Source organism: Microchirus variegatus, assembly GCF_963457635.1.
Source record: "Microchirus variegatus genome assembly, chromosome: 14".
NCBI lineage: Eukaryota > Metazoa > Chordata > Actinopteri > Pleuronectiformes > Soleidae > Microchirus > Microchirus variegatus.
Genome location: NC_139815.1, coordinates 8,975,692 through 9,119,870, shown reverse-complemented (window position 1 = coordinate 9,119,870; position 144,179 = coordinate 8,975,692). Strand labels below are relative to the sequence as shown.

At 39.7% G+C, this 144,179-nt stretch overlaps 7 protein-coding genes across 8 annotated transcripts; 4 read left to right on the top strand and 3 right to left on the bottom strand.

The window, feature by feature from the left end:
* Window positions 1-17,233: 17,233 nt before the first annotated feature.
* kcna4 (potassium voltage-gated channel, shaker-related subfamily, member 4) lies at window positions 17,234-19,342 on the bottom strand (the record flags this gene model as incomplete). The annotated part of the gene is made up of 1 exon (XM_083900752.1): window positions 17,234-19,342. The coding sequence occupies one exon, from the start codon at window positions 19,340-19,342 to the stop codon at window positions 17,234-17,236; it is 2,109 nt and encodes a 702-aa protein (XP_083756878.1).
* Window positions 19,343-31,963: 12,621 nt separating this feature from the next.
* Window positions 31,964-33,786, top strand: LOC310936885 (gonadotropin subunit beta-1-like; the record flags this gene model as incomplete). Its single annotated transcript, XM_083901043.1, has 2 exons — window positions 31,964-32,122; window positions 33,583-33,786. 2 exons carry the CDS (start codon window positions 31,964-31,966, stop codon window positions 33,784-33,786), a joined length of 363 nt encoding a protein of 120 aa, XP_083757169.1.
* Window positions 33,787-38,449: 4,663 nt separating this feature from the next.
* arl14ep (ADP-ribosylation factor-like 14 effector protein) lies at window positions 38,450-41,391 on the bottom strand. Its single transcript, XM_083901079.1, has 5 exons — window positions 41,232-41,391; window positions 40,115-40,310; window positions 39,761-39,889; window positions 39,582-39,622; window positions 38,450-39,306 (listed from the first exon to the last, which is right to left on the bottom strand). Exons 1-5 carry the CDS (start codon window positions 41,300-41,302, stop codon window positions 39,078-39,080), a joined length of 666 nt encoding a protein of 221 aa, XP_083757205.1. The 5' UTR covers window positions 41,303-41,391; the 3' UTR covers window positions 38,450-39,077.
* A 588-nt stretch (window positions 41,392-41,979) lies between these two features.
* nr1h3 (nuclear receptor subfamily 1, group H, member 3) lies at window positions 41,980-54,064 on the top strand. Its single transcript, XM_083900384.1, has 11 exons — window positions 41,980-42,133; window positions 44,113-44,307; window positions 45,893-45,975; window positions 46,882-47,121; window positions 47,982-48,248; window positions 48,338-48,543; window positions 49,268-49,447; window positions 49,904-50,003; window positions 50,367-50,480; window positions 51,158-51,252; window positions 51,925-54,064. Exons 3-11 carry the CDS (start codon window positions 45,933-45,935, stop codon window positions 52,069-52,071), a joined length of 1,392 nt encoding a protein of 463 aa, XP_083756510.1. The 5' UTR covers window positions 41,980-42,133; window positions 44,113-44,307; window positions 45,893-45,932; the 3' UTR covers window positions 52,072-54,064.
* Window positions 54,065-56,205: 2,141 nt separating this feature from the next.
* madd (MAP-kinase activating death domain) lies at window positions 56,206-102,260 on the top strand. The gene is made up of 35 exons (XM_083900669.1): window positions 56,206-56,588; window positions 62,611-62,816; window positions 64,096-64,737; window positions 67,533-67,836; window positions 68,796-68,927; window positions 69,030-69,143; window positions 69,255-69,335; window positions 73,147-73,203; window positions 74,021-74,193; window positions 74,302-74,537; window positions 74,650-74,806; window positions 74,895-74,998; window positions 75,083-75,288; window positions 75,564-75,817; window positions 76,044-76,183; window positions 76,650-76,751; window positions 81,997-82,105; window positions 82,240-82,426; window positions 82,985-83,135; window positions 83,422-83,625; window positions 86,499-86,602; window positions 86,691-86,774; window positions 87,476-87,634; window positions 88,079-88,199; window positions 88,749-88,811; window positions 90,322-90,442; window positions 91,166-91,271; window positions 91,392-91,502; window positions 91,673-91,780; window positions 92,828-92,992; window positions 93,079-93,151; window positions 93,838-93,944; window positions 96,841-96,910; window positions 99,680-99,726; window positions 100,398-102,260. Exons 2-35 carry the CDS (start codon window positions 62,758-62,760, stop codon window positions 100,509-100,511), a joined length of 4,965 nt encoding a protein of 1,654 aa, XP_083756795.1. The 5' UTR covers window positions 56,206-56,588; window positions 62,611-62,757; the 3' UTR covers window positions 100,512-102,260.
* A 731-nt stretch (window positions 102,261-102,991) lies between these two features.
* Window positions 102,992-125,783, bottom strand: bbox1 (butyrobetaine (gamma), 2-oxoglutarate dioxygenase (gamma-butyrobetaine hydroxylase) 1). Of its 2 annotated transcripts, none has more exons than XM_083900945.1 (8): window positions 125,725-125,783; window positions 123,122-123,542; window positions 122,658-122,772; window positions 108,680-108,878; window positions 107,695-107,800; window positions 107,382-107,578; window positions 106,138-106,304; window positions 102,992-104,365 (listed from the first exon to the last, which is right to left on the bottom strand). In XM_083900945.1, the coding sequence occupies exons 2-8, from the start codon at window positions 123,524-123,526 to the stop codon at window positions 104,205-104,207; spliced, it is 1,350 nt and encodes a 449-aa protein (XP_083757071.1). In that variant the 5' UTR covers window positions 123,527-123,542; window positions 125,725-125,783; the 3' UTR covers window positions 102,992-104,204. The 2 variants fall into 2 exon arrangements, with proteins under 2 accessions (XP_083757071.1, XP_083757072.1); XM_083900946.1 differs by lacking the exon at window positions 125,725-125,783 and adding an exon at window positions 125,510-125,586.
* A 5,876-nt stretch (window positions 125,784-131,659) lies between these two features.
* Window positions 131,660-135,573, top strand: fibinb (fin bud initiation factor b). The gene has a single exon (XM_083900386.1). The coding sequence runs from the start codon at window positions 131,954-131,956 to the stop codon at window positions 132,578-132,580; it is 627 nt and encodes a 208-aa protein (XP_083756512.1). The 5' UTR covers window positions 131,660-131,953; the 3' UTR covers window positions 132,581-135,573.
* Window positions 135,574-144,179: the final 8,606 nt, after the last annotated feature.

The window sequence follows — 144,179 nt, the reverse complement described above, 5'->3', positions numbered from 1 at the left end:
GAAAAAAGGAGAGAAGTTCCTCCATACGCCATTTTACTCACTAAATTATTATTTTAGTCACGACTCTTTTCTTTCAACACAAGAAGGAGCAATGACAAAACCAACATTTGCATAACTTTTCCATTAGGCAACTTAAGGCAAACACTCATTAGAGAATCAGTTTTACTGGATCACTTTTCTTCTGATACTGTTTACCTCAATTATGAGTAGAGCTGAAATGACGCACTGCTGCATTAGAGCAAATACAAATAAATATGTATCTAATTAAATTTTGATGAATGCCTTTAAATTATTTGTACTTGCAATGTCTGTTCCTAAAGAAAATACTTGAGGTTGAATCATCGTTATTTACTGATCAGCTAAAAGCCAAAAGATAAACTGATGATTCAGGAAATAGATAGATAGATAGATAGATAGATAGATAGATAGATAGATAGATAGATAGATAGATAGATAGATAGATAGATAGATAGATAGATAGATAGATAGATAGATAGATAGATAGATAGATAGATAGATAGATAGATAGAATCATTTATTGAGGGGCCTTGATTTGTAGTCCCAAAAGGAAGTCCCCATAATGTGGCTGTGTAAACAGATTTAGGTCCCTACAAAATGAGTAATACCTGCAACACACACAGGTTTGTGCAGCTTGCCTTTTGGGGACTCTCATTGATTTTCATTCATTTGTACAGCCTGTACAAAGCATTACCTCTAACCTTAACCATTCCCTGTCAAGTCAAAGATCTTGGTCTCCATGAGGCCTGACAAGGTCAGTGTTTATGCCAGAAGAAGCAACAAATAGAGAGAACACACACCGTCACACGCAGTGAAAGTTATTGTTTATGTCACCTCTAACCTCCTCCTCTCACTGTAACTCTCATTACAGTGTCCCTAAATGCGCATGAATTGGCACAACAGTGTTATGATACACAGTATCTCCTATGCACAATTGCAAATCAAACCATTTGCATGGATTGAGATGAAGTGTGTGTGGAGAGGGGGGGGGGGGGGGATCTCGGTCTTTGAAACTGACTCATCTCCATGTAAGCTTGCTGATTGGTTGAGTCAAGCAATTGTGCTCTCGCACACACGCACACAAACGCACAGTGCGATATACCCCAGGCCCTTTGGAGTGCGCATTAGTCACTCCACATAAAAGCATCTAGTCACTCCAAAGCAGGAGAGCAAAGAGAAGAAAGTGGGAGATGAGGTCTGCAGAGGTCTGGTCACGGCAGCCATTTTCCAAAAACTTACAAAGGATGCTTGGGCGTGACAAAAGACGAGGAAGTGCTAATGTTGGAGAGTCATGCTCAAGTTTATATAACAGTGATCGATATATGAGGAGACACACCCTGACCCAGGCTCATCTTGGATCTGTGTTTTCCATGTCCACAAGATTTGACCACAGGGTGAAACCTGAGGTCGTCTGACTGTAACTGATGTCGACTCACATGTGGCACCTACATAACTGGATATTACCTGTCTAGAACTATAGGGAGAGCCATTCACATAAGGGGCATACATTCAGGTGCACGTGACAATGAATAACACGCTGCTCTGGTGTGGATTTAAGCCAAAGTCGTTCCATAGTGCCACAAGTGACTTATAAACCATGTCTTTGTAATGTCTGTTAGATAATGGTGATATACTTCTTACTGACAGTTGCACCAAACTGTGTAAGATGCAATCGCCGAAACAGTTTGTCAAGCTGCTGATATCTGACACACCAATGAAAAATGCAGGAAAATCAAAAGAAAAAGGAGACAAACAAAAGGAGCGATTGTTATGTATTTTCCACCCTGTGCAACATAAAATTATATCATGTGCGATGATTAATCAATGTACTGTTCAGTGCGATGAGGCTTCCATCTCACTGCAAACATTAAGGTTTATTGATAACATTTGTGCCTATTACAGTATTTCTAACATGTAAATAAGTGTAACACTGTAAGTGCTGTAAATCAGATAAGGTTTATAAGTAACACAGTATAGCCTTGTTTATTCATAGTTGTGTTTAGTTGAGTAGTTTTTGAACAGCATTGTGCAGTGAAGATACTTGGATTTCAGCTCATGAGTCAAAAAAACCAAACCTGAACTTAATTACTTTATTGTTTGTTGTCCCTGATCACATTCACACTCATAGACTATAAAATATAATAATATAAAATTATGAATTCTTCTGGTTTGACAAGTGCCAAGTCAGCTTTTGAAACCAGAAGTTCACAGATGGCTCCTGCAACCATGCAGACAAAACCAGATGTCTATCACATAGTATCCATGTGCCATGATTTAGTGTCTATTTTCCTCTAAATTGGAACATAATTGACCAAATTTACATAATTTTTTTTTGGAGAAGGCCTGAAACTAGCAGGTGAGATAATTAACTCTTCAGGAAAATGTTTAATGACATTAGAAATCAAGTCAGCTAATTTTCAAATACGTAGACTTCCATTCAAACTCAGAGTTCTCTGTGCAGCCGCCCATACTGCCATTTTCATGCACAGTCAATGGACACACTTCACACATTCATTTTGGTCAAGTAAGATCATCATCTCCACTAGCTCCAGACCAAAGTGTCTATAACTTCCACACATATATACACAGAGACAAAGCTAAGCATTATCTTGAGATGTGATCACAGCTATGCATCTCAGTGTCATTCCAAATACAGAGGAGTCATTACTTCTACATTATGACATGGGAACCCAGGAATCAATATGTCATTATTACATCAGTACTCAGCTGTCGATAGTACATTACATGGGGTTTTCTCACCTTAATGACTTCATGCATTTGTTGATATGACACAGACAGATGGACACGTATGCAAAACTGCATCTCCATCTGTTCTTGAGGCTGCCATGATCACACACATACTCACACATTTATTGACAGTATTCTTATTGAGGACACTCATAGGCATTATGTATTCACTTTTCCCTTACACTGACTGTAGCCATCTCAACTAAATGCCTAACCCTAATCTAAAACCAAGTTGTAACCCTCAAAAAAAATCTTTAATGAAAAATGTCTTCTCAAGGTCATAAAACATATAATGCAATTATTAATTCACTTAAAGGGATACTTCACCAATTTGCATGTGGCTTTGTATCGCTAGATTATGTATTGTATTTTTAAAAATGTGCTTCCCTCCCTCAGTTTTTCACTGAGTTGTAAAAAAAAAAATCTGTTTTCCATTTTCAAAATTTGCCCTACTGTGAGTCAAATGATGCAAAACGCATCATTTGACTCACAGTAGGGCAAATTTGGACTCCCTCAAGTCAGGGAAAAACTGAGGGAGGGAAGCACATTTTCTAAAAAATACTACTGCTATTCTAGCGATACAAAGCCACATTCAAATCGATGAAGTATCCCTTTAAATGTTGCAGTGGGCCTCCTCTTCCTGCCCAGAGCTCTTCCTGGGGATCGAACCCCGGTCTCCTAGCTGGTGGACCTGGACTGGACTACTATGACCATACGCAGGATCAGTAGGCCTGTGCAATCGAAAATTTAACCTCCTAACCTCTAACCCCAACCCTAAACAACCCAAACCCTAAAACCAAGTTGTAACCCTCAAAAACTCGTTGATGTTTTGAGGACCAGTTAAAATGTCTTCTCAAGGTCCTCACAAATATGTTTCAATCAAACCTCCAAAGCCAAATCCTCACAGCCTACTAACACACACACACACATGTTTGTACTGCTTTCCTCTTGAGGACTCACCATAACTAATGTCTAACCCTAACCTTAACCTAACCATAATTAAAATCTTGATACAAAAGTAAACCAGTTCTTCAGAAATGAGATTCTTTTCATTAGAAAAAGATGTTGGTCTGAGGACTACACTCTTAGAAATAAGGGTTCCAAAAGGATTCTTCTACAAGGGCTGAGGTTCTACCTGGACCCATTTGCTTCTGAAAAACCCTTTCCCGAAGAAAGGGTTTTTCAAGGGTTCTTGGTAACACTAATGGTTCCAGTAAGAACTATTTTGATCCAGAGAACCCTTTAAAACCCCTTTCCTGAATAAAAGGTTTTAAAAGGGTTCTTGGTGGAACCTTTATAAAAAGGGTTCTCCTATGAGTACAAGCCAAAGAACCTAATATGGTTCGAATTAGCACTTTTATTTTAGTGTACTGGTCCTGGAAAGGTCAGTGTTTATGCCAGAAAAGGTCCTTCATAGGCAACAAATGCATGTACACACACATACAGCTACTTTTGACAACTTTTAATTGTTTGCCATTCATTTAAAAGCATAAGTAAAACCTCATGTTAACCATAACCTTAGTTAATGACTAAGTCTAACCTTAAACTAAGCACACTCCAGTCTGATGAAATGTATTAAGCCTAACATAACACGTATACATGAGGCTAAAATTGTAAACCTACAAGTTCATGTAACTATGGATGTTGCACAAAGCCTGACCCCATTCACCTCTTCAGGTTTGGTTTATCCTACACGAGTGAAGGAAGTAGAATATGTCTGCTATCTAATATAACCACGACCAGCTCCAGCATAGGTATTTATTTTTTAATTTTTAGACAAACATTTTTGCGAGCACACTTGGGATAATTGTGATTTAAACTGTCACTGAGAAATGATGAAAACCAAGAGTAAAATCCAGTCAACCCAGTGTATACTTGCATATACTTGTATTATTTTATTATATTTACACATGCAAAGGCCAAAATTGACTTTTATGAAACTGCTGCCCTGATATAAGCAGCTGATATGATTCTAATGGTCTCCTTGTATAAACATGGTTTAGGTTTGTGTATGCAGGATTTTATGGCTAATTCCACTGTTTGCCTTCCACGTCTCAAACCATTTCCAAAGGGTATATTATTCTATTTACCACTATTTACTAGTATTTGTCAAACAAACCTGATGAGATGCACAGTAATGCCTTGTATAGTCATGTGCATGCATTTGTGCAGAGATATAGACACATGCATTTTACTTTTGAGACACTTTTTCTGCAAACTTGTTTTTGTTTCTGGATATTATGTAGGTCATATTTCATAAATCTGAACAAGAAGCAGCAACATCTTTGGGACCATTGTATGGGACGCTTTAATTATGTACGGATGTGTGCTTGTGCTGCTGATGAGCATCTGTGGCCCCTCAAAAGTTTACAGGACCAGCAGGGCACCCATCTTCAACTTGTCTTCACAGGAAGTGAGAAAGAACACCTTTTTTTATGGTTGAGCAGCTGTTCTCCATAATCAAATCTCAAATTTGGTCATGAAAAGCTGCAGTGCTGTAGACTTTGGGTATCATGCTGGATGCAAACACCATAACAAATCTGTAATCCTCTATTGCTCCATATTTCTGCAAACTTCAGGTAAACTCACAGAACAGGATACCATAGTGATTTATAATCTATATCTTATTTTATATTTCCCATTGTTGTAGAATCCAACCATATCAGCATTTTCTTGTAAGCACATAAACAAACAGCCGATTGTTCTATGGTTGGAGAAACCCAACACTGAGGCATATGTGTAAGTCTAGAGTGAAGTAACATAATAAAGCCGAGGATACTGTCAGATTAATGCAGCCAATAAGAAAGAGGAGGAACAGCTCAGGTTGCTATCCTTCAATAGAGCAACATTATGCAACAGCTACATGGAAACCACAAGCTGGTTTAAACTTACACTGGCTGTAATCCCGAGTGTGTTTTATGAAGCGCTCTCATCAGACATGGCTGTAAACGTCATGTTTACATGGAAAATATTGGAGGTGACAAACAATCGTTGTCAAGTTCATGGTAGCCTTGGGCAATGAGAATGTTGACATGGATCAGTTAACTAGTCAAAAGAAAGAGCAATCTGACTAACTGCTTGTTGTAGTTTGCCAATTTCTTAGTCTGTTTTTTAGAGGTATCCACTGATATTCTCAGACTGTGGTTTCTCACTGATTTATAGCTTGTTACTGTTTTTCTGTTCACTAAAGTGACAACTCTGGAGCGATTAGTGAGCAAGTTATTGAAGGTGATATCGCTAAAGTAAATCATCAGCTCTTGCAGCTTGCCCATGCATGTGTAATGCATTTGCATTACAGCAGCAGCTAATGACGTATCAGCATGTACAGTATTAGGTTCCTTCAATGGGTCGTAAGCGTGCTTGCATGACATGCTAAAGGTCACAGTTTACCTAATGTAATAACTTTTCAGTGTTGTGACTTTGGTTTTAGAAAGGTTACAGATGCCATTGTCCAAACTTCAATCCAAAACTCCCCTGGTTGTGCCTTTTTTAAGTGTGGTTGTATGAGGTACAGTGCTGACACATTATTAACACTGACTTAGCCAAACACACCATTGTTTTAGTGAACCCACCTGGGAGCCAGACACTCGCTCTCACTGATATCATTGCTGCCAGCAGGGACAGCGGGAGAAAATCTATTTTAAAACTTAACAAAAGGCTCACATAATAAAATCTACACCTGCTTAAGTCTATGATATCTAAGCTAAGATTAGGTTTGCCTAAACTAAGATTACATGCCCAGTTTAATTGGCAATTGGAAAACTTGCCAAGTATAAATGCTGTGGAGAAAATTGGTGTACTGGCTGTGCACGTCTGTCTTAGTCTGACTAAGATTGGACTTTTAACATGCATGCATTATTATTTGGGGCCAGTAGGTTATAGTGCAAACAAAGGTAGATCAATATTACTCCACCATCAATCATACCTGATTTACAGCAGATCAAAACACTGTGTCCTCAAATCATGTTTTTGTAGCACAGTATGTTGGCTTATTCCCCTTTTGCATGAGAGCCTGCTGGTCCCATATGTGTTCTATAGCCACTACAGGTGTGCACAAGGCAATCAGCTGTAGATAAGACACTTGCTATGTATCAGTACTAGATAAGCACACTTCAGAATACTTGAAATATCCCTTCAGGTTTGCTGCTGATTAAAAGCTTATTGTGATTGTGTCACTACTACTTTTAGCTCAGTTTTCTTTGACCAAAAAGGTTTGGACATCATCAGCTTAGTAATGAACAGTCAACTGCCTCCTCAACTGATCCCGTTGTTTGTTAATGATCTACAACAGGGGTCACCAACGTGGTGCCCGCGGGCACCTGGTAGCCCGCAGGCAGCCAATACGGTGCCCGCGGGCTCACTTCACTTCACCTCACTTGCATGTATCCGTATGATCGCTCAGTAAAATATCTTTGATATTGTTTATAAAAACTGGTAATCGTTAGGAGTAAGCACTGGAATGAATGTGTATGCAGTTTAATGCATAATATTAATAATTTAAATGGTAAACAAATAAAAAAAATGTTAATGTGGTAGCCCTCCATATTATTCTTTACCCTTCAGGTAGCTCTCTGTCTCAAAAAGGTTGGTGACCCCTGATCTACAAGAAGGTCTCTCAACACAGGTTGGAGGCGACATTTATTGTAAATTCTCATGTGATGACAACAGCTAGGATCGTCTGTTGTTTATACTGGAACCACAGTGAGCTGACCACCATTTATCAGGTCTGATTAATGTTTTTGGCAAGGCATCCTAAAATGGAGAGACATTCCAGCCTCATGAAATCTCACTCTGTTTTTGTTCTTCTCATGTTTCTTTGGTTATGTCCAAGGAAAATACTTTATCACTGAGGAGCACAGAAATTCTCAAATAATTATAACTACTTAAAACAAAGCATTTGAGATCACGTATATTCTTAAACAAGCAGAAATTACTATTTTGTTCCCTTTCGGTAATTTTGTTCAGTTGATGACTTTTCCATAAAATCATTACCTTAAAAACAAGCTGAGTTGATGAAAAAACTATTACTTCCTTGGTCAAATGTTCCGCATTTAACCATTACTTATAGGCACTTATTCTCTAACATAATATATTTAATCTCTTGCACTTCCTTCACTTATTTTGGCAGATTAGACTTATAGTACTCCTGAATTTTGTCTTAGGTTTGCTGTTTGACGTCATCTACTCATCCACCTGTTTGCGTGACACACATAACATCTTAATAGTACTGTATTTAACTTTTGTCTGCTGCCAAACTTTCCAGCCAGGAGCCGGTGGAGGTCATGGTCGTTTGCCAAGTGTAAACTACATTCACGAAACAGTTGTGAATGTGATGTAATACGCTGTGTGATCAGCAGTACTCCTGCAGGCCAAACTGGACGCTACATTAACTGATCGATTGGCCGGTCGGGCCAGAGCGAGCTGGTTTGTTTGATGATTTCAGCAGAAATATGTAGATGATATACAAGCAAAACAACAGTGTACCTTAGAGTTGTTTTTCACCACTGGACTCAGCTTTTGGGAGGTAAAGGAATGATTGCAACTGAACTTACAGTGTTAGATTTGTAGGTAAGCCATTGTTACACTGGCTTTGTAGCTGCTATTTAGTGAAGATTCCCTCGATACTTGAGGGACAGAAGACTTCACTTAACCTTAAAACTGTGAGTCAAAGTTAAGGTAGACATAGTATACCCTATTTCTACAAGTTCTGGTGTATTTTGTCAAAATACCTTAAGAAGCACCGTTGCAGTTCAAATCCCCTGCTAAAACAGCCCTGTTCAGAACGCTCGGTCTTGAGTGCCTGTCTCTTTAGCTCCGGTAGCTAACAGCAGTTAGCATTTGGAAAAGCCATCATTTGCAGACTCTAGCCGGCACATTGCCGTCACATATATACTGTATCCACTGGACAGATAAATCCTCTGAGGCTGGAAGTTTGTGTAGAACTCTGTGCTGCACTGTGGAGCCAAGAACACTTGGCAGACTTCCGCTCCTCCAGATACTATTGCCCTCGCCTGCACTCTCATGTTTTTTAGGGACAAACCAATCCTTTTATCTCCTGTACTTCGACTGAGGCGGACCACAAAAAACATGAGTGATTCATCTTTGTTCACGCTTTGCCGACTCATAGGGCCTCCAGAGTCCCAAATATAAGTATTTAAATCATTTAAAAAATTGCATTACATTTAAACTCATTGTCAAAAGACAAACAACCATTCACTCTCACACTCACACCTACAGTCAATTTATAGTGTCTAATTTGCCTAATCCCCATATCTGTGAGAACATGCAAACTCCATGCAGTACAATAAGCTCCAGAAGTGAATTATACTGCTCAGAAAACCTCATCGTCCAGCAGTTTGATGGGAAAAATATTTCCTGCTCCTTTATACACACAAAATCTGTCAAGTCTTATAGTATTTTTTGACGGAGCTCAGTTTAAGATGAAGCGTACAAATGTTATGCCTCGTCAAGTTTGTTAAGTTTAGTCACTTGTGTCCAGTCTTATTGTGCACTTCCTTGTTTATTTTCTACTCATCTTTCCCTCTCATTTGAGACCCTGCTCACTCCTTCCGTTTGTGTGATTTCCCTCCTTTGAGATTGTCTGCCCCGCCTCTGATTGGTTTCACCTGTTTTCACTTACCTCCTGTATAAATAGTCCTTGTCTCCTCTTGTCTTGTTGGCAGTTCAGCTTGTTCAGTCCATGTGTGAATGTCGTCAAGAATTCATGTCATGTTAATATATATTGATTTTGAGATTTTGTTTGATCCTCCTTGTGAGCGCCATTTGTTGATATTTTTGCCAAGTAAATCTTTTGTTAAAGGGGACATATTATACAAAATCAACTTTTTTGTCATTTCAATCCTTATATTTGTGACTTTGGAGGCCCTATCAGTCGACAAAGTGTGAAAAACATGACTCACTGGTGTTTTTGTGGTCCTGAGTCGAAGTACAGGAGATGAAACGCACTGAATGTTGAGATGAATGTTGACTTCCGCACTCATTGTTGCATCACAATTCCTGGAATTGTTGTCTCGCGAAGCTCCACTTTGTTCTAAAACGCGCAAGAGTGCTAGCGAGGGCAACAGTATCCGAAGACCGGAAGTCCACAAAAAGTTCTATTCTTGGCTCCACAGTGCAGCACAGAGTTCTACACAAACTTTCAGCCTCAGAGGATTTATCTGTCCAGTGAATACATATATATATATATATATATGTGCCTGCTAGAGCCTGCAAATGATCACTTTTCCTAACTGCTGTTAGCTCCCAGTAGCCTCTGTGGTTGAAGTCATTTCCTGCCCCTAAAGTTCCTTTTTTACTTCTTTTTTTTTAAGGTGGACTTGAAGAGATACTACAAACAGAGTGTTCTGAACAGGGCTGTTTTAACAGGGTGATTGAACTGCTGTGGTGCTTCATCCTTAAGGTATTTTGACCAAAGCATGTCACAGACATGTTCATTAGGACACCAGAGAACTAGTTTAACTTGGAGAAATAGGGTATAATATGACTCCTGTAAAACTTATTTGTTGTTTTTGAGTCGTGAATTTGAGTCCACCAGTGTCGTGTCTAAAGTCGTAACAAAAATATTGTAACATAATTTTGGTTCCAAACTGAGGCAGAATAATTACATAAATTACACAACAATCACCAAAGGATATGCACAGTGACTTTAAAAACATAATGGCGTCAGCTGAACTTGAACTTCAAACTGACTAAACAATTAAAAGCAGTTGTCATTTTAGCATTAATGGTCGGTTCGTTAGGTCCATAGTGGTGGTCAGAGTGGTGATACCAAATGAACGATACCCTGCAGATTTTTTTCCACTAGTTCCTGACTACTGTGGAGCAATGTTTGAATGATTGGATCTGACACACACACACACATATACTCTGCCCCTAAGAGTCCCAGGGACCTAACACACAGTCACGCCAAAGGTTTCACACGACTCCACTGCTTGGCAGGGGTTAGTGATGTGGCAATGAATGCACCAGCAAAAAAAAAACAGGGACAAACTTCATAGCGAACATTATTTCAAACTAATCTTTGAAAAGCCTTCGCCTTCAAAACTTGAGGCCCGAAACACATCATACAGTATGTGTTGGTTTTAAATGGTTTAACATGACTATGCCACAACATTAAAGGCATTTTAATAGTTTAAAAAAGAGTGCCTAAAGAGGGTTTTCTTCAAGTTTGGCAAAGGTTGTAGGAAGATAGAGTTTCATTCAACATGCTTGACAGCTTTACACAACGTTTCAGAAATAAACAGTCACTTTCAACATTACATTACATTACCCCTTCAAGCAGAGCAAAGTGCTTCAATATAGATATATACATATAGCCAAAGAATACATTCAGGGGTGAAAACTAAATGTGTATGACTGTAAATATATGAAAACTGGATAAACTGTGTCCCCGGCTTCTCGGTCAGTGTATTCTGCACTGTACTGTCACCTCCTGTTACCCTGAACAGTGTTATGCAAATGTGAACGATGGAAGGACATCTTGACAGCAGCTATAAGAGTCATTCTTTTATAAATGAGCCATTTGTCTTGACTTTGAGCAGTCATTAGCACAATATGGCTTCTGTTATGCAAAGCAGGTTGTTTTTATAAAGTTCAGTGTCATATAAACAGTAGACTAGTGGATATAACTCGCCTTGTTCAATAAAACATTAGTAAAGGCAGATTTCAAGGGGAAAAGCATAACTGAAAATTGGAAATCATGTTGTGAATGTTGTAAATCATTGTCATGTGGCTGTGTTGACTGTCATTGCCTATTGGGTTACAAAAAAAAGCTGGAGTCACTACATAATACTAACTTTAATTTTCAAATTAAAAACTTAACAGAATTTGTAATTAACCTAAGTATAACAAATTAATTACTGCAGTGAAAACCTGGGCTTTTGGGGCCACTGTGCTTTGACTTGCTTTTTCCACCAGAGCCAAAGCTCTGGTGGAAATGTTGCTTTATCCACTGGGTTTATTCTATGGGGAAATCGGACTTACTGACTCACTGCAGTTTACTGTCTTTTGCGCTAAGATCTATAAAGGAGCATTATGAAACAAAAAACCAAACACATGCGGTATCAGTGAGCTGTCCATCCACAAGAGTATAATGCCGTGCCTGTGTAGGATAATTAATTTGAGTAAATCTGACACTTCAAGTCAAGATAATTAATCAATGAGGCATTTAGTCCAAATGAGACACGGATACATCAGGAGCTTCTGTTCCTTACAAAATCATATAAAAAATGTTTCCTAAAACTGTTGTAGTTTGTGTTTACAACAGTATCCTCTCCTCATGTTGTACAATTACATGTGATTGCTTGAGGGCGAGGCTATTAGGCTATAACTCAGTAACATAAATATAATCGTCTGCACTATATGTTTACCAGTTAGGGCTGCACTTATTCCTAATTGTTTCTAATTAAAATCAATTTGAATGCATTATGAATTATTTTCAATGATAAAATGCACAAAATATGTGTAAAATGTTTCCTAAACTTCATAATGTTTTAGTACAATATGATAACAGAACATAAGAAAAAAACATTAGAGGTAGATTTGTTTCAAATGTACTCCTGATTATTTAAAGGTGAAGTAAGTAGTTTATAGTGCCATCTAGAGGAGAGGCTGAAATTTACAAAATCTGCTCACCCCCTCCCTTCCCTGAGCGCTACGGTATCCTCAGCCGGTCAAATGTCGTCCTCGTCGTCTTTCTCCGTGTCAGCAGATGAGGTTCGTGAGGCGAGGGAGAGGGCGAGCTACCACGGCCGTAGCAGACGAAGCGGAGAGAGTGGAGGCGGGACTTCCGCTACAAGTAAAGAGACGCTTGATTTGTTCTCTCACGTTTGTCCTTACAGGCTCCGGTAGAAACATGGCGTCTCGCTGCTAACAGTGGCTATGCAACCGCGGCCGCGACCATGTTATTTTACATGACTTTTTGAAACACTACGAAAATAAAAAAACGACTAGACAATGCAGGAGCACATAATATGTATAAAAGAGTGGATTTTGGGTTATATAAACCCATAAATACTACACAGTGTCCCTTTAACTATTTTTTCGTTTGTTCGTCTTTTGTGATAACCTTTCCACCGGCGTTGCTCATTCTTAGATTTGACTTTCTAAGATACATACAATACATACAATACTACATACAATTTTATATATTTATATATATATATATATATATATATATATATAAAGAATTTAAATAGTAATAATATCAATAATGATTGTAATATAATATATATAATATGAACACACTGATGTGTTCATATATATTATATATATATTCAGAAATGTGCCTGTTACAGCTCTGTTTTCAGCACTTGACTTTATTGTATATGTTGTCTTAGAACTGTATATGATGGAACTGGATTTTAAACTACAAATGTGGAGCTTCATGCTTTCAACAACGTGCGTTGTTTTGCTTTTGGGAAAATTGGTCTAACATGATGTTGCCTCATCTCCACTCTGTGTCGGTTGACAGGCATGGAATACCTTTTTGAGAAAGAATAAATAACTCTCACTTTGTCACATGGCCCAGCCATATGGTCTAAATCTGCACAACAAAGACTCGGCGTACACGTGACAACAGGTCACAATGAGGAATAAACCATTCAGCTGTGTTCTGTGGCTCAGGATGGAACAGGCTGTTTTCACAGTCAGCTCAGCAGCTACAGGCCTAAGAATATGCCTGACCCACACACTTTGCCTGCAAAAAAAAAATTGTTTTGGATCGCGCCTCTTGCCATAAGCCACATTATGTAAGTGTTAAGTGTGAGGTATGAATAGTACTTCTGGCTTTGTGCCTGGGTGATGTGTGCATGTGTGTGGGTACAGGTGTTAAAAATATATGTAGTATGAAAAGTGAGGAGACAAAACACAGAGTGCAATAAATGATTCTGTGCTGATGCAGTGATTGCACTTCGGACCATTTTGCGACGCTGAATCCATTTTTCTCAATCAGGTCAGGTTTTTATGCTAATTTGATTTTGAAAAATCCGATCTTCTGACTAAATTGATCACGTTTTTGTGACATTATCAGTTCGTTAATATTTCTCATCCAAAAAGGTTTTAGGAGAATAAAAAATAGTTTTCTAACAGATTCCTGTTAGGAATAATGGTGAATATGTCTCCTTGCTTATTTTTGCAAGATCTTCTTGTTGAAGCCATTTCATTCACTTGTAATATATATAAAAATCAAGTAGTCATAGGTTGGCACATGCAAAATCATCAGAATTTGTTTATTGCAAGAAATATAAAATACTTTTGCATCATATGACGTGAAAATACCCGTACAGGTAAATAAAAACATTAAAAAACTAATTTGTTTTTGTTCAGAAAGTTTACCTGTTTGAGCAAAACCAATGTGATTTTTGGATTCAGCACATCAAAATGATCCTATGGCTGTTTGGAAGGAAAACAAATGCGTGTGGATGGTGACAGGGGTCGGAAAACCTAACTTAAAATAAAGTTATGATACTATCACTCATTGCAAAGTGCTGCTAAGTCACAGCTTGGCCTCATAAATATTCTGTTTTTCAGGTCCAATGGTGTCATGGCACTATGGCAGGAGAGGCCTCTTTTATTGACTGAATAGAATCTTTAAACTTACCACACATTTCTAACTGTATTAACTCAGCCCCCAATTTGTAGCGGACACATTTTATGACATAAAAAAATACTTTGAATAATACCATATCTCTAAAATCACGTCTAATCCATACTCATTAATTAAAAACGGTCCATGAATATACAAATGTTTTTCATTTGAAATGTTACCTGTGTGTGCATGTGTGTGTACACTTTTACAAATAAGGGTTCCAAAAGGGTCCTTCTACTTTCCTGAAGAAAGGGTTTTTCAAGGGTTCTTGGTAACACTAATGGTTCCAGTAAGAACCATTTTGATCCAGAGAACCCTTTAAAACCCCTTTCCTGAATAAAGGGTTTTAAAAGGGTTCTTGGTGGAACCCTCCAAAAGGGTTCCAGGTGGAACCTTTATAAAAAGGTTCTACCTGGAACCAAAAAGGGTTCTCCTATGAGGACAAGCCGAAGAACCTTATATGGTTCTACTTAGCACTTTTGCACTTACCACGTTGTGGGGACCTAAATCTGTTTACACAGTCTCATTATGGGGACACCATACCATAAGGTAAATTACTACATTTTAAGGAGAAGACGTGTTTTAAAGTTAGGCTGAGGTTAGAGATAGGTTAAGATTAAGGCTAGGGTTAAGATTAGGCAATTATGGTCATAGTAAGTCTCCAGGAAATTAATGTAAGTCAATGCAATGCAGCGAAGCGAGTGCGATACAAATTAAGTATTTTCTTTGTTAATAGAGATATAAAAATGATGAAAACCATTGTATTATCTTAGTTTAGGCCCATATTATGGATTACTGACGTCATTGTTGCTTTTGTCAATAGCCGGCCGGTGCGCACACGTGATCGTTTGCTATGGTTTACTTTTCAATAAGCCGTGGTGTGTGGTAACTGTCAGCTGAATATGTCCGTGGTTGTGGTATTTGTATGAGTATCATCTTATAACTAACTGACAACCTAATAACTTGACTGAAATAAAATAATAAATAATCGTGACGTAAATGTGTTCTTCTTCTTCTTCTTTTTTGGAGTGGACAGATTGGACGCAGCTTTACCGTTATTCTGCCCCCTACAGTCTGAAGACGTATCTGCATTTAATGGGTGTCCCATTTCTAAGTGACAAAATAACCCTCAACACTTGGTTTTGAGCGCCATTTTAGATTAAGGGTTGAGCTTGAGGGTTAAGATAGGAATTGGAATTGGCCCTTAAAGTTAGCACAGAGAAAACCTTCCCCAGCAGATTTAGATCAAACAGCCATTGGTGTAAAACACTGCATGTGTCAAACATCCAAGAGAAGTAGCTCTATTTTGAATGGAGGGAGATTTTTTGTAATAGCAACAGCAAAAACAGATTAACTAAATTATAAAATCAATGAAGCAATAGGACAGCAGAGGCAAACTGAACTGAAACCCCTTGTTTTGTTGTGAACACAATAAGAAAAAAGTGTCAAACAGAGCGTGAAGTAAACTCTGCAGCACTTCAGTCGCATAAATACTGTTGATCTCAAGCTGCATTTGCAACCGAGATGATGAGCTACAGAATCCTTTAGTTCTCACCGTGTTGGCCTTAAATGACATCATGACTGCACTTTAGAGAGGAAAAGGGTGCATTTTGTTCCATATTGAGCACAAACTTGCAGGAGAAAATGTTCCCCGACCACGTGACGAACTATGTGTGAGGTCGTCACGCACATAACCATCAGTGAACATTTCATCACATTGCTGTCATGCACAAACTGCAGAGGCCACGTACCTTGGAAGACATCCACATCCTGAAGATCCTCTGAGCTCAGGAGGTAATCATAGTCCTCTTGAGGGGGAGAAACAAAAAAAAAAAAGATTTGTGCACAAGTCCAGTGGACAGGAGAGGAAGGTCCTCGTAATCTCCTCTCCAAGGAGTTTCCACAAGAAAAGTAATTTTTGCTATAGCTTTCCATCTGTGTCCATGTAAAGGGATATTGTCATTTTGAGGTGGTTGATATGCCAAGGCTCCGAGCCTGTCCAAACAAAAGCTGGCAGGGCGAGTCTTTTCTCCGGCCATTTTTTTTTACTCTGATGATTCATGTGCTTAACTTTCATGGTGGGTCAACACTAGAATAGAGGCTTTTCAGGCCATTTGTGGAAAAGAATATTTGTGAAGATGTTATAAAAATAATTCTAGCCCTGGTTTATTTGATGTACTGCTAAATACTAAGTCTTATCATTGAGCAGCTTGTTGATATTATGTGTTGGACCAGGGACCAAAGTCCTTTTTTTGTCTATTTTCCTTGATTTGAGTCCAATTTTTAGTAGCAGCATATGAGGGGGGTTTGTTTAAAGTTTGCTCTTATTGAGGAAGTTGCTCAAACATTCTTCTGCTTCGTGGTTGGAGGATGACAAATGTATTGCCATCAACATGGCCTACAGTTTTGTCTCTACAATAAAAATATGCCAAACCCAGCGTAAATTCTATATTAGTGCAAACACATTTATTTTTTTTATTTTTTTTTTTACTTTTATTGCATAACTGCAAAACGACCATCCCTATCCATTCTCTTATTGACAGATGAAACCCATAAAGTGCGAATGCATAGGTTGTCTTCTCTAGAATTTGAAATTTCACGTCAGATTTGGAAGCCCATTCAGGTTTGGATGAATTTGGCAAATATTGGTCATAATTGGTTGATTTGAAAAACTGAGAGAAACTTTTATTCTAAGAATGAAAAATTGCAAATTGCCCATGTGTGTGTGTGTGTGAGAGAGACAGACAGAGAGCGAGAGACTTGAGTTAGAGGGGACCACCTGCTGCTATAGGCATAATAGGGAGTTTTCTTCTTTAGAAAAAGAAAAGAATAAAAAACAAAAACAAACTCTACCTGTAATCACACATCAGTCTGAATGGATTTAGAGTTAGTACTGTTTTTTCTGCTTATATCTGTGCCGTTTCCTTTACTCGGGCTCTTGTCCAGACCACATAGAGACTCAGTGACCCCCTCCTCCATCTCCATATACTCCGCTTTGTCGCCCAGTGAGGATCCTGACGGCGAACCTTTAAATTTCCGTAGAAAGTCCGGGAAATAAGGACACCCCGGGGGCATGCTCTCCACCACAGGCGGCTGGTCTTCATTGTCTGTCTCCCTGTGGTAAAAATAGTTGAAGTTGGACACTATCACTGGCACCGGGAGCGCAATGGTGAGCACGCCCGCGATGGCGCACAGGGAGCCCACTATCTTCCCACCAACAGTGATGGGCTTCATGTCCCCGTAGCCCACTGTGGTCATGGTGACTACAGCCCACCAGAAGGCGTCCGGGATGCTCGTGAACTGAGACGTGGGCTCGTCCGCCTCCGCGAAGTACACCGCGCTGGAGAAGAGGATGACACCGATGACCAGGAAGAAGATGAGGAGGGCCAGCTCCCTCATGCTGGCGCGCAGAGTGTGACCCAGGATCTGCAGACCCTTGGAGTGTCTGGACAGTTTGAAGATTCGGAACACTCTGACCAAGCGGATTATTCTCAGGATAGCGAAGCTCATCGCCTGTTGTCCGTTGCCTTGGTGCTGCGCCAGGTCCGTGCCGAGAGTTATGAAATAAGGCAAAATGGAAACAATGTCTATTGAATTCATAATGTTTTTAAAGAACTGGGTTTTGCTGGGACTCGCGAAGAAGCGCACTATAATCTCAAAAGAGAACCAGATGATGCAAACCGTCTCCACGATGAAAAAGGGGTCGTTGAAAGGAGTGAACCCGTGGTCCTGCTGCTGAGTGGAGTTGTGTCGTGGCTGCAGATACTCCTTTTCATCCCTGAACTCCGGCAGCGTCTCCAGGCAGAATATGACGATGGAAATGACAATGACGAGGACGGACACCACCGCGATCCCTCTGGCTGGACTCGAGCTCTCCGGATACTCGAAGAGCAGCCAGATCTGGCGCTTGAACTCGTCCTCGGGCAGAGGTTTCTCCTCCTCCTTGACGAAACCCTCATCCTCCCTGAACTTCAGGATCGCCTCCTCCCCGAGTTCATAAAACTTCACCTCCTCCGAGAAGATGTCAAACGGCACATTGGCGGGTCTTTTCAACCGTCCGCCTGACTGGTAATAGTAAAGAATAGCGTCAAAACTCGGCCGGTTCCGGTCGAAGAAGTACTCGTTCCTCAGCGGGTCAAAGTACCGCATCCTCTTGTCGGGGTCTCCCAGGAGAGTGTCCGGGAACTGAGCGAGAGTCTTCAGCTGCGTCTCAAACTTCAGACCCGACACGTTGATGACAACTCTCTCACAGCAGCCGCACTCGCTGTAAACGTTCTCATAGCCGGACTGAGGTCTCCGGTCAGTGATGGACACCGTCTCCTCCTCATCACCCATGTTACACAGAAAACTTGACCTCTTGCTTCCCCGGCCGTCCTCTTCATCCTCCTCTTCATCCTCCCCCTCCTCCTCCTTCTCCCCCTCCTCTTCCTCCGCTCCCTCGGCCTCTTCCTCCTCTATCATGATGTCCTCCTCCGATCCGAGCAGCGCCAGCTCCGAGTGGCGCAGATCTCCGCCGAGAGTCGTGCGGCTGCGTCTCCAGCGTCCGACGCCGCGCTGCTTTTTGCGCTCTCTGACAACTCTTTGCTGCTGCTGCTGCTCGGGCTCCTGCTGGTGTTGTGGCGGCTGCGTGGAGGAGGAGGAGGTGGAGGAGGAGGAGGAGGAGGAGGGGCGCGAGGCGGTACCGCCGCTGCTGATGTTGGCGCTCGTGGAGGAGGCGGCGCGAGACTGATGCTGGCGGTTGTTAAGGAGATGAGCGCATGAGGAGGTGGTGGACCCCCCGCCGCCGCCGCCGCCGCCGCCTCCTCCTCCTCCCTCCGCACCGGATCCACCTTCAGCAGCCGCCGCCGCTCTGGACTGTGCCGCGTGCCGCTCCCTCTCGCGCTCCCTCTCCCGTGCGCGAGCTTGGGCATATCCATACGGCAGGTGACTGTTGCACCCGCCGTCCGCGCCCACCATGGCAAACTCCATCTTCAGTCTTCAGCCGTGGATGCAGCAGGCCAGATGATAAAAGTTGAAGCTCCGAGCGCGCGCGCGCAGACGAAATGAGACATCAAGGCTTTTTTTTTTTTTCGAGAGATGACTTGTGATTGAAGAGAATGTCACGGTAACGCACGCGCCTCAGCTGGGTTCATGCTGCGTGCAGTCCATGTGGCTTACTTACATGACCGGAGATGTTAATCAGCCTGTTTAGGCCTTCACTGTTTATGACATCATACAATAAGAGTGTGTGAATGATGGCCAATGGCCGTTACGCAGAGTAAAAAAAAAAACTTGCAGCGCCCTTTATTTGTTCAGCATTATAAATCACCAAGTCAACAAGCGAGGCCAAAACAGTCTCCTCTCCCCTCGTTTTCTCCTCCGGTGCCCATCAGGTGGTTAAATCCTCCATGACCGGGGCTTGCGCCCTAATGCGTCCTTTGATATACAGTGGTCACTCATGGTTGCCATTTTATGTGTTGAGGTTTAGAAAATGATCCAAAACCAAAAAACAGTTTTCTGTAGCTCCGGTGACTTTATCCCTCTGACGCTTTCTGGAGCTGCGAGAGAAAATGAAGAGAAAACAGTATTTTGTTTATATGAGACAAAGAAATCAACATTTCAAAATGATCTTCATTGTTTTGACGATTGAATGGTTCAGGTTATTACGCACGCTTGTTTTGTTGTTATTCTTAGTGTTATTATTATGATTAGGTGACGTGAAGGTAGGCTTTCGGTTATGAATGAACGCACAGCACATTCTACACATTAAAACAACCACCTTCACTCTGACATTCATACTTACTTGTGAAAAGGGGCCAAACGAAATCGCCTCAGTCTCCCTCCAAACACATCTGCTGGAGGAGGACGAGGAGGAGGAGGAGGAAGGCTAGGTGAGGATGCAGTCCTTCCCTTTTGCCCAAATCCCCCTCTTCATTTTGGGAGGGTGGTAATATCACAAATCCTTCGTCGTGTCCACGCAGCGATTATAACATCCACTACACCGTATATCCGTGGTCTGACGCACTGTGAGGAGGACACTTTTTTTGGGCTGCGTCTCGACGTCTTGTCTCAATTCAACAGGATCTATCGCCACTTCAGCCTCCGTTTGTGCTGCATCGCTCCTCCTGTGCGATGGCAACGGCGATCATTTTTTTTGGGAGGGAGGAAGAAGAAGAAGAAGCAGGTGTGCAAGCAGGCAGCGGGTTTGCATCAATGAGAGCTCCGAGAAGGTGCGAGAAGGGTGGATAAAAGTTTACCTTCAGTCAGGCGAGTGGAAATGGCCCCACGGTTCAGTGTGAGCATCACAAATCTGTCTGTCTGCCACTGTAGCCCTACCTATGCTCCCGTATCCCTCCCATTGTGTGTGTGTGTGTGTGTGTGTGTGTGTGTGTGTGTGTGTGTGTGTGTGTGTGTGTGTGTGTGTGTGTGTGTGTGTGTGTGTGTGATGGAGAGGCTCTGTGAGAAAGTCGTTCATGTACCGCAGCGCGTGCAGGCGGTGCTCGGTCCTCCCCCAGTGGATGCAGGCGGTCACTGCGCATCGTACTGCAGCCTCACATCCCCAGCCTCCTCTGCCCTGCACGCACAACTCAATATAAAAATATAAATGTAAAGAACAATAAAATACTGTAAATAGCTTCTTTTTTTTTAAACTATATAAACTTAGTAAAAAATACATTACACTGTAAAGAACCCACATAATAAAACAATATAAATATATAGAACAATAAAATACTGTAAATAACTGAAAAAAAACATATATAAACTGAGTAAAAAAGATATACGTTACACTGCAAATAATCCTCTTCATTTTACAACTTGCAGAACACAGAGGTTAAAGTGAGGTGGGGCCCCTTTAGGGAGGTTTCCTACGGAGATGTCATTGCAAATCTCCCATTGTTTTTTAAGGGGGACAGGGAGGCGGCTGCTCACTGCACATTTCAGTAAAAACAGCCCTAAGGCCCTGAGTGTCGGTGGCCCCCTATCGGCTCGGGGCCCCAAGCAGTTGCCTGCCTTGCCTGTTCACAGGCTACACCTCTGATTATCAGAAATTACAACTCAAACGCAATTTTGGGTAATTATTATTAATATTATGGGAAATAGAGTATACCATTCTAAAAAAGACTATAGCTATTATTGTTAGAAGTGCAATTCTCAGCAACTAGTGTCATAAAGTAACTGGCAATTTGCTTTTTTATATAATTTATTAATCGTCTAAATAAAATTTCCTGGCCGAAAATAACCCAATAACCCTGTTTTATGACACTGTTTGTGATGATCCTTGTGTTTTTACTTGCTGTCCAATAAAACAAGACATCTGAAGCTGTCATCTTTGACTGTTTTTCTTTTTTGTGTGTGTGTGTGACTTAATGAGTCCCTGATGCTGCAGCCGTAATTGATTTGTATGTCGTTGAAAGCCTCTCTATGCTGAAAAAAACCTCTTTTATTTCTATCTTTATTTGCAGAAAACAGGAAATGAAACTTTATTTGTTTAATTTAAGTCGTTCCCATCACCAACGATCAGAAGACATGGATTAGGATCCAGATATCTCTGTTAAAGTAAGCGTTCAGCTCAAGACAAGTAGAACAGTTAATCACCATTTCTAATCCATTAGAGGTTTGTTTGAATTATTAATGTGCAAAAAAATGGTACTTGGAACAAAAAAATGTAATTATTCATACTTGAATACTTGAATAATAAACAAGACAAGTGATATTAAAACTTTTTGGCGGGTTGCTGCAACAACAGGAAGAACAAAAACAATTATCTCCATCAATCTCTAATCATTGTGTCCACAAAAACATCATCTGTCAGAGAATCAGGTTCGTTTGACGTGCAGATTTACATTGATCCCATTTCCTGCCAGTTATTTCTGTGTTGCATTCCATTTTGTGGATGTTTCAGTGTTGTGCAGATGTCAGCCAAAGCTTAAGTGGTGGGCAATAAAAGCGTAATACTTCCATAAATCTTTACTTGTGGGTAACAGTAGAAACAACATTATATCTGTGCCCCAGAAAATATCACAGTGACTAAAATGTAATGAGCAAAGTGGTAACGAGAGCAGTTCCACACACTTAACTGTCTAATTAGAATTATATAATTTAAAACTATAGGATGGCAATTCATACTCTGGTAATTAAAGGTCATTCTCTGGAGCCTGAAGTAGCTTGTAAGAGAAACAGCAGAACACTTTGCTCTCGTTTCTTTTACTTTCACTTGACCTGAAATTATATCATTTGAGAAAGAGAGAAAAGACGTCAATTTGAACTCTTTAACAAAAGTATTAAAACAATTCATAGCTGTGTTCAGGTATTACTTAGTCAAACAATACTGTATTTCTGAAAACGGTATTTCCCTTTGGATAATAAAGGCCAAAAAAAATCTATGGAACGACCTTTGTGATGATTTTTCATTCATGCAGCGTTAACTTTTATTTATGATACTTGAAAGATGAAAGCTGGTTTTCCAGCACTGTATACTGATCAGAGTACAGACTTTAAAGGTGCCATATGTAAGAATGTGGCCAAAAACAGTTACTACATTCAAATTCAAAATGCAGAGGTCTTTTAGGTTTCATTTTCTGACGTAACTGGCAACCTGTGGTTGCTCGGAAGCTGAGACTCTACTGACTGCAACAATTGGTAGACGGCGGTAGGTGGCGCCACATGCCAAAACATGATTTTTTTTAATGCAAACATTTTGGCTGTACTGTTGTTGTTGGTGAGTTCAATTTGTTATATGAACATTATTGTTGAGTCTCTGTGACATATTAGGAGGATTTTATGGCCAGTTGCTTTAGATTTATTACATCATGCACCTTTAACTCTGAAGAAAAACAGTTGTAGCTATGACTGGACTCTCATACGACGGAGCATGTACTTTACTTTCATGTTACTAGTGCAGTGCCCGTAGGAAGTATGTATTCCTATAGTGGGAGCTTAAGAAGATTTTTCAGTTATGGTAATGCATGATAAGGAACGTAAAGGCTAACATAATAATACAATATTAACATAATAATACAAACACTGTGCAACCTCATTAGCTAGCTGTTTTGTGACTTTCAGCCAAAACAGCTAGCTACCCTAATACTAATCGAAAAGGAAAACATTTGCATTGTACCTGATGAGGTTGCACAGTGTTTGTATTATGTTAGCCCTACGCTAATGCTAATCGTAGCCTCGCTATTTTACCATACCTTTGGAAACAGGTTAGCCAAGTTAGCCGTAAAGTAGTAGCATGCAAATGAGAAAATAATTATGTGCTCGAGTATTGGTGAATGGACACCAACTTTGTCGTTTCCGTATAACACCATGTTCTGCGGTGAACCGTGTGAAAATGTCTCACCCACAGTGAGGACAGCCTCTTCACTCCCATCTCTCCCGCTGGTGATGAGCCGCTGCTGGTGTAGCGTGATAAAAGAGTGAAAAATAAAATTCCTCCAAAAAATTTGAAAATCAAGGATGCACACCATGGGGTCTTAGGGCGATCTGACTAACAGTCAGCGAGACATGCCTGTCACAGACAGACTCACAGACGCAACTTGCGTTATAGATAGATATTACTTTTTTGCTTGACTTTTTATGGATAGTGCCTTTTTTGAGGTGGTCCAGTACAGGCCCAAAACAAACACACAATGTCACAATCACAAGGTGTATTTACATACACAAAGGCCAATGATGATATTAACAGATATGTAGAAAGATAAAACTAAACATGAAACGTGCACAACTTCATGATGTTGAGAGAAAGAAATGCAAAATGTCTGTCGATTCCTTGTACAGCTGATGTCTGTGTGTCATCATGTCCAAAAACCCTGATTTTAAAGCACAAGATATTCCAGCTCCTGCAGAAGGGTATTGAGTCACTGTTATTGATCGACCATCCTATTGTCACCACAGATTTATGTGGATTTCTTTTTTTTGTCACAATGGGACATTTAAGGTCTTATTCATTGCACCTTTGGAACCTCCCAGCTTAATCTGATGGTGCAGATAATTGTTGTTGCGGGGGGGGGGGGGTTTCTGCAGGTATAACCCTCGGGTCTGGTGGTGGTATACACTAATCACTACAGCCCTCTGAGGTCCTGTCCATTTCATTCATTCAGTCTATCCATTTGGCTCAAAAACTCTAATTAGGACAAGAACAGCCTGTTATTCCCGACCAGAGAACAGATACAATATTCCTCTAAGGAATTCCAGTCACTCCCCGAGGTATTATTCTTAAACTCTCTAGTTGTAATGTAGATATTTTTGGATGCTTGCACAGTCTCCCTTTAAAAATATGTGTATGAAAGGAAATCTAATAGCAGAAAAAAAGTTATTTGGATGTTTACGCTTGTGGAATTACAATGCTGACGGTGCTAATGTCACTGGGATTTCTTCAAGAGCTCATCCTCACAGTAATGTTTCTTTAATTCTGAGAACTGGTCTTTATCTGCACTTCACACACACACTCACACTGGTTCCCATGACTCCAGAGGACATTGCATTGTCTTAGATTAATTTCCTGCAGATTTATTATTACCTTAACCATAATTACTAAGGGCCTAATCCTAACCTGACCATCACCTTAACCTAACCCTAATCTCAGCCTATCTTTAAAACAGTTCTGTACCTTAAAATGTAGTAATTGATGTTATGGGGACTTGATTTTTGTCCCCATATGAAAGACAATTCCAAACAATGTGACGATGTAAACAGATTTAGGTCCCCACAACATAAGGAATACCAGGCACACACACACACACATATATATATATATATATATATCGTGCCCTTGCACTTTGTTGAGCATCCACCTCCAGGGGGAGCAATGAGGTCAGTAATAATATGAAGTGGTTGAGAGAGGACACAAGATGCCTCATTATACATAAGTTGATGCGCACTTTGAACTGACGCCAGAGCTGTAACACAGCCGCATCTGTTCCGGCTTCACTCTGTGTCTCATTGAAACTGACACTGTGACAAATTCAGCTCACTGAAATCAGTTTATTCGGCAAATCAAGACAAAAGAATGTGAAAGACGTGAAGTGAAGTGGCATGTTGTTGATCCTTAAAGCCAGAGCAGGCACACGTCACAGACAAGTCACCAACTTGTTTATCATATAAAGGACAATAAAGCACTTCAGCATGAATATTGTGAAAAATGGATTTACAGTAACTTCGCTGAACTTCAGTAACTTAACATTGATGTCTTATTTGGTATTTAATGTATATTGGTAGTTTTTTTTATTGCCTTTGTGGCTCATGTACTTGTTTACAATAGTTCTACAACCTACAATTTTCCATTGCTTTTATTTATATGTATATTTTTATTGTGTTTACTGTAATAAGTTGGTTCATACTTCTTGTTGGTGAGCTCTTAACATTGCATGTAAAGTGACAATAAATATCTCTTCTGGCTTTGAACCCTAAAGGAAAATATGTTACTCACCACTTTGGGGACCAAAATAGAGGAACACTGTTGCTTATCGTGGCAAGGAATGTGAATTTATGGAATACAAAAGACAGTATCACTCTCAAATAGTATAATGTCCTGAAGACTTTGACTTATTAGTTTGAGCGACATTAACAAGTAAATTAGAAAAAGTTTACTTAATTTGGTCAGCAACATTCATAAATTCCCCTTGTGGATTACATTATTTATCCTTTTTTCAAACTATTATTATTAGTAGTATTATTATTATTATTATTTATGTTAACTATACGCCTACAGCCCACAAAAGGATTGCACAAATTATATATTTTATTTTGAAATTATGTGATTAATTGTCACATTATTAAATTCTTATCCCTATAGCCAGTGCATGCATACATTTACAAGTCACTCTTTGTTTATCATTACAGCAAAATAAAATACTTCTATTATAGAGAAATGACAATAGTCTGACACTTACATTGGTGTGGTGTGGTGTGGTGGTCTACTGTAGTGGGTAAACTGTCAGCACGGGTTGCCAAACCAGCAGCACAATAACCTACAAAAAGGGTATGCACATTATTTTTTTATTTGCAAAAACAAATAACACTGTCAAAAAACAGGGGTATATGCAGTGGGTATATGCCATATACCTGCGTATCACATAGACTACGCCACTGCTAACATCACATGACCACAGCTGCATTATAGACTGTTAAAAGCATGTACTCAGTGGATTATAATGTACTAATAAGTGATAAATATAAAGTGTTAGATGCTTGTAATGACTTGTCAGAAATATCTCCCATGTGTTTGGTTTGGTTGAGTTGGACCGATTATCTTACTAAATGTGCTAAAATATATATAAATGGAAAAAGAAAACAGAGAGCGGTGAGTAATCCTCAGTCGCCGATACACATAAACACACCTAGCGCCTACTTCCACACAGAAACCTCCAGCATAGTCACTAAACAAAAGTCCTGTCCTTGGCAGAACTGTGGAGGCGTTTGTTTAGATCTGATACGGGGGGAGTGTCTGTGGAAAGTTCTTATTCAAAGGCCAAGTGTGTTGTGCAAAGGCTCTTGTGTGGATGTAGAGACAAAACACAGCGGCTATGTTTGATATTTTGGAAGGATGAAGCAGCAGGTCTGACCAACTATCATACATTAAGCTTGTGCATGTGGAGTTGGTTTGAACAGAAGCTTAATCAGTCTACCTCTTCAACCCTATGATTCCTGGAGCAAGTATGATCCTCACATACAGATTTTTAAAGAGAACTAGTGCAGTGCCTGTAGGAAGTATGTATTCCTATAGTGGGAGCTGAAGAAGATATTTCACTTATGGTAATGCATGATAAGGAACGTAAAGGTTAACATAATACATAACACTGTGCAACCTCATTAGGCACAACGCAAATTTCAAAATTTTCGATTAGCATTAGCGTAGCTAGCTGTTTTGTGACTGTCAGCTACGGCTACACTAATGCTAATTGTAGCGTCGCTAACTTACCTCTGGAAACAGGTTCGCTAAGTTAGCCGCAAAGTAGCATGCTAATGAAAAAATAAATATGTGCTTGCGAATTGGTGAATGAACACCGACTTCGTTGTTTCAGTTTAACACCATGTTCTGTGGTAAACTGTGTGAAAATGTCTCACCCACCGTGAGGACAGCCTCTTCACTTCCACCTCCCCGCTCCAGACAGCGCAGCTGCTTCTGATGAGCCACTGCCTGCCTGGTGTAGCGTGATAAATCAGTGATAATTTTAATTCCTCCAAAAAAAAATTAAATCAAGAATGCACACCATCGGGCCATGCTCAACACATATCCAAAGTCTTAGGGCGATCTGACTAACGGTCAACTTTCAATTCCTGTACCAGCTCGAGTTCCAAGCATCCACTTTCTGGTCCAAGGTGAAATCACCGACATGTGGAATGTCATGGCTTACTGTATCTTTTTGTCATTTTGACCAATTTTCATTTTCTGCCAATTAATCATCTAAATGAATAGATTTCACTTTGGATTTTTAAAAACACACAAAATATCAAAAGCAGAGAAACTGAAAAGGTCTGCAGATATTTTTCCTCAGACCTATATACTGTATTATGCTCTGGGAAAGCTCAGGGCCTCAGTGAATGTTTTTTGCTCACAATGATCTCATGGAGTGAGTGTGTTTCTGTCAGTGACTGTGATCACGATCGCAAACAGTAGCAGGTGGAGCAGCAGAGGAGGCACGGCTTCAGTGAGAGGGGGAGTAAAGTGGGACTGAGTGGGTTTGTAAAGGCTGTTCTGTCCTGGTAGAGCAGTGTTAATGTGACGCTGATAAAAAGCAAAAAGGCTTTTTTTTACACAGCCCAAAACCAATGACCCATGACTCAAATTTGAGATGTCAGCCCTGCGCTGTTATTTGTGGATTCATATAAAGCTCGTATTAGCTTTTGCGCCTAAAGGTGTGTTTTATAGCAGTGCTAAGAGTTACGAACCAGAAAATCATTCCGGGTACTAAAACTATCACATCATCGATCATTTCCAAATTGATTCCCTGCAGTGAACATTAATGTGACATCACAGGGGAGGCCCTGTATTGTTATGTCTGCATATGGGAAAGATAGTTATTTCAGTGCTTCTTTTCATATTGTTTTTCTTTAAGTTTGTTTTGGAAAAGAGAACATATTGGGTGTGAACTTTGAGGGATGGGGGGTCTGCAGTTGGATGGAGAACTTTGAGCTGCATGGGACGAACTGTCCAGGGTGTACCCCGCCTATCGTCCTATGTCCGCTGAGATAGGCCCAGCACCCCCACAACCCTCAGTGGTAGATAATGGCTGGCTGGATGGATGGAAGAACTGGTAGTAGTAGAACATTGAACTGTGACGAAGAAGAAGGAGAAGAGGAGGAGACTGAGAAGATGAGAGGGCGAGAACTTCGAGCTGTGATTCTGGACTCCAAACTGTGGTGGGCAGTGTTGCACATCTAGTTTACAACCTATACTGAAACTTAATGGAAGAAGGACAAGAAACTTTTTTTTTTTTAACACCACAATATTAACATGAACTTGAAAGTGACACCTGCTCCTTTTGAATTCCGGCCTCGTGTTAATGTGATTAGCATATCAACACAGCACAGGCAACGATGCAATGCTTTCACCTGCATACATAATGAATCAGTTTAAGAGGAACTACCAGCTATAATAAATATTACTCAGAAAATGACTAATGATGTGTTCCACTCTGAATACAAAATTAATCAACTATGGCTGGCATTCATTAGGGACACAATGCAACAACAACAATGATGCATTTCACCTGAGAATTCCACAAGGAAATCTTTAAGTCCTTGCAGTGTTGTTTGGCAGATATGACAGTTCAGCACAGTGCTGGAGAACCTGAGTCCCCCCCCAGTGGCTGCAAGGTCAGACAGAGCAGCAGTTGGATGAACTGTGGATCCTGCCCAAGAGGTTTTATTCCCCTGTCACTGCAGACTGTCCAGCTTGTGGTGCAGCGCTAACATTTAACCAATACAACAGAAAAGCAGCTTTAGATGCAGTTTCAGCTAAAAGCAAAAACAAAAAGGGGGGCGGGGGGTGTGCTGTATTTCAAACTGTTGTGTATATTGTGAATGGAAACAAATGCCATTCAAACCAATTGCCAAATGAGTTGTTCCCCAGTATAGTGATGTTTAGATCTCGTGTTGCCCAGCAACATGAAAGCAACACTGTGCTAGTAAAGTAAGACAGCTGCAAACAGTTTGGAATGTGATTACAAACATAAGGAAGTGCCCACATACAGTTTCAGAAGTGAACTCTACTGCTCATTTATGTATGCATGCTTCTGTATATATACTAGCACTCACTCTGTTGTGCAAATCCTCTGCTGCTGGTGAAGAATGAAATAGAGAACTTCTGCCTGCCGACAAGGTTTTATTTTCTTTGCAAGGAAAAGGTCAATCTTCACAGGAGTGATCCTAGCTGGAGAAAGACCCAGAGCATAGTGGGCCCTCCACATTTATGCCTGAGCAACTCCCCTTTCACATTCCTCCAATAGACAAGGGAGTCTGCCTTTCCAGGCGGTGTTTTCACACCTCTTTGTCTACTGTAGGTATTGGGGAACCGACTCCTGTGGATGTTGTAGAAAGGTGCTAGGTCAGTCTAGACATCCTAATTACACAATATACATAGTTAGCATTTGGAAAAGTGATCATTTGAACGCTGTAGCAGGCACTTTGCCGTCATATATAACATGTATCCACTGGACAGATAAATCCTCTGAGGCTGGAACTTTTCGCAGACTTCCAGTTTTCCGGATACCGTTGCCCTCACCAGCACTCTTACATGTTTAACGAACAAAGCGGAGCTCTGCAAGACAACAAATCCAGGTCACGTCAACATTGCATGTTTTATCTCCTGTACTTAGACTGAGGTGGACCACAAAAACATGAGTAACTCATCTTTTTTCACACTTTGCCGAATGATAGGGCTTCCAGAGTCCCAAATATAAGAATTTAAATGATTGATTTTGCATAATAATTGAGATTTTAGAAATGTCCTTGCTAAATGTTAGATATTAACGTATGTTTTCAGGATTTTTAAGTCTTTTTAACTGATGTACAGTTTGATTCTTGTGTCGGACACCCTGCTCACGATTCTTCCAGTGATGCCAATCAGTCGCAGTCTGTTGACAACACATTATAGCATTGGCTCAGCTCGCTTGGAACCTCACCAGACAAGGTGCTAAAATAAGTACCAGGTTCAATCTCTAATGGGGAAAAGAACGAGTACAATAAACCCTTGTAAATTGACCTTTAGATAATCCTTCAATGATTAAAACTAAGAACAGAGTAAATTGAATATCACCTAAAAACAGGGGGAAACATCCTGATTGATTTTCCTACAGATTTATTCAGAGCTTGAAATGGAGCAAAGCAAGTTAGTTAATGCTAATGCCAGTGTTTTCCACCTGACTGCGGGGGCAGGTTCATGTTCATATTTGTGTGGGCCACCTAAGCCTTTAACTCCTGTAATCTAAACAAGATTTCTCAAGATACCAACTTGCTCCTCCGCATATGTGTAGGAGGAAAGGCCTTGGCCCCATGGGCAATCCCTGAACCGCTGACTCGAGAAGAGATGAGGAATCACTTCTGAGTCTCAACAGGTAGGGGGGAAAAAAAATTCACCTGACCAAGGCTGAACAGATTAAAGGGATTTCTGAGCAGCACTATTTAAATAACAGAGAGAACAGTCATGGGCTGAACACTGCTACAGATGTTCAGAGAGTGAAAGAAGGAGCAAGATTTGCACCTGAGATTCAGCTGAGCTTCAAAGGTATGTCTGCTGTTGTGTGAACTGATGAAAATGCAGGAATGGTTTAGCGTTTAATTATGCAACTAAGAGCAATTATTTCAGTGTCATTTTTACTGGATGAGCTGTCACTGCAGCAAACACAGCATGATGAAAAACAACTTTTGGTGACATTTAAATGACCTCAGCTCAGCATTACTGATTCTGGAAATGTTTTGTCTCAGGCATTCTTTGTTACTCTCTTCTCACGTCTCTCACAGAGTTATCGCTTGTTCCCCAAACAAACATCATGCAAGGACAGACAGAGGTTTAAGGTGCAGAGTGGGACTCCGAAAGAACATATTCCTGTGGCATCCATGCAGATATAGTTTTTATTGGGGCATAAATCTGTGATTTCTACAACTAGAATCTGCTTATTTCTCAAAAACAACAAGATCCTCAGAATTAAGATGAGGTTTTAAGGGGTTATTCGCTTGACCTTAACACTCGTTTTGTCTTTTAATATAGCTGTATGAGGGAATTTGATCACATTTCAGTGTATTGATTACACTTAATTTTTGTATACTTTTAGCCTTCTTTGTATTCACCCCTTTTGTGTTGCAGAGGATGCAAAAGATAAATAATATAAATCCCTCTGTTCACTGAAATGATTTACTTAAACTGTATTTTTGTAATTCATCTTTCAGCAAAACTGATGGACTTGCATAAATAAAATTGGCATTGACATTTTTTTTTGCTAACTTATCTTCATGTATTACAGATTAGATTCTATGATACAGATCACAGATCCTCTGTTTATCTCCTGTTTATCTCTAACCACTGTGGCCTTACTCAAAGCAACAGTGCATCTAATGTGAAGCCTGATTCCCTCTTGTGACAGGCGCCTGTACTGCAACCAGCAGAGGATGCAGCTGGTTGTCATGGCAGCAATGCTGGCAATGGCGGGGGCGGGGCAGGGCTGCAGCTCCAATTGTCGTCTAACCAAAGTCAGCATCCCCGTGCATAGCTGTGGCACCACCGAGTATGTCAACACCACGATGTGTGCAGGACAGTGCTACCATGAGGTAACCGATGGTTCTGCTCCAGAGCTCGTTCATAATGTCAAGTCTGTGCATTTTAAATGTGTATGCATGCATGTCACTGCATCTGAATTGAGAACTGCTATTGATTACGTTATAATCAAGTTTAATTTAAGTTGCACACTACAAACAAGGTGAGACGGCAGGTTATGAGCAGTAGAACGTCTCCATTCCACTTCTCTTCTTCACTTCATTTACCATCTTCATATACTAGAAAGGATAAGGTTATGCTTTGTTTGCATGATGTAAACTTTTGCTTCAAAACACAACATGTACACTCTGGGTAGTTTATTCTGGACTCTTAAGTACATATAAAAGACTTATTCTGAGGCAAACACCATATAAAAACAATTATACACTAACCCAGTCAGGACAAGGGCCTTTCTGCATGGAGTTGTTCTCCCTGTGTGTGGGTTTCCTCCGGGTTCTCCAGTTTCCTCCCACAGTCCAAAAACATGCAGATTTGGGGATTAGGCAAATGGGACACTCTAAATCAGGGCTCTGAAACTCAATAACAGATGGGGCCGAAATCAAAAACGGTGTCCAAGTCGAGGGCCAGATGAGATCAAAAAAACAAAAACTTCCAAAGAAATTATTTTCCATCGTCCTTTTCCCTCTGTCTTGCCAGATTCCCTTTGCTGTACTTCAGTAGAACATCACATAGATGTATAAAGCTAAAAGAGAGGAAGCCAAATGAGGGGCAAACTAGCCCCCTTATAACCCCCTCTGGTTCCAGCTCTGTGTTTTCAAAGTCCACATTTAATGATACTAATCAGTAAATCAATGGGGGAAAAAGCAGGAAAGACATAACATTTATCTATGAGTACTAACCCACTGACGGTAGTATATTCAATTTCTTTTAATAAACTCCTAAATGTTGCACACTGAGCCTTTGGGACTTCAAACTGGTGCTATAATTGTTAAGGAGGGCTTAAGGTGAAAGTGATTCTGCTCACTATAAACTGTCACTACATAAGTGTTGTTTTTTCCCCCCAAAAAAGCTTCCTGTGAGTGATGTGGCAAACTAACACTTGTGTTTATGTGATGTTAATAAGAAGCTTATGCAGTCTGAGGTATAGATAGACAGATTTTCCCCTCTGTTTGCACCTCCACATGTCCACTGCAGCACAGCAGAGAAACACTGACCTTGGAAACACAAAGAAGAGGGGAGACCTGCACAAAAAAAGACTTTGGGCAATACCCACTTCATTAACTCAGACTGCAGAGTGCCCTTGCTGCATGCAGCACGAACCCTGCAAAATGTGCTTTTTGAAAAAAAAAAAAAAAAAATCCTAATCACACATTATAACTATTATATTTATAGTTAATGTATTAAAAGGAACTGCTGAGTCTCTATGTTTTATAATGGCATTGTATTGCATTACCTTACATGTACGTTATCTACATTTATTGTGTTGTACTGTGTGTGTTTGTGTGAGTAACAGGAGCCAAACTACCTCCGTGAACATGACATGGACACACAGATGATCTGTAACGGGGACTGGTACTATGAAGTGAAACACATTAATGGATGTCCACAGGCAGTGACCTACCCTGTGGCCAGAAACTGCCACTGCACTTCATGTAACCCAGACAACACTCACTGTAGTGGCTTTCATGGAGACATGGCCAGCTGTCTGTCCTTGTAAAAAACACAGTGTACGTTCTTATATGTCCCTGTTTCTCTTGACATGGGACTGAAATAAACAAGCTTTGCTGCTAAAGTTTTTAGATATTGTGCTTTTTTCATAAGTTTTATTATCTTTAAATTTGGGGACGGCAACAACAACAACAACAACAACACAGCTGAGTTTAATCCAAACCATCAGTCATTTAGAAGGATTAGCACTCTCACTCTGTTCTGCAAGTGACACCTCCAGCAAATTGTCAACACGGCGCAAATCTGATAAGTTTGTGCAGACAAACATGTCTAGACGTAGGCTGACAGTGAGACAACAGAGTGACGGAGTGTATTCACAGAGATTACAAGTCAATTTTTGCTCCCGACTAAGATTACGGCCCTCAAAAATACAATAAACGTGAGATGTGAGTTTTCATGCAGGAGTGCAGGTTGCTGCTTTTTTGACATATGAAAAGGAAAATGCAGTTTGCCGTAAAACCTCCACTGAATATAACATTGATGAATGGCACACTACATTTCTATAATATAGCCTCGCACACATTTTCATAAATGTGGAAATCTGCTGGTGTAGTTCCACCTCATCCACTATATATCCATGCAAGTGAACATTGTCTCACACCGAACTTCATGTGACTGGAAAATCAATGTCTAAACTCAAACTCAAGGTCTGGGGGCCAGATGTGGTCCGCCACGTCAGTTTATGTGGCCCGCGAGTGATTAATTGGTCTTAAAAATCTGTGTTAAAATAGGTCTATGCTGGTTTAAGCTATGCGTTGACCATAAACTACATTTCCCACAATGCATGGCGATTGAGTTACCCGCAAAGTGACGCATCCTGCCACTAGATCGCAGTGTATCATTGTATATGCATCATGCGATGAGTGAAATTGAATAAGTAATTAAGTACAGAAAGTTATTTAGCAATATGTTACAGAGTAGTTACCTTTATTTTACATTATATTTGGTTACATTTAGTTACATTTATTTTGCATGACAGTTACATCTGGCCCTTTGAGGGTAACCATTATGCTGATGCAGCCCTCAGTGTAAATGTGTTTGACACCGCTGGTCTAAATGATGCAGATAATGATGTGTGACCAGTGCAACATGCTTATTCACCACTTTGTTTTTGCTTAATCAGTATGGCATTTCTTGTCTACTTGAATAAGCATAATTCAACAAAATGTCAGAACCATTTTTAGACAAAATTAGCAAATTAAACACTTGTTAGCTCATACAGTATTACCAGCCAATGTTGTATTTTATCGTTATGTTCAGTGTATTCACCATGTAATAACAAAATCTGCCTCAAGCTGCCAGGAAGAGTAGAAATGTTTGGATTAAGCAAGTACATGGTATATTCTCTCACCCTTATGGACCAGTAATCTGCATGATTTTTAAAAAATGTAAAACAGATAAACATCTTATTATTTAAGAAACTAGGACCCGAAGTTGCACCAGGACAGAACTAATGACAACAAAGCTGCGACTATTGAGTGACGTAGTTGATACTAAATTCAAAAGAAGGTGCAGATTCCTGACTCTGCACATTGTTATTCTTTATTACCATGGAAAAACCCAAGGCCCCTCTGCTCATGACACAACACTAACCCATTAACGTGATGAACTGTTAATTACTGCTCTTGAAGTGTGACTGAACAACTCACCGGCTTTAACCTAACACAGTCTCCTTTGCTGTGGGCAGTGTTTATCATTTATTAACAATATAAATGTGAGCTGAATTAAAGGGTTCAGAGCTATTTTTCTTTTTTAATCATAATTCCAATCCATACACAGAGACCAAGGGAATGAAAGATAGATGCGGTGGACACAATAGTGTAATGATTTATTTTGTGTTTTAACTATAGGACCCATATGGAGGATTTTTTCCCCACATTTAAAAAGAAAAAAATTGCCAGCTCTAAAACATTAGATATATGCTTTCAATGACCATCAATTGGGATGAAAAATAATATAATTGTTGTACCGCTGTGAAACCAAATTTGAATTTCCCATTAATGGGTCAGGAATTCCACTGACTCATAAGAGACAGATTGAACAGAGATGATGCAGAGATTGTGATATTCTCACATTTATGGATCAACATCTTAGAAGAATATTGGAAATCATTCATATCTTTAATTTCCTACCCTTGTGTTAAAGTATAGTCATTACTATTTTGAAGCTTGACTTAAAATACAATGAAATCAAATTGCAGTCACGTTTAGATACTTCAGGGGACAACAATGAGAAGAAGAAGATGAGCTGAAGTCGTTTTTGGACAGACAAGTTTTAGGTTTGTTAACAGGCTGAAAGAAAAAGTTAAGATTTGTTAAGGCTGGCATGTGAAGATGGACTTGGCCCTAAGGATGCTGTGTGTGGTTGTTCTTTTCTTTACTAGATCACAGTATCATCAGTTTTTAGTCTCGAAGAAGCCAGAGGTGTGTAACCAGCAGAGGATGGATGTGACATACAGAGGCTGAGAAGGATAGAAATAAAGCAGCTGTATTGGCAGATAACAGGCCCAAACCAAACCATGGTGCTAAATGAATATCCCAAAGACATAATTTCTACTCTTAAGTCAAAATTGAATGTATCAGTCCCAAACCCTAAAGCAAAGGTTGTCGGATATTAATCTCTGCTAAAGTGAAAATATTCATTGGCCAACAGCATGCAAAGAAAACGTAATGGTTTGGGAAGAAGCCGGAGAACCCACGGGGAGAACATGCAAACTTCTTGCAGAAAGGCCCTTGTTCTAACCAGGGCTCAAAGTTGTTCCAACCGGGGCACAAACCTGGGAACCCAGGTCTTCTTGCTGCAAAGGCAAGAGCACTAAACACTACACCAACCGTGGGACCCACTTCGGATTCATTTTACTTAAAGGTCCCATATTATACCCTATTTCTCCATGTTAAACTAGTTCCCTGGTGTCCTAATGAAAATGTCTGTGACATGCTGGATGAAGCACCACAGCAGTTCAATCACCCTGTCAAAACAGCCCTGTTCAGAACGCTCTGTTTAGTAGTATCTCTTTTTAAAAATAAATAAATAAAGTAAAACAAAACTGAAGGGACAGTAAATGACATCAGCCACAGAGGCTACTGTGGCGTCATTACCTTGTTTAAGAAGCCCTGAGGTTTCGAAACAAACAGTTCAGCCACTGCTGAGAACGCTGTGTTTATTGCAATCTCGGGGCTCAGCGAGATCTCTGAAAATCCCGTAATAGTTATGTAAACAGCGGTTCTTCAGAACAGCCGATTGTCCTGCTCCGGGCACTAGTCCGGGCACATCCGGTTGCGTACATTGAACCGCAGAAGAGGAATAACGTCCGTTGTGGAGGTGTTTTACGAGCGACAGTGTCTTCTGACTCTGGGTCTGACTCCGGGTCAAAGTCATAAAAGGGACTGCAGTGAGGAGTCGTGACGAAGCTATTTTTAAACATTGTTAAAACAATGTTTTGATAATGAGTAGCAGTGCATCCATTGTTCCAGAGGGGGGAGCTGCGCTTCTGAGAGCTGGTGTGCTGAATATTACTGGCCAATCACAAGCCTCTGTCTTCTGGGGGTGAAAGTTCGCTCTGAAACATCGCGGCTGACGAACAGCGTTAGAAAAGAGGATTTCAATCGGCTCGTTTACAGCAACTAGGAGGTTTTTGACCATAAAAACAAGTTAATATATGTAAGTAGACCTCCATAACTAACATATGTGCAACAGGACCACTCTATGTGACCTGTAAACATACATGTTGACTCCTCAGTCACATCTCCAGTTCAGTGGGAACTCTTGCCAGCTCAGTGTCTGCTGACACATTAACTACTGTTCTTTAAGAGCTGCTTGTTTTTATCCAGCAGCTCCCTGGAGGTACAGTATGTTTTCTCTCCTCTCTAATGGCTGCCAATATAGAGATGGACATTTTATCAAGTTTACAGACGAGTCTGTGTCTCTCCCTCCTCTGCTGGAGGGAGAAAATGAAAGCAGTCACATAGTGGATGGCTTTGTATCAAGCGATGGATGTTTCTTTAGTATATATGTGGCACAACATGAATCTCTGCAATAAGAACAACAATTTGAGTTTGGAGGTACATTTCAGCTGCGGTGATAAATGACTTTCATTAGTATTAAAATGCTTAATTTATACATAGCTTTCAATTTGAGCTATTGTTTAAAATACACACAACATAATACATAATTAAGGCAAGAGCTCTTAGTGGAATCAAGGCCTTCTTGTTTTGCCAGACGTAATTCTGTGGAAATCCAACTCCCCATGCAAGAAAATAAACCAAACTTGGCACTTTGGTCCAATCCAAATTTGGCCCTACAAATTATTCAAAAACTGTAACGATTAATTGGACCTGTCCTCTCTCACATCTTTTTTACTTACTACACATTTCAATTGACTCCAAATTTGGGAAATTGGGATTTCAGTGCAGACAGGTGGTCATGAAAACGTTGATTATTCCCTCCTCTGCAGATGTTAAAGCAATTCAACAGTACAGTCTGTATAAAAAGTTTATTAACACATTTACAACAAAACAGAGAAAATCGGAATAAGATAATGCAAACTCAAAACGAGACAAGGGGTTCTCAATCCCCCACCTGTGGACCAATACTGGGCCTTGGACTGGGAGAAACAGAGCTGCAAAAACCCATAGAAAGCAAACCTACTGCATTGTGTTTATTTCAATTTACATTTTCCTGGAAATGTCAAACATTCTATACAAATGTATATTTCGCTGATAGTTAAGCACAGAGTGTTGTGTGTTTTGTATAGTGGATAAAGTTGAATTGTGGTTTATTAAAAAAGTCTAATATTTTGTTTATTGCCCACCGCTCTAGCCTCTACAGGCAGTGTTATGATCTGGGGTTGCTTCAGTCGGTCATGCATAGGTTCAGCAACATTATGCATGTTGAAAATTGAGTTCAACTGACAACCTAAATCTACTGAATGACCAGGTTTTAAAGCATATTCCAAGATGAAAATGCCAGGATTTATCAGACTATCAGGAAACATGAGTCATCTTTTTCACACATTGATTGACCACCACAGAAGCAACATCTGAAACTTATGGAATATGCTCTAGAGATCTTTACACGGTGGTACGTGTCTCCCACCATTAATACAAGATCTTGGTGAAAAATGAAGCGGACTGTTGTGACATTCCATAAGCCGCTGTCTGCTCCTTATTATCAAAATGCTCCTGCTTTAAACTGCATCACAGTCTTGAAAGTTTAAACCACTCAGAAACTTCCCAGAACCCCCCTGGTTCCATTATCTTCAAGCATTTAAGTACCTGGAAACTAAACTGCATACTTGTTCCGAATGATCTCTCCACCTTCAACCTCCACCTGCTCGTAAAGCCACTTCCGGTCACAGCGGCACTCTACCCCACACTTGCGTGAGCCGCATTCGGGACAGGGATAAAAGCAGCCCATACAGTCTACGTCCAGACAGTCACACATGTCAGCGTTGTTAGAGAGCAGTCGACCCTTGTTGTCGTACACTCTGCTTTTGGCCGCATTGCTCAGTCTGTAGGATCGAGACAAAAAAAGAAAAGTTTATGTTAATGATCTTAATGTGTGGTATGTTCTGTCTGTTTACTTACCTACTCATTACAACACAATCAAAATGTAAATCTACATCTGGCATCTAATACAATCACAATTAAGAATCACTCAGTGAAGGGTTAAGGCTTGTTGTCCTACAAAAACACAAATGAATATATACAGTAATAATATCAGACATGTGCCAATATAAATGATAAAACATAAAAATTAGTAAAAAAGACCCTCAAATTGTCTCACCTGTCAGACAGCTGTTTTCCTCCACGGCCACCTCGTCCACCCTGAAGCAAAAATAAATGTGTTTTTTTAAACTGAAGTAAAATTATCCCCACAGTGGATTGTGGTCAGCTTCATAAGGATGGAGTGGTGACATAGTTTTTTTTACCCACAGTCGAGGCAAATAGTTTCAGAAAACTCACCCTCATTCCTCCTCTTTTCTCCCTGCGTATATTGGCAGCTTCTCTCGCTCTGTCTTTGTCCGCTTGTGATCCCACTTGATTTACGGGGTTTGTCTCCTTTGGTACCACCACTCTTTTACGAAGTTCAATCTGCAGAATAATCACAGTCATAATCTATTATCACCGACCAACTTGTTTTGAAAACAAACTGCTGTCAAGAGAGGAATACTGTGTTTCCTTCCATCATTAGTCAAGAGTGTGCAATTCATTTTGAGAGCGTTTTGAACAAGAGTAGATGAAATCGACCATCCTGATGAAATAAGATGGGAATACAAGTCTGTAGAGGAAATGTCTAAATAATGTTGTTGCCCACACCTTTGATGAATCCTGTCCTTGGGCAAATTGGGTTGGCACAGCATCCTCCCTCAGAAACTGTTTACCATTGTAGTCTCTGAAGCAGTCAGTCCTGAAATGCTCTGAACACAGGCAGGTGTTGGATGTTGGGATGAAGTTTTTCATCCCCAGGCTGTGCACCCATTTGCTTGCAAGTTGAGGCTTGCTGAGTGGAAACCTGGCACACAGGAGAAAGGGGAGACAGATTTCATCCAGGCTGCCAACAGCATGCATAATTTTAATATTATGTGATTATTCAGACAATTTCCATTTATACTTCCATTACTGGACTTAGTGGGGGCCTGTGGCCTTTTTTGTTTTTAAACCATTAAATGGGTTGGCCTCACATGTTATAGACCATAAAAATCATTGAGTACCACCGATCAGCTGTCTTATCGTCCCAAAAACAAGGCAAAGGGGTGACTCAACCTTTACAGTAGCAGCAACTAGATGATGGAACGAGCTACCCACCCAACCTCTACACCAAAAAATTTTTTTTCTTTTTCAAATATCTATTTCTATTTCTTGGTTTTTAAAACAGAATGGGAATTGCGTGGCGTTTGTCTTTTAATTTAAGTTTTTTAATTACTGTCTTTATTTAAGTGCTTTATAAATGGCGGAGATTTTATTATTTCAAGCCAACTTTAATACTTATTAAAACAAACTCCACAGTTATACAGTGCATGAAAAAAGAATATTGCACAGGGTTGTACAATCATTAACTTATTTTCACCCAACTTTGGCAGGACAGTTTGCACAGTAGCATGGCGATTTTCAAAGTCAACAACGCGATTCGCAAAAACATATTACAATCCCAGTAAAGATGCCACACGAAATTATTTAAAGATGTTAAACTGAGAGTCTGTATAGTCTACGACTGTAGTAGCTACGAGACTTCAAGCTAACGTTAGCCGTGAATTAGTAGCCAGGACGTGATAACTGAAGTCCAAAAAACAAACTTTGAATTAATGTTAAAATTACAAATGTTACTACTGACACTGCTTTAACATTTGTTCGTATCCATTTCTATCCGGTGTGTTTTATCATACAAAGATTACAGTTAAGATTCGGTGCCTCTGCTCCACCGGTAAACACTTACCTGTAAAATCTTATTTCCGACCCTTTGACAAACTTGTTGTTACACCCGGCTGCCGCACAAATCACCGGCATTTTATCCTACTTATATGTGTGCAATAATCCAGAAAAACGCTGTAAACGCGAAGGAAAGGGAGGAAACGTGTCGTCTCAAGACTGTTTTTCTTTTGCTTTTTCTTCTTCGTTTGAAATAAGTGAGTGTGCATTTACTTCCACTTTAGACCCAACTGCCCTCTGGCGGCAGCGCAGATTGTCACACTGTACAAGTGTAATGATTGTGTAGATTAGATATTACATCTGGACAATGCAGTGTTCTTATTTTACATGAACTATTAAATGTCACTAAATTTTAAAATTAAATGAACGTTTATTTTTGAAACAAAGAACTGACAAATCCAAAAGCCTTGAATTTTTTTTTTTTTTTAACTAGTTTTGAATGCACATAACCTCTGTTTGTCGATGTTCCCTGTTTGTTTCTCGTTACATACTCTTTTAAAAATATATTTTACTACCCAGCCCCAGAATAGGCTCCAATAATAAATATCTTAATTGACTTATTGTGAGCGTATTGTTTTTTTTTTGTTTTTTTTTTAATCATTATTATCTTAAGTATTTCCAGTAGATGGCGGCAATGCACATTTAAAGATTGTTGTCCAGCGCTGATAAACTTAACAAAAGAAGAAGTGAAACGTCCACCCCTCACCATGAATACCACCATCACCCACACACCCGCTTCCTGCTGCTGTCGCAGCCTGAGCCGCTGGATCACATGACACTGGAGTAAGCTGGCTAGCTTAGCGAGCTAACGCTAGCCTCGGTTGTCAAAGCCGCTGTCAACAACGTACCAAGACCGGACGGAGTACCTTGGTCCCGCTAAGAACAACTTTGAAACTCTTGAAGTCACCGGCAAGTCAACAATTTTACCTGCTTCATTAATACGTGTAGTATGTTAGCTAAACTAGCGAAGCCGAACTTGATAAAAAGGGAGTTCCTTTCGAGTGCGGCTGCGTTACGCTAACGTTAACAATTCCGGCCTTGTTTCTGGTCTGTCATGAAGCTAATCTAACCTGACCTCCCTCAGACACATTGTTCTAATGATCCCCACCAGCAGTGACTGACACAATCAAATATTGTTAACGCGGGACAGACAATATCGGAATGGGTCGACGAAGGTATTGCTAACTGCGTGTTATTACATCTGCTAACTTGCAACACTTGTTAACAAACTAACTTGGCTAATGTTAGTAAGGAGTCTGTAGCCAGTAAAACCACGATATTTAGCCATCGTACGATAGTGACAGCTTCAACGCTGTCACTATCTTAAGTTGTCACAGGAGTTTAAAGTCACCATTTGCTCTTCTTGAGTGGCAACAAAGCTACCACAGTTGCGTAATTGCATTGTTTATTAGCTGACAACTAACTAGCTAGTCAACTCACAAGTATAATAGAGTGTCATTGCCTTTTTTTCATTAATCATCAGGTCCAACCCCAGGGGGGTTTCTTGTATTTGTGCCCGATTAGTCCTCTATGTTGATGTGCACAGACTGTTTTCAGTTGTTAGATAACCTTTATCCCTATCATATTGTATTAACCTTGCATGACTGCACCCCCCTGAGCAGAGGTCCCCAGGCAGGAGAAGTGAAAACACTGGGTGGGTCTGCAGAGCCTTAAAGTACTCCATGTACTTCTCCTTCTTCTTCCAGCAGTGTCGTGATTTTAAAGCCAGAAAGCACTGACTCTTTGCTTTCACACCAACTTGTTGCTGAGTGGGTTTGTCCCCATTTTCTTCAGCATGGGGTGTTTCATCCATCCTTACCTTGAGAGTCTGAGAAAATGAAATTTCCCACTAACAGTAATGCTGACAAGAATCACAAATTATTCATAACCGTTATGAAATCCCCACAACCCATGGTCTCAGACTGATAGTCTGCTAGTCATTGCTGCATTTCCTTTCAGGCTTTTTCAGGTTTATTTTTATTGTCCCCAGAATATATTTTTCTCATTAAATCGGAAACCAAATCCTTGCATCGATGATGTTGCGTTATCATCTGGAGTGCTCTACCAGCCCGTCACATTCTTTCTTTCTTTCCATTTCATGTCCTTTTAAATAATCCAAACAGATTGTTTGAGTCGATGACGTGTTTGATACGAACCATGTCTTTTAGGCTTTGTGATAAAGTTTACATTGACTTGTGAGTAATTAGAAGCTATAGGTCTGTTTTAAATGGTTTAGATCTATGTTAATGGATTGAGCAAGTCAATTATCTAACTGTTTTCTGTAGTTAGTTATACCACCAACAAGTTTCAAAATCGTTGGTTTTATTCTGTGTTTAATTATTTTTATTGGTGCTTCATTTCCAGTCCTGTGAGACAACATGCACATGGACAAAGGTGACTGACTGATAAGACGTAAGGGACATTGGACTTGAGTAGAGAGTTCATGGTAGGGATGACATAATGTCATAGGAAGAGTAGAAATGTTAAATAACCAAAGAATGTGTATTCACTTTACAAAGTGGTTAGTAGATACAAATAGTCTATAAAACAGACAGTAGTATTGCTTCAGATCCAAATGTAGACTACACATTATGTTCTTCAATTCTGACATGACTTTCATTGTTGTTTTGTAGTTCCTCATAATGTGGATGTAAGGTTAAAGTCTGCCTTTTTTAGTTGAATGAGAAAAGAAGGTGTTGTCCATGTGGGTTTGTCTGGTTTGCGGCTGTTTTTAGTAAGATCGGTTGCTTTAATTCTCACAGTGAAAGGTTGGAGCGCCGCAGCCCTGTGGGGAGTAAGAAGCTAGGCAAATGACCAATAGTAACCTTTTGTGTTTCCTCTTTCCTCCCTCCACCCCCTCGTGTTTTTTTTCCTCCGGTCTCCCATAGGGCATTGTGGAAATCAACTTGTCTCGCTCTCTTCATGATATCAAGTCATTAAACGTCCACCTAGTCAGTCACAGTGGTTTTGGCACCAAGGCTCTACAGGCAATCAAGTGATCTGTCAGCGCGGGTACATCGACAGAGGTTGTGGATTCACATGTCAAGATGGATGGGCGATAAATAAAGACATCCACTTCAGAGGTAAGGTCAGTCCAACACTGTGCTTGTCAAAGTCACTGAGGCAGATTCATTTCAGCTAAAGAGAGATTTTAATCACAAGGTGATCCTTGTACTTTTATTTAAGGATTCACTGGTGTTATTTAGCAAGAACACTGCTTTTACTGTTTAATGCTGATATTTTAAAGACATATATGTCATAGACATGCTTTTCTATGCAGCTAAAAACAGCACATTGCCATTCAAGTGAACATAGTCAACTATTATTATAAAAAAAAAATCCAGAAGCTGTCGGTGCAACTTAAAACCAACTAGTGTTGTCATTACAACTTCTATTGTGAAAGCTTTTATCTTAGACTACAATGATCCCCTCGCTATCTCCTTTTCACTGGTGTTGTGTCTGTTTGTCTGTTATGCAATTCAATGAATTATTCAGGAAATAATATGCAAATAAATCTACCTGGAGAACGCAGCGTATTCATATATTCATGGCATTGAATTGTATGCATTTGTAGAACTTGTAAGATATTACCAAAGTATTTTATTGTGCCTTTATTTTCTTTAGTTATACTGTATATAGGACACGTATAACAATAATTATTAGATCCATCTCAATAGTCTTTGTCTTGTCCGTTGATTTATTTTTAACACTGATTAGAGTAATCTATGTATGTCATTTCAAACAGGGATTATGTTGAGTATTTGTTGCTTATAAACAACAAATAAGTAAAATCACAGTATAGTGTTAGTGCAAATAAAGTAGAACAACAAATAAAACCTTTCTCTGGGTTCTGTGAGGACAAAATTATTTTGGACATTGTGATATGAGATGAGGGAAGGGTTTGTTATTCTTTACCATACGACCCTATTTCTGAAACAGATTTATTCACTTTCTTTTCGCCACTCTTGATAAGTACTTGCTCATTGTGGTTACAGTCTCTGTAGTATTTTAAAGCCTCGACTTTACTGTGTAAATTAAATATCAAGTAGTTGATTCTTGTAAATTCAGTGAGAAAGGCATTCAGGCAAATGGTATTGAACTGATTTTTAAGAAGATGCACACTTGACAGTCTAATTGTGTATCGGTCCCACAATACTACATATTAAATATAGAGAAATGAACCCACAATACAGACTTTACATTTAGTAAAAGAATAAACAAGTACAGTTAGTTTAAAACAATAGAGGCTAATTTGCTCAAGGCATTACACACATTTTTACACTACATACATAACCAGATTCTGTGTCTTTTAGGAATGCTAAGAATGGCCAATATTCGTGTATTGGGAGTCTGCTGAATCAGTTCCCTGAAATGCACATGACAATCTTTCAGTTCTGCTTTTATGGTCTGTTGGCTTTTCTGCTCCCACAGAAAGCAGGGTTAGGGTTCTGTGGCGATTCCTCGACTTTAAATTAAAAATCCACCTAATAACAGCAATCTGCCATGTAAGAAAACAGTATGCATTTGCTGTTATTTACCTACACTCACATTTGAATCACTGGTTGCAATGTCTTTACTGTTAATTGAGAAAGTGTGGTACGCTTAATTTTACTTCAGGAGATTTGGCACCGTAATCAAATATGATTTTTTTTATATTGTTTTTCACAGGTACAGGTTGATTTCGTAATGACAAGCTGCTGTGCAGAAGATGTCCAAGCTGTCTGTGACTGATATCCCAGATGTTGGTCATGGTAAGAAGAGCCTCTTTTATATTTTAGTCTCAAGGCTAATTCTCTAACTGTGACTCAGTCTCAACCTTGTTTATCTTTACTGTATATTTTAGGAGTGGGTAGATTCTGTTCTTTGCATTGTTTTACCTGTTATTTTGTCTTTATATTGTACAAAAAAAATCTAGGTCATAGATGGAGTCGTCTATAAAGTATTTTTTGTGGCACATGGCTGTTTTCATTTCCTCACTCTTCTAATAAATAGACATTAAGTTCTGAGATCAAATGAAATTATTCTAAAATCACAGGCAGAAAAAAATGCACTAAATTGAAACTTAAAGTACATGATGTGTGGACAATTGTAATTAAAACCTCAACATTAGAAAATATTGTATATCATGGTTATGTAATTTAATGGTTGATATTATGAATAGTAATGAATAAAAATATGTATTCTTATTTTGAAATGGCATTCTCTGTTTGTGCCAACTGGCTAATGGTGAAATATAATTTCACCATTATGGTCACATAGTGAAGCTTTGTTTTAAGTGTAACTGTGTTATAAGTGCAGTGCTACAGAATGTATAGAACTGTACTTTAAGTCAAATCTGAGCCAGCAGGAGGAGATAGAGGACAGCTACACACACACACCAAACTGAAAAAAAGTTCCACTCCACCCCAAAACACAGAAACAGTGACACCATTGTGATTAATGATTGTGTGAAATCTTAGCATGATGCTTGTAATCCAGCAGCAGTGGCAAGTGTAGGAGAAACACTAAATCGTATTTATTCCATAACTTGTGCTTTGTATGCATATTTCTGTTGTGTGCAATCTTTTGACTAGCATTTGTCAGGAGTGGGTTTTGGACAATGGCCAAAACTGATACCCACTTGTAGCGTGACGTTTGTTTCTCATCTCATCCATCAGATGAGAGTAAGCTTGAAGGGACCGCTGAGCTGCAGCTGGACTGCATGGTTGAGGAGAGCAGTGGGAGCTCCACAGTAAAGCCTGATGGTCTGCTGTCGCTGGCTGACCTCCCCCACCGCAATGACTTCCACGTTCCTCCTCACAACGGGCCTTCACTGACGGAAATGAGCAGCCCTCTGCCGGTAGAGCCGGGTGACATCAAGCTCGATCCGGCTGCAAATGACACATCCGCCAGCATAGGTGAGAGTCAAGTACTTCCATCCTATCCTTATTTTATATGACTTTTAATAGAGTAGTTTTCTTCTTATGAAACTGAATTTAATTCAGTTTCATATTTTATTACTTAAATGGCACACATTTTTAGGAGTGTCTCATTATGAATCTGAAAAACTAGTCCTCTGTTAATATTAAGATGCTGCCATTAACCATCATTGAAAACAGCTCTTCTGAAAATTACTCAGTCTACACTCTTAGAAATAAGGGTTCCAAAAGGGTCCTTTTACAAGGGCTGAGGTTCTACCTGGAACCATTTGCTTCTAAAAAAAAAATCCTTACCCCAAAGAAAGGGTTTTTCAAGGGTTCTTGGTAACACTAATGGTTCCAGTAAGAACCATTTTGATCCAGAGAATCCTTTTAAAGACCCTGTCCTGAATAAAGGGTTTTAAAAGGGTTCTTGGTGGAACCCTCCAAAAGGGTTTACTCTAACTAACTACCCTAACCACCCTAACCCTAACGCTGGAGCCAAAAAAGGGTTCTCCTATGAGGACAAGCTGAAGAACCTTATGGTTCTACGAAGTTTTATTTCTAAGAGTGTAGCTTTGATCAGGATTCGGTGAAATGGTGATTGCACTACGATGACACTGTCCCAGACTGCAGAATGGTGCTATCAGATATTCTTTTACAGTAACATTTATACCTACAACCAAATGCAGCGCTACCTGTTGGCCTATGTGCTAATACCATCATACATTTTGTGTAGAGAAGAATCAGTATACCGGATTCATTTCTAGATTTCTGAATTGTTGGATTGCAATATACTATAAGTGCAGGCTGGATAATGATGCTGCCTTGGTTTATGACCTAATTTTCTGTCTGTATAGGTGGTCAGCCAGTAAAGAGAAAGAAGGGTCCTGCTCCCAAGATGCTGGGCAATGAGGTGTGCAGTGTATGCGGTGACAAGGCCTCTGGTTTTCATTACAACGTTTTGAGCTGTGAAGGCTGCAAGGGCTTCTTCCGACGCAGCGTCATCAAAAGTGCTCAGTACTCCTGCAAGAACAATGGGCGCTGCGAAATGGACATGTATATGCGTCGCAAGTGCCAGCAGTGCCGCCTGCGCAAGTGTCGCGAGGCGGGCATGTTGGAGCAGTGTGAGTTACTTGGTGCAATGCAGAATATTCAGATTTGAGATCACGAGAATGGAGCTTCAATCGAGATGTGCGTCCTCTTTGACCTGCAGGTGTCCTCTCTGAGGAACAAATCAGACTAAAGAAGATGAAGAAGCAGCATGAGGAGGAGACGGCCCGCACGTCCACAGTCGTCACCCCCACACCTCCACTGGAAATGGCCTCGCTCGAGCCTCAGCAACAAGAGATGATCGAGAAGCTGGTGTCCATGCAGAAGCAATGCAACAAGAGGTCTTTCCTTGACCGACCAAAAGTGACTGTAAGTGAACGTCTCACAGAACAGATTTGTTAGATTGGTTGTTCAAACTGTCCTGTAATATTAACCAAATATTGACCAATGTGTTTGTTTACTCAAACAACCATTGTATTGCAGCTTCTGCACGTGTATCACTTAATTCAGCAGGCTACAGGCTAACTATTGCATTGTATGTATTTCCAGATTGTCTGCTATATTATTGTTGTATTTTATTGTACATGGTATTTCTTTTCATTTTATTGCCGATTTTACCGTTTTATTTATATCTGTATAGCTCTTGTTTTCACTCTTGCTGTATTCTATCCTACTTTGCATGGAGAATCTGGAACAAAAACAATAATTTATAGTCTTCTAATTCTGATTCTACACCTGAACATATTAAAGAATAACTTCAAAATGATGTTCAGTTTGTAGTGGGAATGATTTTTTGTTATGTTACTGAACATTAGCTTTACTTAAGGAATACATAATGTTATGGTAGTTTTACTGCTATAAAAAAAGCTATATATAAGCTGCTATAGAATAGTTTAGTTTCTGTGTGACTGCTGATGTGGGCGGGCACACACAGTCGCATACATCTGTTTTGCTGAAATCCCTTTAGAATAGAATTTGGATTTAATCTAAAATATGTAGTGGTGTCTGCCTCTGCAGCTTTGAAAGTCATACTTTCCCTGGTATGACTTGTTTACTACACGTATTCATGCTGTTTTGTGTATGCATCTTACAGCCTTGGCCACAAAGTCAGGACCTGCAGAACCGAGAAGTGCGTCAGCAGCGGTTCGCTCACTTCACGGAGTTAGCGATCATGTCAGTCCAGGAGATTGTGGATTTTGCTAAGCAGCTTCCCGGTTTCCTGGAGCTCACGAGGGAGGATCAGATCGCTCTGCTCAAGACGTCGACGATTGAGGTTTGTTGTGATTTATGGAGACGCTCAAAAAACAACTTTTTCATCTCAGAAACAGACTCTAGGCCTGTTGGCCCCAGATAAGTCACGTTGTATTGCTTAGAGTGACTTTGCACACAACAACCTTAACACGGCCTTAGCATTGTTATCTTTGCTTCGTGAAACATGTAACAGAAAAATGTATGAAATGTATTAAAAAATCATGGAGTTGCTGAATTATTTATATTCCAGTAAGAGTAGAATAAACATATCTTTTGTTTTTAGCTCCTTTCATGATATTGGAAGAATACATATTTAATGCGTGTTGATTCTTTGTGATTTTGTTGTTGACATTTTTACTCCTCAGCATTGCTGTCAAATTTTTTTTTGACATCTTTGCATATACAATACCTATGCAATGTCTTCGTTATTCTGTACGCATGTATTTATAATCCATTCATCTATGCGTGTCTCTGTCAGATCATGCTGCTTGAGACATCTCGGCGGTACAACCCTACGATTGATAGCATTACATTCCTGAAGGATTTCAGCTACAATAAGGAGGATTTTGCCAAAGCAGGTGCATGTGCTCATTTAATTGTTTTGATTGAGTTTATTTTTAATGTTTATTGAAAAGGGACAGAGCGGATTAATGGACAAACAATAGAATTCCATAATACAGCAATTCATACATAACACAGATAATTATATTTGATCGCCCATGACAACACAATTACTGTTAAAAATATGTCAAATCGAATTTCAAATACAACCTGTTTAAATTAGACTGCTGTATCTTGATGTCATAAAAAAGGAACATTTGATTTGATTTGATGTAATTGATGAGTGAACTAAAACAGGTATATAATAGGTATATTAATGCTACAGCTGCCCCACATTTCCTTCTGTTAAACTTTTTTTTTTTACTCTCTTTCTCTCTCAGGGCTTCAGTTTGAGTTCATTAACCCCATCTTTGAGTTTTCGAAAGGAATGAATGACCTACAGTTGGACGAGGCCGAATATGCTCTGCTCATTGCTATCAACATCTTCTCTGCAGGTCAGGATTCATTCATTCATTCATTCATTCATTCATTCATTCATTCTACTCTGCAGAGAATCCACAGTGTTGTGGCTCAAATAGAAACATTTATGTAAAGCTAATAAATCCTACACTAGGGCTGAACAATATGACCAAGAGTGCTATGCAATTTCAGCAGCTTTTTTTATATATTGAACATTTTTTCATGTTTGTGTCGAAGTGTTTCACAGTTGCATTTAATATCACATATTATGTTATATATAATATATAACTACTACATAGAGTATATACAGTCATATTACATGTAAATGTGTCTTTATGTCAATATCTGTACACTTTAAGCCTTTTGTATTGTTATATAGTTACTGAATTTAGGAATATGGAATTATTTTTAGAACCATTTAATCCGTCAATTATTTTTTCAATTAATCAATTAGATTTTTGGTCCCTAAAATGTTGAAAAAGTTGAAAAATAATTGTCGAAAACACTTTATTGAATATGATTATCAGATTTGTTGGAGAATAGAGATTAACTTAATCATCAACTAATAGATTCATTGCAGCAGCCGTGATTTAATTATTACTGGGTCCTATGCTCATGCTGTAAGACAAACAGACTTTTTATACTTGCAGAAAACGTTTGAGAAACCATAATAACAAGCATCTCTTTCTTTTGTTCTGTGGAATGTGTTCAGATCGGCCAAATGTGCAGGATCACGATCTGGTGGAGAGGCTGCAGCAACCATATGTGGACGCGCTGCGCTCTTACATCATGATAAAGAGACCGCATGTAAGTGCAGAGTGGTTTCCCTAACCTGCTGTCTTGTGACCAGCAGTGTGTCAGCATAACCCGGTAACTGTCATAAGGACAAGCACATTGGGTCAGGCCTGAGGTTAGAAGTGTTCTTTGTTCAGATGTCACAAGAGCAGCCATGTGTTAAATGAGAAAGGACATAAAGAGAGCTTTGTACCTGCAGAGCAGCCATCTAAATAATTTGTTGCTGCAATTTTTACATGTCTTAACTAACAGATGAAGGCCCCGTCCTATTTCTTACCCTTACAATTTCCACTCGGTTTGGAGTGCCCTCAACCGCAACCCTCGTCGAGGGAAGTGGCTTCCCTATGGAATTAGGACACCACTTTATGCAAATTAGCGTAGCGAACGTAAAGAACGTGCTAACCTACGTCACATGTCTATTCGCAAAGCATCATGGGTAATTTCATCTTCCACTTCGTTTTAAGCCTGTATCAGAGCGCACTACATTTTGAGGGTTGATTATAATGGCAAAATTGCACTCCCCCTTGCTCCCCCCTACATGTGAACGCGCAAAATTTAGCGTTAGGGCAAAAATTTAGGGTTATTGTTAGCATTGGGGCGGGGCCTAAGTCAGATGTAGGCATAAGAAAAATGTCTTTTTACATTTTTACCTACTTACTCTTTTTTTTGCGATGATTTCCACAGGATCATTTGATGTTCCCGCGTATGCTGATGAAACTAGTGAGTCTCCGTACACTAAGTAGCGTCCACTCGGAGCAGGTTTTTGCCCTTCGCCTTCAGGACAAGAAGCTTCCCCCGCTGCTCTCTGAAATCTGGGACGTCAATGAGTGACTGCAAACCTGATGCTGCACTCCTTGTTGTCCCCCCCTCCATTTCTTCTTCTTTCCTTTTTTTTTATAAATCTGACACAGACAAGGTATCACACAGAGACTGGTTTAAACCTTGAGATTCTATTTTCTTGTGAGAGGAAAGCATCATTGCCCTTTGCTCTCAGACAGACCGCTAACTTAAGAGTTCATCAGGAAAAAAAAAACGTGGACACTGAGAAGGGATTTTGGTTATTCTTCCTTTTATGTAGATGCTGATATGATTGTGGCAATATTAAATACCAGCATCCGGCTCTTGAAGTTGTTGTTTATCTCTGATTTTAATATTTGTTGAAAGTAATGTCAATCTGTTAGTGCGGTTCTGTACTTGTCCTATAAAAAATTTACGAGAACGTTGAGAAGACGTTGTCGGCTCTGGCTGCGTCACAGCTGTACATTCGGTTAAAATGGGGGATTTGCAGCGGTGCAATAGGTGGAAATGAAACCAGAGTTGGGCATGAGTAGAGTCATATCTGCTAGTCACTTTATTAATGTTTGAGTGAAATAGTAGGTCACCCGGATTTTATTGTGCTTTGTGATACGGCAACAAATAGCTATTTTTTAAGAAATCAAACCGTTTGTGCAGTTGCTCAGGAAAAGTAATGTGAAGTAGACCTCTGTGAATAAGGTTTTTTTTTATTATTAATTAAGACAACTTAAGTTTTCTTCCACATGCATAAGGGACCCTTTTGGTCATTTATAGATGTCCATTAACTTTCATGTAAAATTGTATATTTATTTTCACAAGAAAAAATTAGTAGATTGCACACATGGGATGTATCCATAGGATTGTACAATCACATACTAACGCACAAGAGAACGTAAAATTGCAGGTGACCGGCAGAGTGTGCCCTCATTTACGAGAAATGTTGATGTAACAAAAACATTTTTAACACACAGAACACTGGTACCTTGAAAGAAATAGTCGGTCCCAAGTGTCTTCAAATTTTTCTGTAAAGATGAACTGCTGTTTATAAAAGGCAAAGTCAGTCAAACCATCTCTGTGAGCCCTCGTTTTCCTGATAAATAAAAACCCATACTCACAAAAGTTCTTCATGAATCGAACCAGTGAGATGCGATTTTCTTCATTTCATGACGGTACAGTAGTTTGAAGTTGATCACAAGGTGTGGAAAAATGTGCAAGAGACGGTTCCTATAGGATATAGAGAATGTCGGTAAATACTATTGTCTGATTACCTTCTGTGTGCTCTGCACAATATGCTTGAATAGTTCGGATGTTGGAATGCTAAAATCAAACTTAAAATCTTCATTACAGAGCAGAGTAAAACAACAATTTAAATTAATGTTAACAATGAATGTAACAGATCTAAACGTTGATATTAATTCTACCATTCTCATGCATTTTTCCTTGCAGTGTGTAAGAGTTGCAAAATGTAGTCTTGATTCATACGCCTGTGTCAGGAAGGAAACATTACTAACATAAATCTGATAGAGGTTATTTTTTACATGTTTCCATTGATATAGTGAAATAATGGCCAGTTGATAAGCAGACCATTATATACATGGTTTTGTCATCTTTGATCTAGCCAGATTGGTGATCACTGGCAGGTACTACAAAATACTATGGGAAGGCTAAATTATTACAAATGCTTGTACTTACAGAAGTCCGACTGGAGAGATTTCCTCCCCCCCAACCGGTGCTTTTAAAGACAAGACGTGATGCTGCAGTTTCCTTTCCATCTGTTGCACGGCCGATTGAAAAGTAGCTTCAAGTAAATGACACTGAAATCGGCTTAAAACCATACCAAGTGATTTGTATGACAGATTTCATGCAACATGAATGTTCTTATGCTGCACGTTGATCAAAAAAAAGCAGAAGTGGTTGGCTCTTAAATCGTTGTTTCTTGGTGTTCGTGTTAATAAGGTAATGCTGTAGGTATCAGTTCATTGTATACTGTATATACTGACAACTGATCTCTTTTAATACCTGTCCTCAAAGGGTGACACTGTAAAAAAAAAAAAGAAATACTGATGATATAGAAATACAAACCTATTTTAATACATGTAATTCCTGAAGACTTTCTGTTTTGTATGCTCAGTATAAATTAAAGCAATGCTGTAGTGCTAATCGTTTGGAACTAGAATTACTTGTGTGCTGATCATACTTTACAACAGATGATGTTCAGGGATTGACTGCATAATACTCAGATTTATTTGATGTTCAAATAGAGCACTCTCCATGATGTTGTCACGTGTGGTTTAAAATGACTCCAGAAATAGACCTGTGGTCAAACCAGTTTGATTTGTTTGGCTTTGCAAAATGTCAATACCTTACTGACCTTTTATTTGGTTTTGATAAAATGCTTTATCTTATGTGCCTTAAATGGTACAATCACTGTCATGATTATATCCAAAAATGTCATGATTAGTTAGTTAAGACCTTCAAGTTTCACATTTAGAAAAAAAAAGAACAGTTTGGGGCACTTCCAACTGCATCACATAGCAAGCTGGTATTTATTCGGTCTTGCAGGTGAGTCTTCAATGCAGCGTGACTTGGATAATCCTGGAACTGGTGTGTGTCACAACCTTTTATATCATGGGACAGGATCTGTACACTTCATTGTTTAAATTAAGTGGTTTGTGTTATTTTTTCCATTCTGTTTGACTTTTTACTGTTGCTTTGACTGGTTACAGGTCTGTTTTGCAACCATTAATAGGTCCATAGAAACTGAAAATTGAAATGTCCACTTCCATCTTCATCCATGCCGGTGATTCAAGGCTACAGAATTGTGGTTAAGTGTCCAGTTTGGGGGTGGAGCAGGGATTTGGTCATGCTTATGGGGCCTCACATGGGCTTTGACCGGCCCTGTTAGACGACATAATGCCATGACATACTGCAAACGGCTCTGCGTGATTACCGAGAGAGAGAGAGACACCACTGCCGCTAATACGAAGACTCGTGCTCGTACCTACAGGGAGCAACTGTCAGCTGCCATCCGCGTATGCGTAGCGGAACACCCGCCCCTGTATTTCGAGTGCGCAATTCATTGGGTATTTACGGTTATCGCAAAACAACGGAGGTACAGTCTCACAAATAAACAGCAGACTCTACAACTCAGGTTTAATACAACAACAAATGAACCGAACACATGGTGAATCAGCAATACAGTTATAACCACGTATAACACGTGTATTAACATTGCATAGTACAATATTAAGCCTGCCTCAAATCCCAACAAATAATAGTTCCGGATTTCCGGATTTCAAAGTAAAGGGTAGGATTATTAGCTCACGAACCGAACCTAATTAAATAAGCACGTGTTATATATTGCATTTTAAATCCACTTAAAGCTGCAGTGCATCACCTTCGGTATAATTTTTTGTTTGTTTGTTTATCTCAAATGAAACACTTACACGAGAGCTAAACACAGAAAGAGTCATATGGATTTAATAGGCTAATCAGCATTGTGTGAACAATGACAATGGTTTGAAAGTAAAATGTATTTATGCCAACTGTGAAACATTCAAAATATATATATATATATATATACATATATATACACACACACATATATATATATATATATATATATATATATATATATATATAGTTGTGGGGATTCACTTTGAGAAAGGGCCATCGTTATCATTCGATTTAGTCAAAATTTGAAGTTGTTACATATTTTTGTGGTTAAGAACTTGAATAGCCTACTTTTATAGGTGTGTCTTTACCACGCCTCAGTTCTCTTCAATTTTATTAAAAATGACTTGAAATGCTGGAAACTCTTTGCTATCTAGATACTTTGTGTATTCGTTTATTTTGTGAGACACTATTAAATAGTATAGCAGTTTAATTTTAATTTTTTTTTTAAACTGCTTTACAATTGTTTTTGTTATTAATAACAACAGTACTACTACAACAACTAATAATGATAATACTACTAATATAATAGCTCTACTGAATGTTTAACGGGGCGATACTTTATTGTGGAATAGTTGCTCACATGCTGTTACCGTAATGCATTGTGTAAACGCGCAACTGAAAAGTGAGGGCTGTCTGTCCTGACGGTGTTCTTCGTAGTAGAGACTGATGTGACTGCGGTACGAAGCATTTAGCAGTAGGTGCGTTCATCTAAATAAGAGTATGCGGAACTCCCTGCGGACAGATGATGATGATGTTGAAAGAGATCTTGTAAAGGCAGGTTGTAACTGACCGAGCCACCCGAGCCCGAGTGGAGAGGCGGACAAACATCGCGCATCTTTTCAAATGCTGTCAACCAGTTAGACCTAGCAGCTAGTCTTCCTTTCGTATTCTATATCCGTCGTTTCCAAAGATACACCACCGCAGTCTTAAGGAATCCACACTGAATTCAGACGCTCACCGCTGCGCCTCCACCTCTGTGTCCGAGGAGGAGTACACACCAGCCAGGCAGGCCGCCGTCATCATCACCACTACCCGCAGCAGCAGTAGCAGCTGGCTTCGCAGTGAGTGTTAAGCGGCTAACCGGCTCACGTAAACAGGTAAGGCTGTTTATAATAACACCTTCGCTCTTTCAAACGTCCCACCGTGTGTGCTGCCTGTGCAACCAACCGTTTTTGATATCACCACCGTTTGTCATAAGAGACAGATAATAATAACTGTTTGGGAGACGAATCGGTTAAGCTAGTGTTAGCAGCTAGGCGGCTAGCTAGCTAATCCACCAGTGGCGTAGGAAACCGTGAAAGCGAGCAGAGTGGAGGTGAGAGGATGCATCATTGAGGTGAACATCGAGGACAAGCCAAGGCCTGGCTGACTGTCATTAACATGACAGGGAAAACACACGGCTCCGAGCTTATCTAATTTATTGTCTTCACCGTTTATCACGGGACTGTCTTTGAATATTCACTTCACAAACCTGAGCTCCTTTATGGAATTTACTGACACCGACACCCACTCTGTTGAAATCGTTGGACATTATCACTCGTCGTCCTCCAGAGCGTCCTTTTCTGTTTTGTTGCTGTGGTGTGGATGTCTTTATTTAATTCCTTGTATGTCTTATTTGAATATCTATTGTGATCTATCTATCTATCTTTCTATCTATCTATCTATCCCAGATTAATACTTCACCATGGTAATTTACTGCTTTGTCTTTCTTAAAGGTATTATTATCATTATTATTATTATTAGTTGGGAATGCTGAGCCCCACTATCGTTTTTTTTAAAATTATTATTATTTGTTAAATACAAATAGCCTTTTATTGCTTGGGTGTTAGATCTGTAGTTTTTATACATAAAAATAACTGTCAAATACTTAAAAAACTGTTTTATTGGTGAAGGGTTTCTCAGCAAACCTTTGAATGTTCCAACTGATGGATGAGTGGGGAATTTTTAAAATAAAGGTACTGGAATAATGATTAGTTCTTAGTAAGAACATGGTTTGCATTTCATTTTCTCGACGCAATACCCTGAGCTTCCTTCCTGTTACTCAGGATAAAGTAAGAGCTTGCCACACTCAATCTGATATGACAGCTTGTGTGATGGCACAAGGCCCAAATGCATGTTGTCATCATCGCACTGCTGCACCCAATAACCATTATTATTATACAAGGGAGTAAACAAGTGTTCCTTGAGGATGCAACCTAATTAGCATATTTAGTTGCTTGTAGGGAAACACCTGCTATACTGTACATGTTATGGTTATGTGAGTTACAACCAAACATGAGCACACAACAGTCTGGATGATGTCTTGGAATATTGTAACACTGATTAAAAAAGAAAATATTGTAATTGCAATCTAAATGTGATCTATACAATGAATCTACTCACTCACGCTCTCGTTTGTGTGTATTGGCTCAATTAAAACCAATTCAACAGAGCCTCCTCCACCATCATGTTACTGCTGGTCGCTGTGAGTGGCAACAAATGCTGTCCATGTTGGAGGCCCGTGAATCATATCTCCTTTCTGTGCTTGCATAACCACAGAGTGCCGTCTGCAAACCACTCCAACCAGATTCATCTGTTGTGTTAACCTACATAATTATCTTACCTTTGAAGATTACACACTGGTGGCCATTTGGCTTTACACCACCTTTATGTTGATTCATATTCCTGATGGTTTAGTCCTGCCCTCTGCATAGACTGAGCACTATGAATGCTGACACTAATCTCACTCAAGAATATATAACTGTAGTGTCTTAGTATAGTACTACACACACAGACACACACAAGTCTTTTATCATTGAACCCCTGGGTAAATGGGTCTTTGGCTTAAATTAGAGATATTAGACATAATCAGACCTGTAATGCATCTGACTCTGTTGGTGATGAAGTCACCTATATTGTCCTAATGACCGCTAGATGCAGCCACACCACAGAGTGGCTGTATTGGGTCTGCTGGGGGTTTAAAAACAGCATGGGTCCTTCTCGTGTCCTAAATGCACCCAATTCATTGTCATTTATGTTTTTGGCCACATTGTGTAGTTTCTCTTGTTTATATTGTTTATTGTCTCTAATGTGACATTTACAGCTGGAGCACGCTTGAGGTCAGTGGAGGCGCAACTAGAGAACAATATACCATTTGGGTTAGACCTTTCACTAAGCCCCTGTACAATCGGTACAGTTTTAGGGTTATTTAAAGGTGATTTATGGTGATTTTATACTGCACTTGTTTTAATGTTGTATGTCGATATAATACTGAGCCGCCTACAAATCTGTCTTGTTAATTGGCTGTGGCTTTTCGAATTAAGTCGATGCAGAAGTAAGTAAATAAAATCAAGCTTCAAGCCACAATAGACTCACATCTGATTATTTATGGTTGGTATCCCTGATTCCTCACAATGGATTTTATATTCAATAGAGATAGTGATCGAGTTGTTGTAATTTTACACTGGTGACTCATCATCTTGTTTAAAAGGGTCTGACTTGATTTCCCTTGGTTACAGTTAGGGATTTCAGCTGGAATTTGTATGCATTTGCATTTCTTGAGCCACCATTTTGTTTAACAATGGCATTGAATGATAAATGTTGCAACAGAGATATCAAGTTCTCCTCAGGTGATAGTATTGTAAGACAGATCTCACTTCAGCAACAAGATGCTCCATGCAATGCCATGCTCTGTCAAAGCTGGTTGTGTTTCTGTTGGTGGAGAGCAAATTGTATCAACACTAACTATCTAGTTCACTAACAGGCTTAAGTGAATCAGGTGGAGTCCAATCCTGAACTCTGACCTCTTTTTGTGGGTTGGTGACATGGTCGATGTTGACTTCAGTGATGTGCCACAACTGAATACCTTTGACAGTATTCAATTTTCATTTGAAAATGCTACATCTCTGTGAAAATGAAAATGTAATATTGTCTATAATTCCTTATTACCTTTACCAGAGCACTGTTCCTATGAGATGATGGTTCAACTTTGTTTGACTTAAGCAACCTGCTCACTTGCAATATCCTGTCAAAGATGAATCTGTTATATTTATGGCACTTTTATTACTGTCAAACTCTGCAATGGTAATCAATTGCTGTGAAATGTGTGTAATAAAATCCATCCTCAAATCTGCAAATGTCAGGCGACATTAAATGACCGCGGCATTAGTTTGGTTAATACAGTAAGTGTATAAAATATAGTCAGGACATTGGGTATGCACAATAAGAGATTAAGTCAGAGTTGAACTGATTTGAATCATACTGCAGAAATAAATATTTGGTAGAAAAAGTGCAGGAGTCTGTGACTAATAAAATTAAATGGTATGTATGGATGGATGGTATCTTAAAATGAATGATAGTACCACTTTTATCATATGCTGACGTGTGGGGCTTTTTATCTTACACTATCATAAATGCTGTTACAATCAAATCGGTCAATGCTTTGTTAGATTGTCATTTACTGACAAGTAAGCTGGTGATAAAGTGTTAGAAGAAGGACACACAGAGATGAACTAGAGTTGTGGCTTTGTTTGCTTGCCAGAATTGGGGGACCAACAAATTTTTTTTCTTGGAAAACTAGCATTGTACAGATTTTCAGGGTAATATAAATTAGTGCTGGGCACTAGTTTAACGCATGATGTGTTTACATGACGACTGAGCGTAAAAAGACGTACATGTCGTCATGTTAGTCCAGGCTCCGTTTACCAGTTAGCTCCGTTCGCTGCATTAGCTCCTTTTAGCGTGCCTACAGTCGAACTGGAGAGGTCTGTTTATTAAACGAAAAGAGCAGCGCTACAAATAACCATCATACCTGTGTACTGCTTATGTGTGCCTCTGTTTTTAAAGTTTAGCGTTAATTTAGAGACTCATTTTAACAATCCGGAGTCACGTAAACATGACTTTTTCCGGTCAGTCGTCATGGAAACGCATTATGCGTTAATGTGCCTTAACGTTGACGCCATTAACGCGCCCAGCATTATTATAAATACATGTTTTTTTTATGAAATTAAAACTGGGAATTTAAGATAAATCTTTGAAATTGCATTCAAATTGAAGATGGCTTTTAGCTGAACCATACATCAAACTGATTTGACAGAGGATAAAGAGGAATTGTGTGCTCAGTTTATAATAATGCTGGGCGCCATTAACGCGCCCAGCATTATTATAAATACATGTTTTTTTTATGAAATTAAAACTGGGAATTTAAGATAAATCTTTGAAATTGCATTCAAATTGAAGATGGCTTTTAGCTGAACCATACATCAAACTGATTTGACAGAGGATAAAGAGGAATTGTGTGCTCAGTTAGGAGCTCATATTTTGCTACAGGCAATTGACGTAAGCAGATATAAGGGCCTTCTTGTAGAGCAATAGTTTTGTGTTTGTTGTGGATAAATTTAATTTGGTAATGCAAGTGTAAACAAATGTTGGCTAAATGATTTAAGGAAATATTTGTTTGACTAGAACCAGTAAAAGAAACCTGATTTGCTTTGGTTGCCTGCTGTAAGATTCAATTGGCCTTTTGATTCAGAGTTTGTTTTGTTGAGATGATTTTGAAGAAGAGGCAACTAAGGGCTTTGTAACCAGCAAAATAACTGAATAATTCTTTGTAATGGAAGTTAACATTGTGTTTTTGTCAGATAAGCATGAAGGTAATTGCTAAATATTTTAAAAGGCTCATATAGTTTGGATACTAACATGTACACATTCAAACAATTCCTGGGGCCTAATTAATAATGGGAAAGTCATGGCAAACGCAGAAGAGGGGAGAAGGGGAATTCAAACAATGAGAAATCAAGGCACAAAAACGACAGTTTTGTGATCACTGATTGCAAAAAAGGCCAGAACGTGGCTTTGAATGCAGAAGGCCAATGGTGCGCTCCACAACAGTGCACATTAGAGGTGTACACACTCCTCTGCACACTGGGTTGGGGAAAAAAAAGGCGAGTAGCCACCGCTTTAGTGGGTATCTACACTCACCCAGAAGGTTAGTGAATGGTTGAAGGGGTCAAATTAGTCAAATTTGATTTGTACTTAGACTAATTGCCATACCTAAAAGCACATTTTCTGTGTGTGCTTTTCTCCAATACTGGATCCAGTGTGGCACAGAGATCCAACAGGACAGCTTGTGGTAGTGGTAACTGACTCGCAATCTATTTCATCATCACAGTGGCAAGCACATCGAAGCTTCAATTTGCCTCATTCTCTTGCAGAGCTAAATAAGCCATTTTGCTGATTGCACATTGTGATTACATTCCTTCTGTACCTTGCTCGGCTATTTCTTTACGTCTTGTACTAATAATAATAATAATTGAATTTATTTTATTTTATATATCATTCACCTCCGCCAGGGAGGTATATGTTTTCGCCAAAGTTTGTCTGCCTGCCTGTCTGGTAGTGACCAACATGACTCGAAAAGTCACGACGGATTTGAATGAAATTTTCTGGAAATGTCCGCAATGGGACCAGGGACAAGTGATTCAATTTTGGCTCTCCTCTATCTTCTTCTCTCCTTTCCAGTCCCATTTACACCCACCTAATCCTTTCTCTCCGGTCAAGGTAGAGGGCTGTACACTTTGTGTCTTGGTTCTGCTTTTCTTTCTGTTAAAAAGGAGTTTTGTTCCTCTCCACTGTCAAGTGCTTGCTCACTGTGTTCCTGTTGGGCAAGAAGACCTTGCTATTATTATAGAGATTGATGATGTACTGCAAGGTAATTGTAGATTTGACATTGCAGTGGTATTCCCACTGGTGTTTGATAGCAAGAAAATATTATTAAAATATGTCCGTCATGTCTGGGAGCCTTTTTTTTTTCCAGATTCAGATTTTTTCATAAATGATAAACATTCACTGCAGCTTCATTGTATCTATGCTGATTTGTCACTGGTAGTTTGTGAACTTAAGTCTCCTTTTTGGTTATTTATTTGTTTGAAGTCAAACAGTGGACTGCACAATATCACAGTGAAGTCTTGGAAATGCAGTCCAAGACTTGCACTGCATGTCATTTCCTTTGATAATAAGATTTTATTGGAAGTGTGTTATTCGCAAGCTTTTTCTTTTTTTATCGTTTCAATAGTGGTCATAGAAACACGTTAACATAAGTTAAAATAAAAATTTAATTTTTCTTCTTTTCTGTGTTAACAGGTAATTTCTGGATCAAACCATGACAGCCATGGCACAGTATTTCGACTGTATACTTCAACTTTCCCAGTTGTAATGGACAAGCACCACTGATTCAAAAGGGAACTTCTATCCTGTATGCCGTGACATACAGGACAGGGTGAATCCAAGATGGAGAAAAAGAAAATATGCCCTCGTCTCCTCGACTACTTGGTCGTGGTTGGAGCAAGGTAATTACTTATCCTAATTTTACGTAGTATTTTGGGTTTAAGGCCACCAGCCATTATGGAGGTTGTAAATACTGCAGTTGACAGTTGAATATCTGTCAGGTCTTCGAGAGCAATATATTTACTAGAGATGCACTGAAAATTTGGCCATCCGAAACAACTTTCTGGCTGAAGGACAACGCGACTGAAACAGGATGTTGTGATGACGTATGCAAAAACATGTGTCAGTTTTTGCATGCGTCATCACGCGCCTGTTTATTCCTGCTTAGCCTTCCAAGATCAGTCTGGAAAACGGTTCCAACAAGATGTAAGTACATAGTGGAACAGCACCTATTAAATGGTGATAAGGTTGAGACAGACCTCTTTAATAAGATCTACAACATGGATCCCATGCACATGCACTTCATCGTGACTGCACTCAATCCTCGCCATAAAGATCATTACTTGGATGTGGGGATAAAGCAGCGCATAGAGAAATAATCCATGCTGTGTTGTATACAGAGAACCTGCTAGGAGACAGAAAAACACAAGAGTGGTGCCTCTGTTTATGTCTGTTGGATGAAATCCTCCTAAATATTTTCATAGTTTCTTAATTGATTTATTCTTTGAAGCATGAATATTAATTTATACAATTGCCTTGACTTTAGTGAGGTAAACTTGTTATTATTGGCACAATGGAAAAACTATGACATTTGGTGCTCCACAGTTATCTGTAAAGATCTGAGAAGCTGTTCTCATTTATTCAGTTAACATGTTCCACAGTAGCTGTAAAGCTAAATGATTATAACTATTGTAACAGAATGAAAAAAATCATTCTTATGCAGTGATGAGGCGGTGTTTGTTTCTGTTTGCTGTTGCTCCCTCTCTCTATGTGCTCATCTCTTTCACATTTTCTATTGCACTGTAGGAAATATTAATCTCAAGCCCTTATCATGTGGATTTTTGTGTATGGGGCATTTTGTACCTGGAGGCCAAAGTTTCCCCGCGATATTAGCACTTCAGTGTTTTTTCTTTAAAATGTGCACAGTAAAGCACAGTAGCTCATTGTGTCGAGCAGAATAGCCACAGGGGAAAATGATTCATATGAATTTGGTGCGATTAGCAAACTGTTTTTGGAGCTATCCTCTAAGAATCAGTGCTGGAATATTCAGCGGCCATTGAATTGAACAGTCAAGTGGCCAAAGGCTGTGGTTTTGATTCCTTGTTTATGAAAATGTTCTCTCATGCTCTTAAAAAAAAACAACAACAAAAAAAAAAACAATTGTTTTTATCTCCCCTCCAGGCAACCAAGCAGTGACAGTGTGGCCCAGACACCTCAGCTCCTCCGCCGCTACCCACTTGAGGACCACCATGACTTCCCACTCCCACCAGATGTGGTCTTTTTTTGCCAACCAGAGGGTTGCCTGAGCATACGCCAGCGTAGGGTCAGCCTCCGTGACGACTCTTCATTTGTTTTCACGCTGACGGACAAGGACTCAGGAATCACCCGCTACGGAATCTGCATCAACTTCTACCGCTCTTTTCAGCGCGGACATCACCGCACTCGAGGGGACAAGAGCAGTCATTCGGAGACGGCAGCACAGGCAGCAGAGACCACGAGCGAAGGGTCTGATTGCAGCGGTGGAGGCCCACACTCTGCGTTATCTCCACCTAACAATCCTGACTCTACACCCCCGCCTGCCTCTGGAGAACAGAGCGGAAAATCATGCGCCGAACAAAACGCCGGAAAATCCCCACAACACAGACGAAGTGCCGCTAAGATGGCAGCTAGGAACCGCAACAGCACATTAACCTCGTTGTGCATACTCAGCCACTACCCCTTTTTCTCAACCTTCAGGGAATGTTTATATATTCTCAAGAGGTTGGTCGACTGTTGCAGTCAGAGGCTTACCCAACGAGCTGGGCTCCCTCGTGCCACCCAAAGGTGAGACTCAATATTGCACCTACAAGTAGTGATTATATTACTTTTTGTTTTTTTGGCCTTTAGTTTATGTTTGTTTTTCTCAAGACTGGTGGGTCTGACTGATCAAATTCTGAGAAACACAGTCAAAACAAACAACCTTTTTTTGTTCTGCCACCCTGAGGCCCCATGCCAACTCTGATCACATGATTTAACAAAAGAGGGTGTTAGTGGCTGATTGCTTTAACGATTTTAGTGCATTCAGCCCTTATATTTTGGGGAATGTAATGACTGTTACAGCCACTGTGAAGTTGAGGGTCTTGTTCAAATCAACTGGCTTTTTAGTAAACATTATCATGTACATGCACATCGGTTAATTATGTAAGAAAGATCAACTAGCTCTTTTATTAAAAATACAACAGCTTATGCTTCATCACGTGTACTTTTTAAACTGATGTAGCCTCAAAAGCTGCAGCAGCAATCAGCAGCATCATCCCCTCCCACCTCCTATGACCAAATCGAAATATTAGAATGCGTCAGATTTTTTTTCTTAGAAAACTAGGCACAGCATTGATTTTTGGTCACTGTGTTCATGATGTGCTGTTTTATTTGTATATTATCGAACATTTCTGTAATTGTTTCAGGAGACGGTTTTTGCTCAATGTTTTTGTGTTCCTGAAAACCTTGTATTTATTTTGATTAATACAAAAGCCTTTGTTTGTGGCAGTGGGTGGAAGCTCCTTGGCACTCAGAGTATACAAAAATGTGTAGAAATTACAGTTGCTATCATTTTTGCTAATTGATTTTAAATTCCATACACAAAGGTCCTATACAAGAAAATACACAGTTAATAAAATGTATAAATTGTCCAATATAAACTCAATTAATCAATCAATCATATTTTATTTATATAGCCCACAGTTTACAAAACACAGTTTGTCTCATGGGACTTCACAGGGTTGGTAACATCCTCTGTCCTTAGACCCACGACCAGGGTAAGGCCCTGGTTGTTGCGGAGATTTGATTATTAAGTGAGTCGACCAAAGATGGAGTTTCCTGGAGTCAGAGATGAGTTAAGTTGAAAAGCTTTATTGGAAGCAGCTCAGATCTGAGGAGAACTGAGACAATGCCGAACATAAACAAGTATGTTAACAGTTGGGCATCCTCTGTCAGTCTGCCTGTGAGTCCCAGAGTTAGGATACTTAAAGGTGCTTCTTCTGCTGATACATGGAGCTGACCTTGGGGAGGACTGCGCAGTAGCGTCAGTCCTCTGCCCCATTCTGGTCAGGCTCAGCGAAAACATGAAGAGACGAATTCTGTAGACAACAGTGCTGTACCGAGGTCAATGTGACAACAACAGTTCCAGCAGGCGCTGTCCTGAATTGTTTAGGCTTGTGCTTAGGAATGGGAGCTGATAACTTTAGAGAAGGCCGAATAATATTTTTCACTTACACTGGTAACAGAGAAAATTTGGCGTACTAAACTGTGTTTTGGTGATGTTGGAGGGTAGGAGGTGGTTAATCTCTGATTGTTTTTATTTTATCATTAAACAATGTTATGATGTCGTTACTACTCAGAGATAGAGGCATTGATTAAAACACAATATAGATCAGTTCTATACCGAGGACCTGTCATTGTTATTTTTATTAGGATTATTAATATTGTCGATGTGCAATGATTTACATTTTGAAAGCTGCGAAAATACCTACATCTATGCACTGCATTTTGTTGTGACATTGCGGTGTGATGCAGCAGAATTTGCAGTGCTCTTTCAGCTGTTGTGTTGCTATGGGTGATGCTATAGATTGCAGTTTTGGAGCAACAGAGTGTTAATTAGGCTGTCATGTCACAGTAGGGTTGTTTATTTAGAGGTGTAGCACCAGCAGTGCAGCTTTCCCTCTCATTGCTCTCAGGGATTTTAGGATATTTAGTGTCTGGTGCTTAGCTAATCTCTTACTTTGACATTATGTTTCTCTGCTGAATCCACATCTGTTATTTGCCTGACAGCCTTTTGAAAACCACAAGACCAGAGAAACCTTTTTTCTGACATGTTTGGTTTAGATGTGGTGTGCCGGGGACTAAGAAAGAGGCGAGCCTTAGGTTGTGAGCACATCATGCTATGGTGGCTTTGACAGATTGAGGTTTGTTGTTGCCTTTGGATAGCAGCTGCAGTTGGTGGGGAGCTCTCTGAAGGCCTAATGATTTATCTGCCTTTTTACCACATACACTTTACTATTTATACACTCTCTAAATAGTTTATTTGTATGATGTGTGCACAGAGAGGATGGCTTTTACATCATTTTTACAATTCCCAAATGCCTGCGCTGTGCTTCTGTCCAGCTTGTCTTACATGTCACATGTTTCTCATTCCAAAAGTTTTTTCACAGCAGTTGAGATTGCCTGTAGTTGTAGTAGATATCAAGTTAAATTTCACTGAACAATTGGTGAGATTGTTGCATTTCAAAGATACAGTATGTAACTGTAAATTATATTATTATTTTTATTTTATTTTATTATTATATTAATAACAGAATTGTTATCTCAGCAAAAGCTTTAGAAGAACAGATTGCCACTGTCCATTATACTTTTTTATTTTTCTTAATATTATGCAGGAGATTGTTGGTTGGACTGTCTGCACAAGCAATGTGGAGCTATCACGTTGCAATTCGGAAACATTTATAAAATCACATTTAATAGATCAACAGTTGATTAAAACCATCTACTCTGATAAAATAACTTTCACTCCTAGGAGAAATGTAAGAACATTATCGACTTGCACACCGAGTCTAATAAACAAACTTGATTTGTTTCTTTCTCAGGGACACCATGTGGCGAGTTTTCACTGGTGCGATGTCAGTGGACGAGAAAGGCAGCCAGCTGCTGGCCGACTTGCGGGAGATTGAGTCCTGGGTGTACCGGTTGCTGCGATCGCCAGTACCATTAGCTGGTCACAGACGTGTGGACGTGGAAGTGTTGCCACACGAACTCAAACGTCCTCTTACCTTTGCTTTGCCTGACAACTCCCGCTTCGCCATGGTCGACTTTCCCCTGCACCTGCCCTTAGAGCTGCTGGGTGTGGATGCCTGTCTCCAGGTTCTCAGCTGTATACTTCTAGAACACAAGGTAACGGGTTTGACTCAAGTCAACTGTTAGTTGGGTCTTTTTTTCTGTTGTATTGATGTTCATAAGTAGGAACATGAGATGTGTGGTTGGCTTCAAACTGTAACCAAATCACCGTCCGGATTTCATCATAGACCACACTGACTATTTCAAGGAGAATGGAAACCAAAGCTATATTTAATGTCGGGATCAGTCAGTGGTGCCCTCTGGGGTCTTGATCCATGTCCCTGTCAGACAAAGACCTTCAAATGCACTGAATGACCTTCATCAGACAATTTCTGCTTGATTCTGCCTTTTGGCTACTGTTTGATCAAAGGATGAGAAGATGGAATATGCTGTATGACTGAAAGATGTCTGTCTCTATCTCTCTGATCTTTAGCACAAGAAACCTTAGCAGGGATGTAATAAGAAACCTGGTTTAGCTGGTGTTCGTGTAGTGTTCTCTTGTTGCTCTAGGTTTACATTGACACTAATACAAAGACTGATTTGCAACAATCCTTAAACAAACCTCCACATGTTAGCTTCTATCATGTTCATGAAAATCCGTAGTTTTATATACTAGTTTGTTCTGCCTTTCCCATTCTCCATGCATGTGTATCAAATTTAACATGTATTTGTATGTCTTTCCTGCTATGTCCATGTGCAATCACGAGTGTACCTCTCTCCCTTCCAGGCTTGACCATCATAAATATATAAATTCATTAAATTCAGTGAAGCTGAACCAAGTGCTCCTTTGAAGCTTTTAGAGCGGGGATGGCCTTTTTGAGAACATATTTGCAGTTAATGCATTTTACCATTTAAGTTATATCTCATGTCTCATAATATTGTGCGTTCAATTGCACACACATTAATATCTGTGCTTACTCTGTGCTAATTTTTATCACAATATTGGGTATTTTATATGAAAATATGCATGTAACATGCAGTTGTCATAATTATTATATACTGTTTTTTCCCCTTAGGTCATTCTTCAATCCAGAGACTACAATGCTTTATCTATGAGTGTTATGGCCTTTGTGGCCATGATCTACCCTCTGGAGTACATGTTCCCTGTTATCCCTTTACTGCCAACATGCATGGCCTCTGCTGAACAGGTGTCCTAATTTAAGTTTTATTTTATTTCCAAAAATATTAAAAATGTTGTTTGTTGTGTTACCATGAAACTGTGACTAACTGGTATCTTTTCGACTTCACAGCTCCTCCTTGCACCCACTCCCTACATTATCGGTGTACCAGCCAGTTTCTTTCTCTACAAAGCTGACTTCAGAATGCCAGATGATGTGTGGCTCGTGGACCTTGACAGCAGCAAGGTCAGTACATCAGGCTGTGCTTCCCCTTTTTTTGTTTTTGTTTTCACTCAAGGATGATGTCTAATTAACCTGTCACAGGAGGAACATTAAGGAAAATGCATTTGCTTGCAGGTTATCGCACCCACCAATGCAGAGCTGCTACCACCTCTTCCAGAGCCTGAAGCAGCTGAGCTGAAGAAACATCTAAAACAGGTACTGCATGTCAATTTTAGCTTTGATTAGTGTATCATTTTCTGATTCTTCTACACCTTGGCAGTCAGTCCAAAAACTACAGACAACTGGCACATGTTGAGGAACTCCTGCAGAGCCGATGCTTGATGTTTGTTTGTGAGACTGATTCTAGTCTTAAAGAAACATGAAACTTCTCTTTCAGCAGCTTGAAGAGAAAGGGTTTCCTTCTTCAGCACAGTTGTATGTATTATGAGTGTGTCAGCATTTGAAAAAGGTTTTGGAATGTACTAACATTCATAAATATTTTCTTGTTTTCTTTTTTCCTCCTATGCATGCTCTAGCTCTTGGAGGTAAAAGCAGATGCTAGAACCATGATACCTTAGCAATACCTTTAGTAATACTTACCCCTCTAACCTGATTAGTTAAAGGGACCTGTTATGCTTTTCCTTATTTTATGTCATGTAGTTACATTAGCCTCCTTTATAGAATACTGTATGGTGGAAAAAGCCAACCATTATCAGAGAAATTCTCTCAGAAAGTCTCATCAAGTAGATTTCAGTTGTTTGTTGCTGGTTTTTATCTGTTAAGTCTAATTTTTTCATTTAGGTGCACCTACATTTTTCAACGCAACACCTTTAATTTTAAGAGTTGCCTTTTTTTCATTTCCTATATGCACTGCCTGACCAAAAAAAAGGGTCACACAATATTTCGCTGGACCGCCTTTAGGCTTTGATTACGGCACTCATTCGCTGTGCCACTGTTTCATTAAGCTTCTGCAATGTCGCAAGATTCATCTCTGTCCACTGTCGCATTAATTTTTCACCAATATCTTGTATTGATGATGGGAGAGTCGGTCCACTGCGCAAAGCCTTCTCCAGCTCACCCCAAAGATTCTCAATGAGGTTAAGGTCTGGACTCTGTGGTGGCCAATCCATGTGTGAAAATGATGTCTCATGCTCCCTGAACCACTCTTTCACAATTTGAGCCTGAAGATTTCTGGCATTGTCATCTTGGAAATATGCCCGTGCCAACAGGGAATAAAAATAAAAATTGATGGAATCATCTGGTCATTCAGTATATTCAGGGAGTCAGCTGACCTCATTCTTTGAGCACATAATGTTGCTGAACCTCGACCTGACCAACTGCCAAGACCACCAACAGTAAACGTCTACTGTAAAAGGGTGGCAACTGTTTTTTTTTGGCCAGGCACTGTACAATAATACTAAATTATTGTGAACAAAAATAAGGTGTAGGTAAATACAACATATTACAGGCTTCGCTGGTTAGAGCTATGAGGAAAATCCTGACCATTTTGTAGTGGTTATATCGTGAACATATTATTACCAACTAACTCTTATTGAAAATACGATACTAATAATAATTAATACTACTATACGATACAGTTGTGTAGTATGGTCTACTGTAGGGAGTATATTATCAGTCACCACCATTCTCTCCTGCATGGTGCTCACCTCCGTGATTGCCCATGCATACTAGGGCTTTGCTGGTTAGATCATAAACGGGGAGGGAGATAATGTTGATACTGCGACTTGTTTGGGGTTTACCAATAGAGAGAAGGGTAGCAAGTTAATTCTATCTACCAAACTTGCAAACCGAGGTGCTCGTAGAAGAAGAATACCATGAACATCGTTTACTTTGCGTAATTGTTGGATTCTGGGTGCATGAACTGCCTGTAAGTGGAGGGAAGGGGGCAGACAAATCAACGGTTAGTCTGTCTGTGTGTGAGAGAGCGGAGGACAGGAAGATGAATGAGTGAAATGAAACGTAGTGTTTTTAAATTGCTTTTGGGGGTTAAAAAAAATAAGCTAAATCAATTTGTGGCGCTGATGATTCTGTCGCCATGCATTGATCAATGTATGGGAAACTCCGGAAAAGTTAAGTGCACCAGTGCAACCAAAGAAAAAAAAAATGTCTCATTCGCTAGATATTGGTCACACCCTGCTAAGGATATAATTTATGGACCAAAGAAATAAATTAAAATTTAATTGTGATCCAGATATAAAAAAAGAATGGCTTTGTGTTCATTAAGTTCTTTCTCTAGTTTAATGTACTCGAACAAATCCATGTTTCTTTTCACATATTGTAGGTCGTATTCGGCTATAAACATGTACTGATGGATGCAAGTTGCCCCTTAGCTGACTTTCACATATTCAGCTCATAAGAAGAAAGTAGGCTTTTAATTAGGCTTCTCAAGGAAGCCTGTGCTAATGTGACTATTTCACTCAAAGTCTCAACTGAGGGGCTGCACAGCAGTCAATTTGAGAGTAATGCGGACTCTCTTGAACTGTGGGTCATGCAAAAATACTGTAGTGGAGTTCAGAATAAAAAAAAAAAAGCATAATTGGTCTCCTTTAACATAATATCAGAATATGGTTCCAATTCATGGAAACATCTCTTCATGAACATGTTCATACTTTCACTCTGTGAACAACACCAACAACCTTCATACAAAACAGAAGCCCTTTACATCACATTAAACATAGAAACACATTATCATTCAGTTTGCTTATTGCCTGAGAGTTACTGGCCATGGCTGTTTATATACTGCCATGTATTAGTTTTCCACATTAATTACGATGCACAATGCACAAATAATAATGATAAAAATCAAGCAGCTTAGCAGGTAAGTACTCAGGACAAGCCACATTTTCATAAGCCATGTAGTAAGCTTGTTTACTAAATATAACACACACACACACACACACACACACACACACACACACACACACACACACACACACACACACACACACACACACCAAAAAATACATTTTAAGAATCTCTAGTGCAGATACTTCCTTATTAATCGTGCCTTGAACCAGGCCTGATTTATTAGCTGTGTGTGATTAACAGCTCCTTTGCTGTGTGTGGATGTGTGACTGACAAGCTGTTGTGTAGGAGTGTGCAAAGCCTCAGTTTAGCAGACGTGTATTTGGAAACGAGCATGCAATATTGATATTTGTGAATGGACAAAAATGTCACTGGAGACGACGATCGATGATTTTGGATGGTCGTGATGCCAAAGCAGGATGCTACTGATGTTTTAACCCACTGAAAATACTTGCACTTGAACAGCAAATGGCTTAAAATTAACTGGTTCTCATATATTTACTTTGTCGTATTATTTGGAGTTTAAATTTAAGCCTTTTTTTGCTACAGGGATTTAATTGTGCAAGTATTTTATCTATGTGTCTGAAAAGATCTGCTGTGTTCTATCTGTCATCACCACTCCATTGTAATCACTGGTTTGTTCCAGTTGGTCACCATGGATGCTCATCATGTGTCTTTTTAGTGGCTGGATTCTCTGAGTGAAGTCTGGTTTGTCTCTGTGTTTTCACTGTCTTTCATGTTTCCATAAAAATGCATTTTTATCTTAACTCATATTTGTGTCTCTCTCTATTGGTCTTTCTTTTCAATGTCTGTCTAGTCACTGTGAGACTTGCAAAGTCTCTTATGATTTATTGGCTGTTCATCACTTAAAACAAAACAAATATGGATTAACCTTTCCTTATCTCCTTTCTGCAGCTAATTGTGGAGTACATCCAATAAAGATGTTTATTTAAAATAAACATCTATATAAAACTCTCTACAGTGCACTAAACAGATGTCTATTAGACCTACCATCGTGTACTTATTTGCTGTCAGTAAAAGACAACAAATAAGGGAAGTGCGGTTAAAGGAGAAATAAAAGAAAGGGAAAGGTCCATAATTGTTGTGACCCTTCATCATGTGCTGTTCCAGTGTTAGCCACAAAGTTGTCATCCCAGGCCCTCATGTGATTCTCCTCGCATCTCTCTTATCCCCTTCCTAGTGTCTGGTTAGGTTGACCGTGATCACCCAAAAGCAGATCTTCTCCTCTGAAAATAAGGTTACTCATTTCTCCTCCTGTCGAATGTGTAATGCCCCCTGCACGGATATCTTCTCTCTCACATTGTTTGGCTTGTCACTATTACTTGTCTCCTCTTCTCAAAACTTGAATAAAGTGCATAACAGTGTTGCAGAATGTTTCGGACCAGTACTTCGATACACTGCTTAGCTCTGGCTTGCGCATGACTGAATGTGCGTGCATCTATCCTGGCATCAGTGAGTGTTTTCGTAACCAAAACAAGAAATGAAGAAACTTTATCACGTCGATAAATTTAACATTCATCCAGACTCCGTTACTAAATGTTCCATAACGCTAAGCTAAACATTGACACTTGAGTCCGCAGCAGTTCCCTCAAAGCAAACCATGCATAGTGACTTACCTCCCTTGTCCTCTTCCTCTCCTAAATGACACACCCACTGCAGACATCAATATGCATGAAACAGACAATTGTACATGTTGGTAGCAAATTAGTTAGATTACTATATATATATCAGTTTTAGGACAGGCCATGGCTGAGTGGAAGGGAAATGGGCTTGTAACTGGAGGGTTCCTGGTTTGAACTCCCACCAGTTCAAGGGGTGAGATATCCCTCAGCAAGGTACCCAATCTCCATTGTTAATTGGACACTCTAAATTGACCCCACCCACGGGGCCCTTTAATCAACATTTTCCATGTTTAACCCTCCATTAGAGAGGCCAAATTTCTAATAATCAAATATTGATGTCAAATGTGGGAGTGGTCAATCAGAGTGCTGTGCTTTGTTTGTCTTGAGATCCACTGCAATGTTTATAATTTGTGTCACTGTCACTTGTTGTAGGCCTTGGCCAGTATGAGTTTGAACACCCAACCCATCCTGAACCTGGAGAAGTTTCAGGAAGGTCAGGAGATGCCCCTGCTCCCACCTGGACGAGATAAAGCATCACCATCCTCCACAGAGTTCAACCCTCTAATTTATGGAAATGACGTTGATTCTGTGGATGTTGCAACAAGGCAAGCCTTCACCGTTAATTCCCATTGACACTGTCAGGTTTTTGTTCGGAGGTCCAATTGTACAAAAATGTCCATAAACTGAAATGTAATCACTTCTTTGTCGTGTAGGGTGGCCATGGTACGGTTCTTCAATTCCCCAAATGTTCTTCAGGGATTCCAGATGCACACGCGCACCTTGCGCCTTTTCCCCCGACCAGTGGTGGCTTTTCAGTCATCGTCTTTTCTTGCTTCTCGGCCAAGACGTTCTTGCTTTGCAGACAAACTTTCTCACACACAGGCAGTGGAGTTCTACGGAGAGTGGGCTCTCAATCCCACTAACCTTGCCTTTCAGAGGATACATAACAGTAAGACTCTTTTCAAAATGATTGTAGTCTCTGTCTCACTTCATGTGCTTTACAGAAATGTGAAGTCCTTTGAGTTTTAGAATTTAGCATACTCTGCCCACTTCTGTTGCAGACGTGTTTGACCCTTCGTTAATCGGAGATAAGCCCAAGTGGTATGCTCACCAGCTACAGCCAGTGCTCTACAGAGTTTATGATGGAAGCTCCCAGTTGGTTGAAGCTATGGCCGGACCATTGGAGGACGAGGGCAATGAATCTGATCCCACAGACAGGTAACAAAATCAGAGTTTGTGTTTATATGCTGTTGAGAATCTCATTTAGGCAGCTTTTGGTTATAAAAAAAACATAATTGTGTTGCAGTGGTAGTGACAGCGAGGCATATGATGACTCCAGCTCATCTTATTCCTCACTTGGAGACCTTGTAAGTGAAATGATCCAAGGTGACATCCAGGGAGACACTCCGAGTAAGTGGTTGCTCGATTGAAGTTTACACATTGACTGTGCTTATGTGGTTTTCTTCAATGTAATGTTTTACTCTAATGTGTTAGGCTTGGACCCTCCAACCCACGCTGCACTGGGAGATGCTAGCGAGGTTGAATTTCATGACTTTCAGGACTACAGCGATGGTCACGGCTCGGAGGTTCCATCCGCTGGCGACGGACCTGCTGAATCCACTGATGGACAACCTCTTCGCTCAAGCTCCAGCACAACTGCAAGTTCAAGTCCCAGTACAATCATCCAGGGAGTCAACAATGTGTGTGACCTCTCTAATGAGTGAAAAGTTTTCATTTTTGAACATATATTTTGAAAAGACTTTAAGACTACAATTTAATGAATAGCTAGGATAGTCTTGCTTTATTTAGTTATGTACTAAATAATTACAGCTTTTAAACTGAATTTTAATGAGACATTTCACAGAAAAATTAGCAAACAATATTGAATTTAAATGTATCTAATATTTATTCTAATGAAAGGGCAGTATTAAATAGTTTACACAGTTCCCATTACTCTGTGTGTGATTTTTTTCAGGAGCAGGGGGAAGCATCTGAAATTGAAGCGTCAGCGAGTGCAGCTTTACAGAACCCAGTCCCTGGATTGGGCACACAGCCATTCCTCAGACCTCCAGCTGATGCTGGCCCGATGGACCCAGCCAACAAAAAGCAAGAGTATGACAACCCGTACTTTGAGCCTCAGTATGGCTTCCCATCAGAGGATGACCCTGATGCAGAGGAGCAAGTAGAGACATACACCCCTCGATTCAACCAGAACCTCAATGGCAACAAGTGTGTTTAAACTTGAATATCACTTGATTTAATATGTTATCATCATTCAAATGGTGTTCTCTCTCTGCACCCAGCATGTCAAATTTACTCTCTCCATTCATGGTGGTCCCCTATCATTTGTGGTGTGATGTTGTGATGATAATTATCGTGTGAGTGCTTGAGTGTTTTGTCATCTTGTCTGTTAACTCTGTGACACACTAATACTACCTTGTGGTCATTTCTTTAGGGCTACGCGTCCGTTACGTCCTAGTAGCCTGAGGCTCCCTGGAGAGTCCGATGGGGAGGGAGACTCCCGCAACAGCTCGCCAAACTCCACTATTTCCAACAGCAGCAATGATGGATTTGGAGGACTCATGTCCTTTGCTAGTAAGTATGAATTTGACTTTATTTCAGCTAAATACCTGCTGTAAAACATAGAAAGTGGATTGATTGTATGGATGCACAAAAAACAAAGGCTGTTTTGTAAATATTTAACGGCCTGTTTATGCTTCAACATGCCCCCTCACACACAAATGCAGAGGAGTGTACTCTGAGTGGAGTCGCCTATAAGGCTGAACGTGATTCCGTCTTGTCTGCGGAACGTACAAGATAGTTTCTTAGTTTACTCGCACACATAAATTTGACTGCATAATCTGAAAGGAGTCATACTTCCTCACCTGGCTAAGTTCTGTGGAGTTCTTTGTAAGTGTTAATTACTTTTGACATCATACGGCTCCAAAAAGGCCTGGAGTATTCCATTTGTTCTGCATGAAAGGGCAACATGACTCAAGTTGTTTCCCCCAAACATTACATGTGTTGTTCCTGTTGTCTGATTTTATCATTCCCACCACAGGCAATCTATACAAGAACCACGGCACCAGTTTCAGTCTGTCCAATCTGGCCCTTCCCAACAAAGCAGCGAGGGAGAAGGCAACACCTTTCCCCAGTTTAAAAGGTAGGAAATGACAGCAAATGTGACTAACTTTATGTCTGTTCAAGCTCTACGTATAGCTGGTCCTTAATGTCTGCCCCAGTTCCCTAGTGTTGTTTCCGAGGTATTAAGAATCCGTATTAAAATATTCCAGATCTAAAGTTGCGAACTCCACGAAATGGATATTATATATATAAAAAAATGTCCTCATGTTTTGCATAATTGGCTTCATGTTTGTCTTGTATGTGTTTATTAATATATTCCCTTTTTTCATTCCACCACTCGCATATTTGAATGCTCTCATTTGATATACATGTTCTTTCATGACATTCTAGTGGATAATAAACCAAACTTATGTCATAGATTTGTTGATGGCCAACATTGTGCACAGAGCGCTTGTATAAAGAATTACATAGTGTTTTTTAACAGTATTTGCTGTTTATCTGCCCTTTTGTGTTAATTTCTCTTTCTCTGTTATTTGTTTGGGCTAAAAGAATATTTTAATTTTGATATGGAGGAGGAAATGGAGCAAGCAGGTTTGTAGAGCGGTTTGTTTTTATAGTGTGACTTTTTCTTCCCTTTGGATTGCCAAATGGATATGGCACTATTTTGAGGAGAAGTTATTGAGGATATGTCAAGCAAAGGTTTTTCTCTCAAGAGTGTTGGCAGTACAATCCACTCAATAAATATATATTTTTTTATTATTATATATTATTATATATTATTTACCCAATTGGTTCTTCATTTGCCTCATGCAAAATGCAAACATTTATGTGAATATTGGTACAAATATGTGCCTTGGTAGCATTCGGAAGCAGATAAATATAGCTTTTTCCTAATTAGTCTTTTTCAGTCATGAGTCTACACCGAGACTGGTGCCAGCTATCAGATTAAGTTAAACAAGAATGGAAACAAACTTTAAATTCATTCCACTTGCATTTGCAGCTGACACTTATCTGTAGCTAGTTTATAAAGGTCCAACTCAGAAAAAAGGAATCTGAAGAACTAAAATTGCCTTTATTGTCTAATATTTAAGGTTTTAGACAGTATTGACATGAGTTATGTTTGGGCTGGATTTTCAATGTAACTGAGAGAAAAAAAATACAGGTGGAGCATGGTAACCTAACTCAATAGCTCCACTCCATGTGGAATAGCTGCCATAGAAAATGTTGTGTTCGTTTTGATTATGATGTGTTCTGTCTTTGTTGTTCAGATGATCCTGACAGCCCGGGTATGTTATGTCTGGAGTGACACTCTGTTTTAGACCCCTGACTAGGCAATTCTTTATTCTTGAAGTGATCTTTTCCTATCTTACACCCTGGCCTAAGATAGAAGACACCTCCTAATGCCGTTTTACATAGAGCTACAGTATACCTTACCCTTTCCTTTCTTTATCATTCCTTTTGTGTGACTGGTGCATTTTTGGTGTGGCATCTGCAAATCCTCACCACTACAGGAGGATGTTTCCCTTTAACTGTTTTAATGTAGTTACATATAGTATACTATACTGTATGTATTTGAATGCCATTAACAGACCGATCAGCCCTCAAGTGAATGGAAGTTATTTCCCATCTTCTTCCCAACACTTGTGTATTCTTCCCTGTGTGGTGGCTTCCATTATTGAGTGTGTTCTTACTTGTTTGAGGTCGCTGAATATTTTTAACAAAACAAGTGATAAAAACTTAAATTTCTATAATGCCTATGATGATCAACATTTCTGTTGCGCTCAAAATAAGATCTGTCTGTCAAATGATTACGATAATACTAAATTACAACCCAAGTAAAATGCTTTTGGTGACCATTTGATGATCTCTACTTCTCAGTATTATTCACATAGTTCATGTTATGGTGGATTCAACGGAGCACGAGGTGTACCTTCTTATCGGATCAGTAGATGTTGAATGTGTTGCCATTGCCAAACACATGGGGTTGATACCCTCATCAGTACATTTTGTATTTTTTTGTCTGTCTGCCCTGTCACTCTATTTACTTTCTTTGCTTTGGCACCATGTTTAGTGTGCATGTCTGTAATGGGTTGATGTTCAGACTGGTTGTGTCTGGGCCGGTGTCCCTCTCTCTGTCCACCTTACGCGGCACTAATTCTGGGTTTTGTGTGCAGTATTTGGGCTAAATTCTCTAATGGAGATTATTACTGAGGCCGGCCCGGGGAGCGGAGAAGGTGGGTTTTGCCCTCTAATCGAGTGAGCTGCATGCTTCTCTAAGCCAGTCAACTACATCTCCCAACATTCCTTTTGTGTGTCCTCATTCCAGTCACTATGTATGTCATCAAAGATCCAGTGGAGCAACTCGTCTTGTTTTACCATGCTGCCATTCATAGTGATTGTCCCTTTCCTCACGCTGTTTTTCACTCCACCATATTTCGAGATTTGTTTATTGAGCTAACTTCATCACAAGTAAATCAAAGTAAAAGGAAAGCTGTACTTTGAACCAACATCAGTAATCATTAAAAAAAAGTGAAACAATACATCATGCAACTTAAAGCCACGGGGAAGCAAATTAAGAGCAACATGAGGATGATTTTTGAAAAGAAGAATAAGAATAGACCAAAGCTTATCCGCCCACATCCATTGTTTGGCATTGTTTACTTGTTCTGTACAGATGGGGTTTGGCCTTCAAGCTGTAATTATGCAGTGCACAAGGAGCAGTGGCTGCATTTTTATTATGCTAAGTTTGATTACGTCTAATGAAAATTCTATTTTATCAGAGCAAGAGGGGCATTGGCCATACCAGGATACTGTTTGTCATGTATCAGGATTGCAGTTATTCATTTATAATCTGCATTTATAGATATACTATGATTATATGTAAAATATTACATATACTTGGATAAATCTATTGCACTGCTATAATAAATCTTCCTTCAGAAGGTTTGTGAGGAGTCTTTTGGCTGTTGTAGACTATGTTCAAGGGGCTTTTTATAGCATTTAAAACATAATAGATATTGATACAATAGACAGTATCATATTACTTGCTGACTAGTAGAAGTTTATACCATGAGTTATTTACAGTGTAATTTATGTTTTTTAAGTTATTTATAGTATTTTATTTTTCTATATATTTCTATATATTTATTTATTTATAAGACAATATTATTGTCTTATTATATGGGTTCTTTTTTAAAAATAAGTTTATATACAATTTTTTTAAGTTATTTACAGTATTTTATTGTTCTTTACACTTTTTCCACATACTTTATTTATCTCTCCGTTCCTACAACAACATAAAGATAAAATTTGAATTTTTCTGACATATTTACGAATGGTAATTAATTGTGATTAATCCACAGCTACCCTGTGATCAATCTGATTTAAAAATGTTAATCTTTTGACAGCTCTAATTGATACATTTATATATGTATGTATTGCTTTTTTTTTTATATCAAAACTAATCTATCGATGTACAAAATAAACATTCAGTCATGACCAAAATCATATCGTTCAACTGCAGACAGGTTCCATGCTGTAGGTCTTCTCCATCTTAACATCTGCAGCACTTTCATTGTCATATTATACTAAACTGGTGGCGATTCAGTTATAAAATTAACCCATAGCTTTGATTATAACAGTGCATGAGATTGAAGGGTTTCTGGCTCTTGCATTCTTCTTTTCTTTCTGTCTTTCTATCCAAGTCGTTTCGATCTAGTAAATCTGCCAGCATCAACTCACTGGCAACACAGTGTCAAAACTGTTTTTTCCTTTTCGCAATCAGAAACCAGATACACTTTAATCTCTGAAGCAATATAGTCCTTGTAAATCTCAAATAAAAGATGTGTCATTTAGTAATTAGCCATGTAATGGAGCAGGATAATGTACAGGTAAAAAAAAACAACAACCAAAGATTTGTCATCAATCAGCATTATGACAGACTGTGATTGACAGTGTTTGAGTTGAGTGTCTGCCTGTTGAATTAATGATGAGTTTGAGGTCAGATCGAGGTAAAGTCTGATTGATGATACCTCAGCGATTCTTTGTGCCGCTGAACTTCTTGTTGTTTAAGAGGGTGTGATGAACCTGAGACCAAAACCATGATACTTTATTTCCACAGCCATGCTAACATTGTAATATTAAATTATAGAATTGTGATACCATTAAATGTATTAATAACTGTGTAGGTCAGCAGCACAGCACCTGGTTTTATTGCATTTGGATCACTTGGATCTGCCGGCTACCTAAATAGTTCACTCGCTTTTCAAGTCACATGTTTACTCGATTATGTTGTATTGCAATGGGAGCGAAATCATGGTAATGCAGTAACTTAAGATTGATCCGCTCCAATTGTATAGATTTTCACAACATCCATTAGAGTTGAGCACATGAGCGAGGACGCTTCCCAATTTCTCATCTTCTTCACCTCTGTCCGTCCACTCGTGTCTTATTTTCTTTTCATGCATGACATTATTGTAGTTGCTGCACACACTATCCTTTTGTTTGACCTCACATCACAATGCTGCTAACGTGTGATGCCACCACCAAGAGCACCATTTGTGTGTGTGTGTGCGTGTGTGTGTGTGTGTGAGAGAACCACATCCCTGTTTCCCTGATTCTAGCATATCAAGTAATTTCTACTCCGCAGTAGTGAACCATTAGTAGATACAACGTGTGACTATCCTCTTCACAAACTGATTTGTGCTCTATTCAATACAGTAGCTTAAAACAAATCTACACTTATGGCCACTTTATCAGGCACACTGGACACCTCATATATTTGGATCTGCTTCAAGGTTTGATCTGTTGTGCATTTAGAGATGGTCCTCTGCCTATCTCGTTTGTAATCAGTGATTATTATTTTTCAAACCAATCAAATCATTCTTCTCTGACCTCTGTAATCAACAAGGCATTTTCTCCCACAGAACTCCTGCTCACTATTTATTTTCAAACCATTCTCTGTAAAACCCTGAGATGGTTGTGTATTGAAGTCAGAGTAGATCAGCAGTTTCTGAAATACTTGGTTACGTCTGCCACCAAAAGCCATGTAATGTTCATGCTTGGTTTGAACATCATGCCTTAAAATGTTGAGTTGCTGGCATGTGATTGGCTAATTATGTATTTGCCTTAATAAAAAAAAAGGTGTACCTTAAAAAAGTGGCTGGTAAGTGTAGCTTAAAAGCTGTCCTGGTGCATAGTTCCCGATGAGCAAGTGCCTTTGTGTCTACCTGTACTGAATACTCTCCTGTCTACTGAACTAGTAGTTTGCAGCATTTGTTGCACTGTGGGCTTCAGAGTCCTCATTGTTCTGGCTCCTATTCCAGGCGTACGACCACCACGAGCCCTTGTGGACCAGAAGTCTTCAGTAATCAAGCACAGTCCAACAGTAAAGAGGGAATCTCCATCTCCTCAGGGTCGAGTCAACAACACAAGGTAATGAGCTTTTTCAAAAATCCATCCTCTGTCTTGGGAGAGATTGAAACAAAATGAATAATTCTTCATTTGTTGGACTGGACAGTCATGGTCCATGTCAGTGTTGTGTTACTGAAACTGCCATCTTTACTCAGCGAGAACCAGCAGTTCTTGAAGGAAGTGGTGCAGAGTGTTCTGGATGGTCAGGGAGTCGGCTGGCTCAACATGAAGAAAGTGCGTCGCCTGTTGGAGAATGAGCAGCTTCGTGTCTTTGTGCTGAGTAAGCTGAATAGAGCCATCCAGTCAGAGGAAGATGCCAGACAGGAGATCATACGTGATGTGGTGAGAGGCTTTGTTTTTCACTTTACACTGTGAAATGATATGCCAAGAAATGCACATTATTAACAGTGTGAACATCTTTGTACAGCAAGGCATTATAACCTGTGCACAATATTCAGTTCAATTCAATTCAATTGTATTTGTAGAGTGCCAAATTACAACATACATTATCTCAAGGCACTGTACATAGATAACATCATGGAGAGCAGAGAAACCCAACAATTCACACAATGAGCAAACACTAGGCATCCATGGAGAGAAAAAAACTCCCTTTTAACAGAAGAAGAAATCTCTGACGGAACTAAAATCAAAAATGTGCGGCCATCTGCCTCGACCGGTTGGTGTGAAAGGAAAAAAGGGGGACAGATGGGGAGAGAGAAAGGACAAGAGAGAGATGAGTTAGAGACAGAAGAAATATACCAGGAGCAGATATACAACAATTGCATCAAGCTATACACTTCTATACCCTCTTTCTTTAAACCATGTGACTTGTATTGATGCTTCTTTTTTTGTTTGTTTTGAAATTAATCCAAACCATGTCACCATCTCTCTTGTCTCCAGGAGGTGAGCAGAAAGGTTTACAAAGGCATGTTGGACATCTTGAAGTGCACAGTTTCAAGTCTGGAGCACTCTTACACCAATGCAGGCCTTGGAGGAATGGCCAGTGTCTTCAGCTTATTTGAAATTGCACGCACACATTATCAAACCAAAGGTAAGTCAAGTACATGTACATTTGATGCTGTGTTGAGCAATGTTTTATTAAAAGATTAAACCTTTGTTGTTTTTCTTTCCCTGACATGTTGTGCTATTAAGTGTAATAGCTGCAGGCTTGTGCTTCTAACACTTATCCATTGTCTTAATATTAAGCTTTAATCTGCATGCAAGAGCATTTCACCACTGTTTTTCCTTCCTTGTTTAACTCTGCTAACCTTTTCCCAGTTTAAACTACAAATGTGATGAACTCTGTCTTTGGACCCTTAATTTTGGTAACTTGGTAGACCCAGAAAAACGCAAGCGAAGCCCCACAGACAGTGCTGGCAGCCCGGGAAGTAAAGAGAGTCCTTCTGGTCGTATGGAGACTGCCAGACCTCAGGGCCTTCTGAATATTCCCCACCTGCAGCTGCCGGATCACTCAACGGGCAAAGGAGCCCGGCATTTTGATACCAGGAGTCTGAATGAGGAGAACTTTATTGCCTCGATTGGTGTGTACACCACTCCAGCCCCTGTTGCATGTGCACTGTGAGATCCTCCCACCCCTCAACAAGCTCCCAGTCTCCCACCATCATAACCATCTCAAATAAAGATACCCTCACTTGTCCCAGACCCAGATTCTTACAGGTGCTACAATATTTCACACTCTTTGTCATGAAGCTGTTGTGATGGTAGCAACAAAAACACAGTGAAAATTAACTGAAAAAAGCAAAATAGTATTGTGGTAGATCAGCTGAATGAAAGCTGAAGTCAGAATTTGGGTGTATTTCCATTGGAGTCACGAATAGGCTTTAAAAAGAGTTTGGAATATTTCCCTGTCTTTCAGCCTGGACTGCGTGTGTTTGTTCCCCCTTCGTTTTTGATATCTGCCTGTGTTTGCCTCCTCTGAAATTCCGTTGTCAGCCTCTTAGCACCTTGACTGCATGTCTTTGTTTTGGTCTTCCAATACCTAAATCTGCAGTAGTGGGCGATTGAAACCAGAGGTATGCGCATCAATAGTCAAATCGGTGCTCGTCGACGCCTTTTACTGCAGGTTTCTGCAAGGCGTGCTGTAGAAAAATGGCAGCTCCTTTGCTCTCAGCATGGAGGGTGGAAGCATCACTCCCCAGTAAACAGTCCCAGTGAAGAGACAAATTTCAGTGATTGGTCACCAAAGCACCAATTGAATTTTACATCTTAATCCTGTCAGAATTGTTCTGGGTCTGTATACGGGGGACACTCTTCAGTCAGCCACCCTGACTCCTCTCCTACCTGCACCCCTTTTCCTCCTTTTAGAAGTTGCACCTTCAATTCTACAGTACGCTGTGAGACTTGCATCCCGGCTTCTGCAACTGCTCCATTTCACCTGCTGGCTTAGTCGGCCTCAGTCAACCCCCATCCCATGCTCTATTTCTAGACCAACCAGCTCTCTCTCACTCTCTCTAACCATTGCTCTGGAGAGCTGCACAAATGCAACTGATGAAATCAGGGGCCAAATTCAATCTGACACCACTGTGTGGCTCTCCAGGACTTTTGGCCAGGAGCTATGGGTGTTGTAATGTTACCATAGTAGCTGTTATGCGCACTGGATCCAGCTTGACTACAAAACTCAGATTTTTGTCCTGTTGCCCAGACTGAAGCACAACTACATGTTAACATTTCAAACCACCCTAATTCAGTATTGATACAACTCTAAATGCTTTTTTTTATTTGCCTTGTTTTGATTTTAATGCTCATCCACCATACATGCCTTTTCAATCAGCTCTCTGACTCTCTCTCTGTCTTTCTCTCCTTGCTTGCAATGCATCTTGGGTAGAATTGTGGAGCAAGCACCAGGATAAGCAAAAAGCTATGGAAAAACCACAGAGTAAGACACTTTTCACACACCCAAAAACTAAAGAAAAAGAACAAACACAAATGGGGTGCTCGGCTGTCGACCTTTCCCCAACCTGTTCTCCACTTTTTTAAACTCACTGGTGTTTTTACAGATGAATAAATGAATGCTACCAGTAAACATGTCAGCAGTGGACATCTGACAATATAGTCATAATAGTCTTAATGTCAGATTGTAAATGAAAGGATTTTACATTGGATGGATTATGCATAAATGAGACATAGATTAGGGGTACATTCAGATGAGAATGACAGTGTATTCTGATAATCTCATGTTCTAATACAGGACTTATTTTATACAGTATTGTTCTTTTAGTTGAATTGCATCTGCAGCATATTTAACGTAACCTCTCACAGATAAAAGGCTGTGACAAATTACATCGTTAAGCATTTCATGTTATTTAATCCAGAGTTGAGATGAGAGCGACTCTTTGTTTTCTATGAGGGTTTTCTTCAGCAACCATTACTATAGTATGTGCTACTGTTATTTTTTTAATGCACTCTGTACCACAGCTAATTTTCAGTAGCAGCGTTTCACTGTAGAAACAAAGACCTTTTAGACTGGAAGGTATCCAATTTATTGATTTAGTGTTAAACAATATGTCCTTCATTTTAAAAGGGAATATCATTTTGTAGTCTTTTTTTTTCAGCTTGAGTAAAATTTTATTTAGATTTCTACCATTTTTTTCTTCGTTTTCCTTGACTTCATGCATCACGATGAACAGAAATGAATACCCGCTGCCCCTTCCTACCTCTTTTAACTTTATTCTTTCCAGTTTCAAGTGGCTTGCTGTAAATAATGTGTTTACAGCCAACAGTTATGCATTTATTTAAAGGTTTTCAAAACTTAAGAGTCACAGACGGACAAAGATAAAGGGAAAACAAAGATTGTGTCACGATCTACCTGTCACCATATCTGCAGCTACGCAAGTGATCAATAATGAAGTACTAATCTCACTTGAAACAGAAACTGTCTCCTTTACCGTCCATCAGTTTGTCTGCATGCCTAACTGCCTGTGTTTGTTGTTTTTGGTGTAACTTTGGCCACATTTGCAGCATTGACTGACAATTAATGTCACGCTCTTGCAGTTATGTATTTTTTTTGTGTTTGAAACTTCTTCCCCAGTTTTATTGCACTCTCTGCTTGCCCCTTTGTCACTTCTCTCTGTTCTTTAAAAACACCTCGTGTTATGTGACTTGATACAGAAAAAATTGCAAAATGAAGTTTAAGTCTTCCTGTATGTTAAGTAGCAGAGTCACTTTTAAGAGTCTTTGATAACAGAATCACTCAAACATGGGTAAGGTAGTTTTATAGTGATTGCTTTGCTGTGTCATAATTGTAGCGTTATAGAGGCTTTGGCACTTTTAAATGTGTGTAGCGTCATTGTTGCTGTGCTATGGTGGCTTTGAGGGCAGCGACACCTTTAAGGTAAGAATCTAAATAAGAAGTCCTGCTCTTGTCAATAAGCTGATCACACATGTGCCTTTTCAGGGTCTGATGGGTCTAAGCAGCAGCGCCCCCAGGTGGCTGATGCAGAGGAGAAGAAATCACAGATCAGTGCGGACAGCGGCCTCAGTGTCACATCTGGATCGCAGGTTTGTGAACGGAGGATTGTGTGAATTAGGAAATACAAATATTGCACGCACACTTGACAAGTTTTTCTTTCTTTTTCTGGAGTTACAGAAGAGCGACACTGAATCTGTAACGAGCTCAGAGCCGCCAATCCTGACAAGAACCACCAGCCAGGATTCTGAGGCTAGCACAGTGGTAGGGCACGGCCAACTTGGATCCTGTGCATTTTGTTCCTTTGCCTTTCAGATACATAGTCATCACTGTACAAACTATTTAATACATGTTTCCCCTTCAAAGTATGTTGGTTAAAAAAAAACCTTAAAAAGGAAACTGCTTCATCTTATTGTTAATACGAGTGTACACTATATGTACTTAAATGTCACTGCTGCAACCATTTGGAAAACTTAATGGAGATAAGACTATAACAAAATAGGTGAAATTCTGTACATATAGTCTTGTATTAGAAGGAAAAAATCTAAATATTGTGGTTTTATTTTTTGTTTATCTGTGTTGGCTGCAACCCAGGGTATTGAAGACCTTTGTCTGCTTCATTTAAAGCATTTTGTGTTTGTTGTTTTTTTAGATTTCTCACAGTACTAGCTCAGTGAGCATTGATTTTGTAAATGTTCCTCATTTTATCAAGAAATGAAACATTAATTGCAATACTTGTAGAATTGTGATTAATCATAGCTACAATACAAATACAAATGAGACTCACAATTTCATTTTACAGCTGGTAAATCATATGCAATAAGCAAATGCAACGATTTAGTGCAATTTCAAACATTTTTCTTAAACCATGAATGATAAGCAGCGGAAATGAATGCCTTAACCTACTTTAAAACACAATATTGTGCTCTAGTATGTTGTTCTTACACCTGTATCTTTACTTTTAGATAAGCAATAGCTCTGGAGAGACACTCGGTGCCGACAGTGACCTGAGCAGCACAGCGGGAGAGGGCCTCGGTGGCAGGACTGCGGCTCATTTGATGCAGTCCAGAGGGACTCTGTCTGACAGTGAGATTGAAACCAATCCAGCCACAAGCTCAGTGTTTGTGAGTAAAAGACACAAAGTGAAATGTGCAGATATCATACAGCTTGTGGATTAATTTAGTAATGACTTACTTTGTACTTATGAAGTGACATAGGTTAAATTTGTGTTCTATAAAAAAAAATATTTCCACCTGTTATAAACACCTAATATGGAGAGAAAAAATGTCATGTTGTTTCCAATAAAAAACTTTTGTAAATCCTGTAAGTGTATACAACTAAAGCAAGCTCAAGGGATTGTTTAATGGGAGAATGCGTTAAATAAGTTTTAACACCTCATGTTGAAAACTGCCCCCATGATGATGTGGGCAAAAACGTGTATATTTAACTTCAGTAATGTGCTGTTGTTCCACCCTGTCACTATGGTGTTTAGTGAAGCAAACATTTGCACTTGTGTTTTTTGGTGATTGCTAGTAGCACAAATGTGACAAATGTTCCTGTATCTGTAGGGAAAGACCCACACTCTGAAACCAGGTGCAAAAAATCATATGCCTGCTGTGGCAAAGCCGGTGCCTGTGCAGCCCATGGAAGACTACAGTATGCGGATTTACCTCTGTGAAGGCCTGCTGGGTAAGAAAATATTACCTATTGTTTTTTGTTTTTTGTTTTTTTTTGTCCTGTACCTACTGTAACATGGCTTAACTAACACTAACGTTGTCACCTCTGTTGGTTGTCAGAGAAAACCTTTTTGCACTGTATAACCTTTAATAACACTGTTAACTTTAGCACAATCGACTTTTGTCGATAGTGGAAAGTTATTTTGAAGAGGAGGAAGCAGAAGTCAGGCATGTGATGACTTAGAACTTGTCTGATGTAACCTAACATCGTTTTTTTTATAATGATGAAGTAGAAAGCTTGTCACATGGAAAACAACTATGAAATTGAATGTTAAATGAAAAAGATTTTTGTTTTTCATTCAAGTCACAGGCTATAAATTAGTGAGAGAATAAGTGGGTGTTGTTGTGTGTCCTTTGAAATCCTCCTTCTCGTTCCTCTGGTGTGGTTCTTGAATCGCTCTAGCTCTGGTTTTTGCCATTAATCCCACTCACTTTCACCTAACCTCCTCCTGCTCTCGCTGCTTCTTTACCCTTCTGCTGCTCCTCCTGGGACACTATCCAGGCCGTGATAAGAGCTCCGTTTGGGATCAACTAGAGGATGCTGCCATGGAAACCTTTTCTCTAAGTAGGGCTAATCTCATGCCTTTGCACTCTTTCACTGTGTGTGGATGTGAGGTGTTTTCATTGTTCGTTCCTAAAAAAGCTCTGTGTTTTAATCTTTGACGTGGGCTTTTCCTGTGTGTTGGTTGGTGCTGAACATTTGCGTGTTTTCTCTGACATGAGCTAGAGGTGGAAAACATGAGCACTGCTGTAACATGTGGTCAGAGTTTTCCCTCGCAAAGATTGAACTGCATGGTGTGTTATTTTTAGTTCTTCCTCGGATGTTTTCATCCGGTTTCCTGACCAAACTTCATGTTCGATTAAAAGCTCAACATGTCATGGTTTTGCATATTTTATGAGTGCATGTTGCCTTCAGGTGCTGTCAGAAATGTAACTGTGATTTGAGCACACTACTTTGAGTCAGCCACCACTGAGGATTAGGAAATGACACTGCTGACATTTCCAGTACGTTTTTCTTGGTGGTGTCAAGGGTGGGAATATATAAACTACCTCTGCCACTGAATAATTGATATATTTAATCCATATTTTACATCCCAAGGTTGTAATTATCCTGTAGATATCTGCAACTTGATTTCCTCAGTTGGAAAGCACTTAAAGGCAACATCAGACACCTTATAAAATGTGGCAGTGTCTCTAAAAATGGATACTTTAAGGTTTTAAGAACACCTGTTTGTTGAGAGTTGTATCACAAAAGTACACAATGTGTAACTAAAATTTGGCTAATTGGCTCCAGTGTTGTTTTCATACACAAGACAAGACCAATAAACTGTCTTTTAATTTTAATTTGAAGCAGATTTGTGTTACAGTAAAGTGTGATTTCCTCACCAGCAGTAAACTAAGCTATAAAAGCTATACAGCTTACAGCCAAGCTATAAAAAGAAGGCAACTTGAAAAATTCAAATAGTTTGATAGTCGTTGACATCATTTACTCTGCCAACTCATCCCATTTTTGAAGATACAGGGTGTCCGCGGGGTCTTAAAAAGTATTAGAAGTTCATAAATCAGATTTGGGAAAATGAAGGCCCTTAAAAAGTATTAAAACGTCTTAATCATGAATTCATGAGGTACTAAATTTTGTCCATAGAGTTTGACTGCAAAAAGTATGCATGAATGTATTTATTATCCTCCTCGCGTTTGTTAAAAACAACGATTCTCACCCTGCAAGAAGTGCGTAAACGTGGCGTTACGCATGAAATAAACTTCAAAATCGTCAGAAAAATTTAAGTTTACTGCGAACTCAAACTGTTTTGTAAGTTCAATATGTGTTGCTGATTACAGCTTGAAGTGGCGATAAGGTCTTAAAATATTTTGAGAAGCTCTTGAAAAAGTCTTAAAAAGGTGTTGAAAGTAACTTCAGGATTCCTGCATATACCCTGTGATACAATGGCATTCATTGAATTTATGCTTGTGGCTTCAACAATATGTTTAGAATTCTATCTGAATGTACGAGATGTGATGTGGATGAAACTGTTGAGCTTTCAGGAGCTAAATGTCGACTGTCCTCGCGTGTCCAGGTAAGGAGCGCTCCACCTTGTGGGACCAGCTGCAGTTCTGGGAGGATGCTTTCTTGGATGCTGTGATGCTGGAGCGTGAGGGCATGGGGATGGACCAGGGCCCCCAGGAGATGATTGAAAGGTTCAACATGATAATATTAATACTTTTTTAAATGTTTTCCTTTCCCTTTTTTTGCAGCAAGTTTCATAATTACTATGTAGCATTAGCTTTGTTCTGTGGATGAGTTTATATGATCCTGGGTATTGGTCCAGTACTGGCTAAAATCACTGGGACGGATTGGTAAAACCTTTCGATCCATAAATCTGTAAAACTATATGACCAAAATGGTTCACTAAATACAGGCAAACATCCTGTAAAGAGAGATGAGTGAACGCTGCGATGGTGAAAGGTAAAAGACAATATTGGACTGATATTAGTAGATAAATAAGGTTGTGATATTGGTATTATATCTAACACAGTATAGAGGTATATAGAGCTGTAACTAATGATTATTTTCTCGATTAATCGTTTGGTCCATAAAATGTTAGAAAATGTTAAAAAATGTTGATCAGTGTTTGTCAAACCTGGAAATGATGATGTTCTTGAATGTCTTGTTTTGTGCACAAACCAAAATGACTCAGTTTTCATGATTTCTTTGTTATGTGGAGCAAAGAAACAAAGAAAATATTCATATTTAAGAGGCTAAAACAATCAGAAATCTTGTTTTAATCATGAAAAAAGCTTCAAATCGATTATCGAAAATAGTTGACTATTCATTTAGTAATTGATTAATAATAGTTTAATTGTTTCATTGTGTATGAACACCTCTTAAACTTGTAATATTTCCTTCATATGTGTGGACAGATACCTGTCACTGGGAGAACATGACCGTAAGCGCCTGGAGGATGATGAAGACAGACTCCTGGCCACGCTGCTGCACAATATGATAGCATACATGCTAATGATGAAAGTAGGCACCTCTTTTAAATGTTTATTTAAATTACAGAACAGTCACAGTGACCTCCCTGATGCCGGGGTGGGAACGTTGAATCTGCAGCTAAGGTTTTGTTTTTCTTGAACGTCCGTTTAGGTGAGCAAAAACGACATCAGGAAAAAAGTGAGGCGTTTGATGGGAAAGTCCCACATCGGACTTACGTACAGCCAAGAGATCAACGAGATGCTGGACAAACTGGCGAACACGGTGAATGTGTGCCCTTTGGATTTGTTTATTCCGTCAAATCACATTTACGTGAACATGCAACAAATGTCTGAACAAATGGATTTCCTGCTAATTTGCTCCAGATTCTTGGTCCTTTCCTGGAAATTCTGTAATGAAATAAAGCCTCTGTTATGTAAACTTTGCTTCTGTAGAATGGCCGTGAGCTGTCCATCAGGCCCAGCGGAAGCCGTCATATCAAAAAGCAAACGTTTGTCGTTCACGCTGGCACTGACACCACAGGAGATATCTTCTTCATGGAGGTAGGCAATGCTCTGACCATGTGGAAGTGGTTAGCGTTTTTGGTAACACTTTATAATAAGTACACGCTATTAGCATTAGTAAACCATTAATAAACATTGAAATCATCATTTATAACACATGAATACTCATTAGTATGTCGTTCATAAACCCACAGTTTTATAAATGTTTTACTCATCCCATCAGCTGAGGAACAGTGTCCAAATAGCTGCTGTAATCAAGCAGCCAATCAGCATACACCTCCAACAGCAGTCCAGCAGTCGCTCAGTACATGAGTAAAACGTTTATAACTGTGTTTATATACTATATACTCATGAGTATTCATGCATTACGAATGATGAAGTCAATATTTATTAATGCTTAACTTATGCTAATAGTGCGTACTTATTATAAAGTGTTACAACATTTTTGTAATCAGGCAGAAAGAACCAGAGGTACAGATGTACACAGTGATTGCACCGTGTTGCAGACATAGCCTCTCCCTTTTACGTGGGATGTACTGAGCCTGCAGCTTACTGTGCAATCAGCACAGTCTAATGACTAAAACGACTAAGTGAATATTTCTCCGGAGCCTGTGTGTCGACCCGGGTTTGGACAAATATGAAATTATTTTCAGGTCAAGTTCAGTCACACTGGCTAGATCAGCCCAGTCATTTATTTTACATAATGTTTGAACTGTCATTGACATTGCAAGTGTCTGCATTGTAACAGCTGGCCTGTCATAGACAGGGTAACACAAATGCAGACCAGAAGCTTCTTCTATATTAACCGCATTGGACTCGGTCAACCAGAGCCATGCTCTATCCATCATGACGCTGCCGCCTTCCAAAATAAGAAATTCAGTGATTAGAAAATCCTTTGTTTTTAATTCCATGAAAATGTGCATGAGTAAAGCACATTTTACACTTCTTCTAGAACTTTCTCAGTAAAATCTCTGCTTTTCCTTATAAGCTGTATTATTGTCATGACTTTTACTTTGTATTTATTTGAAAACTGACTTTTAAATGAGGATTTGCAGTATTATAATGAATGTTGACTCAACATTTCAGGTTTGTGATGACTGCATAGTGCTGCGCAGCAACATCGGCACAGTCTATGAACGCTGGTGGTATGAGAAGCTTATCAACATGACTTACTGCCCCAAGACCAAGGTGCTGTGTCTCTGGAGACGCAACGGCCAGGAGACACAGCTCAACAAGTTCTACACCAAAAAGGTTAGTCGCTGCATCGTGTGCTCTTAAGAAGAAACTTAAGAAAATTGATTATCAAATGACGATGATTTTCCCCTCTTTTTTTCTAGTGTCGTGAACTCTACTACTGCGTTAAAGACAGTATGGAAAGAGCTGCAGCAAGACAGCAAAGCATTAAACCAGGTATGGAGGAAGGGGCTCAGTCGTAGCCAAGTGGCAACAAGTTGTGATGTCAGCTGTAGGAATCTAACCTCCTGTTATGAAGCCTCCAGAATTGCAATGTGGCTGGCAACATGATGCAATTTGAAGTTTGGAGGCGTCACCTACAGATACAGGGTGTCCACAAGGTCTTTGTAGTATAAGTATTATAAGTTGATAAATCAATTTTGGGAAAATGAAGGCCCTTAAAAAGTATTAAAAATTGAGGTATTAATAGAGTTTGACTGCAAAAAGTATGCATGGATTTATTAATTTTCCTCCTCGCGTTTGTGAAAAACAACGATTGTGCAGCCATGCTGCTCCTGGCGCGAAAAAATATCAGAAATCGGACAAAATAAACTCCAGAATCGTACTTTACGCATTTCGCGACAGCAAACGCACTCCTCTTGCTGGAAAGAATATCTGAAATTGCACAAAATTAACATTTCAACTTGGGAAAATTTAAGTTTATTCCAAACAAACTGTTTTATAAGTTAAATATGTGTTGCTGATTACAGCTTGAGGTGGCGATAAGGTCCTAAAGTCTTACCTTTAGGACTTAAAAAGGTATAAAATTTGACTTCAGGTTTAGTTTAATGCCTTTTTTTTTTATTTGTTTTTTCGGAAAATTCATTTTTATTCGCTCGAAACTCCACTGTGATCTCTTACAGGGCCAGAGCTGGGTGGAGAGTTCCCCGTCCAAGACATGAAAACCGGCGAAGGTGGACTGCTGCAGGTCACACTGGAAGGAATCAACCTTAAATTCATGCACAGCCAGGTAAGAGGGCAGCACCACAGCCGAGAAACTGCCTCCCATCTCACACAAGGGTATGAAAAACTAAAAATCCCTCATGTTGGTTCAGAGTCCATCCTGGGTCCCTCTGTCCACCCTTCTGCTCGTCTCTCCTATTTGCATCCGTGTAATTTCCTTTTCCTCTCATCATCTCTTCCTCTATTGACGTTAAAAACTAATTTTACACAAAATTGCAGAGATGACTGTTTACTAATGATTTATTTGGCATTTTATCAACATCTGATTTTTTTTTTCTTTCCCATAGAGGAAGATTTTTTTGTTTGTGCTTTTGCTTTTTTTGAAATTGCTTCTTTTAGTTTGAGATCGTTTGTGTTTCTGCGTGCGTGTTTGTCTTAGTATGCATGCATTTCCCTAAACGATATATAAACATCCTTCCTCACACCTTTCTTTTGACATTTGTGGTGATTAAACCTAATGTGCATTCCTGTGTGGGAGGAGCTGAAGTGTTGATGAGTGTGTGTTGTGTATCAGTGGTAAGATGGATGATCTCGAGCAAAGACTTTTCATTAATAATTGGCTCTTCAATAGCAACTTTCACATTTAAGTTTGGACCCTTGAACATCATCATGTCATGTTTTGTCTAAAAGTCTGTGCAGGTAGTGTTAGTGGGGATTCTCATCACTTCCTGTGATGCTGTGATTGTACGATGTGCTGTGGTTACGTACTGTAGTGTGTCATGTAGTGTGACCATGCTGAGCGAGGGTTGAGCATCTTAAAGCAACAAAGCAAAGAAAGAAAACGGATAAAACCTGCAATGTTCCCCAACATACATCGTCAAACTGATTTCTCAACAATACATGTCATTTTAGTGTCAGTTCATTCAAATTACAAGGACAAATATAGATTGTCACTTGGCTTTTGTTTGTGTCAAGCTGTGCAGACAGTTTTTGATAAATTTGACCTGGTTTTGAGATTTTTTAGACGTCCAAAAGGTATTTAAGGTGTGTGAAAACCTCTCTGTCAGGTGTATGGTTCAACAGGGTTGTAGAAATTAACCACTGTTGTGACTATTGTCTGCTTTTTTTCTTCCTGTTTTTGCATTTTTTTCTGCCTCACCCTTTGTTGGAATTGCGATCTTCATAGTGCCACATGTAGTTTTTTTGTGTGATTATTATGTTCACCAAGCTGAGTTTCATCAACAGGCTTTGTGTAGACTATCATTTATCTCATCATTATTGTTAAACAGTTGTTGGATTGTGTTTGCAAATTAGCTCATACAGTACTGTCATCAAACCTTCAGTCGTTCCTCTTTTTTTCCAATGACTAAATTCACTGTTAAAGTGAATGAGCACTGGTCCTTGCTCTGGGGTAGTTAGAATAGAATAGAAATAGTGCTGGGCACTAGTTTTACGCACAACGCGTTTCCATGACGACTGACCAGAAAAAAGACGCGTGTGACGTCATGTTTACATGCTGCCCTGGTGTGATCTAATCACAAGGTGGTCTGTTGTTTAACCCTAATGTCTTAAAGTGGACACCGGAGTCCAAGCACCGTTTACCAATTAGCTCCGTTTGCTGCATTAGCTAATTTAGCGCCCGTAGTGCCGGCCTATAGTCGAACTGGAGCGGTCTGTTTATTAAACGAAAAGAGCAGCGCTACAAATAACCAGCGTACCTGTGTACTGCGTATGTGTGCCTCTGTTTTTAAAGTTTAGCGTTACTTTACAGTCTCATTTTAACAATCCGGAGTCACTCAAACATGACATCACGCATGTCTTTTTTCCAGTCAGTCGTCATGGAAATGTGTCATGCGTAAGATGCGTTAACGTTGGCGTCGTTAATGGTGTTAACGCGCCCAGCACTAATAGAAAGCCTGTATTGTCATAGTAAAAGACAAAGAAATGAGTGGTGGTCTTCTCTGAAGTGTAGTGTAGTTGTGCACTGAGATGGTGATATTCTGTGGCAAGGTTTACTTTCCATCAGCGACTGCCCTCAGTTTATCCGTCCTGCTGTGTGAGCAAGTGTTGTTGGTGCCAGCCCTTGTTGCTGGAGGAGGAGGCATGGAGGACTGACATGTTAACAGTTCAGGAAAACAAAGGTGAATCCAGCTCTTAACGCCCTTTGTCAAACCCCACAGTCCTCTCTTTTTTTTATTCTTCCATACACTAGTTTTTAGGGGTTGATTGGTCTTGTGACAGGTTTTTTTCCACATTGGCTCTATTAACCAGGCTCTGAATCCACACGAGGCTCCTGTGTATGTAGCGCCCTCTCGGAGTGTCGTCGAGTGTTTGTGCTCTTCTGTCCGATAATAATCCAAACCATTTCTCTCCCATGCTCTCTCCCCCTGCAAGGAGCGGAAGGTACACAACCTCTGCTGTGTTTGCTTATTAGCAGTTCACATCTTTATTGGGTTCCTTTTTTGTTGTTGTTGTTTTCCTCTATCTTTTCTTTTCACTATTGTAGCTGTTTGGCAAAACCAAAGTTTGTGTCTTTGACTACATTTTTATATGGAAATTCCATGTTTGCATCATATGGGCCATAATGCATCTCGGAGTGTAAAAACAAATGTTTGATTTAAATACCTTTTTTGCAGTTTACATTCAAATAGAACTGCACATTTCTCAGTGGTGAAACACTGTGAGCTTTGAGCACACTAAATACATCTCCCTTCATTTAACTGTTGCCCATGTATGCGTTTGATCATGGAAACTTCTCATAGTGTGCTTTACTTTTCTTTCATTAGCTGTTAAAAGCTTGCATCCATGTGTAGTTCTTTTTATTTTGACCTTTCATACTGAATACAACAAGTTTAACATGGTTAATTTTGGAATATAAAGTGTTTGCTTTTCATCCAGTGTTGTTGAGTTAATAATGTTGTGTCTTGTTTTGTTTGTTTTTTTGTTTGTTTGTTTGTTTTTAGGTTTTCATAGAGCTGAGTCACATTAAAAAGTGCAATACAGTGAAGGGAGTCTTTGTCCTGGAGGAATTTGGTAATTACACCATCTATTGATTCTAGGCCTGTACTCGGCACGACAGTAACTCAGCTTCACGGCCAATGTAGAGACCAAACAGGGGGATGACTCAATTGGATTCTTGTTCTCCTCGTGGAAAACTGAGACACAGATTTCTGCACTTGTTAGCGAGGGATCCGTTCTTCACAGGATGTGTTTTAGAGCGAGTCTCAGTTCATGAAAGCTGTTGGTCAAGGACTGGAGAGTCTCTGTGATATTTAATAACATTATCTTCGTAAGGTAATATTATGAGAATAGAATTCAGTTCAATTTTATTTGTATAGCACCGAATCACAACATACACTACCGGTCAAATGTTTGGGTTCACTTAGAAACGTCTTTATTTTTAATGTGGTCAACGACTATTCTAGCTGCAAACGTCTGTTTTTTAATGGAATATGTACATAGGTGTATAGAGGCACATTTCCAGTGTTCTAATGGTACATTGTGTTTGCTAATTGCGTTAGAAGGCTATTGGATGATTAGAACACCCTTGTGCAATGATGTTGGCACAGCTGAAAACTGTTTAACTGGTTCTTTGACCAAAGCAAAATTATTATTTGGAATATAAATCATTATTTCTAATCCTGTCCATGTCTTAACTATATTTTCTATTCATTTTGCAACTCTTTTGAAGTGTAAGTTTTAATGGAAAACACAAAAAAATGTATATAGGTGACCCCAAACTTTTGACCGGTAGTGTACATTTACACACTAAGAGCAAGCATGAGGCATCAATGGAGATAAAATAACTCCCTTTTAACAGAAGAAGAAATCAAAGGTTTGGCGATCTGCCTCGACCGGTTGCGGTGAAATGAAAAATGTGTGACAGAAAGAGGGGGGTGGAAAGAGACCAACAGCCGATATAACAACTGTATCAAGTTCTGAGTCAGTGATGACATGTTTATAGAACTACAGTGTCATTTATACAAGCAGCAGCAGATATTGTTGATCAAAATGACACTGATATCAACTTTAATTGTAGCACAATAATAATAATGGTGATGATAGAAGAGTCCCAAATTTCTTTTTATTCCATATCCTTCACATCCTACTCATTATACTGTTCCGCCATGAACGGTATACGTTTCAGATCGTAAACTAGGGCTTAACCGTTTCCAGAATTTAGAAAGAACAGCTAAAGTCAGCTAAACAGACTCTGATGTGTGTAAATCCACAGTGAAACGCACTCTGCTGATACCTGCTTCAAACTGCAGCTCTCAGAGATATGTAACCTTTAGTTTACATATATGAAACTGTGCTGTTTAATATAGTTCAGTAGAATCCAGTGGGTGTGGAAATCAAAGACACACACTGTAGGAAAGGAACTTATTCAGCCTTTACCTGAGATCTGTGAGGGGTTGTACACTGAAGAGAGAGACGCACCTTTTTTGTTTCATTAAACAGTTTCAAAACACTCTCTACTAAGAATTACATGGAGCCTATAATCAACAAAACAAGCCAAGTACTTGAGGACCGTTGTTGTTTTGTAACACAGTCACTGCCCACACTGCTATCAAGCTATACGACAAAATAATGTCAAGGACACGCTGAACATTAAAATGACTACACTGAAAGAGCAATTGTAGGAGAAATGCATCCCTTAAATCGCTCTTTGTGTACCTGAATCATCAAGACGCGTCAGATGTAGTAAATATAGCTTTAAAGACAGAGTTGTGCAGGTTTTTTTTCCCTGAGTCACTTTGATGGTAAGTTCACAGAAAAGATGATGAGAGGTTGAGGAGTTGAGAGCCAGGCTGGGTTACTGTCGTGTCTCTGTGCTGCTTTTGTAATGTTGCCCTCATCTTTGCCACTATGAAAACCTTCATTCTCCAGCAGGTAAAGTGTTGTCACCTTTTCTCCTTACTTACTTATTTCAAATGAATTGTGTGCACAAAAAATATTTCTCTTCACTCGATCCTTTTTCACCCTCAGTTGTCCTCTGCTTCGCCGATCACTTGCTTTTCCCACGCCCCCTCCTCTCCCCACATGGTCATCTTTCTCTGACAGTCTGCCTCTAGTGGTCATTGGTGGAACTGAGGGTGGGGGGGGCGTAGCATTTCCTCACCCCCTTCATCTTTGCAGATCTCCTCATCTCTGCTATGGATTCACAGTTACTAATGAAAAGTCGACATGACACACGGTCCTAGCTCTAAGGATTCTGTATCTGCTCTTCTGTGAAGTCATTTTGATTTTTCAGAAGGGCTCAGAATGTTTTAGAGTTTGACTGAAAAGAGAAAAAACAATATTCTTTAAACACACATCTATGAATTAAGAATAGGAACATTTGAAGTGCTGTTTCTTTTTAGAAATAGAAACAAGCTTGTGGTTAAATTTGATATAAGGCATTGACCAATATATCAGTCTGGCTCTAATTCATTTACTACTGAACCTTTTATTCTTTACAGTCTCTTGTTATAAGACGTGTTGGTTTATTTTTGACCATTTTGTGGGCCTTGAACATCTCACCAACAGTTTCAAACTTGAGTTTCTCTGCCTTTAATTGATTATAAATTGATTGAAAGGTGTTATTATATGTTAATAAAACCATGAGTAGGTCTTGCCTGCCAGTGGTTTATTCTACTTCTTCATGTTGGTGAACTCTTCTCGGCCCACATCATGTTTTGTGGCCCACTTCTGTAGACCCCCTACCCTTCCCCCCCGCCCCCCTGAAAAGCTCTCTAACATGATCTCACTGAGTTTCCTGCCGCCTTTGAATTCTTTGTTTTGTCTCTTGCACCGTGATAGTTCCTGAAACTAAAGAAGTGGTGATCCACAAGTACAAGACGCCCATGGTGAGTCCACGCAGATCCTGTCGGTTCATTTTTCGTCAGCGGTGCATGTGAAGAACTAGGCGCAAACGGCGCTCATCGAAAGTGTACGATCACGTGATCGCGATGAAGCTCTAAGACAAAACACCAAGTTATGTATCTCAAAATGATTTGGTTCATTATGAAACTGTGCCGAGACAAATGTGTCTATGACGGTCTGCCACAGTTTAAACTAGAAAAGCACTCGGAGAGCGCAGACCTCTGCCAAGGCAGCTCAGTGCCTACAAAACCCACCCTGCCGGCACGCTGCATGTACGAATTTAATCAGTTGTTCCTGGTCCCATTGCGGACATTTCCTGAAAATGTAATCCAAATCCGTACGTGACTTTTCCAGTTTCCAGTTTCCATGTTGGTACGTTGTGTTTGCTAATCGTGTTAGAAGGCTATTGGATGATTAGAAAACCCTTGTGCAATGATGTTAGCACAGCTGGAAACAGTTTTGCTGGTTCTTTGTCAGTGTCTTGACTATATTTGCGATTCCTTTTGCAACTCTTTTGATGAATAAAAGTGTGACTTTTAATCTAAAACAATACAATAGATGTATAGGTGACCCCAAACCTTTGATCGGTTAGTGTAGATTTATGCTAACACCTTGTATTATTGTCCTCACAGCCATGTTTGTCCCCTCTCTGCAGGCACATCAGATCTGTTACTCCGTCCTCTGTCTGTTCTCTTACGTGGCGGCAGTGAAGGGGAAGGAAGCAGAAGGAAAACCCAAGATACTTTCGCCAAGGCCCCTTCCTAGCTAGTCTACAACCCCAAATGTCCCCGCCCCAATGTCCTCGGAGTGCCTCTCTGCTTGAAACGGCATTTCAGTTCCAAAACCACAGACTTCTGACAATCCATAACTATATTCAAAGCACACGATCCCTGCTAACCTCTTCCTGTATATATCTTCCTGAGTGTTGTGTTAGACGTGTTTGGTCTGTGATGTCATGTAAATACTCCCTAACTGCTGTCGTTCAGATGATGATCATACCGACTCGCTCAGTGTTTGCCTGCTCCTCCCTTCTCGGAAAGTCGAGTTGTGGAGGATCGATCCCCCCGTCGAGTGCACGCAGGTCCCGTGCACGGCTCTGACGCACGCTACACAGCGACGGACGCCGCCGCCGACTATCCCACCCTCCCCCCCGTCCCGTCTCCATACGTTTGTGTGACTCTGTGATTATGTGGTTACTGTAAAAACTTCCAGTCTGTCCAAGTATAAACTGGTGATTTAAAAAGAAACAAAAAAAAACATCAAGAGACCCTCTTGTCGTGCAGGACGTCCCATTCTGAAAAAGCTAGTGTTACTCCTGCACCAGAGCACTGCATGTACACGCTAATAACGTTAGTTCTCAGTGTTTCTCTCGCTCGGCTTCTCCGAGGCTGAATTACCGTCGTAGTTCTACTGTTGACTTCATCGTCTGTGCTCTGTTCTTATCCACTGCATGTTAGGCTGAAAATAAATATTATATATATATATTTCTATATATAGTATTTATTTAATATATATATATTGACTGTACATTTCTCTGGAGACAAAAAAAAAAAACAACAAAAAACTTGTTTATTTGCTAGATGTGCAATACTTATCGAGTAGTTAGCCATTACCAGAGCCGAGGGTTTTCTTGAGTTCACTGGCTTTCACAGGGTGGAGAATGTGATTTGGTGTGAATTTGATGATTTGGAGTGGCGTGACTATTTAAAAGTTTTTTTTTGTTGGTTTTTTTTAAAGATTAAACGAACTCCAGGTCACAAGTAGTGATGTCACAGCAGGTGTTTTTAAATCGCCGGTATTCTCACAGGTTTTATGTAATTCCAGAAGCAGTAATATTGATTTTTGCTTTTTTTAAATTATGTGCATCTGGGCATTTTCAGGTACTAAATCATGTTTAAAAAACAGCGTGAAGAACAATGCTGCAGGAGACTGTTATTTAGATATTTGTTTGGTCCAAATAAAGTTCAACCTGCCTAGATAGTAAATTTGACAAAGTGAAACCTGAGGAAGCTTTAAAGACGAAGCACCTGCTCTCTCAGCATCACATTTCCATCCTGTGATCGACTGTTGATTCACTGCTCAGACGTGATGAAGCCTTCAGGCTCTGGTCTCCTGCTCCCCAAAGGGTTAATGTCATTTTCTGTTCAGTGATAGTCTGGTCCCATCACAGTAAGTGTGTAAAGTGTGTGTGTGTGTGTGTAAGTTTATTCCAGATCAGCAATATCAGTACAGCCATGTCACTGACAGATATTTTATTTTGATTCCGACGTCCTTATATATATATAAATATATATATTAGAAGTTGAACTGCTTAAAGGAAACAAGAGAAAGACAGTCCTTTGACCACACGTCAGTGTGAACGCGACCAAACCTAATCTGAACAGATGTAAATCTTGGGAATGGGACCAGCTCTTCTCTGCTTCAGTCAAAAAAAAAAAAAGGTTGTTTTTGTTTTGTTTTACTGGATTATTCCAACTCATCTCCTGTCATTGTTTGAGCTCGCTGCTGTTAACAAGAAGACAACAAAAACAGAGATGCAAGTATTCCAGTATTTGAGGATTATTTATAGAATATCTACAGCTTTGGCAATATAATAAAGTTGTCCCAAATGAAGCTTGGTGTAGTTTGTCGTCCTTTTTTATGAGGAATAAAATAAAAACTAGAATACATTTCCGTGTGCTTGCTTGGGTGTGTTTCACTAATGCAAGCAGCTAGTGAAATGGGGTGTGTTGATGCTTCAGCTGAGAATTTCCTCAATACTTCATTTTTCAGATCTTGTGCTTCCTCATATTGGTGTCCCGAGTTCATGTACAAAGTTTGGATTCGATATGCGAGAGCATTCCAGATATATGAGCCAACTTCCTGTTTGGAAGATTTCGTCTAGCTGTGACGGGCAATTGCTTCCAAAAATCAAAAATCCTTCTGGTAACTTTTGTGAGGCTTGGTCCAAGGATCATGTACGTCAAGTTTCGTGAAGATGGGACAAAATTTGTGACCTGTGAAAGTTTAGTTTCACTTTCTATTCAATCCAATATGGCGGAAGAACGACACGTGTCGGTAACACTATCTTCAATTTCCACACTACACAGTTCCACAGTTGGACCAGTGGAGATATCTCAAAAGCTGACCAAAACTCTGGCTGACAGGAATAAGAAAACTTAAGAAGCACAATACTGTGCTGCCTTCCAGAAAGCACACTAATAACAGGCAAATTACACATTTCATCAAGCTTAAGATTTATTTGCAGTTGGTGCAACCGCCGTATGAAGCCTGTGATTTGTCAGTTTCACACTCGCATTTGAAATATTAAGATAAAGAAAAGCAAGAGTTAAAGTTAAAACGTGACAAATACACAGTTCCCCTCCAAACGTAACCTTGGAAGCCTTACAGACGCAGTCAGATGGTTTTCTAAGATAATGTACCTGTCTATGAAAGTGCATAGAGCGACCGTAATTTAGTTAAACTGAGCCTTTAAGAATACATTTACAGTCACTCCGTGTCACATCGTGTGCAGCCACTGTGCTGCGTGAGTCAAAAACATCAAATCATTTCTGTGTCAACGACGTTAAACATGAAAACAGTGGCAGTGAAAAAAAAAATCACAGTCAGTAACAGTACCCCTGTAGATATGATATTTAAAACATTAATCTTCACTAAAAAGCTGTAAAAATTCAGCAAATTTGTTTGGGGACCACGTAAGAAATCCTGACCCAGTCTTTGGGAAACACTGCTAGGCGATAAATGATTTGAAAATGGCTGACAATGAATAATGTTCAGAAATCAAATCAAATTAAATCAGTTATAAATATAGTCATACTTTTTTAGAAAAAAAAAAAAAAAAAAAACTTCTTGGCAATAATAGAAACCCAGGAATGATGACTTGAAATAAGACTTCAGTCACATTTTGACAAATCCACAGTATAAAAACTGAAAGAAAAGTAAGCTTATATAAAAGAAAACATTGACTAATGCCCAGTAATCTTTGCAGTGTAGTGTTGCACCATGGCAGAAACTGAATCTTCCCATAAGACCTTTATGTTTGTAGAAGTGTGTAATAGCTTTAAAAAGAACAACCCTTAAAATAAGCCTGGATTTACTCCAGTTCCTCGCTGCCTGTGTTTCTACAAGAGCCCGAATAGACTGTTTGTTTTCACATTTTCACATTTTCACATTTTAACGACGCGAACGAGGAGCAGCAGCACCTGCATAAACCACGGTATAGGGAGGAGGAAATGACAGGCAGTGGAAGAGTGCAAAGGCCACCGTAGAACCATGATGTCATGACACACTGGACCTAAACGTACGTATTGTAACTCTAATCAAACACTTTTAGTCAACGAACGTGATGACCGGAACATTTCAGCATCTTTGCACTTTGTCCTTTCCATCTTAGCATTTTTTTGAAAGCAGCTTAACTCCAGACTCTACAACTAAATCTTTATCGTAGCTCTGTTCCTGGAACTCAACCGTCCTTGTTGACGGAGTTACGGAGGATGTGGAGGCGTGACAGGACCACGTCCCAGTCCAGGTAGACGCCCTCCAGGAGTCGTGAACTGTCCCGGCTGGAAACGTAGCTCTTTCGACCGTGCAGCAGGCGCCAGTTATCAAAGGTCATGACGTCACCTGAAACGCAGCAACGTCCGAAAATTAGTCATAAAGTTACATTTGTCTTGGCATAGACTTTTAATTTGTCAAATGTTAATATTTGGTTTCCAGCTGACTGCAGATCTGTAGCTCGCAATGGCTTTATGACTAACAGCAGGCTGGAAGCTGCAAAAAGGAGATACTACAACTAGAGCTGTCAATAGATTAAAAAAATATATTATAATGACTAAATGAATGAGTAATCAGACAGTGTGCATCTCAGACGCCATTGTTTAAATGCTTCTTTCTTTATAAACACAGAACTATGTGGTTTCAAACAGTCTCAGGCCGATCAAGTACCAACCAGATTGGGCGTTATTCGATTATTCAATTGTTAATCGTTTACTAAATTAAATGGTGAGAACTTTACAATCTCACGAGCGCACCTTACTATCTTGCAAAAACGCTTTACTAAGACTAAGACTTACTAAAGCGCGCGTGCGACTTATTATTTTACTATCTCACAAGCGCACTTTACTTATATTATTTTGTGTGTACGCTTTAGTAACTTGCACATGCTTTTAAACAACATTCCATCTATGTTACCTCCAGGTCTGGTAAACACCGATCAACATTTTAGGGACAAAATAATACTGGATTCAATTCGAGCAAATAATCGAATCGATTCTGAAAACAATCGTTAGTTGCAGCTCTACCAACAGGTCATCTTAAAATAAAGGCTCCAAATGGATGACTGTCATCCTGTGTGCAAAAACAACATGCGTTAACATCACAACAACAAAAAATCCACCTGAGAATGTCCTGAGAAACTCAGACAGAGAGAGAGAACAGTCAAGCACACAGGGTAGGTGTCCAAATGGAAGCCGCCAGGCAACTGCCAGCATATTACAGGCACTATCGTTGCCTTGAGTTGTGAGTTTGCCACTTCATCATCTTCATTCACTTTATTTCACCCCACGGAGTAGGAATGAAGTATTGTTTTTAGTTGCTCTGTGTGTCTGTGTTTCCACACTTGCACTTGCCAATATGACCAACAGAGGCTGCCAGAGGCTTCTTGCATGAATGGGGTGAAGTCTGCCATCTCTGATTGCCTTGTTTTCCACTTGTTAGCGATGTGGAGGAATTTCTCTGTGCAGGTCTATCCTCATCTTGCAGGTTGCAGGATCCAGATCCAGTTTCGAGGCTTCTACTATTATTATTATTATCATCATACATGTCATATGTTGAAACCTAGAGCACTGTAAAGAGAGAAAACCAGCAGCTGCTGCCATTCGTTATTTTATTTTCTAAATAACCTGCGTCTCCATGAAACAATGCAGTCTGTTCGATTAGAAGCCTCTCTGACTTTGACGTCTTTAACAGTTATCATCACGACAAGTACAAAGAGCTCAGTGTGAAGGAGACTGAACCCGGAGGATGTGTCATCAGGACAGATGACCACTGCTGTCAAAACACTGTCTCTCTGCTAATGGATCCATCCTGCTACGACTTCATGACCCGAGCGTCTCGTACAATCCGACTTCATCTGTGTCGCCTGATGCTGCAGGTCGTCCACTGACTGATTACTTCCACCTGAGCACTTCAATTTGGAGCCGACTGTGATGTCAGGGTGACCTTGATGATGACAAAGAAGTGACAGTGCATCGCTGTGGCGCTTCAGTGCATCATCGCCGCCGACATTTATAGTCTTTCATGAATCATCACATCGGATTCATCTGCTGCAACAAAAAAAGTCCTCCTCAGACTGTTCACAGCTTTGTTTTTGTTCTAAGACAGAAGAGCCCACTGACCTGTCTCCATCCTGTAGGAGACCATGTTCTCCGGTCGCTCCATGAGGTCCATGAAGGCCTTCAGTGCTCTGTAGAAGGGCTGGACCTGATGGAGCGGAAGATCCAGCACCGAGTCTCTGGTGGCGTTGTTGAAGTTGATCCTGTGAACTCGGCCTTCGCGATCCACGCTGCTCATGCAAATGGAGGAACACAAGTTCATTCTCTATTTTTTCCTGCAATAATCTGAACATGATTCAACCGATTGTGTAAAAAACATCAAATCGATTATTTTATTGTTCATATAATGCGACCAATACCCTCTGGAACTCACTGCCTCTGGCTATATTCGCCAGGAACCAACTCTGGAGTGGTTTAAATCAGTGTTGAAGCGACACTTGGTTTGTTTGTTGGTGTTTTGTTCTGGTCTGTCTTTTTTCTACTTGTACAGGGACCTTGGGTTTCACGATAGGCGCTTCTATAAAAAGTTATTGTTATTATTGTTATTATTATTATACAGTCACATAAGTGATTTAACCCTTTAAGGTACGCACCAAGAGAAAAGCAAAGGAAAAATTACTTCTTTCCATTTTTTATTATTTTATTTTATTTACTTATGATAACAATAATGACAGGCAATATATATATATTATATATTATATATATTTTTATTTTTTATTTTTGTTTAATTAGACCCTACAGTATTTTAGATACAGGTCTCTACCAAATGGTTGAGATGTCTGTTCATAATAAACCTGGTTTGCATAATTCATAAAGTACAACATTCAGATTAGTCACATTAATTTAGTGTTAGTGAGTTCAGCTTGATTCATTTTTCAAGAGATATAGTGACTTAAAGTGTGGTCGACCAAATGGTTGAGAAGTAACTTAAAGAAGAGGGGAAACTGCAAAACAGAACAGTATTTCCTCCTCTCTATCATCATCATCATCAACATCCAGGAGTCAAGGATTTCGACCCTCGTGTTAAAACGTGCGGTCAAATACGTGGACACGGGGAGCATTAGAGCACAAACGTGGTGATGATAATGCAGCCATTTCACTTCCACATGAGGCTGTGCTCGAAAACTATCTGGACATAATGATTCCAAACAGCAGATGGCAGTGTTCCATTTTAAATGGCAGTAAGACGCTCACTAGTGAGATCTTCATTTCTCTCTTTTTTTTTTTTTTTTTTGCACCGTCGGAATCCCAACTTCATACGTGGACGTGTGTGTGTGTGTGTGTGTGAGGAGATATTATTCACTTACTCAATAATGCAATGCTTAAAATGCAGGTGGAAGTCGCAGTAGTCGCTCCCCACGTCCTGGAAGTTCACGAGGAGCGAGGTGAGCGTCTGATAAGCCTCGGGGTCTTCTCGCTGCAGCTGCTGCGTTGCGTGGAAACCGTCCACCAACTGGCTCTCCCCTCCTTCCACAGCAGGGCTGATGCAGTGTATGAACTGCACCTAGTAGCCCACACACACATAAATGCTCATCTTAAGGACATAAAAACAGCTAAAAAAACACCTGCTAAGTGCATGTTAATCCTTTTAATAGACCATACAAGTAAAGTTTTACTCACTCCTGGTGGGAAGTTTAACGCAGGGTAGTCCGTGTGGACGCTAAGCTTTTTCGAAGTGTAGGCTAAATTGTTTGCCATGTATTTGTCCTGGACCTGCCATGTATGCCTGAGGACAAAGATAATATTCATTAATAAACCCCCAAGTTAATGATTTAACTTTGGCTTTAGAAGATCAGCAGAAACAATTAGGCTGTGCGGAGGGAAAGGATGAGATGAACTCCGCAGGAATCCCTGAGGGGGAGCAGAGCAGCTTCACAGGAATGCTTCGACTGGAGCCTCTGAAGTTGATCCTTCATTGAGATGCGGAAGGAGTAAAGCACTAATGAGCTAAAGTTATCTTCCATGTTCTGTTTGCATGCCTCGTTTGGATGCCCGACTCGTAAAACAGTCTAGTTTCTCCAATGGCAGGCCTTTAGTTTTCAGTCTGCAGTCTTTACTTCCAGCAGTATGAGCTCATCTGCTGGCAGTGGAATGACTTTATGCTCCAAACCTCTGTTCTGACTGAGTGCACCAGGTAATTCCTCTAGCTGAGGAAAAAAAAAAAAAAAAAAAAAGCTGGAATGCTTTTAGGTTGTTTTTCCTCGTCTCTATCCTCAAGTAATCAGCAGTGCAATAAGTCAAAAGAAAGAACTCTGTTGTGATGAAAGGGCCAACAGATTCTCTCTAAGCTCCTCCGTCGAGGCAAAATGAATCAAAGCTGCTGATAACTGAGCGCTCGACACATTTTCCTAAACACTTTGAGTTATAAAGTGAAAACCCTGAAATCAAAAAGATCTGCCTGCCTTGTTCAATTCCCTGGAAAATGATGTAAATAATGAGCTTTGTTTTTTAAACTTGACTAACAACAGCCCGGGCTCCGCTCCAGTCAAAATATGATTGCTGGAAAATTTCGGCAGCTCGAGATTTAGCGTGGAGTCAGATTATTAAACAGTGGCTTGGCTGAGCTGAGGCTGGAGCGAAATGGATGAATGTCATGCCGTCTTACCCATAGAACGTTAGCCTGAGAAAGCCAATCCTCTCAGAGAGCCTGGCCACTTGGCCTTCCTCTGCTGGAGCCCCCTTCAGGCAGACCACGCCAACGCGACGCATGGCCAAGAGCCAGGCCAGCGCTGCGTTATCGTCCTCAAGGACTTGGTGGAAGTCAGCGGTGGGAATACACAGTTTGGAATCCCAATAATAACGATCTGAAATGAGAAAAGAGGACATGGCAGGAAAAAACAAACATTTCACATGAGTTTTTGGTTTTGGCCGAGTACGAAACATGCAAACACGACGGTTCTGAAAGATGAAAAAAGGAGCTTTGTTTTGACGTGTAAGCTGCTTTGTTTGACAAACAAACATCCACAATACAACAAAACACACCCTGGCGTACAATACAAATACAAAGCAGCTCTAAACACCACTCGCTCCACTTACTACTCTGGATGAAGTCACTCTGCACTCTTAGAAATAAAAGCGCTAAGTAGAACCATATAAGGTTCTTCGGCTTGTCCCCATAGGAGAACCCTTTTGGAGGGTTCCACCAAGAACCCTTTTAAAACCCTTTATTCAGGAAAGGGGGTTTAAAGGGTTCTCTGGATCAAAATGGTTCTTACTGGAACCATTAGTTTTACCAAGAACCCTTGAAAAACCCTTTCTTCAGGGAAAGGGTTTTTCAGAAGCAAATGGTTCCAGGTAGAACCTCAGCCCTTGTGGAAGAACCCTTTTGGAACTCTATTTCTAAGAGTGTGGTTCTGTCAACCCCAAAAACCCTCTTCCCCACTCAAACTTGAGGACAACACCATCTTCTATGACTATTATTTTCAAACTAACAGTAGTTGCAATAGGTTTTAGCTGGTCTTTAGTTTGGTTTTACTGGTTTATGTAAAGTGCCTTTTAAACAACTATATAAATAAAATGTATTATTATTATTATTATTATTATTATTATTATTATTGCTAAAAGCCATGCTACATACACTGTTGTTCAAAAATTTGGGGTCACCTATACAATTTGTTTGTATTTTCCATTAAAGGTGCATTATGTAATAAATTTAAAGAAACTGGCCATAAAATCCTCCTAATATGTCACAGAGGACCAGGAATAATGTTCATATAACAAACTGAACTCACCAACAAAACTAGTAAAAAAAAAATATTTGCATTAAAAAAAATATCTTGCTAACATCATTGCACAAGGGTTTTCAAGGGTTTTCTAATCATCCAATAGCCTTCTAACGCCATTAGAAAACACAATGTACCATTAGAACACTGGAAATTTTTTAATGTACATATTCTTGTACATTAAAAACCAGACATTTGCAGCTAGAATAGTCGTTTACCACATTAACAATGTACAGACTGTATTTCTGATTCATTTAATGTTATATTCATTGAAAAAAGTGCCTTTCCTTCAGAAATAAGGACGTTTCTAAGTGACCCCAAACTTTTGAAAGGCAGTGTATGCGAAAACATTTAAGGATATTTCCACACATATCTCTGGTTCATTGGTAATAATAAAACGTGATAGCGTGTGTTTTTCAGCTTTCCCCTGCCCACCCTAAATCTGTACCTGTTTAAGTTGTTGCAGTAAATGTCTAAATGTCATGTCGAGTTATACACCACGCTCCAACACAAACACTTCTCAGGCCACAAATGTGTATATTCTACTGAAAGAGATGTTACAATTTCACATAGAAAATATTTACTGTTGCCAGGGACTGGTGGGATACTAGAAAGGTTTCTCCTAGATTTACTGTCATAATCCAGAGAGAGTTTATGTCACTGAGCAACCACTCTATATGAGCGACAGCTATCGGAATATAGACCTATTTAACTCCCTATATTGCAAATTTAACAGTTTCTTATTGTTAAAAAATACTGAATCTAAATACATATCTGCCAAAATCTAACTATTTTTCATCTTTCATCTCCAGATATCAAAATCAAAATCAAAATCCATCCTCCATTATTTCATTTGAGCTGATCACAGTCAGACGGACGAAGGTGGTTGGAAATATAAACTCCTTGATTTCACATTTCACTGACAGCAGCTTTAATTAAAAATATTACAGCAGTGGTGACAGGATGACGGGCTCGTGCTGCTACAAAGAAAAGGGAAACAATCAATATACAAGTCTACGAGTGGCCAACCTGCTTATTAGAGCCCATTCCATCTATAAACATTACAAATTGCTACTGCATGTAATAGTCTGCACACTTCAAGATATATTGCTCAAGGGGTAAAATCAGCATGTCTCCATCAGACAGACAGAGTTGGAAAAAAAACAAAACAAAAACAGAAATCCTCCCACTGCTCTCCACCCAGCTGGCTCCACTCATTTTTCCATGCAGTTTCTCTCCACTGACTTCCACAGAAACAGCTGCTAAGTACATTTGTGTGCGTGCACAAGTGTCTGGGGGGACTGTGTACCTGTCTGATGTGTACGACTCCTCCACGTCTCTTTTCGGTGCCCACTGACTTGACAACAACTTTCCAAGTGGCTGCATCACAAACAAATTACCGAGGCTAAAGCTCGCCGGCTGTGGAAGCACCAGCTAAAAGCCGGGGCGTAATTTATCATCACCTTAAGTGTAAAGAATCGTGACTCTTCAAGCAGATGAAACAAGACGTTGAGTTTCAATGCCTCCATTTTTTTTGCACTGCACGTTTTTCAACGCAGGCACCAGTCAGGAACACAGTGATCATCATCATGAGTCACAAAGCTCCCTCCAGGCTGTTGCCACAAACAATGAGTTTCTGGCTGCACAGGTCAAAGGGTCAAGAACCCCCTGCTTGTTAAAACTTGACAAGAGGGTGGAGGGAAACAGAGACAAAGAAAGACAGAGAAACTGGGGCTAAGGTCAAGCCAAAATGCTACAATTACTCTCGTGAAACTGGACTCAGACGTCGTATACAGGGTCTGTGGTGTTTCAGCTGCACAGTTTACGGTGTCAGCCGTGACAAAAGAGGCTACAGAGCTTTGGTTGCAGTGTGCATATACATCAGCTGTGCAGCCCTGGCTGCAGTTCAGCTCCGTCCTCATTGGGAAAACACATCACGGTTTGTTGCCGTCAAGAGAGTTCACACCGCGGTGGCCAGGGCTGAAGGAATCGGATGAACATCTGCCTCCTAATCATGTAACCATCTCCTCACACTTGCTGCCTTTTAACTGGGAAGACTGATCAAAAGTGTTAGATGTGAAGGATAATGATGACATTGTTTTTTTTATTTTAATCTCTTGTCAGCTCACGCTGGCTGCAGATTAAAAACAATTAAGTGCCTTCTCATTGGAAATGTGGCAGATACAAATCTGGTTACATTTAAAATGGATGAAAAACATTGTTCATTGTTTATGTAGATTTAAAAGTGATGCATTTAAAGGAGACATATTATGCAAAATCAACTTTTTAATATTTTTAAAACTTATATTTGGGTCCGTTGTCTCGTGGAACACCGCTTTATCCCTTTATAAAAATCCCTTTATAAAAACGCGAGAGTGCTGGTGAGGGCAACTGTATCCGAAAGAGTCCGCGAAATGTTCTATTCTTGTCTGCACAGTGCAGCACAGAGTTCTACACAAACTTCCAGCCTCAGAGGATTTACGTGTCCAGTGGATACATGTTATATATGATGTCAATGTGCCGGCTAAAGTCGGCAAATGATGGCTTTTCCAATCTCCACTGCCGAAGCCTCAGTGACGCTGACGTAGTTTCCTGTGTCTCATTTGCATTTAAAGATACAGGCACTCAAAAGCGAGTGTTCAGAACAGGGCTGTTTTTGCAGGGTGATTGAACTGCTGTGGTGCTTCATCCTTAAAGGGAACATATTATAACCCATTTCTCCAAGTTAACCTAGTTCCCTGGTGTCCTAATGAACATGTCTGTGACATGCTTTGGTCAAAATACCATAAGGATGAAGCACCACAGCAGTTCAATCACTCTGCCAAAACAGCCCTGTTCAGGACGCTGGCTTTAGTAGTATCTCTTTAGGTCCACCTTAAAAAAAGTAAAATGAAACTTAAGGAACAGGAAATAGATAGATAGCTTAGCCTCTAAAAGTATCAGGTGAGCACCTGAAAGTATCAGGTGAGCACCTGATCGTATCAGGTGAGCACCTGATCGTATCAGGTGAGCACCTGAACGTATCAGGTGAGCACCTGAACGTATCAGGTGAGCACCTGAAAGTATCAGGTGAGCACCTGAAAGTATCAGGTGAGCACCTGATCGTATCAGGTGAGCACCTGACAGTATCAGGTGAGCACCTGAAAGTATCAGGTGAGCACCTGAAACGTTTTTTTTTTGTTTTTTTTTCTTGTCCTTTAGGGGCTCCGTAGCTTTCTGAGGATTTTCGACGATACTTGTGACACAGAAAACTGACTAATCATGGAGAAGTGAAGAATGAATAATGACTTAAACTATCTCTGCCACAGTAAAAATTATTAAAGGCAGAAAAAAAAGGAAACGATCGGGAAAAATTAAAGAAAAAGTATTGAATATGAAATCAAAAATGAATAATTTTAGATGACTGGCTATGCAGGCTTCAGTGTCCTCAGTCACATAGGTCCAACACTCAACACATTCATCAGGAGCGATATCAGAATAAACATGTGTTTTATGTATTTACATGGAAAAAACGCTGAGGGACACTGACAAACTGAGACGGCTCTGAGTTTCTGGCGAGATCTGATTTGTATTAAACCACTGTGGTTTTCACAGGAAGGACTGCGCTGGCATGTGCATGAAGGGACAACTCTGACAGTCTGACAAGATAGTATATGTGCATAATTCCCTCCACCGTTTCCCTCTCGTTTGTGGTCTGTTACAGTGGCTTTTCCAGATGAGGAAACCTGAAGCCATGGCTCCTGTGGCTGTCAGGCATCTCTTGGCAGTTTGGCTCTTCGCTCGCTCACTGTGCTCTGTTTAAAGTCGGAGAGCTGCGACGCTCTCCCCTGCAGCTGGGAGCCCCTTCAAAGCTCTGCTTCAATCACCGTATTTATCCACAGACATTTTGTTTGGACTCGGTTTTATCACTGAGCTTGGATCGGCTAACTTCATTGGTCTGCTGATGTAATTCACAGAGGACAGGCGGCTTGGAGCCAGACGGACAAGAGGAAAAAAACAACTTATTTTTTCTCTCGCAAAAGTTTTTTTTTTTTTTTTTTAAATCGGATTAAAGCTGTTGTTTATACACAGAGCACACTTTAGAGACTTTCACAAAATGGAATAAAATAACATTTCTTTATTTCAGCAGCCGTTTAATCCACAAATAAACCACTGTTGAGCTCAAGTATATTTGGAGTACAAGTTATTCACCATAGTGTTTCTATTTCTTGCTATTTTATCATTCTACGTCATACAATTCAGAAGGAAATATTGGACTGTTACGCCACTGAATTTATTTCACATATTTATTCATTTATTTCCTTATTATTTTCATTGAGAAGCTATAGAAAAAGAACATATCTAAGTACTTGTATTCAGTCACTGCTATAACTAACTAACTAATTGATAAAACACACCCTGGCACTAATTTGTGCTCATTGTTTTTAACACACATATTCACCATTAACGAGGTGCTCACTAACATACATATAAGTAGCATACTAGCCGTTTATTAGTAAATATTAAGCATGTATCAACACCTTATGTAGGAAAAATCTTAATTCATATCATAATAGAGGTAGAATAAGGTTATGTACAATAAGGTGTTAATACCTGCTTAATGATTACTAATAAAGGGCTAGTATGCTACTTATATGCATGTTAGTAAGCACCTAGTTTATGGTGAATATGTGTTCCCTAATCTAAAGTGTTACCATTTTTTGTTTTACCTGATCAGAGCAGAATGTACAATTTCCTTCAATAGCCAAATCCAGCCCTTGCTAAAGAGTTTTATGATGATATATTTGATATATTTTGGTTATTGATGGAGGATTAAACAACATAGTAAAGTATGAACTGTGGCACTGCATGCTCCACCTTTAAACAACACTATTGTTGAGGCAGGAAAAGTTTTAGACTGAGAGAAACAGAGTGAGTCCAAAGACTGATCGTCATTTTTTTTTTAGAGTGTTTGTTTCAGTGGAGCTTCAGGAAAACTCACTCCAACGAGTACTAATTCCACAACAGCACCTTTATTTATGAGACACGCAGGATGGCAGGGCAGCTCACCTCTGCTGTGAGTTTAGTGCAGACAGAGTGTGCACTGTTTGCTCACTAAAGAACTACAGGCCCTTCACACACTAATCCAAACTCTCTCCATCAGCAAGTTAAGGTTTTCCAAAATTCTACTGAGCCCTGCAGTCGTTTGTCAAATGTCTCTTTTGCCAATTTATACTCGTATATTGCCTTCAGTATTGTTTGACAAGCCAAGCAGGTCTGGACTGGCCAAAGCCATCAAAACTCCAATCAGTATAATCGACCAAGCCTTCCATTTTTTCTGATAAAAAAAAAAAAAAAAAAGTTGACAAGGTAAATGGATAAGGAGTTACAGGAATTTTCTGTGAAATTTTCTGGAAAGAGAGGCCTGACATGTGAAAAGGTCTTGTATGACCACCATTACTTCTGACAAGTCTGCATGACGACAAACCCTCAGCAGTCACAGTGATAAATGTTCATTTGGAAATTGGCAAATTTGGATTCTTCAAATACCTTTCAGACTGACAGCACAGCATCGACGTGTTAGAAAATGTGTTCGAAAGGTCGGGTCCCGCATGGCGTGTGAAGTGACGGTCAGGTTTGGAGGGACGTGCTAGTTTTTTTTTCCGCTGATGAGGCCTCCACAGCTATGTTTCCAAAAGCCATCGTTTCAGCTGACGAGTGATGACATACAAGGCTAAATTCAGACCAGATGGCAGAGGGGAAACACCAGCCAGACAGAGCATTGACAAATCTACTGCTACTTGGCGTAATTACGGAATCAGTCAGCAGACTTAATGGAGAAAAGTCCAAACTTGAGTCAGTCTGTTTGAGAGACTAATTCATCAGGAAGTTTACACTAACATCCCAATGTATATGGAATGCTAACTGACATATACTGTAGGTATTTAAAACAGCAAATGTCCATAAAAGAGCACGACTACAGGGCAGAGGGCTCACTGTTGCCAAGAAATGTACCAACCAAAGTGCTTTTTAGCATGTGTACCTACACTCTTAGAAATAAAAGTGCTAAGTCGAACCATATAAGGTTCTTCGGCTTGTCCTCATAGGAGAACCCTTTTTGGTTCCAGGTAGAACCTTTTATAAAGGCTCCACCTGGAACCCTTTTAAAAGCCTTTATTCAGGAAAGGTTTTAAAGGGTTCTCTGGATCAAAATGGTTCTTACTGGAATCATTAGTGTTACCAAGAAGCCTTGAAAAACAAATGGTTCCAGGTAGAACCTCAGCCCTTGTAGAAGAACACTTTTGGAACCCTTATTTCTAAGAATGTATACTGCACATATGTGAAAATATTATCTATAGATAATTAGAGCTGAAACAATTAATCTGATTTCTGATTGTTTTAGTTTCTTAAATGTGAATATTTTCTTAGTTTCTTTGCTCCGCATAACAAAGAAATCATTAAAACTCAATCATTTTGGTTTGTGGACAAAACCAGACATTGTAGAACGTCATAATTTCCAGGTTTGACACTGATCAACATTTTTTTTTTGACATTTTATGGACCAAACAATCAATCGAGAAAATAATCGATAGATTAATCGCTTACGAAAATAATAGGTTCGTTGCAGCTCTATATATAATATATATATAGTGTTAAAGACTTTAAAGATTACTGACACTACTCATACATAAAAAGTGAAAACGACTGTAAAACAATTAAATATGGAAGTTTTAATATGTAATATACAATAATAATGTATCTCAACTGTGTCATGATCTTTAAAAAGATAACACCATTTCAATTAGTTGAATATGCTCCAAAACATACTGTACATTACATTATATATAACCAAAAGATAATGTATGTCATGTTATGCTTTTATAGAACTGTTCGTCTGCTCAGAACAGAGTTAAGCAAAGATCTTTATGAATGTTGACTGGTCAAATGTGGAAATTATCAAAAGCTAAAACCTTTTCCATCTGAACTCCCAAATAATATAAAGCTTGTGAAGTAATGTTTAAAACTGGGTGTCATCCTCATTCTTGGATTAACAACTAATCTATGATGTTTTGGGTCAGAAAAACACAAATGTTCTATTGTCAAATCTGCTATGAGATAATTTGTCTGCACAGCATCAGATGACCACAAAGAGTGTCGCAGTCTGCTACACTGAACACTCGTGGGGAATATTTTCCACCTTGTATTTCTGGCGTGCATGGCCTTCGTCAGTGTTTTGACAATTTCATGGAAATTTTCATACGGCCAAAATTGATTAAAGGTCCCGAGTGAAACATTTTCGGAGGGTTTGGTGGCAGAAATGTATTACGGTTACCAATGAGTGTGTTTGTACGGGTGCATAATCTCAATAAAAATACACATAGTATTTCCTACATGTACAAACTTCAAAGTTTCCTGGTGTATCCTGGGGCATCCAAGAAAGGGAGGACTGATGTTTGTTTGATACTGTCTGCAGTCTCTCCTTTAGATATCACTAATTCTTACACATTGGACATTAAAGACCAGATGGTTGTGGAAAATATGACAAAAAACAGCTCTTACTCCTTACTAAAAATAAGCATTCCAAAAGTGTCCTTCTACAAGGGCTGAGGTTCTACATGGAACCCTTTCCCTGAAAAAAGTTTTTTTTTTCAAGGGTTCTTGGTAACACTAATGGTTTCAGTAAGAACCATTTTGATCCAGAGAACCTTTTAAGCCCCCTTTCCTGAATAAAGGGTTTTAAAAATGGTTCTTGGTGGAACCCTTATAAAAAGGTTCTAGCCAAAAAGGGTTCTCCTATGAGGACAAGCCGAAGAACCTTATATGGTTCTACACTTTTATTTCTAAGAGTGTACGGTACTTCTTTACTGTCATATACATGATCTTTTTCTATGTATGTACTACTTGTATCACCTTATGTTGTGAGTTTATATTTAGAAAGGCCTGTAAAAGACATTAATAGTGAGCATTTATGACCCTGCTAAAAAAATAATGGGTTGCAGGTGAGGCTGAACATGCACCTTTTGCCCCCAATGAATAGATAGTATCTAACACCTGGAAATTGTATTTCATTGATTTCCCGTCGAGTGTGAACTGCGATGCTTCACTTTAGATCACAACTGACAACAGAGGGTTTCAGTTTCCTTCCAAATATGGGAACAAGAAGCTTCACTTGCAGCCAATTCAGTCCAAAAATGAATGATTTCACAGGATCCAGCAGCTCCTGAATCAGCACAGCATATGTGTCTAGTCAATGGTTAAGTGGTTAAGAGTCAGCCCATTATGTGGTGTTTATGTGGTATTACTCATTCTGTAAAAAAAAAAAAAAAAAACTCCAGATGAAGGCCTCGTGCTGACAACAATTGAGTGAATGAAGTGAATATTGTTTCAGTGAGTGAGTGAGTAAGATTTGGACTGTAAACCGTTCGGTTCAATAAGAAAATCTTATGTGTCATTCATCAGCAGCACTTCCCTGTGCTTGACTGCCTCCATATCTGCCTTATTTAAATCATGGCTGCATATTAAAAAAAACTGAGGTCCATATATTGGGAATGTTCTTCTCTAGTGGTGGGACAGGTTCAAAGTACACATGCCAGCAAGACAATTACACAAGGAATTCAAAGGATTATGAACATATCTGCGAAGGGTGTGTGTGAAGCAGCACACGATTCATTCAGTCAAAGATGAGGGTGTGTTCGGTAAAAACAGGTTTATACTGTTGACAAAAACCGGTTTCTGTTTTTACCAAAACTGATCTCACAGTTATTCAATAAAGATGCAAACTACAGAATCAAAAAAATAGACAGCAGAGTCTGCAGCTTTTCTAGTGGCTGAACTAGCACTGCTGCATAATGCTCAATGTGGCAAAAATCCAAACTAGTAGATGGAAACCAAATTCATCCATCCATCAAATGAGAATGTCCAAGGCGTTTCACTCTGAACCACAAATGTCAATCTGTCGTGGTGTTAGAGGGAGATTCAGGGACCATACCAATCCATTGGGAATTGGGAATGTTACGACGTTGCTTGAAAAAAATCTGACATGCTGGTCACACTAGATTCCTCCCAACGGAAAGTAGGTATGACTCAAAATAGGGATATTAGCCATTAATGATTTAGTAGGGAAAAAGTCTGTAAGTGCTGCTCAGTTTTGACGCCAGGCACTTTGAATTCCTGGTTACACATACCTACAGGCTCTGGGATTTGTTCATTCCCAGTTAAGGAAATGCTGAGTTTTTCTACTCGACCAAGATACCGTGCATATCTTTTCTTGACCCTTAGTCAAAATAGGTTTTCCATATGGAGGTGGCAGAAGGCAGCACTCTGAATAAGGCAGTCGTATTAAAACAGATGTAGCCATTCAGAAGGAGCAAACTTTGCTGAAACCGTGCATGTGCTGATAAACTACATCTCTCCTCAGTCTTGTTGACATGCAAAGACAATCAGCTGACAAATCCCATCTGCGCCTCATACCTTTGAATTGACGTGAAAATAAACATCTGCCAATGCTGTTATGCGTGTAAAATAAAACCAAATGCCCAAAAATAATGACTAACAGGATTAATAAGGTTGACCTAAACATGCCCTTGCTCCTTAAAACAACTATTCTAAAAGTTGTGAACGCCACAAATTCAATATTCATCCATAATGCATTGAAAAAAAAAGTTTTCTTCATAAGTACAATGTAAGAGCCCGTGAGAGGAGCTAATATTTTATGTCGTAGTCCAATAATAGCCACTACATTCTGTGGTTTGAGTTACACATCTCCATAGAAACGGCAAAAGCAAAAGAAAAAAACACCATTCCAGACATAAAAACAGGAGGTATGGTGCTGGCTGAATAATATCCCCAAAGCTCCAATTATCGTATTGACCTCACGGTGTCCTGTGTGCACTATACTCTCGCTGCCGAGAGCACTTTAACAGGCAGACGTGGGCCTGTAAATCCTAGGTGCACTGCATGAAAACGGAAACAGAAATTCAAACTGTGGACTATGCTTCAGTGAGTTATTATCATGAAGAGGTAAGGAGAGGTAGAATAATATTCTGCAGCGAAATCCTCAGGAGATAAAAGCTGTTCATCAGCCATCTTTTGGAGGGTTTAGATTTCTCCAGTTTTTTTTTTGTGCGTGTGCATTTTGTCATCTTGTATTGTTTGAACTTTAACGTGAATTGTGAGATCACATAGAGACACAACATGACAAGAAAAACAACATTTATCAGTCTGAGCAGGAGCCACTCAGCCCTGTGGGTCCTTCAGGACCAAGTGTACACAAACTGACTTTAGTCCATCCCACCCCCGTTCCACTGAAGTACTGCTACCTTGTTCCTCAGTTGAACTGACTCCTCTGTTGTCTGGCAGATTGTAAAGTGTATTGGGTCATTGTAAATGTACTGTAAAAATGCTTCGCCTTCTAGTCTTTTGAGGAACGTCTAGTCTAGTCTGTAGAGAAGGAAAAGCACTTTTTTTAATGAATATAACATTACATGAATCAAAAATACACTCTATACATTGTTAATGTGGTAAACTACTATTCTAGGTGCAAACGTCTGTTTTTAATGGAATATGTACATCACGACATCTAATCACGTTAGAAGGCTATTGGATGATTAGAAAACCCTTGAAAATCCTTGTGCAATGATGTTAGCACAGCGAAAAACAGTTTTGCTGGTTCTTTGACGAAAGCAAAATTATTATTTTTAATAAAAATCATTATTTCTAATCTTGTCAATGTCTTGACTATATTTTTCTATTAATTGTGCAACTCTTTTGATGAATAAAAGTGTGAGTTTTAATGGAATACACAAACATTTTGTATAGGTGACCCCAAACTTTTGAACAGTATATTTCACAAAAATATGTGAAAAATGATCAATGCACAGTAAACTCCAGTGAGTCAGTGATGTGAAAACACCTGACTGACATTACAACTCCCAACCACATGGGTTCAAATTGAAGCTACAGAAACAGTTTTTTTCAGTTCTGTTGTCCAGACTTACATGTTAAGCCATCAAATACACATCTGAGGATAGGGAGACGGTCACAGGCTGGCTGTGGTCAACCCTGCTACCAAACAGGACCACAGCAGTGCAGCTATGCTCTGCTGTGAGACACGAATGGAAGCTTGTCATCATAGCTTGGCATCTTATATTGTGGCTTGCCATGAGGATGCTGGCAAATCACATGCTTGTATATTAGAATTATAGTATTATTAGTCACCCTCAGTGGATCGCTACACTCTTAGAAATAAGGGTTCCAAAAGGGTCCTTCTACAAGGACTGAGGTAGGGTTTTTCAAGGGTTCCTGGTAAGACTAATGGTTCCAGTAAGAACCATTTTGATCCAGAGAACCCTTGAAAACCCCTTTCCTGAATAAAGGGTTTCAAAAGGGTTCTTGGTGGAACCCTCCAAAAGGGTTCCAGGTGGAACCTTTCTAGGGTTCTCCTATGAGGACAAGCCGACGAACCTTATATGGTTCTACTTAGCACTTTTATTTCTAAGAGTGTACATGGTGACTGAGTACCAACTTCCACCTTCTCACATTGCAGAAAAAAACAAGAACAAAATCATTGATCGAACCACACCGCGCGTGGACAGTGATGCAACTTTCTCTTGCAGCTATATTTTAATGTTGTAGACTAGGGATGTCACGGTTAACGGTGTAATGGTAAACCGCGATAACATTTTTGACGATAATAATTACCGTCTACATTTCAAAAAAAATTCTTATCTCGGTGATTAACCGCGCCCGTGGTGTAGGCACCGTGAGCCTTTCCAGCGTCTCCGTCTGCTGAAGTTGCCGCGCAGGCGCGCTCTGTAGCCTACAACCTGATGTTCAAACTTTAACGAAGCTGGAATCATGGCCGAAGGAGGAGACGACAGCCCTCAGGACATATACGTATATGAAAACTCACCCATAACAGTATAGTGCGGTGCTGGCGTCACGTCATCATCTCAGACAACTACCGTGTGTGTCCTGCTCTCTTTCAGCCACTGAACAATCCATCTGTTTGTTGTTTTTGTGACGATGAAGTCTGCTAACACATTAGCATAAAGATCGCTAGCTTAAAATGCTAACAGTCCACACACCAGCAGTCTCTGTGCTTTCGCTGTTATTGTGAAGATGTTCAGCCACAGACAATTAGTGTCATGTTCTCCTTGCCTTCCTTTGTCAAACAAAGCTTTTGTTGATGACTGCTTTGATGACAATCACGCTTTAATTTTGCACTGCACACACTGCACACATAAGCACAGGAAAGTTCCAGGCACTATCTCTCCCCTCCTCGCTCTCTCTGCGTGCATATTAATTAGCCATGTGTATTCTCCGTGATTGTCAGCTGATTGGCTGAAAAAGCAACAAAAGCTCTGGAATGTGAGATCGCCACACCCATACTAGGAGTGATTCACAGCGATAAAACAACCTTAATTCAAACACAAAGTTTATGGTTTTAAGACCAACAATACTGTGTCAATAATGTAAACATGATAGTACAGCTGCAGCGCCCACCGCCAGCATATTAAAAATGCATAGCTTTTAGGACTATCAATGCTTTCTGAACATATTCACACACTTTTAAAAAAATACCGTGATAATACCGAAAACCGCGATAATTTCGGTCACAATAACCGTGAGGTTCAATTTTCATACTGTGACACCCCTATTGTAGACACTCATTTATATTGGAGTTCTGGCAATGGTGTTGACTGTTGGGGCATGTCAATGCATTATCTTCTCCTATATATCTCATTCTATTTCATCTTAATTCAACTGTGTCCCAAAGGAAACCCCATAATAAATGTGGAGGTTCACTACACTAATCCATAAAATAAAAATACTTTGCTGTACATCAAACGTTACATGAAAAAACATGAAAGTCTGACTCACCATTGAGAAAAAGCTCTTCTCGCAGTGACTGTCTGGCATCAGAAGAGAAACATCGTTTCTTCAGCCACTCTGGCTCAAACACACTGGTGTGCTGGTCTGGCCACACTATAGACACCTATGAGACAAGAATCTTAGTCATCAAGATTTATTTTTTCCCCCATTGTACAAGAGACTGAAATCAATAAAGGAAACTTACTGCATTTTAGTTTACAATGTACTACAATACACAGAAAACCAGTCAATTCTCCTTAAGTGAGCTTAAAGTGTCATTGCCTGAAATCCAAACAATTGCAGATTAATTTGCTGTGGATTAACCAGTCCGTTGACTAATTTCCCCACTATAATGTGACAAAATTAAATGTGACAACAGTAAGTCAGACCAGATGCTCAGTGATCCATCACATCCTCAATGATCTATACAGTGCGTTTAATGCCAAAAACCAGAGATAATGGCAGCAGCTTACCTTGTTGTCCTTCGTAACCTTCACAGTGTCAACCCCCGTGTGAATATCAAGATCACATATCAGGAGCTCCCGGGCCTGAGCTGACTGCAGAGTGCACAGTGGACACTGGCAGTTGTCCCTTAGCCAGGTGAATGGGTACGAACTGTGGCCTCCATCCTCCCACTCCACCTCCACCAGCCTCTCCTGATCCAGAGCCCGGGCATGTCTCACTAACTGGCAAGATGCAGGCGGGGAGGCTGAGACCAGAGACTGCTGTCCTCGAAGCTGCGCTGATGTCAAACTAGAGGGCAGACGACCTGCAGCCTGGGCCGGTCTGCGACAAGCTCTCAGAACCTGGCAGGTCAAGGCAGAGGTGCTCCTCTGCAGGGCAGGCCGGGCAAAACGTGCAAATGTGCTCATCCACATTTCTGATTGATTAACTCTAGAAAGAAAGAGAGGGATAACAATAAAAAAGAGAGATTAGACGTGTCCTAACAAGGTAAATTTACTTATGTAACACATAATTAGTTGGCAACACCATTCTCTTGGCCTCAGATACTTGTCTGAGGCCAAAAGAGTCGCTTTACTTCTAGGGATGCACCGATTAATCGGCCAGTGATCGGAATCAGTCAGAATATTCCGATTTTAATAAGCCGATCCAATGCACCCGCATCGCGCAGCATCAGCAACACACGTGCACGCGGCTACACGCACATGTAGTAGAGTGTAGGGCTGGGCGGTATACCGGTTCACACTGAATACCGTTTTTTTCCGTTATGATATGAATTTTTAATATACGGCCGTACCGGTGTATTTGATTACACAACATTCGCGCACCCGCAGCGATGTGGCGGTGCTGCGCCGCTGTTGTCTGCTTTGCGAGTGAGCGATCTGCATGTAAACGTTTCATTAATGTTTATATATTTGTTTCAATCACTGAACGAAGCCTGTCATATTTAAGACAAGAGTCAGGACCTTAAATCACTTGCACAAAACCTTTGATCAGCACTCAGCATTTGTTTGTTTGTCATTTAAACCTGTGTGCGCAGAGAGCGCGAGGCATTGTTGGAACGGGGCAGGAGAGAGAGAGAGAGAGAGAGAGAGAGAGAGAGAGAGAGAGAGAGAGAGAGAGAGAGAGAGAGAGAGAGAGAGAGAGAGAGAGAGAGAGAGAGAGCGAGAGAGAGGTCATTTACTTATTAAAAAACTGAGGTCATCATACTCGGCCCTAAACACACTCTCTGACCATATTGTCACTTTAGATGACATCACCATAGCTTCCAGTTCCACTATGAGGAACTGGAACATGTCATTTGATTCACACATATAACTAACCACCAGAACAGCCTTCTTCCACCTGCAGAACATTATGAAAATTAGAAACATCCTGACGCTGAAAAACGGATCCAGTTTTCGAGGCTACTACTACTTTCTGCTGCCACCAGCGAATGTGATGAGGCCAGGAAGGAAACGAGGACTATCATCCCCAAGTCTCTGACCACAACAGTCTTCGCTACAGGCTGTGACAAACCCAGTGATCCAGATGGATCCTGGCATTTAAAGACTTTTTACTCTCTATTGTTTTTGTAATTGTGTATTCTATGTAGTCTATTCTATGTTCTGGGTAACATCTACTGCACGTCCGTCTGTCCAGGGAGTGGATCCCTCACCTGTGGTTCTCCCAAAGGTTTCTACCTCTTTCTTTTTCCCAGGTAGTTTTTCTTTATCCTGGTCAAGGGTCTAAGGACAGAGGATGTTAGCAACCCTGTGAGACAAACTGTGTTTTGTAATTGTGGCCTATATAAATAAATTTGATTTGGATTTAATAATCTCAAATCAAATATGTGTGCAGGGAGGGTGAGATCCAGCACTTCATCCCAGAATTTTCTGACAAACAATTATTGACATTATGAGTAAAATTTTAAGGGAAGAGGGAAAGGTAGGATGGAAGGAAGAAAATAAAGACATGGGAACAAGAAGGAGGAATGACTGGAGAAGGAAACAAGGAGATAAGGAGTTGAGGAGACAAGATAACAACAAAGGTTGTAGTGCAGCATAATGGACACAAACTACTTTTAAACCCCATAGAAGATGGAAAGAAGACAATTTGAAATTGAGTTTGAGATGCCTAAGTGCTCAGACCTATCTACAGAAATCTGATTTCAAACCACCAATTAAAAAACAAACTAACATCAAATAATATATATATATATATATATATATATATATATATATATATATATATGTTCAGACAATTAAAAAACAACCTGCATGTACCAGGCAAATTATCTTCCTGGCTCTGGGTGAATTAACAAGTTATCATCATCATAGTGAATAATGACATTTTTAAAGAGGTTAGAAAATTAAACAGCTATTACAATCTACACGTACACACATGACATACGATATTACCAGCAGCAGCTCCTCTTCGCACGGTTTCATTCACGTCTGAACTGAAAGAGCTTGCAGTGAAATCAAACAGGAAAGCGCTAACCCTTTGTTAGCCGGCTAGCATCACAACAAACCGCCGTTGAGCTGTCAACGTCTGTTCCGACAGGTCTGTCTTCATTCGTCTATAATAACAGCTTCATTCATTCATTCACTGAGGAAACGAGAGAGTGTGTTACCTGATAAACGTTTGCCGGTCCGTCAGCACAAACGCTGGGTCGGTCTATGTTTGCATGAGTGAAACCGAGGACAGCGAGAAAGTGGGTGAAAGGTCAGCCAGGAATCTGAGCTGCGTGACACAGCTTCTCCTCTCTTATCAGTTCACAGGCTAAAATTAGCTAGGTTTTTTTCCTCCTCCATGTTTATGACATATCTATTTCACTGTGTTTTGTGTTATTATTAGTATTATTTTCTTGCAATATATTTTGCAATTGTATTACTATTATTATTATCACCAAACGCATTTAAGCTAACACTAAACACATTAACCTGCCATCAGTGTCAAGTCAGTTCCTTGTAAAATTATTAACCAGTTTGACACAGCACCACCCACAATTTGGGTGGTGCTGTGTCAAACTGGTCAAACTGGTTAATAACACACCTGAATCTGAAAGGAGTAAGAGAGAACACCAGCTCAGTCACTTGTGCAACATCTACACATGTGACAGTGTCGAGCAACAATAACAGCATCACTGATACTGTAGTTCAAGGCTATTCAACCTGGGGCCCGGGGGCCAGAACGGCCACCGGGCCCTTCAAGCAATTTGGACCGGCCCGTGGCTCATTAACCCATAACTAATGAATGTATTATTAAAAAGCCAATAAAACCGTAGCTTTGCCTATTTCTGGCACCTTTGCGACACAAAACACATGACACGTTTCTATGACGACTGACTGGAAATGGCGTCATGCATGGCGTCATGCATGGCGTCATGTTTACGTGCCTCGACACCGGAGTCCAGGCACAGTTTACCAGTTAGCTCCGTTAGCTGCATTAGCTCCTTTAGCGCCGTTAGCACGCCTACAGTCGAAACTGGAGCGCTCTGTTTATTAAACGAATAGAGCAGCGCTACAAAATAACTAGCGGACCTGTGTGCTGCGCATGTGTACCTCTGTTTTTAAAGTTTAGCGTTACTTTAGAGCAGGGGTCACCTGGTAGCCCGCAGGCAGCCAATACGGTGCCCGCGGGCTCACTTCACTTCACTTGCATGTATCCGTATGATCGCTCATAAAATATCTTTGATATCGTTTATAAAAACTGGTAATCGTTAGGAGTAAGCACTGGAATTAATGTGTATGCAGTTGAATGCATAATATTAATAATTTAAATGGTAAACAAACAAAAAAATATTATATGGTAGCCCTCCATATTATTTTTTACCCTTAAGGTAGCTCTCTGTCTCAAAAAGGTTGGTGACCCCTGCTTTAGAGACTCATTTTAACAATCCGAGTCACGTAAACCTGACGTCACGTGCGTCTTTTTCTGGTCAGTCGTGCGGTAACGTGCGCTAACGTTGATGCCATAAACGCCGTTGACGCTTTGACAGCACTATTTGTGACACTTTGCGTCCCTTTTTGGCAAATACTAGTACAGCTGTAATTGTAGACAGCCTATGTATGTACCAGAAATATTGCACTAAGAGCCATCTGTAGCAATTGTACCTGAATGTTATTGGTACTGTTACTTATATTTCTGCAAAAATAGCCTATTGTGGCCATTGCACCTTAATGTTGTTTATATTGTTGCCTCTAATATTGAAAGAGCCAATTGTCTTACCCAAATGTTGGTGGTACTGTAACTGCAACCTTTTTGCACTATACGCAAATTGTATTGTACCTGAATGTTGGTGGTTTTGTTACTTATCTTTTTAGCACAAAACTAGCAGCTTAATAAATAAGGGCTAAATAATTTATAACATTTTGTATCTATTTGTATCCGTTTACTGTACATGCAACACAAAATAGTAGTACAGTAGTGCTGTAGTTGTAAGAGGCTTATTTTTGCACTGTGTTTTTAATTCTCAAAATTAAATTAGAAATTATATTATATAATGTAGACTGGACTCAGGAGTGATGTTGTTGTTGTTTTTCCCCACAATCATATATATTATACATTTTTTTATCAGGTCATATGTGTCACTCTTTGTTGACGGGAATTACTATTTGGTCAGGTGGCAAAAGGGCAGGTTGACATGTCATGTCATGTTATTAGGAAAGCACGTACAACTGTCCAGTCATACAATCAGATGTGCAGTACGTATAACCATGCAGATGGTGGTCAGGAGCTCCACTTAATGTCTACATCAAGCAAAAAACTTAAGGTATATATTCAGTATTGAAATCTGTGTCATCATGATGATTAAAATTATTATTCGTTTTTTTTTTATTATTATTTTTACTTTGACTGTACCCAGAAGGCGAAGAACGGGGAAGGATGGAATGGAGAAAGCTGGTGCTGGAAGCGACCATAGCCCCCGACCCTCAAGCTGAGGATGGGACAAGCAAGTAATGTGTTTTGAAGGTAAACAATTGCATAATAATTATTTTATACACATGTTGACCCTACATGTATACGTTCCTGAATGAGGGTAAAAGGATAAACGTATAAAACAGATGTAGCTAAAAAGCTGAATAGTTAACTATTTAGTTACCTTTGCAATTATTAACCAGGCACATAGTGTCACCCAGTGTATAATAGGGCTGAGCAATTAATCAAAATGTTTTAAAAATTGCAATACCTACTGCAATTTTTCGCAGGAGGCGCAATATTTTTTCTAACCCTTAAAGCCGAAATGTGTCAAAATATAATTTTAGATTATTATTGTCTTGACCAATGCACATCTTATTATAAAGATTGAAGAGAACATATACCCATATCCACAAATATCACACAGTAATCATTTTAAATATGTTTATCCGCATGAATGTATGTAAAAATGACCATTCCCTCTGATATCGCAGTTGTAATTCCTGGCAAAATAATCGTTCAACATGGTTGACGTGAGTCTCAAAGGGTGACTATTTGCTCCTCTAATGATTTGTTTGCGTCATCAAGTGGGTCCTCATATAAAAAGGTTTGGAAACACATCTGGCTCCAGATGTCCTGGCATGACTTGTGTTGATATGGACTGTTTTCCCGTGATATAAACTCAAAGACTTTTATTGTACTTGGTCAGTCTGGTCAGGGTTGTTGGTCTGAATGTGAGCGGTACCAGGAATCCTCTCTGTATACACATTTAAGTTGTGGTATATTCATATGGATTTGATTCAAGGACAGCAAAGGTTTTGATTTGATGTTTTTATTTTAGCTTTTAGTTTTCTCATTAACTGTGGAAAAAGGAGACGAGTGAGGAGGGGTTGCATGGCAATTTAGTTTTTGCACATAGCAATTTAATAGACATCTAAAACCTGGATTCCTTCAAGATGAGCAGTGATGCATTTTTGTGCAATGCGAGTCAGACTGATGCAAAGTGCAGACTCTGGCTTATGTAACACAATCATTCACTTCCAGACATTTTATTTGTGCAATAAATCTGAAGATAAACCTGTTTTTAACTGTGTTCTTAACAGTAAAAATGGTTCTGATCAAGATTAATTTATGTAGGTCACAAACCTGAATAATCACTAATGTAATAATAAAATAATGGAAAACTGAGAGCAGGACTCTGCAGAGGCAGCTGATTGGGTAATGTGTGCTGTTTCTACTGGAAAGATATGCACACAACTGAGCATAATTAGACTTTTAGTACGTTGAATTACAGGTTTACATTTAAAAGCACATTGAGTTCCACCTTGAAGCACTATCTATATATAGGTTCAACCAAGGTTTTTCAGTTCACATTTTTCAACAGTTGATGGTCACGTGTATGTTTGTTCCCTTTGAAATAAACTTGGCTTGTAATTTGATAGCAGCAGGTGACTAAAAACAGGTGGTGCGTTTAAAAGTAGCCCATATTTTTTACAATTCCTGAACTGAGTGTGCTACCAGCAACAAAGTCCAGACACTACAGTGTGACTTCATAAATACACAAATCAAACCTTTGTAATACAAACTACATTTTTTTAATTGGCAGAGATTAAACTGATGGTCATGTGGCCAAAAGGCATAACTCTTCAGCACTCACTGAGCATGCTATTAGGAACACCTGTAAATCTGCTTTTTCATTAATCAGGCAACCATGTGGTAGCAGTGCATTGTTGAAGCGAGCGCTGAGCTTCAATAACAGTTCATTTCATAGGCCACATGTGTTCATTAAAAAAACACATGATTTTGGCGACTGGTTTAAGTTTTAATTAAATTGCTGTTTTCCTGGGACTTTTACACACCACAGTCTTAGTCTTGGTGCAGAGAAATGTGTGGATGAAAATAAATTAGAGAGATTAGAGCTTTGTGGCCCGGCTGGTTAGAAGTGACAAGCTATGCACTCTTAGAAATAAGGGTTCCAAAAAGGTCCTTCTACGAGGGCTAAGGTTCTACCTGGAACCAATTTCTTCTGAAAACCCCTTTCCCTGAATAAAGGGTTTTAAAAGGGTTCTTGGTGGAATCCTCCAAAAGGACCACCTTTATAAAAAGGTTCTACCTGGAGCCAAAAAGGATTCTCCTATGAGGACAAGCCGAAGAACCTTATATGGTTCTACTTAGCACTTTTATTTCTAAGAGTGCGGTAGCTACTCTTAACCATTGTGATGAGAGGATTTCTGTTTTGAGATTGACAGTTTTAAGTTTTAAGTTTTAAACAAGGCAATGAGCAAACACTGCAAATTAATCATTATTCTGTTTTCCCGACTTTAATACATATACAATAGCAATACATGTGCAATACACACACTACATGTTGAATTTCATCCTTGAAGAAAAAAATAAAGGATAATTGTCACACTTCCAATCACTCATAGTCAGTGCATTTCCATGTATGTTAAAAGTCAGATTTTAGTTGGACTAAGACAATAATTCGTTTTTCTTGCTGTCAGGTTGGTCCAACTAAAATCAGACTACCATACCTTACTCCAGCATGTGTCAGACTTGGTGTTCTGTGCATGCACCAAAATGTCCTCCCCAGAAGTGGAAAAAATACTAAAATATTGTACTCAAGTAAAAGTACCAATACTTTGATGAAATATTACTCAAGTAGAAGTAAAAGTAGTCATCTGAAAATGTACTGAAGTAGAAGTAAAAAGTAGTTCATTTGAAATGTACTTTGAGTAAAAGTTACTTAGTTACTTTGCGTGGTGGGGTGTGAGGGTAGTAGAAATATGACAAGGGGTCAGAAATCCAAAACTATCTTGGAGCTCACGCGCCCGGCGCGACACAGGATATTACGTCACTTTTGGCGTGCGCCCTCTATGTTCACGCGCCAGTGCTGGTGCTAATCACATCATCATTTGTCTGGTTCTGGTGTATATTTTCCCCCTGTAGGTCTTCATTGTGCTGAATTTTTATTTTTACTCAGTAACGGATAGGATTTATTAAGTATTAGTTACTTAATAAATACTTGAGTCAATACGTAATCAAGTAGAATACAACATCCTGATTTTAAATTGTACTTAAAAAATACAAAATACACAAAAAAAGCAGCTACAAGAGCCAAGCTCGCTCTAATTTGCATCACGATTAACATGTATAGCAGGTAAACAAGGGACCACTGTACAGTAAACATACTGTGTGTAAACGATAGGCATCAAAGAACAGCAAACACATTATGTCTAAATCTTTCGAGTAAAGGGGTGGAAATTATTTGACGAAGTTCAAAAGAAGCAATATACATCAAAGAAATGACACAATATAAATGTATTCAGCTTTGTGTGTGTGGGAATGGAGGGGGGGGGGTGTTCCTGGGGTAAAATATTTCTAGCAGCGCCCTTGATAGGCGCCTACTTGTTATGGTAAAATGAATGAAGACAAACTAGGTCTTCCCCCTGTGTGCGTGTGTGTGTGTGTGTGTTTGTAAGGCTCTCCAGGCAGGGCGGCCAGCGTGGTCCAGACTGAATGCAGCCTTTAAAGTGACGGAGGGGCTGTAATTTGAGAGCAGCGCTGAGGTATTATTAGCCAAAAAAAGAAAAACTCAAACGCGGCCCTTGAGGCGTCCAGATGTTGCGTTTGAGGCACCGAGTGAAGTCAGGAATATAGTATTCAGCTGTTGAGCACGCTGATTCAAACTTTACACAGCCTCTCTCTCTCCAGCGCAGTGATGGGAGCAGATTAAAAATAACGGAGGTGAGCTCGCTGAAAACTTGTCTGAAAAGCAGGAAGATATCGATATCGTGAAGGAGCAAACACACTGCGCAGTTTGGATGCGGTTGAAATGTTCGGCTTTCTACACCAGGCTGGAATTAAATAGTGGTTCTGGGTGACATCCGAGTCGAGTTAAACTCCAATTTCCCTCTTTTGTGAGTGAGTTTCTGCGCACCATGGCTTTGCTTCACTTGCTCCTATGTGCCGGGATGTTGACGTTGGTGTCGAGGTGTGGAGGCTATTACAGCGGACCTTTACACCCGGAGATGTCTAATGGCACTTTCCATCATTATTTCGTGCCGGACGGAAACTACGAGGAAAATGACGACCCGGAACAATGCCAGGTGCTCTTCAAAATGACGGACGAGCGAAAGTGCGGTGCCGACCAGGACCAGGACGCGCTCATAAAGGACGACTTCACCATCATCAAGCGGCAGATCGAGGACACGGCTCGGGTGCTGGAGGGGATCGGGAAAAGCATCTCCTACGACCTGGACGGAGAGGACAGCTACGGGAAATATTTGCGGCGGGAGACGGCGCAGATTGGCGAGGCATTCACTAACTCGGAGAAGTCTCTGCTGGAACTGGAGGTGAAATTCAAGCAGAGCCAGGAGAGTGAGCTGAAAGAGGAGCACAGGCTCAACGACGACTTTCTCAGCATGGTCGTGCACACGCGGGACGTCCTGAAGGAGACGCTGGACATCTCCGTGGGTCTGAAGGACAAACACGAGCTGCTGTCCCTGATCATCCGCAGCCACGGCACCAGACTGAGCAGGCTGAAGAACGAGTACATGAAGATATGAGAGAGAGAAAAGTTCTCATAGAAGTGTCACATAGCAGGCAACACTTTATTTTTAATGGTTCATTATTTTCTAATAAGTTATTGAACGGTTCCTGGAAGCAAAAGGTAGGTTTCTCATTGCAGGGAAACCACAATCATAGTTATTTGAACTAAATCACATTGAAAATCTAAATCCCCAGGAATTTTAAACCAAATGAGTAATTTACTTTTTGATTCACGCTGTTCAACGACAAACAATTGTAACCAAAAACACAACACTCTTAGAAATAAAAGTGCGAACTAGAACCATATAAGGTTCTTCGGCTTGTCGTCATAGGAGAACCCTTTTTGGCTCCAGGTAGAACCTTTTTGGAGGGTTCCACAAAGAACCCTTTTTAAACCCTTTATTCAGGAGAAGGGTTTTAAATGGTTCTCTGGATCAAAATGGTTTTTACTAGAACCAATAGTGTTACCAAGAACCCTTGAGAAAACCCTTTCTTCGGGAAGGGTTTTTCAGAAGCAAATGGTTCCAGGTAGAACCTCAGCCAATTTTGGAACCCTTATTTCTAAGAGTGAACCTTTTTGGTGGCGGTAACTAGAAAAAGCTGTGTAGTGAGTACAAACCTCCCCTATGGTCATTCAGTTACAGTGTCAACACACTCCCATATCCTACAAAGTTAAGAATCACTTGAATCACCACCAAAATCAAATAACATAATATTTGATTAATTTCATTTTTTAGCTACACACAAACAAGCAAACAGACAAGTGTGGGCAAAACATTACTTCATGGACATAGGTATACTAAAAATTGCATGGTTCTTTCCAGGAAACTTCTTAGATCATTTGGATATAAAGTGAAATGTATGGCTGTATAATAAAGCCTTACCCCATTTTATTTTTTATATTGCTTTTATGGTTGAGCAAAAAATAAAAATGTAGTTTCAGTTAAATTATTAGATGCAAAAAGGAAATAAATCCAAACCATACTGCAAAGAAACATTAATATTTAGTCTGTCCAATTCTAATCTACTGTAATGTAATGCTCTCTCTTTATTTCTGAGATTCTAACAAATTATTTTATCATTCCATTTAGAATTCTGAGTCAAACCCAAGTGGACTCCAATCCAGCAGGCGCACAGGAGTAAGACACATAATAAATATCCATTACTTTTGATGTGCAGGGCAGCCATCTTGGATTTTGAGGTCAGAAGTTGGCGAGGTTCTTTCCAAGTCAAAAAGACAACTCCAGGGTGGCTTTCCTGGGAACTGGGAAATTCCTGCTTCCCAGTTCAAATGGGACACACCATTAATAACTCTTTGCCAGCTGTTAAACATGGCGTGGTAATGCTGTACTTTGTGCAGCAGTCAGTTGCACGGAAAACATCCAATAGATAGAGTCGTAATAGAACAGATTCTTATAAAATCAACAATTAATGAACACATATGTCCTTCATTTAGTGAAGAAAATGATATTAACAAAAGAGCCTGGCTTCTACAGCAGACCAGTGATTCAATCCTGACCCAATAATCCACCATGAACAATGTCAAGGGAGACAAAACTGGGCTTCTGGAAGTGCCCAGAGAGTCTCCTGGTGTAAACAACACTGATCTTAAACGCCTTGTGTGTACAAAACGTCTCAGAACTTGAAGTGACCTGTGAACAAGTACAGAGAGACTCATTGGCTACAACATGCATTTGCAAGCCATCTGTCTAAAAGGGATTTACTGAGTGTTTATTTACAGTTATAGACACATTACGAGTTCTTAAGAAAACTTGGCAGTGCAGTAACATCTGAATAAAAGCTACATGTTCATGTCTATGGGGCAACAGTGACCTGTTTCCCACCCTTTTTAAACTAAATTTAAAATTATGCAATATCTTACTCCTCTGCTGGTCAACTTACTAGGCTGATGCACTGTTTTTTCCCCCCACTATGTAAAAGTCTGGGTTTTTAGTCATACAAGGAAGCTTTCATGTGTAGCCAGCTCATAGTCTGATTGGACCTCAGGGGCAACATTATGCTGCACAGAGCTCATTTTGCCCAGGGCCCCTCAAAGTTCACCATTACCATGTCTGTGGAAAAGTTTTGGTGTCCACCTACAGTACATTTTTGTTTGTGGTGGCTTCAGCATTCAATAATTCATTCTAAAGAGCACTTTGTTTCTCCAGAGTCAACGTCGCAGTTGTTCAGGTCAATCTAGCGGAGCTTTGCCAAATAAACATGGTCATAATCCATTTAAATTGTCATGTTATATAAGAAAATGTTTATTTTTTTTGGGTGAAGTGACCCTTTGACAAACACAGTGAGTTACCAAATAAGTATAAAGGCACAGGTGTTGTGGGTGTGTATGGATATGTTTGTTTAAAACAATGGCTTCAAACAGGTCTGCCAATTATAAAAGAAACAGCAGGACTTTCAAAACATAATTGTCGTCTATGTCAAACTTTGCACCTATGGCATTGAAGCAGTGAACAGAGAGAACTTTATGTAGCAGCTTGGTTAAAGCTCCCAACATCAGCCACTGCTCTACTCTGACAATCCAATGAATGTTTCAGAAATCATAAAACAATGTTTACAGGTGGTAACCTATCTCTTATTTTTATTTTATTTTTTGCCTCACAGGCCTACAGATTTTGCACAGTTCTTCACTGCTCCGATGCCAAACGTTGTTGTGTGACATGGTTTAAAATGCTCTAGGCCTTCACTGTGCTGTGCTGCACAGGCAGTATAACCTTGTAAAATGTACAGTGTATTATTAAAAAAAGTAAGTAAATACTGTGAGTGCCAATATCTTTATAACAACACATTCATGTGTGTATTCATTGTTTATATAAAGTTTGATAACTGGGCAACATATATCTATTCTAGTTTACCTGTAAGATACAGTATGTGTGATGGGTAAGACTGCAGGCAGCACTTGGAGACTTTGTGAGGCTCAATGTTTAACACAAATCTGTGTGATAGCGCTTTGTGTTTTGTCCTCTCAAATAAAGAGTTTGTCTTTAAAGTTCATTGTTGTTGAAAGAGTGTTTAATTATTAAAAAAATGATTCTATTTCTTAGGATATTTGCGAGAAAATGTGTTACATTTTGGTCAAGAATTGAAAATTGGAATTAAAGATATAATATGCAAGTTTTCTCTGCTTCAAACATGGTTTCCAGCTGCACTTTTCAAGGGCCATTGTTTATTGTAAAGGCTTATAATAAGCCCTTTGAGCAGCATTACACAATTTTGCAGACTGGGAACTACAGTGACCCACTATCAGAAAGTGATGATTCATTAACATGATCACTTCAGTAGAACCAATAAACTACTAAAGCAAAGCAACTTCACATTGGTGTAATTTTTCCATTGCTGAAGACAGTTCTCAATGACAAGTGGAATAAAATATGATGAGGAACATTCTTTTCTATTTTAGGAAGTATAGCAGAACAAATAGCACCTTTAAACCATTCCAAATGTTGTATGGATCCCCATAGAGCTACATCCTGGCGCTTCCCAGACTTTGTATTACTTCATACGCCCATAACCAGTGAAACTCAATACTGCAAAGCCACATGCATTAAACTGCAAAGTTCTCCTTCATGTTTGCTTTACAAGCTTCTTCATGCACTGGAAGTGGCCCCTAATTATGAGTGCTCTGAAGGAAGAAGTTGCTTGTTGGTATTTATGAGGAGCCGAGATGTACGGGTGTTGTTTTTATGGGATTTTGAATGGTATGGAGGGCCATGCAAACAGCTCGTTTTTCTAAAAACAACATCTTTGAAGTAAAACTTCAGCCTGTTGAGAATGAGGGGATGAAAACTTTGATATATAGATTAAGAAGGAGTAAAAACTTCACAAGTACCTACAACTCTAGGGGTGGGGGGAAAAAATCGATTCACATAGGAATTGCGATTCGAATCATCCACAATTCTGATTCAATTCGCTTCAGTTTAAGTTTCTATTTTGAAAAATAACACAACACACCACTTTTTGTTATTTGTGTACAATTTATTTTTGTAACTTCTGGGAGAAAAAGGCAGCTAGCCTAAGCTTTTATTTATGAAAGTTATTTTTTTGTACAGTAAGTTTTTACTTGTTTTGAATGAATAAATGTTGCATTTTGTCTTAAGTTTGCCTTTGTGTGATCACATTATCACATTATCTTATACAAACTGTATTGTTTTGATGCCATAATTTGCCTTAACACACTATGCATGGTATACATTTTTGAATCGAGAATTGTTTGAATCGAGAATCGTATGAATCAAATTGGTTGAATCGAGAATCGATTTTGAATCGAATCGTGACCCTAAGAATCGGAATCGAAGCGAATCATGACCCACCCAACGATTCACATCCCTATTCAACTCTACCCAGTAGTGAAAAGGGCCAAGTGATGTCACATAACATTACAAAGTGCAGAGGCACAGTGGCACTTGTGATTACACAGAGTCTGTATACTTTGAGCACACAGATTACACTCATGAGGCTACATGAAGGACACATGATATGCGGCTCACGCCACAGGCTTGGAACCTTTACCCTACATTGCATGTTTCCATGAGAGGAGGCATTTATAATTATTCCCTATTTACGTATCCAGAGTGCAAACCTTTTCTGTAAGTTGCCGTATGTCAGTGCAACATTTATCCGACCTTTTACGGTAAATGTGCACTTTACTTAAAATAAATACTGTATGTAATTTAAAAGTACCTCACTTTAACTGTTATAATATGCAAGGGCACGTGGATGCCTCCACTTTTATTTGAAATTTGCTGTGTAACTCCGGTAGAAAGGCAACAGAAATGTAAGTAGCAGCCTGGAGAAACATAACCATGATGCTGTACTGCAGGAGGAATTTCAATGCGGTGTCAGACAAAAAAATAAAAAAGGAATGGAAAATGAAGTCATGTTCTGGTTCTAGGGTGTGTCACTCTGTCGTGGTTTGAAGTCTTTTTGGCATGTTTATTTTTACATTAAATCATTTTTGAGAAAAAAAGTGTCCTAGTCACACGAGGCAGTCTCATTTAAAAAATGCAATTAAGTTGGAACGCAAAACACAATCCAGAGGTTTTTTTTTCCTCTCATGAAGTTTGCTTTGTGTGAGCTGTTGAAGTCTATTTTGTCGCTGCTGTCTAGGTGTAACATCATGAGTAGTCTTATGTTCTGTTTCCTGTTTTATTTTGAAATAATTACCATCGCCTCTCGTTTCAGTGTCTGCTTCCTGTACAGTTTCCCTCGTGTGATCACCTGCTCTGCCGTGATGTGTTTTATTCCTCCACCTGTGTTTTTAGCCCTCATGTTTCGTGTGTCCTCGTCTTGTCTGACGAACATCTCCTTGCCCTTATTTAAGATCAGTTACCTGAGCCTTTTGACCTCTTTGGTATTATTTTTTTGTATCTTTTGTTCCTTATGCATTGGGTGTTTTCACATAAGAAAGATGGCGTCGAAAGCAGCGAAGCGAATGCGATACAAATTAAGTATTTTCTTTGTTAATAGAGATATAAAAATTATGAAAACCATTGTATTATCTTAGTTTAGGCCCATATTATGGATTACTGACGTCATTGTTGCGTAACATTTATTTTTATTTTACGATCTTTTGTCAATAGCCGGCCGGTGCGCACACGTGATCGTTTGCTATGGGTTACTTTTCAATAAGCCGTGGTGTGTGGTAACTGTCAGCTGAATATGTCCGTGGTTGTGGTATTTGTATGAGTATCACCTTATAACTAACTGACAACCTAATAACTTGACTGAAATAAAATAATAAATGAATAATTGTGACGTAAATGTGTTCTTCTTCTTCTTTTTCGGAGTTGGAGTTAAGATTGAGGGTTAAGATAGTAATTTGAATTGGCCCCACATCTAGGGCCAATTCAAATTCCTATCTTAACCCTCAATCTTAACCCTCAAGCTCAACCCTTAATCTTAATTGGCCCTCAAAACCAAGTGTTTAGGGTTATTTTGTCACAGAAATGGGACACCCCTTAATGCAGATACGTCTTCAGACTGCGGGGGGCAGAATAACGCGAAAGCTGCGTCCAATCTGTCAACTCCAAAAAAGAGAAACATTTTTGAGATTGAGGGTTAAGATTGAGGGTTAAGCAAGGAATTGGAATTCACCCCTAGTGTTTGTTCAGCCTAGGTATGGTATGACATTTGAATTTCAACTCATAGCGTGGAACAACTTTGGGCTAAACTTGGAAAAGCTCTGTTACCAAACTGCAGATTCATTAGAATTTAGACTTACCAAGAATTTACTTGTGACATATAGGGTGAATTCCAATTCCTTGCTTAATCCTCAATCTTAACCCTCAATCTCAAAAATGTGCGCTCCCTCTAGTGCAAGTGCTGTCGTGATTCTCAGAAAAGTTAAGTTGAGGGGCAAGTTTAAGGGCTGTATCACCCTCAATATTGAGATTTTCCGAGATCAATAGAGATATAAAAATTATGAAAACCATTGTATTATCTTAGTTTAGGCCCATATTATGGATTACTTGCGTCATTGTTGCGTAACGTTTATTTTACGTCAATAGTCGGCCGGTGCGGACAAGCGATCGTTTGCGATCGTTTACTTTTCAATAAGCCGTGGTGTGTTGTAACTGTCAGCTGAATATGTCCGTGGTTGTGGTATTTGTATGAGTATCATCTTACAACTAATATACAAGATACAACTAAGGATATTGGCTTGTTCTGTGTTCAGAGGAGAACTTGGCTCTCACTGAGGGAAGATGTTCAAAGAGGAGCAGGCAGGCCAATAAAGGCTGTAATCACACCTTGCAAACAGGCAGCGCTGAGGCAGGAGGTAGATGACAGAGAGGTTCTGTGGGCAGGGCAGGTGTGTGAGTGTGTGTGTGTGTGTGTGTGTGTGTGTGTTTGTGTTTTTAATTGCCTTTCTAGGACCTTTCTGGAACAACCACCAACCTTGTCAAGACCAGTAGTCATGGTGACCAAAGTGTAAATTGTGGTTAGGGTTTAGGCATTAACTGGTTATGGTTAAAGTGAGAAAAAGAGAGAAAGCTTTGTTCTGGTTGTACAAATGAAGTCAGTGCAGTGTCTTAACAAGAATAGCTGTGCAAATCTGTGTGTGTTAACCCAAAACAGCAGGTGTGCTTAAAGGTGATAATCTTCTGAGAATGCTGTGGGAACTGCTTAAGGACTGGAAAAGCAGAGAATGGTGGGATTTGAAAAGGCAGGACATTTTAGAACTGGTGGTGGGTGTGGATTATGACAAGAAAACCATGAAAATAGAAGACAGTATAATGCAACGCAGTGTTTTTTAGGCATTTTAATGATGATTTGCTGATTCCTAGTCTTTCCCACTGCTCTTAATAATATCATTATTAAACCCCTCCTGAACAGAAACGATCTAAATGCTGATTTAACATTTATAAACCAACCAAACCATAACAACTTTTATTGTTTTTTTTAAATTGAATTAGCTATATGAATCTTAAGTAACGTACCAGTCTGGCTTCAGGATAAATCACCGTATAGACTGTACTTTTAAAATTGTAAATGGCCTCAGGAGGAGGATGGATAACAGGGTCCTTAGTCCTGCTTGACTTAAAGGTGAAGTAAGTAGTTTATAGTGCCATCTAGAGGAGAGGCTGAAATTTATAACAAAGAACTGCTCCTCTGCTCACCCCCTCCCTTCCCTGAGCGCTACGATATCCGCAGCCGGTCAAATGTCGTCCTCGTCGTCTTTCTCCGTGTCAGCAGATGAGGTTCGTGAGGCGAGGGAGAGGGCGAGCTACCACGGCCATAGCAGACGAAGCGGAGAGAGTGGAGGCGGGACTTCCGCTACAAGTAAAGCGACGTTTGATTTGTTCTCTCGCGTTTGTCTATACAGGCTCCGGTAGAAACATGGCGTCCTAGCAATGCAGTAGCGGCCCACGACCATGTTATTTTACATGACTTTTTGAAACACTACGAAAATGAAACAAAGAATATTATACAGCGACTAGACAATGCAGGAGCACATAATATGTTTACAAAAGTGGATTTTGGGTCATATAAACCCATAAATACTACACAGTGTCCCTTTAAGCGAAGCCTTTGATACTGTAGATCACTCAATTCTTTGCGATAGATTCCACAGTTTTATTAACCTCTGTGACAATGTTTTATTCTTTGTCGTTTAACTCGCAGATCAAGCATTTATAGTAAGTATGGATGCATTTTCATCAATAAGCTATAAAGTGAAATATGGGGCTCCTCAAGGTTCAATTTTAGGACCTAGTCTTTTTAATCTATACATGCTGCTACTTGGGGATGTCATCAGGAGGCATGGCATTGATTTCCATGCCGATGATACACAGCTCTATGTTGCCGTGTCTCCTAATAACCCAGTACAAAGTGATGCTCTTTTGCACTGCACTATAGATATTAAGTATATATACTATATAAATTAACATTTTCGAGCTAAACCAGAACAAAAATTAGGTTTTAATCATATGTAACAGCACAGAGAGTAACTCAATGCTGAACTAAAGGCTTAGGCCCTGAACCCATGTGATCAACTAAACAAATCTCGCTGATCTTTCTTTTAAATCACACATAAATATATCAAGGCAGGATTTTTATCATTTTAATCATCATATCTCCAAAGTTAATGCAGAGATGTTCATTTGTGATTTTATCACCTGTAGCATTGACTGTTGTAATGCTCTGCTCCTCTGGTCTTCCAAAAAAGAATATTAAAAGAATTTTCTCAGTTATTGCAGAACTCAGCAGCTTGTCTGTTGACTAACACCAAGAGTGAGCCTGAAGTCTCTGCATTGGCGTTTGAATGTGTTTCAGAATTGATTGATTTTTATCATGTAAAGCAACTTGTGATATAATCTATATTTGTATACAAACTGCTATGTAAATAGTCTGATTGGTTAATATGGGATCTTAAGATGATGTCGTTAGGAAACTTCCCTTTTTGCTTTTACCCAAAAATGAAAAAGTACAGTGTTTTTTTTTTTTTTTTGAACAGGCTGTTTCAATCACAAATACGAAACTGTTCTGATTTCAAGTAGTAAAGGCAGGAGTCCAGACACTTCTGTCCCCGGCCATTTCCACCAACTGCTCAGGAGGGATACCAAGGCATTTCCAGGCCTGCCAAAAACGTGTGATCTTGCCAGCAAATGTAGAAATGTATTTTTCATTTTTAGTTTTTGCATTGGGAAAATCTATTTGTGTGTATAATAATGTGACAAAATTCTGCCACACTCACTCAGTCTCACTCAATGAGATGCAAGTGAAAATCTACGAAAACTGTTTTGGCTGCACTTCAGCATATTTGGGCCCTTATGTCACAGTTTAATTCAAATTATATCCAGAGTCATAGTTTGTAAGGCTGCTCCAAACCATCTGGCCCTGAAACAATGACCCAGCCAGATTCAGAGTGATGGCAGTGACATCATACATCATATGGACTTTCAACAGTCTGTGCAGCAACTCATGCCCTTTCACTTGTAACACAAAGAGAAACTCAAATATTCGTTCTTAACATTTTTCATTATCAGTTGTTTCTCCTAGTCAGGGAATCTATTGTGGTTCTTGACAGATTGCGGGCAGGGGAGGATTTAGATAGGAAGTAGGAAGACAGCCAACACTGAAGATACATTGCTTTGTCTTCTCAAATTATGAATCAGTATCGCCAAAAGTCCTTTGTATTTATAAAGTTGACGCTCCTATACTTTTTTGAGTACGAAACTGTTTCTTTCATATTGTTTTACTTTTATAATCTTTTCTGCTCTGGCAAGACAGAGCTGCTTTCGCACGGGTGCTGTTTCCTCTCCTCTTAAAGCTGTCATAAATTTGAGATATGAGCTTGCTTTAACACACAGCCATACACCATATAATCCCCCAAATTCCCTTTTGAGCATGTTTGCTAGCGTGTAAGGGATTTTGGACTTTTTGTAAAATGCAGCTCAAACAGATGAAAGGTGGCTTTTTCCAGACAGACTTATGTTGTGCATGATTACAGTTGTGGACACCAGCTTACCACACATATACATGGTTAAGGTTAAAGCCTATGCAGTGCAGGAGAACTGCTATTATATGCTGTCACTGCATCATTTATGCCCAGGAATATAGCAACTGGGTTCTGAAAGGGTCTGAAAGTTCTACCTGGAACCATTTACTTCTGAAAAACTCTTTCCCGAAGAAAGGGTTATTCAAGGGTTCTTGGTAACACTAATGGTTCCAGTAAGAACCATTTTGATCCAGAGAACCCTTTAAAACCTCTTTCCTGAATAAAGGGTTTTAAGAGGGTTGGTGGAAACCTCCAAAAGGGTTCCAGGTGGAAAATATACCTGGAGCTAAAAAGGGTTCTCCTATGAGGACAAGCCGAAGAACCTTATATGGTTCTACTTGGCACTTTTATTTCTAAGAGTGTAGACCTATAATCTCCCCCCATAAGAGGAAGCCTCTATACTTTAATGGTTCCCGTGATTTTTCCTTCAGCAGGTTTTGTGGGAAATACAGTATCAGAGCACACACGAGATAGATTAGATTAAACTTTATTTATCCCACAGCCGGGGAAATTCACTTGTTAAAGCAGCTCACAAAAGCAGAATAAACGGTAAATGGTTTGTATTTATATAGTGCTTTTCTAGTCTTGATGACCACTCAAAGTCCAGACCCATTCACTTACACTTTCATACTGCGCATCTATGTGGATGTTTTATGAGGTAGTGACCTTCACAGGGAAGTCAATCACCATCTCCTTCATCTTACTATTGTGTAAGCACAGGTGGTTGCGCTCACACCAGTCCACAAAGTCCATGATAAAGGACCTGTGCTTCAGCTTATTCCCCTCAGACACACAGCCAACAATGGCTGAGTCATCAGAGAACCTCTGTAGATGGCACAAACTGTTGTGCAGACATGAACTTGAATGGCCCCTGGCTTTTATTACAAGTTGTACAAATGAAATAAGATGATCAAGTCTTTACAGAGTCTTTGACACTTGGATCCATTAGGGAAATATTGGGATTAAAGGCATTTGGCCTGAGCAGCAACTAGGTAAATACTCCCTTGCGGTCCAGACACTGGTGGTAATGATATTGGATGATGATGTGATGTATGGAGAATGATGAATCTGAGGATACTGTGTAGATTGAACAGTGATGGAACATGGTGGGTGCATATTACAGCACAGCATCGGAACATCAGGCGGCAGGATGATAGATTAACGGTGACGATTAACTGCTGATATCTCAATTGACAGTTCCAGGAAATGACAGCAACAACTGAGAGTGTGCATGCATGAGAACAGATAAAGACAAGATGAAACATTAGTACCACATCCAAAGGCATCGAAAATAGTCTTTGTGATTGACTTTGTGATTGAACTTACGCAAGAGCTACTTTTAATTGACAAAGTTAAAATGCTGTCAAACTGCTGTTGGTTTATATTCAAATTTGTGAGGCACTTAATATTCTTCCACCATTAACCCAGATGGTGAACATCATAAACATTAAACCTGCTGAGTCTCTGCGTCTTAGCATGGTAGCTGAGCGTTCATCTCAAAGTGCCCGCAGCTTCATAGCACGGCAACAGACTGTCATGCTGTGACGATTCAAAATAGCTGGTGTTTCAGTTTTTAAAAGTCTGACTTTGAAACCAACTAA

Excerpts from the sequence above, each read along its gene's own strand:
- arl14ep (XM_083901079.1), bottom strand. The coding sequence starts at position 41,302 with ATGCCGGTGATTTGTGCGGCAGCCGGGTGTAACAACAAGTTTGTCAAA. Across the intron at positions 40,311-41,231 it reads TCGGAAATAAGATTTTACAG|GTTTCCACTCAGCAAGCCTC; the intron begins GTAAGTGTTTAC and ends CCTGTGTGCCAG. Across the intron at positions 39,307-39,581 it reads GGAAAACAGCTGTCTGACAG|ACTGAGCAATGCGGCCAAAA; the intron begins GTGAGACAATTT and ends TCGATCCTACAG.
- nr1h3 (XM_083900384.1), top strand. The coding sequence starts at position 45,933 with ATGTCCAAGCTGTCTGTGACTGATATCCCAGATGTTGGTCATG. Across the intron at positions 47,122-47,981 it reads TGACACATCCGCCAGCATAG|GTGGTCAGCCAGTAAAGAGA; the intron begins GTGAGAGTCAAG and ends CTGTCTGTATAG. Across the intron at positions 49,448-49,903 it reads TCAAGACGTCGACGATTGAG|ATCATGCTGCTTGAGACATC; the intron begins GTTTGTTGTGAT and ends TGTCTCTGTCAG.
- madd (XM_083900669.1), top strand. The coding sequence starts at position 62,758 with ATGGAGAAAAAGAAAATATGCCCTCGTCTCCTCGACTACTTGGTCGTG. Across the intron at positions 69,144-69,254 it reads TGGACCTTGACAGCAGCAAG|GTTATCGCACCCACCAATGC; the intron begins GTCAGTACATCA and ends ATTTGCTTGCAG. Across the intron at positions 90,443-91,165 it reads CCCCAGGAGATGATTGAAAG|ATACCTGTCACTGGGAGAAC; the intron begins GTTCAACATGAT and ends ATGTGTGGACAG.
- bbox1 (XM_083900945.1), bottom strand. The coding sequence starts at position 123,526 with ATGTGGATGAGCACATTTGCACGTTTTGCCCGGCCTGCCCTGCAGAGG. Across the intron at positions 107,801-108,679 it reads CTCAGGCTAACGTTCTATGG|GCATACATGGCAGGTCCAGG; the intron begins GTAAGACGGCAT and ends CTTTGTCCTCAG. Across the intron at positions 104,366-106,137 it reads CTCCTACAGGATGGAGACAG|GTGACGTCATGACCTTTGAT; the intron begins GTCAGTGGGCTC and ends GCTGCGTTTCAG.
- fibinb (XM_083900386.1), top strand. The coding sequence starts at position 131,954 with ATGGCTTTGCTTCACTTGCTCCTATGTGCCGGGATGTTGACGTTGGTG.